Source organism: Mustelus asterias, chromosome 9 (genome assembly GCF_964213995.1).
Source record: "Mustelus asterias chromosome 9, sMusAst1.hap1.1, whole genome shotgun sequence".
Classification (NCBI taxonomy): Eukaryota; Metazoa; Chordata; class Chondrichthyes; order Carcharhiniformes; family Triakidae; genus Mustelus; species Mustelus asterias.
In genome coordinates, this window is record NC_135809.1 from 21,819,467 (window position 1) to 21,963,645 (window position 144,179).

Genomic DNA, 144,179 nt, shown 5'->3' on the forward strand with positions numbered 1-144,179 from the left:
TTTACGCAACCTACGACAAACTGTGGAATTCAATAGTTCTTGAAAGTTTACAGTGGATCAGTGGGTATGGAAATGCCAAAGCGTAGCAGTGGGGGCAGTAAGGGCCTGAAGAGGTGGGTGGAGGGCAGGGTGTGGCATTGTGGGCATGAAGAGGATTTTTTGAACTTATCTTTTAAAAAGTCCCTTCATTCACACTAGGGTTCATGACTCCTCTCAGAGGTTGTGAACCACAAGTATTTAAAAACCTGGCCACTCCATGAAAATTGCAAAGGAGTGGGAGACCTTTACAGATGCACCATAGAAAGCATTCTTTCTGTTTGTATCGCAGCGTGGGATGGCACTGGCTCTGCTCAAGACTGTAAGAAACTACAAAAAGTCGTGAATGTAGCCCAATCCATCACGCAAACCAGCCTCCCATCCATTGACTCTGTCTGCACTTCCCGCTGCCTTGGCAAAGCAGCCAGCATAATTAAGGACCCGACATACCCCGGACATTCTCTCTTTCACCTTCTTCCGTCAGGAAAAAGATACAAAAATCTGAGGTCACGTACCGACCAACTCAAGAACAGCTTCTTCCCTGCTGCCATCAGACTTTTGAATGGACCTATTTTCCATTAAGTTGATCTTTCTCTACACCCTAGCTATGAATGTAAAACTACATTCTGCACTCTCTCATTTCCTTCTCTATAAACGGTATGCTTTGTCTGTATAGCGCGCAAGAAACAATACTTTTCACTGTATGCTACTACATGTGACAATAATAAATCAAATCAAAGACACCTATCTCCACAACGGAATCGACCAGGTTGGGAGTGTCGAATGCAGGCTTCTGACAGGAACCAACCCACACTCTTTAAAGCCACTCCTGGAAATCAGATAATTTGGGAATGGGCTCAGGAATCCCAGAATCAGGATCCGCCCATCATTTTTAAAGACCTCTCACGTCAACCTGCTTCAGTGAAAATCCAGGCCAACATTTCAGATCAATGACCATTCATCAGAACTGACTTATTGTGTCCTTGCCAGCTGTCTGTGGGGACCCATGTGCTCCCATTCCTCTGCCATTTCTCCGTCGTCCTGGATTTATTTTCACTTTGAATCATTTTCTAATTCCTTTTTCAAAGCCAGAATTGAATCTGCCTCTACAATGCACTTGACTGTGCCTTCCAAGTCCTAACCATTTGCTATATAAAAGGTTTATCCTCATATTGTGGGGAATTCTCCCATCCCGCACGCCACAGGAATCGTAGAGGGCGGGTGGGGGAGGAGGTGCGCGGACCATGCAAAAGTCCACGTTTCTCCGGTTTTGGGGCGAGCACGGCCAGAGAATCCCACCCATTGTCTCTAGTTCTTTTTCCAATCACTTCAAATCAGTGACCTTTGCTTCTCAACCCTTCTACCAATGGGAACCTATCTGCTCTACCTAGAGCCCATGTGATTTTGAGCATCGCTATCAAATCTCCTCTCAACATTTCTCTTCTCTCAGGAGATCAAACCCAACTTCTCCAATATATACTCATAACTGAAGTTCCTCACCCTTGGAATGATTTCTGTAAATCTTTTATGTACCCTCTCCAATATCTTCCTATCCTTCTGAAAGTGTGGTACCCAGAATTGAAAACAATACTCCAGCTGAGGCCAAACCATTACCCTATAAATTTTTGCCATAACTGCCTGAATGAATTTTAATAAGTCCCAGATGGCAGACTGATCAAAAAAGTGAAATCTCATGGGATACAGGAGAAGGTGGTAATTTGGATTCAAAATTGACTCAGCAACAGGAAACAAAGGATAGCAGTCGATAGATATTTTTGTGAATGGAAAGTGGTTTCCAGTGACATTCACAGGGCTCAGTGTTGGTATTGTATATATTAATGATTTGTGCTTAAATGTGTGAGGCATGGTTGAGAAATTTGCAGATGACTCAAAATTGGCCATGTAGTTGACGGTGAAGACAATAATTATTGTCTCCAGAATGATATCAGCGGTTTGGTTGAGTGCGTGGAAAAGTAGTACATGGAATTCAGTCCAGAGGAGTGTGATGCAATGCATTTGGGGAGGGCAAATAAAGCAAGGGATTACTGAATAAATGGGAGAATATTCAGAGGGGTTGTGGAGGGGAAAGACTTTGGAGTGCATGTCCACAGGTCTCTGAAGGTGGCAGGACAGGTGGACAAAGTGGTAAGGGAAACATATGGAATGCTTACCTTTTTGGACAAGGGATTAAATGCAAAAGCGGGATGTAATGCTGGAAATGTATAAAATATTGGTCAGACCCCAGCTGGGGTTTTGTATACAGTTCTGGTCACCGCATTACACAAAGGAGAGAGTACAGAGGAGAGTTACAAGAATGTTGCCAGGGCTAGAAAATTTCAGCTATGAAGAAAGATTGGATAGGCTAGGATTATTTTCCTTAGAACAGAGGAGGCTATGACCATAAGAAATAGGTCAATTACAATGGGCATAATTCGGCCCATCAACTCTGCTCCACCATTCAAATCAATTATATCTGATATGATAATCTTCAACTCCACTTTCCCACCATATCCCCATAACTCTTGATTCCCTTAGTGATAAAAAATCTCATCTATCTCAGCCTTGGAAAAAACTTAACGGCTCAGCCTCTATAGCTCTCTGTGATGAAGAATTCCAGATTCACTATCCTCGGAGAAGAAATTCCTCTGCGTCTCTGACTTAAATAAGCGACCTCTTACTCTGAGATTATGCTCTCTAGTCCTGGACTCTCCCACAAGGGGAAACAACCTCTCAGCATTTACTCTGTGAACCCCCTGAGAATCTATATGTCTCAATAAGGTGAGCTCTCATTCTCCTGAACTCAAATGAGTAAAGGCCCAACCTAATCATAAGAAAATCCCTCCATACTTGGGGTCAGCCGAGTGAGCCTTCTTTTGACTGTCTCCAATACAGATATATCTTTCCCGAAATAAAGGAACCAAAACTGTTCACAGTATTTTGGTGTGGTCTAACTAGTGCCTTGTATAATTTTAGCAAGACTTCCCCATTTTTATACTCCATTCCCTTTGAAATAAAAGCTAACATTCCATTTGCCTCCCCTATTATCTGCTGAACTTGCATGCTCACTCCCAAATCTCTCAGGGGTGACCTAATTATCTGTCTATGCAGAGTCTGCATGTTCTCCCCGTGTCTGCATGGGTTTCCTATGGGTGCTCCAGTTTCCTCCCACAGTCTGAAAGACGTGTTGGTTAGGTGCATTGGCCATGCTAAATTCTCCCTCAGTGTACCCGAACAGGCGCCGGTGTGTGGCAACTAGGGGATTTTCATAGAAATGAAGTATAGCTCTCTGTGATGAAGAATTCCAGATTCACTATCCTCGGAGAAGAAATTCCTCTGCATCTCTGACTTAAATAAGCGACTTCATTGCAGTGTTAATGTAAGCCTACTTGTGACACTGAAAAATAAAATAAATAATTGAGATGTACAAACTTGAGGTGCCTAGATAGGGTAGACAGGAAAGACCTGTTTCCCCTAACTGAGAGGTCAATTACAACGGGCATAAATTTAAAGTGATTGGAAGAAGGATTAGAGGGGATATGAGGAAGAACTTTTTCATCCAGAAGGTGGTGGGCATCCGGAATTCACTGCCTGAATTGATCGTTGAGACTGAAACTCTCAACTCATTTCAAAGGTACCTGGATCTGCATCTGATGTGCTGCAACCTGCAAGGCTACTGGCCAGGTGCTGCAAAGTGGGATTAAAATAAGTTGCTAGTTTCTTTCTTTTTCTCTTTTTTATGGCTGGTGTGAACACAATGGGCTGAATGGCCTCTTTTTGTGCTGTAATCTTTCTATGGTTCCTTGCTTTTGTATTCTAATCCTTCATTTATAAAGCCCAGTATCCCATATGGTTTATTAATCACTTTGTCAACCAAGCTTGCCATCTTCAACAATGTGTGCATATGTACTCCCCAGTCCCTTTACTTGTGCACCCCCCTTTACTCCTGCATCCCCCTGGATCCACGACCATTTACCTACTGCCGCAACAGGTCCACGGCAGATGCCATCTCCCTGGCCCTGCACTCAACCCTGGAACACCTAGTTAACAAAGACCTATGTCAGACTCCTATTTATTGACTACAACTCAGCATTCAACACCATTATTCCCACAAAACTCATCTCCAAACTCTGTGGCCTGGGCCTCAGCACCTCCCTCTGCGACTGGATCCTGAACTTCCTAACTCACAGACCACAATCAGTAAGGATAGGCAACAACACCTCTTCCACGATCATCCTCAACACCAGTGCCCCACAAGACTGTGTTCTCAGCCCCCTACTATATTCCTTATACACCTATGACTGTGTGGCCAAATTCCCCTCCAATGCGATTTTCAAGTTTGCTGATGACACCACCGTAGTGGGTCGATTTTCAAACAATGATGAGGCAGAGTACAGTAATGAGATAGAGAAACTGGTGCAGCAACAATAATCTCTCCCTCAATGTCAACAAAACGAAGGAGATTGTCATCAACTTCAGGAAGTGTAAAGGAGAACATGCTCCTGTCTACATCAACAGGGACGAAGTAGAAAGTGTCGAGAGCTTCAAGTTTTTAGGTGTCCAGATCATCAACAACCTGTCTTGGTACCCCCCATGCCAACGCTATAGTTAAGAAAGCCCATCAACTCCTCTACTTTCTCAGAAGACTAAGGAAATTTGGCATGTCAGCTACGACTCTCACCAACTTTTACTGATGCACCATAGAAAACATTCTTTCTAGTATCATAGCATGGTACAGCTCCTGCTCTGTCCAAGACCACAAGGAACTACAAAAGGTCGTGAATGTAGCCCAATTCCATCATGCAAACCAGCCTCCCATCCATTGACTCTGTCTACATTTCCTGCTGCCTCGACAAAGCAGCCAGCATAATTAAGGACCCTACGCACCTCGGACATTCTCTCTTCCACCTTCTTCCATCGGGAAAATGATACAAAAGTCTGAAGTCACGTACCAACCGACTCAAGAACAGTTTCTTCCCTGCTACCATCAGACTTTTGAATGGACTTACCTTGCATGAAGTTGATCTTTCTCTACACCCTAGCTATGACTGTAACACTACATTCTGCCCTCTCTTGTTTCTTTCTCTATGAACGGTATGCTTTGTCTGTATAACGCACAAGAAACAACACTTTTCACTGTATGTTAATACATGTGACAATGATAAATCAAATCAATAAATCAACCAGTAAAATCATCTTTATTTTATATTGCCATTCTTCATTCTTCTTACCAAAATCTATCACTTCATACTTCGCAGCTTTAAACTTTGTCTGCCCATTTCACCAGCCTATGCCTTCTTGAAATCTATTGCTATCCTCTTCAGTTCAGATTGCTTCCAGCTTTTCTGTCATTTCTTTAATATAACTACATATTGTGGTGGAATATAGTTTTGCTGCTGTTGAAAGCCCACACCATCTCGTGGATGCCCAGTTTTGAACTACTCGATCTGTTCTGAATCAATTTACTACAGTGATAGTACAGTGGAGAGTGTTCAAAGTGTGAAGATAGGACTTCATCTCCACAAGAACTATATGGTGGTCACTCTTGCCAATACTGTCATGGACAGCTGTGCTTGTAACAGGTTGATTAGTGAGGGTGATGTCAAGTTGTTGTTTTTTTCACTCATGTTAGTTCTTTCATCATCCGCTGCAAGCTCAGTCATCAGGTTTGTCTGAGAGGACTCAGCCTGGTAAGTTTTATGTGCTACTACCCAGCCACTCTCTGTGATGAACATTGAAATCCCTCACCAAAAGTGCATTCTGTGCCCTTGCTACCCTGAGTGCTTCTTCCAAGTAGTTTACAACAATGATTCCAGGGATGAGGAAATTCAGATATGTGGATAGATTGGTGTTCTCCTTAGAGAAGAGAAGATTAAGAAGAGATTTGATAGTGGTGCTCAAAGTCATGGGGGTTCAAGACAGAGTAGATAGATAGAAACTGTTGCCATTGTAGAAAGGTTGAGAGCCAGAGTCATTGGAGTGGGCTTTACTGTTGTTAGTGGATTTGGGAAACTGTTAAAACTGAGGGAAGTGCCTGGAGATGATCTCTCGAAGTTGCAACTTAATGAAATGGGAAAATGTGAACGCATTCGAAGCTGGAAGCGACTGTAGACTGTTTGCTATCAGAACTGTAATTCTGTGGCATGCAACATGTGATAAGCATAAAAAAAGGAATGTACATTTTGGTAGTTTAAAACATAAGTTGCCGACAAAAATAGTATTTAGTTAATGGTATTTTTCTCATTTCTACAGTAAACATCTTAAAACATGAAGTCATGCCGTGTCATCCTTTTCAGCTGTTAACTGGAAGTTCAAATTTCTTTTTAAGTTATTGGTTTATACGGGATAGTAACAATATAAACGGGCTGATGTTGCAGATGTTCTGTACTGATCTGGAGGAGTAGGAAGTAAGTCTCACAGTGGGTGACACGATGGCACAGTGGTTAGCACTGCTGCCTCACAGCGCCAGGGACCCGGGTTCGATTCCCGGCTTGGGTCACTGTGTGGAGTCTGCACATTCTCCTCCCATCTGCGTGAGTTTACTCTAAGTGCTCTGGTTTCCTCCCAGGATTCAAAGATGTACAGATTAGGTGGATTGGTCATGCTAAATTGGTCCTTCATGTCCAAAGATGTGTATGTTAGAAGGATTAGCAAGATAAATGAGTGAGATTACTGGAATAGGGCCGAGGGTAGGTTTAGATAAAGTGCTCTGTTGGAGAGTCAGTGCAGACTTGATGGGCCAAATGACCTCCTTCTGCACCGACTCTATTACTTCCAGGGTTCCATCCTAGATCCAACGAATGTTCATCTAAGAGGGCCCCCTCCAGAAATCCTGTGGATGGCGACAAGAGTTTACCTGGCAGTCTCCCCACACAGTGACTCGTCCTGATGTCAGTGAAATATCAATGGGGGCAGGAAGTGGCCCTTAATTAAGCAATTAATTGCCTTGCTAAACTGAGGTTCCTGTTGCTGGCAATATGCCATCCATTAGGCTTCCCTTCCAATGCCTTCCTTCCTCATATTACCAGTCCGCCATCTGCCAGCCCATCTCCAAATGCCTGGAAAAGTTCAACCCATAGGTAAACATGGCAGCCCATTTCTATACAGTAAAATCTTCAAACAGCAAATGAGTTGTGATCTGTTTATTTTGGTGATGCTTCATGAGGGTAGAATGTTGACCAGGACACTAAGCGAACTCCTCTGCTTTTCATAAAATAGTGCCGTTGGGATCATTTATGTCTATCATATTAGGGGAGATGATATCATAGTGATAATGTTGCTGGAGTAGTAATCCAGAGGGCCAACTCTGGGGTTATGGATTTGGGTTTCCTCTGGGTGATCCAGTTTCCTCTGACGGTCCAAAGATGCGTGGGTTAGGTTGCTTGGCCATGCTAAATTGCCCCTGAGTGTTCCAAATTGTGTAGATTAGGGGATTAGTGGAGTAAATACATGGGGTTATGGAGATAGGGCCTGGGTAAGAGTTGGTGCAGACTCAATGGGCCGAATGGCCTCCTGTACTGTAGGGATTCTATGATTCTATGAATTAGTGGAATTTAAATTTTTAAAAAACAGTTATTGAAAGCTAGTTTCAGTAATCATGAAATTATCTTTGACTGTCTGCTTCACTAATGCCCTCGAGGGAATAAAATCTGTCATCCTTTCCAGTCTGGCTTACACATGACTCCACATCCACAGTAATGTGGTTGACTCTTAACTGCCCTATAAAATCATAGAATCCTCACAGTGCAGAAAGAGGCCATTCAGCGCATTGAATCTGCACCTACAACAATCCCACCCAGGCACTATCCCCTTTGCCCCACGTATTTACCCTGCTAATCCCTCTGACACTAAGAGGCAATGGCCAATCAACTTATGCCACACATTTTTGGACTGTGGGAGGAAACCAGAGAAATCCGGAGAAACCTCACACAGCCACGGGGACAATGTGCAAACTTCACACAGGCAGTCACTCGAGGCCAGAATTCACCCCGGGTCTCTGGCACTGTGAGGCAACAGTTCTAACCATTGTGCTAACCACTGTTCCACTAGGCAAGCCACTTATTTCAAGGGTAAGAGCAACAAATACTGGCTTTGTCAGTGATGTGCACATCCCATGAAAGAATAAATTAAAAAAACTAGGGAGGTTTAACTTCTCACCTAGATGCTATCATCTGTGGCAATGCACAGCACCCCGCAGTACTCCACTGTAGTGTCAGCTTCATGTGCATATGTAGAGTGAGGCTTGGAGTCTGCAACCTTCTGTCTCAGGTAAGAAATGAGATGCAGATTAAATTGAGGAAAATGCAACATTTACCATGCTGTCCATGACTTAATCAAATGAGATACCTAACATGCATTAAAAAATCTCTTATCGATTCTGAGAACTGCATCCACTAATGGGGATGGAAATGGTATAAAATGGCATTTTACTATAATGGGAATATAGGGTACTGAGAAGTGGCAGCAGAGAATCTAAAATCTATAAAAAGAAATAGTTTGTTACAATACTTCATTACATAGCAATCAACTTTCTGTCTTTCAGCACATTCCTGATGCCTGTATGGAAACACATCCATTGCCTTTGAAGACTGACATGACCGGCAGCATTTTACCAGCTTGCTGAATTGGATATTGCTGATAGCGGGGAACAGTCTCAAAGTGTAAAGATTTTTCTTGTGAAAATATTAGCATATGTAAGGGTTCTGATTTGTATATGTCAATTTAATATATATCACTATCAACTGAGTTGATATTGTTCAGTAAATGTTTGACAAAAAAGTACTGCACTCACCTTTTCAGACATTACAGTGTGGTAATGGTGGTGTTTTAGCACCATTGTATCATTGTCATTTGTTCCCAATTCACAGTTTATAAAAAAGGTATTGTATAATACTGGTTGAACATATGTACTGTGTATGTATTTCTTTATATCCATGTTTGTTGTATGTAAATGAATATAAATATTTTCTAAAAACAAAAAAACTGCACAGAATTTACATGTGGGTTTAATCAAAATACACATCATTGTCAAATAATGCTGCTGTTTGTACCTCACCATTTACCATAGAATTTGTGATATTTAATACATAGGAAACAATCACTTTTATTGAAATTTAGTAAACAATTGCAGTTTGGACTGTAGTTTCAATTATCGTCCTAACTTTCTAACATGCAGTTGAAGCTGGAATCCTGCCACAATTCAGATGTTAAACATCTGAAAATCTTACATTACAGAATAAACTTTCTTCTAGGCCTAGTTAAGGTGATGAAACTGTATACAGATGCAGAAAGGCATTGTGATGTTACTCTGCTAACTGCTGTTTAAAAAACATGATGGTGAACATTGTTCCTGGACCCTATTCTGCAGGCCACTACTTATTTGACTTGTGGACCAAGTTATACTCTTCAGCTTTTGTCAGAATCGTGCTATCATGATCTCAAGTTGTGTGCCAAAATTTTGCAACCTAGTACATTTGGGTGTTGTCACTTATGACAAATCTTCAGTCTTTATAACTTGACATTTGTTGAATTCTCTCAGATTGTCTGCAAGCTTCTGCCAAGCTTGCCTTGTAAAGACTTTGTACTGTTAAATTCACTTAAGAAATAACTGAAAGACAGAATGTTATGCAAAATAAAGCGTATAAAATGTTCGTTATTTGATCAGATTTATTGCCTGCTGTGGTATTATTTGTTATATTGTTTAATAGTAAAAATTTGGAGAAAATTGTGATAGCTTTAATATTCTAGTTGCAAGCTACAGCTGCTTTGACTTCAGCTTTATGAATTGTCTTTTAGTAATTTCTCTTTGGTGTTCTTTTGCTGTTTTGTACGATCAAACACTTCCTGTTTAGTTCTAGGTTTGTTTACTGCCTGATTTCAATCATAGCTAATGGTGATGCGGTTATTTTGCACTGTTAATAAAGAGTACTGCTGTCAAGTACTACTTCAAAGTCACTTCAATGAACCAGTGTAGTGGATTGTTCAACTTCTCTCACTTTTTCTTTGTATGATGTGATTCCATTAGTTGTTCATGCTATTTCTTTCAGGTTTCTATTCAAGTTAAAGTAGGAAATCAAGGAGTTAATTCCCAATCCTGTCCCTCAGAATGTTTTTCCATTTTTTGGCAACCAATTCAGGTTAAGGTTTCTGTATTCTGCCACAACATTGCATCTGGACCTCATGATAACAACAACACTTACTGCATTTGTTGAACAATTACATTTCCACTTTATTTTTCTGTCTATGCTGTCTGAGTGAGAGAACTGGCAACTTTGGGCTTATCACTGAATTGTGAGCAGTTTTGTGCATTCCAAAGTTCAGCAGGAAATGGGCTGAAGGAGTCCAAGCGTGTTTTATCAACCTTTCTTTAGGGAAAATCTGAGATCCTCTCTGCTGATATTTAAACTCTGGATTGTGAATTCTAACAGCAGTTTCTTGTCCAAAGTTCAAGGTGGATAAAACATGGGGAATGTGGCAACGGTTGCATTTCTCTCAACTTAATCTGCATATGTGTACCCATACTTGGGCCGCCACAATTATTCTTCAGTGAAGGAAAGGGGCATGAAAATGCACCATGAGCACTTTTCTGGTCCCTCTTAGTCTAGATTGATGAGGCAGGCTGCACATTCTCCCAGTGTCTGCGTGGCTTTCCTCCGGGTACTCTTGTTTTTCTCCCACAGTTCGAAAGATGTGCTGGTTAGGTGCCTTGGCCATACTAAATTCTCCCTCAGTGTACCCGAGCAGGCGCTGGAGTGTGGCGACTAGGGGATTTTCACAGTAACTTCATTGCAGTGTTAATGTAAGCCTACTTGTGACACTAATAAATAAACTTTAAACTTTAAGTTTCAGGCAGCAAACAGATTTGATGGGATCAAAGAATTTTGAAGCACAATTTTTGTTTAAGCCAAAACTATATCACTTAATATTAACCAGTGTATTACAGCTCAGCCTAGCAATTAAATATTAAGAAATACAGATTAATTTTAGAATATCGTTTATAGCTATTTAAGTCCTGAAATTAGACAGAGCCTAAAAACACATTGTGATCTTCAATGTGACCATGAAGGTCACATTGGGAGATTGCTTTGCACCCATTACTTTCAATGCAGAGAGCCTGCAAACTTTGAACTGCCTGTTAATTTGAATGAATATGGCATGCAGCTTGTATGCAGGTGCAATTGAGTGATTGCCCACCAGAGCAGATAGTTCAGAATTATGAGGAGCTAACATAAGTCAAACCAGTCTGCACTACTTAAAGCCAGACTCCACATCATAATGAGAAGATGCAATTATAGTTGGAGCAGATACTAGAAATCACTCTAAAACTGAACTTAACTTGGTGAACAGTCAAAAATGACACCACGCGTCAGAAAGCTGGCTCTAACGTTTTCCAGTTCAACAATGGAGGCTTTAGTGCAGGAATGAAGAGGAGGGGAGTTGTGATCCAGGCTTCTGCTCTCTCTGGTTTTCTGCTCACTCCAAGATCCCACTTTCCCTGTGTTCTGCTCTCCCCATATACCTGCTAACTCTGCATTGTTGTCCCTCAGTAATCATGCTCTCCCACCCCTCCAGGCCCAGAGTGCTCACTTAATTTCGACTCTCTCAGGCCCGTATTCTTCTCTATGATTCTGCCAAGGATAAACAAATTCAGTGAGCTGCATACCTATCTCACTGATGCCCGTATGTTAATACCTGTTTTCTTAGAAGTATTATTGAACACTCTTTCATGCAGTAGTCCTGAATTATTATATTATAATTCAGGTGTGGTGGGGCTGTGGGGGTGGGGTAGGGGGAGGATGGAATTTGAAGATCACTAAGTTATTTGAAAAGGGACACTTCAATTATAAAAGTTTCAGAACTGTTGCTTTAGTGGATAGCTTATAGGTGGGATTTGCACATCGTGAGGTGGCTTGTACCCAGGGAGGGGACAAAGACATCAATTCCCTGTGGTGGGGGGAGGGGGAGGTCATGCTGGAGAGGATTCAGTTGGAGGATTTGATGGGGCAGCTTACAGGAAAAAGCTGGTTGGTGTCCACAACAAAATACTTGGTAAATTAGTAGGCTTCCCAAAGAGCCTATGTTCAATGTAAAGGAATATGAAGAAGTCTGGCACCAACTTGGCACAGCATCTTGTGCAGAGTAGCATGGAAGTAGAGGCCAATTTCATTAACACACGTGTGGATCAAACCAAGCTCCTGTCGAGGAAGCCTTGGCACATTGCTGATTTTCCAGATGGTACACACTAATGCCACTGTGCACTAGTGTGTACACATTATGTGCATGCTAGCTGGTTGGAAGGGCCTTGCACTCTTCCCATACAACCTAACCCTCAACAGTGAACTCAAGCACCAAACTTTGTCCATTTATAGCATTTAAGTTACACTGGAGAGATGCAGGGACAGGTAAACAACCTGTGAAAGGGGAAGGGAAATCAAGTAAACCAATTTATTTGAGTTCTTTGATGGAATAATGTGTGCTGTTGATAAAGGGGAGCCTGTAGATGTGTCATACTTGGATTTCTAGATGGCATTTAATAAGGTGTGATGCGCTATCAATAAGGCGAAAGACTACCTGTGTGCCAATACAAGTGTAGGCTTTTATTCACAACAGAATCAGGAGCACATCCCAACAAATAACCGACCTGGACTGAACAAGGGGGAGGAGACAGCCACCTTTATACTAGGTGCCGAGGGGAGGAACCAAACCGGGAGGGGATGTGTCCAGGTATGACAAACACACAACGGTGGTCCATATAGGACAAAGGCACAACTGAGGTCCACCACATTCACCCCTTCCTTTAAAAAACAACACGGGGGTGAAGCGGAAACAATATTACAAGTCCAGACAAACCGGTGGCTTGATCCGCCGTCACGATCGTCGTAGTGCAGGTCGCAGAGTCGTCCAAGCAGGGAGCGATGTCGGCCCAGGCTCCATACAGTGAGCGTCGAGAGAAGGCGCCAAGTGGTGTGAAGCGGACCGATCCGTCGTCCCGTCCAGTCATCGGGTACTGCGTGGCGACGGCTCCGGCGACTCAAGCGAGCTGTACATAGGGGCGAGAGGAGTGAGCTGTGGCCCTGGTGGCGTATGGAGAACAGTGGGAACCGGAGCTGGGGGGTGGGGGGCCGCAACAGGCTCTGGGCGCACTACATTGGAGACAGGGACTGAAGGAGAGAGAGGCGTAGCTGTCTCCAAGTGGACAACACCGGGAACAGTGGGGCGGAAGGACGTGGTGGCCTCAGGGGCACCCGCGGGTGCCAAGTCGCGGACAGAAACCGTGTCCTCCCACCCATCAGGGTACGCTACATAAGCGTACTGAGGGTTAGCGTGGAGCAATTGGACCTCCTCGACCAAGGGATCTGCCTTATGGGTCCGGACATGCTTCCGAAGCAGAACGGGCCCCGGGGACATCAGCCAATCCGGGAGCGAAGTACCCGAAGAGGACTTCCTGGGAAACGAGAACATCCGCTCGTGAGGGGTCGTATTGGTCGCTGTGCACAAGAGTGACCTAATTGAATGTAATGCGTCCGGGAGAACGTCTTGCCAACGGCTGACTGGAATGCCCCGAGACCGTAGCGCTAATAGAACAGCCTTCCAGACGGTTGCGTTCTCCCGCTCTACTTGACCATTACCCCTGGGGTTATAGCTAGTGGTGCGGCTGGAGGCAACGCCTTTGGCAAGCAGGTACTGCCTCAGCTCGTCACTCATGTCGCTATGATCATAGGCTGGGAAGCCGAACGGGGTGAAGAGCGTGTTCAGGGTCCGAATCACTCTAGCCGTGGTCATGTCCGGGCAGAGGAAGGCAAAAGGGAAACGTGAGTATTCATCAATGATATTCAGGAAATAAACATTGCGGTTAGAGGAGGGGAGGGGGCCTTTAAAATCAATGCTAAGGCGCTCAAACGTGCGAGTGGCCTTTACCAGGTGTGCCCTACCTGGCCGGTAGAACTGCGGTTTGCACTCAGCGCAGACCCTGCATTGCCTGCCCTAATCGTCCAGACTTCCTCGAGGGAGTAGGGCAGGTTACGGGCTTTGACAAAGTGGAAAAATCTGGTGACACCCGGGTGACAGAGGTCGTTATGGAGGGACTGTAGCTGGTCTAGTTGGGCGCTGGCACATGATCCGCGGGACAGGGCATCTGGGGGCTCATTGAGCTTCCCAGGCCGGTACATGATGTCATATCTGTAGGTGGAGAGCTCAATCCTCCACCGCAAGATCTTGTCATTCTTAATCTTGCCCTTTTGCCTGGTGTTAAACAGGAAGGCAACTGACCGCTGGTCCGTAATTAAGGTGAATCGTTGGCCCGCAAGATAATGGCGCCAGTGCCGGACAGCTTCCACGATGGCCTGGGCCTCCTTCTCGACCGAGGAGTGTCGAATCTCAGGGCCTTGTAAGGTCCGGGAAAAGAAGGCCACCGGACGGCCCCTCTGGTTAAGGGTGGCGGCTAGGGCAAAGTCAGACGCATCATTTTTCACTTGGAATGGGATGGATTCGTCCACAGCATGCATCGCGGCCTTCGCAATGTCCGCTTTGATGTCGTCGAAGGCCCGACGGGCCTCCTCCGCCAGGGGAAAAGAGGTCGATTTTAGAAGCGGACGGACTTTATCCGCGTAACAGGGAACCCACTGGGCATAGTAGGAGAAGAAGCCCAGGCATCTCCTCAGTGCTTTGAGGGTAGTAGGGAGGGGAAGCTGCATAAGGGGACGCATACGGGCTGGGTCGGGACCAAGGATACCATTTTCTATCACGTACCCAAGGATGGCGAGGTGGCGTGTCCGAAAAACACACTTCGCCTCATTATATGTCAGGTTCAGGAGAGTGGCCGTACGAAGGAATTTTTGTAGGTTGGCATCATGGTCCTGCAAGTCATGGCCGCAGATGGTGACGTTATCCAGATACGGGAAAGTGGCCCGTAGCCCATGCTGGTCCACCATTTGATCCATGGCCCGCTGGAAGACTGAGACCCCATTGGTGACACCAAAGGGGACTCGGAGGAACTGGTAGAGGCGACCGTCCGCCTCAAAGGCAGTATATGGGCGATCCTCCGAGCGGATAGGGAGCTGGTGGTAAGCCGATTTTAAATTGATCGTTGAAAAAACCCTATAGTGCGCGATGCGGTTGACTATGTCCGCGATGCGGGGAAGAGGGTACGCATCTAGTTGCGTATACCTGTTTATGGTCTGGCTGTAGTCAATCACCATGCGGTGTTTCTCCCCCAATTTAACTACGACCACTTGCGCCCTCCAGGGGCTGGTGCTGGCCTGGATAATCCCTTCCCTGAGCAAACGTTGTACTTCGGACCGAATGAAGGCCCTGTCTTCCGCACTATAGCGCCTACTTTTGGTGGCTATAGGCCTACAATCCGGGGTGAGGTTATCAAATAAGGGGGGGGGGGGGTGATCTTGAGGGTCGAGAGACTGCAGGTGGTGCGCGGGGGGGCGCTGCAGTGACGGCACCTTGCAGACGGAGAGCGGGGGATAAGGGCCATCATACTGCAGGGTGACGCTCCTATGATAGCTGAGGAAATCTAACCCCAGCAGTACAGCTGCGCAGAGTCGCGGCAGCACGAGGAGCCGAAAACGCTCATAGACTGTGCCCTGTACCGTCAGCGTCACCAAACAGCACCCGAGGACCTCCACTGAGTGGGAATTCGAGGCCATGGAGATGGTCTGGCTCCAGGGTCGCACGGGAAGGGCATATTGACGCACTGTGCGAGGGTGTATAAAACTTTCTGTGCTCCCGCAGTCGAACAGGCAGTTTTCTGCATGGTCATTTACCTAGATCTCCATTATTGACTTGGAGAGTTGGTGAGGCTGCGACTGGTCCAGGCAAATCGATGCCACCATCGAATCCAGGAAGAATCCATCTTCGTCCGCGTCTGATGACGTCACGGATAAAGCTTCCTGCTCGGCGCATTTTGCTGACAGTCTCAAAGATGGCGATTCGCACGCAGCCGCCGCCTGCATTATAGATGGCTGCGCCCGCAGAACACACATGGCGCCACGAGGCTTCGGAATCGGCTTCGCCCGGCAGACTTTAACGAAGTGGCCTAGCTTACCGCATCCGGAGCAGATCGCATCCTTCGCCGGGCAGCGACGCCAAGGGTGCTTGGATAGGCCACAAAAGTAACATTTGGGCCCTGCCAGAACAGCCGTCGCGGTGGAGCCGTCGATAGAACGGGATGCGGGGTAGGACCCGAGGTTGTGAGAGGCCGCTTCTAGCATTTCAGCCATCGTGGCCGTTTTCCGGAGATCCAGGACATCTTGTTCAAGCAGACGCTGCCGAATGTATGTAGACTCAATGCCCACAACGTAGGCGTCGCGGATCAGGTCCTCCGTGTTCTGAGCTGCTGTAACAGCCTTACAGTCGCAAGCTCGAGCTAGGACCCGCAGGGCGCACAGAACTTGGGCACACGATTCTCCTGGCTGCTGCTTGCGGGTAGTTAGAAGATGTCTGGCGTAGACCACGTTAGGGCTCTTTCGAAACTGCCCTTTTAGGAGTTCGATAGCGTCTGCGTATGTAGCAGCGTCTCGGAAGATACCGTAGACAGCTTCGCTTACTCGGGCGCGGAGCACGTGGAGTTTAACGTCGTCGGTGTCGATGGCCCTAGTGGTGTCGCGAATGCTTCGAAGCAGTCCAGCCAATGATCAAATTTATCAGAGGCTCTGACCTCTTGAGGGTCTGATGTTAACTTATCGGGTTTTATAAACTACTCCATGTTGGTCAACTGTTGTGAATAAAATTGATGCGCTATCAATAAGGCGAAAGACTACCTGTGTGCCAATACAACTGTAGGCTTTTATTCACAACAGAATCAGGAGCACATCCCAACAACTTGGACTGAACAAGGGAGAGGAGACAGCCACCTTTATACTAGGTGCCGAGGGGAGGAACCAAACCGGGAGGGGATGTGTCCAGGTATGACAAACACACAACGGTGGTCCATATAGGACAAAGGCACAACTGAGGTCCACCACAAGGTGCCACATCAAAGGTTATTGCAGAAAAAATAAAAGCTCATGGTGTAGAAAGTAACATATTAGCATGGATAGAAGATTCCTCACACAGAGGTGTCCTCCCACAGTTCAAAGATGTACAGGTTTGGCCTTGCTAAATTGTTAGGCAAATGTGGGTGGTGGGGTCGGGGGGGAAGCATCTACTGTTGGATCTTCCAGATTCTGTATCCTGAAGACAGTCCATCTTCCAGCCTCAGAATGTTCCTGCAGTTCCATCTTCTTTCTCAGGAAATCCATCTTTTGAGCTCAGACAACCATCTTCATTTTCAGAACACCCACCGACTTTGTTCAATGGTGGGGTCAGTGATGTTGGGTGCCTTTTCAATATGGTGCATGGACAGGATGGCATGGCAGACTGTGCACCATCAGGCCTGCCCCAGCACAGTATACCGTGCAAAGCACCCAGTTGCATAATTAATGAGGTTGTGACCGGATGACTTGGCATATTTTTCCCCCAGTATCCACAGCAGAAAACACTCCACATTCCTCCCCTGCCACAGGACTTAGTCTCCAGATGGGAGAATTCCACCCAAAGAGTTTCCAGATGGATATAGATAGGTTGAATGAATGAGCAAAAATCTGACTGATGGAGTATAATGTGGGAAAATGTGAAGTTATTCACTTTGGCAGGATCAATAAAAAAGCAGAGGGTTACTTAAATGGAGAACGACTGCAGAATTCTTATGTGCAGAGCGATCTAGGTGTTCTTGTTCATGAGTCACAAAAGGTTAGTATGCAGGTACAGCATGAAATCAAGAAGGCTAATGGAACACTGGGCACGGCACAGTGGTATTTTCATAATAATCCAGAGACCCAGCTTCAAATCCTACCATTTATTGAATTTAAACTCAGCAAAAAATTTGGAATTAAAAGTCGAATTATAACCATGACTAATGACCATGAAACCATTGTTTATTGTTGTAAAATCCCACCTGGTTCAGGGAAGGAAGCCTGCTGTCCTTACCAGGTCTGGTCTACATGTGACTCCAGAGCCACAACAATGTGGTTAACTCTTAAATGCCATCTGAAATGGCCTTGCAAGCCACTCAATTGTATCTATTGGTAAACATTAGAAATAAGGTATGGTTTTAGGATGAATTTAATTTATTATTGCTGTGTCTGGAAGAAAACTATGGTTAGATTCATGCTGGACCAAGGTATTTGTATGTGTTGGTGTTGGTTTAATTACCAACTGGGATTCTATTGCATTTTGAGAGCTGCAGCATGAAAGGTAGATATAGTGCATGAGTTGCTTAGCAACTAGAGTCCCTTGTAGAGTGAGAGGAAGGGCTTTCTTCTTTAATTTTTAGCTGGAAGCTAGGGCAGTTGCAGATAGGCAGCTAGAGAGGGAACATCTCGTACAGCTCTGCTAAAAGCAGTAGTTTTAGAAAGTGAGAGAGGCTTTGCTATAGGAAAACCATACAATGGAATTATGGTTATCTAAAGAGCAGCTGGTAAAGGAAACGAGAGAAAGAAAGAAAAGTTTCCAGACAGTCTGAGATTAAAGGTATGAGAACAGAGGACTGTTCAGTAAAGAGTTAAAGTTTATTTATTAGTCACAAATAAGGCTTACATTAACACTGCAATGAAGTTACTGTGAAATTCCCCTAGTCGCCACAGACTGGCACCTGTTCGGGTCAATGCACCTAACCAGCACGTCTTTCAGAATGTGGGAGGAAATCAGAGCACCCGGAGGAAACCCACGCAGACACGGGGAGAACGTGCAAACTCCACACAGACAGTGACCCAAGCCCAGGAATCAAATCCGGGTCCCTGGTGCTGTGAGGCAGCAGTGCTGACCACTGTGCTACCGTGCCGCCCACAGACAGAGACAGAAAGACAGAGAGAGCTCAGAGGGAGGCTAAGACACCAGAAAGACACCTGAAGTGATTTTCAGGCTTGTGAGATTTTACTACAGCCTGCAACAGATGCATTAAAATATCTGGAGCAATATTTGTGTATGCGAAAGCAATCAAGATAAAGCAAGCCTAAAGGGGTTGGTACAGAGTACTGAAGCTGAATTGCTGGTAGAAATGGAGCAGAAACACTTCAAAAGAGTCCTTTGGAAAATGTGGTGTGGAATGTGAACTGCTGATTGAAAGTATTGCTGCGAGAGAAGGTTTTTAAGTATATTTTTGGGAGTGGAGTTTGGAATCTCTCATCTGGAGGGATTCTGAGGAGAAAACCACAGTCAGTCACTTGAATTCAGAGAGAAGTGCATCCTTGACCAGTCTGCTTGTGTGTGTCAGAGAGACTTTGTGTGTTAATCAGACCATTGTAATTTCGAATGTATTGTGTCATCCATGTTAATGTTGAACTCTGTGTGTATTTGTTAAGCTAAGGGAAGAGTATGGAGGATTGTATTGCAATCCATTTTTTCATGTTTAATAACTTTTTTAGTTGTTTTAAACTAACTAGCAGTCCTGTAATTCTGTTCCTCCACGTTTGATTAAAAAAGTTAAAGTTATAGGAGGAGGGGGCGATCTTACCATTGTGCCCCTCCAGCCAATGGGCGGGGTGAACTGGTACAGTCGTGCGAGAAATAAGAATTCAAGTTCGCGCCAGATTTCTCGCCTCTTGCGACCTTACTGGCACCAGATATCTGGTGAGATTAGCCGCGGATCCTTCTCCGGCATGAGGCTGAATAATTATTTAAATATATTTAAAATGTATTTTACATACATTTAATGAGGCTGGGACGCTACCTTCGGGACTCACTTGCTTCTGTGAACTCACCGGGAGAGGTTCTCTCCGGCGAGAGTCACAACTGGTTCCCAGCAATGGCAGAATGGAAGCCATTGAGGCCCCCTGGGGAGGTCACGGGCAAGAGGGGGTCAGGGGGTGTGGCCTGAGGGGGCAGGACCTAACGAAGATGGGTCCCATGGGGAGAGGGGTGCAGGTTGGTCGGGGGGGGGGGGCTGGTGGGGGCGCTGCACTTTCTGCAGTTGCGATCAGTATGAGGAGGGAAGGGGGACCTGCTGCCACTCTGCAATGGGATCAGTGAGTGGAGGACGTGGGGAACCTGCTGCCATTCTACAATGGGATCAGTGGAGGGGGGAGGTGGATGATCAAGGCTGGCCATCGGGGAGGGTCAGGCAGCCAATCGCAGGGGGGCAGTTGAGCAGGTGACTGCGGAGGAGGTTGGGCATCGCAGGGGTGTTGGGCAAGCGATTGTACGGGGGGGGAGCGGGCAGCCAATCACAGTGGGGGGGAGGGAGGAATGAAATTAGTCCAGGCAGGTGGGGTGGGTCGCAATAGGCCATGGGCGCCCACGATAGCTGAGGGTGGGGGTTGCTCTTTTTAATCCATGGAGGCTGGCCAAAAGCAGCAGAGACTGAGTGACAGGTCTCTCCTGCTAAAGACCTGTACATGTGCAATGACATCCTCTGCTGCTCTCAGCCAGTGTTCAGGTGACAGAAGCCCCGCCCACTCCCCCTATAGATGAGGAACCGTTTCTGCTGATTTTCATGCCCTGAGTGCATAAGATAGCAGCCTTGAACTCGCCCAAAAAATGGATCTGAAACGCCCCTATTTTCCCACCCATCCTGGACTTCAAATTTTTTTGGTAAGATCGACTCCATGGTCTTTTGAGCCAAGGTTCTATTCTGGGATCTTACTATAATATAGAACATAGAACATAGAAAGCCACAGCACAAACAGGCCCTTCGGCCCACAAGTTGCGCTGATCATATCCCTACCTCTAGGCCTATCTATAGCCCTCAATCCCATTAAATCCCATGTACTCATCCAGAAGTCTCTTAAAAGACCCCAACGAGTTTGCCTCCACCACCACCGACGTCAGCCGATTCCACTCACCCACCACCCTCTGAGTGAAAAACTTACCCCTGACATCTCCTCTGTACCTACCCCCCAGCACCTTAAACCTGTGTCCTCTCGTAGCAACCATTTCAGCCCTTGGAAATAGCCTCTGAGAGTCTACCCTATCCAGACCTCTCAACATCTTGTAAACCTCTATCAGGTCACCTCTCATCCTTCGTCTCTCCAGGGAGAAGAGACCAAGCTCCCTCAACCTATCCTCATAAGGCATGCCCCCCAATCCAGGCAACATCCTTGTAAATCTCCTCTGCACCCTTTCAATGGCTTCAACATCTTTCCTGTAATGAGGTGACCAGAACTGCGCGCAGTATTCCAAGTGGGGTCTAACCAGGGTCCTATAAAGCTGCAGCATTATCTCCCGACTCCTAAACTCAATCCCTCGATTAATGAAGGCTAGTACGCCGTACGCCTTCTTGACCGCATCCTCCACCTGCGAGGCCGATTTAAGAGTCCTATGGACCCGGACCCCAAGGTCCTTCTGATCCTCTACACTGCTAAGAATGGTACCCTTCATATTATACTGCTGCTTCATCCCATTGGATCTGCCAAAATGGATCACTACACACTTATCCGGGTTGAAGTCCATCTGCCACTTCTCCGCCCAGTCTTGCATTCTATCTATGTCTCGCTGCAACTTCTGACATCCCTCCAAACTATCCACAACACCACCTACCTTGGTGTCGTCAGCAAACTTACCAACCCATCCCTCCACTTCCTCATCCAGGTCATTTATGAAAATGACAAACAGCAAGGGTCCCAGAACAGATCCCTGGGGCACTCCACTGGTCACTGACCTCCATGCAGAGAAAGACCCCTCCACAGCCACTCTCTGCCTTCTGCAGGCAAGCCAGTTCTGGATCCACAAGGCAACAGCCCCTTGGATCCCATGCCCTCTCACTTTCTCAAGAAGTCTTGCATGGGGGACCTTATCGAACGCCTTGCTGAAGTCCATATAGACCACATCCACCGCTCTTCCTTCGTCAATGTGTTTGGTCACATTTTCAAAGAACTCAACCAGGCTCGTAAGGCACGACCTGCCCTTGACAAAGCCGTGCTGACTACTTTTGATCATACTAAACTTCTCTGGATGATCATAAATCCTGTCTCTCAGGATCCTCTCCATCAACTTACCAACTACTGAGGTTAGACTCACCGATCGGTAATTTCCCGGGCTGTCCCTGTTCCCTTTCTTGAATATAGGGACCACATCTGCAATCCTCCAATCCTCCGGAACCTCTCCCGTCTCCATCGACGATGCAAAGATCATCGCCAAAGGCTCCGCAATCTCCTCCCTCGCCTCCCACAGTAACCTGGGGTACATCCCATCCGGTCCCGGCGACTTACCAACCTTGATGCCATTCAATAGTTCCAACACATCCTCTTTCTTTATGTCCACATGCTCGATCCTTTCTGTCCACCGCAAACCAGCAGTACAACCACCCAGATCCCTTTCCACCGTGAATACCGAGGTAAAGTATTCATTAAGCACCTCCGCCATTTCTAACGGTTCCGCACAAACTTTTCCCCCTTCACCTTTTAAGGGTCCTATGCCTTCACATCTCATCCTTTTACTCTTGACATATTTGTAGAAAGCCTTGGGATTCTCCTTAATCTTACCCGCCAAGGTCTTCTCATGACCCCTTCTCGCTCTCCTAGTTTCCTTCTTAAGCTCCTTCCTACATCCCGTATACTCCTCTAAATCCTTAACACCTCCTAGCTCTCTGAACCTTCTGTACGCCTCTCTTTTCTTATTCACCAGGTTCATCACAACCTTCGTGCACCACGGTTCCCGTACCCTACCAACACCCCCCTGTCTCATCGGAACGTTGTCATGCAGAGCTCCAGACAAACATTCCTTGAAAATCCTCCACTTTCCTTCGGTACTTTTCCCCAAGAATGCCTCCTTCCAATTTACCCGTCTAATTTCCTCCCTGATGACACTGTATTTCCCTTTACTCCAGAGAAACACTTTCCTAGCCTGCCTGATCCTATCTCTTTCCAATGCTATCGTGAAGGAGATAGAATTATGATCGCTATCCCCAAGGTGCTCACCCACCGAGAGATCCTCCACCTGTCCAGGTTCATTAGCCAGCACCAGATCAAGAACAGCCTCTCCTCTAGTAGGCTTATCCACATACTGTGTCAGGAAACTCTCCTGGACACACCTAACAAACTCCTCTCCATCCAAACCCCTAGCCCTAGGGATATTCCAATCTATGTTTGGGAAATTAAAATCTCCCATCACGACAACTCTGTTATTCCTACATCTCTCCAGGATCTGTTTCCCCATCTGCTCCTCAACATCTCTGTTACTATTGGGCGGCCTATAGAAAACACCCAGCAAAGTTACCGACCCATTCCTGTTCCTAACCTCCACCCACAGAGACTCCGTAGTCAATCCCTCCACGGCGTCCACCTTCTCTACAGCCGTGACACTATCCCTGATCAACAGTGCCACTCCCCCCCCTCTCTTGCCTCCCTCCCTGTCCTTCCTGAAACATCTAAAACCCGGCACCTGAAGCACCCAGTCCTGTCCCTGAGACATCCAAGTCTCCGTAATGGCCACCACATCACAATTCGAAGCAGCAATCCACGCTCTAAGCTCATCCACTTTATTCACTACACTCCTGGCATTAAAATAGACACATCTCAGACCTTCAGCCTGAGCACTTCCCTTCTCCATCACTCGTCTAACCTCCCTCTTACCCTGTCTACATTCCTTATCTATTTGCGAGCTAACCTCCTCGCTCTCAGTCCCCTCATTTCGATTCCCTCCCCCCAACCTTTCTAGTTTAAAGTCTCTCCAGTAGCCTTAGCCAACCTTCCCGCCAGGATATTGGTCCCCCTGGGGTTCAAGTGCCACCCGTCTTTTTTAAACAGGTCACACCTGCCCCTAAAGAGGTCCCAATGATCCAAGTACCCAAATCCTTGTCCCTTGCTCCAGTCCCTCAGCTACGCATTCATTCTCCACCGATTCCTGTTCTCACTCTCCCGCAGCACAGGCAGCAATCCCGAGATTACTACCTTTGCATTCCTCTTTCTCAGCTGTCTACCTAACTCCCTATATTCTCTTTTCATGACCCCTTCCCTCTTCCTACCTATGTCAGCAGTACCTATATGCACCACGACCTTCGGCTCCTCTCCCTCCCCCTTCAGGATTTCTGGGACTCGACCAGAGACATCCCGGACCCCTGCACCAGGGAGGCAAACCACCATCCGAGAGTCCCGTCTGTGTCCGCAAAAACGCCTATCTGACCCCCTCACCGTAGAGTCCCCAATTAGCACTACCCTCCTTTCCTTACCCTTTTGCACTACTGGGCCAGGCTCAGCTCCAGAGACACTGCCACCGCTGCTTCCCCCAACTGGAATATCAACTGGAATCATAACACAAGTAACTCACTTCCTGACTCACCAAAGCCTAACCTCCATCTACAAGTCAGGAGTGTGATGGAATACTCTCCATATGTCTGGATGAGTGCAGCTCCAACAACACTCAAGCAGTTCAACACCATCCAGCACAAAACAGCCCATTTGATTGGTACCCCTTCAATAAACATTCACTCCCTCCACCACCATCAAACAGCAGCAGTGTTTACCATTTACAAGATGCACTGCAAGAATTCCCCCAGTCTCCTTAGGCATCACCTTCCAAACCCACAGCTGCTATCATCTAAAAAGACAAGAGCAGCAAATATCTGGGAACACTACCTGGAGTTTCCCCTCCAAGCCACTCACCATCCTGACTTGGAAATATTTTGCCATTCCATCACTGTTGCTGGGTCAAAATCCTGGAGTTCCAACCTTAACCGCACTGTGGGTGGGTGTACCTACACTACAGGGACTCAGTGGTTCAAGAAGGCAGCTCACCACCACCCTCTGAAGGGCAACTAAGGGTGGGCATATCCTGCAAGCAAATTTAAAAACAAGTCAATATCTTGAATAGTATGTGAAGCTTTGGTCTCCTTAACTGAGGAAAGATGTAAATGCTTTGGAGGTGACTCAGAGGAGGTTTACTGGATTGATATCTGGAATGAGCAGGTTATCTTATGAGGAACGATTAGACAGGCTGAGCTAGTTTCCACCTTTTGGCAAAGGTCCAGCACCAGATCAAGCCCAAGATGGGGTCAATGCCTTTTCTTGTCAGCTTCGATCTCCTATGTCTCTCTTGTGGTGATCAGGAATTGGATTCAGTTTGGTTTTTGGATTAAAGGCCTGCCCTGTCCACTCTGGCTTTGTAACTTTAAGAATAGAGTTTAGAAAGGTGCGGAGTAACCTGATTGAAATATAATAGATCCTGAATGATCTTGGCAAGGTGGACGTGGAAATGTTTCCTCTTGTGGGGGAGTTCATAATTAGCGGGCACTGTTTTAAAATTAGGGGTCACCCTCTTAGGACAGAGATGAGCTTGGGTAGGAATTTACGGCTTCGCTCATCCCGAAATTGTAAAATCCCTCCCGAGGTCAACGGGCCTTCCCATTGTCCGTCCTTTGCCCGCTCTGATTCCTGTGGCGGGTGGAGCAGTAAAATTCTGGCCAAGGAGAATTTTTTTCTCTCATAGGGTTGTGTGTCTTTGGAACTCCAAGGGGGGAGTTTTCCCATCCCATCCGCCATGGGAATCATAGCAGGCAGGGGGCAGACTATGCAAAGGTCCATTGACCTCAGGCAGGATTTTCCAGTTTTGGGGCAAGTGCGGCTCTGCCCTTTGCCTCAGAAGGCAGTGGAAGCGGGGATCATCGGATATCTTTAAGGTGGAGGTAGATAGATTCTTGTTGGGCAAGGGAATCAAAGCTTATCAGAGGTAAATGGGAATGTGGAACCCGAAACACAAGCAGCTCAGCCATGATCTTATTGAATGGCAGAGCAAAGGTACTGAATTGACCTGCTTCTGCTATTTTGTAAGTTCGTATGAAACTGACTGTCCTTAATTGCCACCTGGGGTCGTGCCAAACCGAGCGGTACACCTCTCAATCCATTTTCCAACATCACATTACCAAGCAGAGTGGAGGAAAATCAAAGTGTTGCCATAGATGTACAACCTTGGCTGGCACTGAATGACCAGTCTCCCACTACCTCCTTCTTAACTTTGCATAGAATTAGTCTGAAATCCATCTACGGAGAGAAAATAAATGAGAAGTTCTTGATATTTTTAGGTTATTCAGAGGTTAAAAGTAACTCTTAATTTTCATTGGCAGAAATAATTTGTATATATACATTTGTTCAAAGATAACTCAATTCTGCAAAATATAATTCCTCATGGCATTATTTGAAACCATGTTAAATTGAACATTATTTACTTGAAAATCCAATTACTTTTCATGAAATTGTTTTCTCAATGTGGCATGTTTGATCCGTGATTTGTGTTTTTACAATCTCTAAAACGAAGAAGGCATTGAAGCCAAGTCCTTATTTCCTGGAATAAAATATTAATCACTGAAAGTAATCATTGGAATTTGCATTATAAAGTGATATAACAATGCATTTCCACCATTTCAGTTCATCATTCTATTTGCTTCAATGTTAAGATCAGGAAGTTAATTACTGTTCTCACCATAAAACCAGTCAGGACTATGAAAAATATCTGCACCAATTAAAACTTTTAAAAGATCTGAACAAATCTGATTAAAAATTTTGTGGAAGAAGCAAGTTGCACAAGGGAAACACAACACAAAGGGGCAAATTTTACCGTCCCACCCTCCATGGGAATTGGAGCGGGCAAGGAAAGCTCCGTTGACCTTGACGGGATTTTCCAGTTTCGGGGCGAGCGAGGCTGGAAAATCCTACCCAAACTGTCTCTTTAGAAATCTCCAAAGATCTCAAATTTTGCCAGCTCTAAAATCAGGTAGTTAGCAGCATAAATTTGATAGTCCAAGAATAATCTTATTTCAATTTATAGTTTCTACCTTTGCTCAAAGAGACAGATACCAGAATTTTACCGTCTCGCCCACCCGAGGCTCTTAACATCCCGCCCTTGGCCAATGGATAATGCCATTCTGCGAGCCTCACCCATTCCAATTCCAGGGCAGTTGTGTCTGCAAAATTCCAGCCAGAGGCTTAAAGTAGCAATTAATATACTTACTTATGTTACAATGTATAGCGGTGCATAATGCTGAAACTGGGGTCAGTTTTGCCACTGAGAGATGCATTTGCCTCGTTCAGGTACCTCAGGTAGTAATAGCACTGATCCAACAATAAGCTTGAAATGTAAATTGTATCCAAGACTCAAACTTAATCAAACCAAACAGAATGAGACGGCCTCATCTGGAAAAGGCCTGAGAAATTAGACTGAACATAAAACTGGACATTTCAAATTAATACAGCTAAAAACTGCTTCTGAGGTTACCACAGGTCAAAAGCCAACAGGGACACATGCCAAAATTGTCTCGCATATCGAATAGGGGCACTTCACCTTAACAATAGGGAAGTCATCATGACCCAAAACCAGAACCCAGGCCTGTTACATATCAAATAGAGAGGCTCAAACTTTACAATGGAAGAATTGTTATAGCCCGAAACCTATCAGGAGGTACTCAGCTAGAAGACGTTATGATTGTTTCAGCCAGACTCCCCATTAACCATATCTTGGAAAAAGTTGGCTATAACTAAAACGACCTGACCTAACCTCATTGGGTATTGTGATCCCCCCCACCCTGTTACCCCATTGGCCAAAAACCAGGGAACATTCAAAGAAGGAAGGAGGATAAAAACAGCCATATCCAAGGCAAATGCCAGCGAAGACTCCACCAAACCTACTGTGACCTGAGATGGCGCAAGAGGGCATGCGAGATCCACCTTCATGCTAAGAGAACCTTGAGTTCATCTGTCACCATGAGCTCAGTGAATTGAATCCAACAGCCCAATCGATTTCCCTAAACCAGGTAATATCTATTTCTCAGGCAATTAGCCGTGTTTGGGGGAAAGTTAGTGATGCACTATCAATCACGATACGAAGACTCCAGTGAGTGAGTGAAATTAACAGGCTTTTATTCACAAAGAACAGGAGCACACCCTTGTAGCTGACCTGGTCTAGACTGAGGCGAGGAGGAGGAACCATCACCTTTATACCTCACTCTGGGTGGAAAGGGAGGAGTCTCAGGTGGAAAGGGAGGAGTCTCAGGTGGAAAGGGAGGAGTCTCGGGCCAGGTGCAGCATGGGTGTGTCCAGGCATATACATGTAGTTACAGTTAGCTTAATTCATTGTGTAAGAATTGTTTCTTTAACCTGTGAGCATTTTTAATAAAGCTAAGTTTGAACCAGAGTCCTTTGTCCATCTCATAAAATAAAAGCACTTGCGTAAATGTGTAACAAACCAGTCGAAGTGTCTGTATAGAATATTTCATGGACAACACAGTATTAAATTGGCCCTGTATGAGTTTCAGGTTGTATTTACACTAACTAAAGTGATGATGCAAACCAAATCATTTGCATCAATACTTCTGTTACATCATGAATGTGGCCTAAATTCTAAGGGCCCTATTTTACCATTTTGATTCAAAGTCCTGGGTGGACTTGAAACAGGGAGTGTTTCAGATCCGACTTTTAGACCCGTTCTCAGGAGCCCCCATACGCACTCTGCCTGAAAAAATATCAGCGATTCCGAATCGCGCTGCACAAACCTGTGGGCAGGGCTTAACGCACCCAAAATCCTGCAGCTCCGATCGGCACCTCCGATTGTGCATGCACAGAAATAAATGATAGAATGCAGCTCCCCTGCCACATCGCTCCCGGGCCAGATATTGCCTCCCCTTGGCCCCCACAGATATAGCCCCACCCCCCAACATTACTGACCCCCTTATCCCCCACCCTCTCCACCACCCAGACCGATCGCAGGCCCCTCCCCCCTTACTGATCTCAGGCAGAGTGGCAGCAAACCCCCCCTTCCACCCCACTGTTCACAAACAGAGAGCCGAGGGACCCACCTTCTCCCCCGCCCCCCCACCGATCTCAAGCAGAGAGCCATCAGACCCGGAACGACGGAGGTTGAGGGGTGACCTGATAGAGGTTTACAAGATTATGAGTGGACAGTCAGATGCTATTTCCTAAGGTAGAAAAGTCAAGTACTAAGGGATATAGGTTTAAGGTGCATGGGGAAAAGTTTAGAGATGTGCAAGGCAGGTTTTTTACACAGAGGGTGGTGAATGTCTGGAACGCGCTGCCTGGGGAGGTGGTGGGAGCAGGTACGATAGCGGCATTTAAGGGGCAACTAGATAAATATATGAATAGGATGGGAACAGAAGGATACGGATTTCATAAGTGCAAACGTTTTTAGCTTAGGCAGAAATCAATATCGGCGCAGGCTTAGAGGGCTGAAGGGCCTGTTCTTGTGCTGCACTTTTCTTTGTAATACAGCTCTGACGAAGGGACATCCAGACTTGAAACGTTGGCTCCATTCTCTTTCCACAGATGCTGTCAGACCTGCTGACATTTTCCAACATGTTTTTGTTTCTGTTGCAACCAATACCTTAATATCTGAACACTTGCTGGGAAAATGTTCAGATTCAAGGTGCTGTTTCAGCAAGAGTCAATGCTATGCCTTCTGACTAAATGCACAAATTATTCCTCAATGCAGGTTAATTAGTTTGGCCATGTTTTCATATATTCTTGACCAATTCTAAGACTGCAGCACTTCAAGCAAGATGGGAAGCTAATTAAGATTTTCTTATTGATGGTTTTTCTTCATTTGGATAAACCTATTAAAATGATATTGTTATCAGATACAATTTACTTTCCAAGTCAAAATAACCCAGAAAATCAATTCAAATGTGTCAGTGCTTGCAGGGTGGAATGTTATACTTTGTGCACAGAGTGCTGGCTAGGGCGGGAAAACCAGCAAGTCGCTCTCTCCAGATTCTCTGTAACTCTGCACAGAAAACCTGGGGGCAGGGTTTCTACAGTGAGATAGGTGAAGCGGGGTCTGACCGGACCTGCAACACCAGCTTCACAGAGATCGGGGGCAGCCTTTAAAAGGGCACCTCGATCTCCGATATTGAACAATATTCACCCCCACCCTCATGGACACAGGGAAACCCCTCCTCGCTACAATCAATGGGGAATTCGCTCCACAAGCACTGAAGCAACATCTACCCACCCCCCACCACAAGCATTTGGGCAACCTCGTTGCATCACCAGCGAGGGCAGGGGAAATCTGAGAACAAGATCTCATCGCCGAGATTCTCAAATCCCGCAGTCACACAGGATTTTCTGCCGACATTGCCATTTTTGCCAGTGGCAAACGACAGCCCAAAAATTCCCCCCATAGCATTTTATAAACATATTAAGCTTTCATTGTAATTTTGTTGTATAATTGCTCAAATGTCATGCGATATGGGAACATAGTATGATTTAGCATTTATGCAGTAGATTATTCAGTGTGCTCTGCCATTCAATAGGATCACAGGTGATCCAATTGTGGTCTCCACTACCCTGTCTGCCCCCATAATGATTGACTCCTTGTCAAACCCCACTGACCTCAGTGGTCCTCGGTAACTGCATGCTCCTGGTCATCTATCTGTCCAGCTACTGACTAGCACACATGAACAGAATTTCAGCTGCTAGTGTGGACTGCAGGAACTGCTGCCAGCATTCATCTAAGTCACAAGAGTGTTTCAGGAGGGTCTCCTGTATGGGGACAAAATGACTAAACTTTTCTCATGTTTGGTGGGAAGGGTTAAAATTGGCTCTGTAATCTCTCAGAATGAGGATGTAATGTTTTACTGTTGAAGAGTATGATGTACTGTAACATTTCCACCAATGATTTAAGGGCATACAGTACAAGTGTAAATCAATCTGATATGACTGGCATTTATATGGCACCTTTAGTCTATTAAAGGGTTCCAAAGTAATTCACAGGAGCATCATCAAACAAAATTATCCATTGAGCCACGTAAGGAGATATTATGACAGATGGCTAAGGTACCACGCCATCCATTCTCGGAAGTTGGTGCAGTGAACAAAAGCTCATGGTGGAAAGATAAACTCTTCTTGAATTTTAATAAACAGGAGTCATGTTATGAACAGATGTTTGAATGAGAAATACACTATTCCCTAGCACAAAAGGGTGCAAAACAAATAAAAATTAATTCCAGAAATGACATTTTTGTACCGACAACAGCATCAGAATCCTAAAACCAATCCTTAACTTTCAACACAAATATATGAGAGTTTGTAAAAGGATGATGCAAAATGATTAAATTTGGCATCCCTTTAGGTTTTAAACACAAACAATTGAAATATTGCCTCTTTATCTTTAAATTGACAGCTATCACTGTTTATAGCTTTTCATATTTCTATAAATATTTAAAATCATGATTGATATTTCTATATTAAAATTTACAGATACAACTCATATCCAAGATAAAGTTCACGATTTTTGTCACCTATTGGAAGAGGTTTGGAGGGCAGACAATAAATTTCAGATGAGGCGACAGCGTGGAGGTAGAAGGAGAATTTATTAAGCAACAAAATTTATATTTAACAAAAGGAGGCAGAGGACATCTAGTTGAAGTGGTTCTATGCTTCCAATGGACTCCAGTAGCTGCAGATGGTTCATGGCACCTCGCCTCCTGTCTCCTTCTACGTCATTTTTAAATCTGCATGCCAATCCTCTTCAAATGTTTTATTTTATGTTCTGCAGTCAGGGGTCTTGCTGTGTTCTGATGTTGCTTTAAGCTTGTCCTTTCATTTGTCAAGGACAAATGACCCGTGGTCATACACTGAACAAGATGCCCTCAACGTATAAACAACCCATCGTTCCAGTTTTCCCGTTATCACCATTTCCCAAACCTAATCCAGAAGGTTGTTTTAAATTCAGATTTCCAGCATCCACAGTATTTTGCTTTGATATTAACAGCCCTTACTCATTTAGTTGCAGCTCTAAAGTTTATTGATCTGTACATTTCAAAGCGTATCCTTGATCACAACTGGTGACATAGTTGAGGCCATCTGTCCTACTTGCCTTTTCCTATTCACACTACACCATCAATTCCTGTTACAGTGTGACTTTGATTTGACTGAAGTCACGCAGCCATATGCCCTAAGCATACATTCAGAATTAACCCTTCATTTAGCAGAAGTTTCTACAAAATACACATTTAAAGGAAATCATAGCACAAATTATAAAAAGTACAAGAATGTAAAAAAGTACACATTTTCTACATGGCTGCAACAAAAAATGTTTCACTCAAAATTTTGACTTAAAAATGTTTTGATGCACCATGGAGGAGGTATTTTAAAAGATTGTTTCCTTTTCACATAATCATATAGTTCAGAAGAGGCCCTTCAGCCCATCACGTCTGCACTGACACATTAGAAATACCTGAACTCCCACCTAATCCCATCGGTCAGCATTTGGCCCATAGCCCTGAATGTTATGAAGTGTCAAGTGCTCATCCAGATACTTTTTAAAGGATGTGAGGCAACCCGGCTCTACCACCCTCCCAGACAGCACATTCCAAACCCGTCACCATCCTCTGGGTAAAAATGGTTTTCCTCACATCCCCCCTAAACCTCCTGCCCCTTACCTTGAACCTACGTCCCCTCATAACTGACCCTTCAGCTAAGGGGAACAGCTGTTCCTTATCCATTCTGTCCATGCCTTTCAAAATCTTGTAAATTAAAAAATATATATTTTCAGATTATTTAAATTATCATGGGACCTTGTGCCAGATAATTTAGGAATGATGTTCTTTGCAATCAGCTGATGAATTAACTGGTCCACGACTAAAAGAACAATCGAGGTGAATGATGCAAAGAATTAATGCTGACTTCTCCTTTGAATGAAATGACCACTAAATTTAAACATCTCTCCCCCTCTCCAAGTTTATCACATTTCTATCCATTCTGTAGCTCTATAGAGTTTATTTCTCTACAAATGCTGCCAGACCTGCTGCGTTTATCCCGCATTTTCTGTTTTTATTTTAAAGATTTTTTTTAACTAAGTAACAGTAACAACAATGATCTTTTAACCAAATCTATTATCTATACATTTTACCCAAAACTGCCCTGTACACTTTGGCTTGATTTTCTTTAACAAATTTCTGGAATTAATAACTGGAAATGTAAAACATTATTTCTAGCATTTCTTTATAGAAGCATGTGATTCCAGTTTTGCTCCAACTTGCATGATAATGTTTGGCATCTGTTTTTCTTTATTAGATTTTCTTAAGCCTGAGCCTTAAAATTATTGTTAAGGTAGATAGGAAATAAAGGCCACTTTCAGATATTTTTTAAACATTGGTTCAGGACATAAAACTTTTGACTGGAGCTCTAATTTCATTCCATGATCTTTTGAGGAAACTAAAAATGGAAAAGAATCCCAGTTAGCAACATACAGATGGTGTAACAACAGTTGCACTAATTTCTTCAAGAGTCATTTATTTAAAGTACAGATAATATCTGGATGAAAACCAATAAGTAAAATATTTAAAATGTGAATTAAACGTGCAACATTATAAATAAAACATATACTAGATTTGACCCTTTCAATGTTGCATAATTGTTTCTGTTTCCGTTATGTGCTATAAAGTTGGAAATAAAGGCAGAAATTAAAATTTGAATGTTCTATATTAGATTCAGTGGTTTGCTCAATATAGACACAGCACTGTTGATCACCAAGAAGGAAAGTGATAATATTGCATGATATGGCAGCGAATGTTAAGATGAAATTCTCTTCTGCTTCAGAATTGCTTCAATTTTTGAGAAAACATGAGGATCTTCAATAGTTGATATTATCTACAGAAGAGGTGAAAAATTAATCAATTGGTAGCACAGAACTTGACTACTGCAGAAAAAAAGACAGCTGTCCTGATGAGTACAAGATAAAAAGCTTTGATAGCACGTCTCTTTTTTTCAGCAATACTCAAGATGAACAATGTTAACCACGACATTACCAGAACAATTCTAGCAGTTTTCTAGATCAAATGTTCAAGAATTACATTCTGCTATTCTATGAAATAATAGAAAAAAATGCCAAAATCAATTGACCATGATGCTTCAAGTATATCAGTCAGGTGTAATCTGGTAATCCAGTGCATAGTCCTTCTGGTGTATTAGCAGTAAAAATACCACACCAAAAAAGAGCTGATAAGAGATCATAAAATCCCCACAGTGCAGAAGGGGGCCATTTGGCCCATCGAGTCTGCACAAACTCTTACCCAGACCCTATCTCCGTAACCCCACATATTTACTCCGCTAATCCACCTAATCTACAGATCTTGGGACACTCAGGAGCAATTCAGCATGGCCAAGCAACCTAACTTGCAAATCTTTGGACTGTGGGAGGAAACCGGAGCACCCGGAGGAAACCCATGCAGATACGAGGTGAATGTACAAACTCCGCACAGATACACAAGGCCAGAATTGAACCTGGATCCTTGGTGCTGTGGGGCAGCAGTGCTAACCACTGAGCCACCATGTCGCCCATTAACTGAAAGTTTCCATTCCTTTCTAAATATTATCAGCCTCCTTGGGGGATGATAATCCTGTATAAACCCATGCAAGAAGATATGTCAAATAAAGACACCAAGACTGATGGCGATCCAAAGATGTCATTAATAAAAGACGAACTTACAAACTCAAACACATTGCTCCATAAAATGAAGTATAAACACTAACTTACTGAGTAAGGCTTGCCATTTGCAACTGCTGAAAGTGTAGAACGAGGAATCTTGCCAGAACGAGTCTTTGGTAACACAGGCACAAAAACCACTTTCTTAAATGCGGCAACTGGACCAATGGAGTCCCGAACAATTTTCACAATCCCTTCTGAGAGATCTTCAAATCCTTCAGTCACACCTGGTTGGATATTCATCATAAAGGTTGATGAAGCCACTTACTTAAACGTTAAGTGATGACACACACAGCATTTAATGGGAAAAGTTAATGATCTCACCGGTCCTTAAAACACATAAAGCTAGTGGAACATGCCCCTTCATGGAATCCTCAAGGGCTACAACAGCACAGTCAGCTACACTAGGATGGGTGATAATGGCCTGAAAGAACATCAACAAATTTATTCAGTAAATGATTTACTTTGTTATTAACTCATGTCCAACATTTTAAAAGCAGTCTTACATTTTGTGTTATTAAATTTTAAGTTAAAAACAAAACAAGGAATTAGTGACAAAAAAATGTCAGTAAATTCACCAAGTAAAGTGTCGTTCAGAGGAAAGATACTGTACCAAGGCAGGGTATCTATTCCCATTACGACAGCATCACTATCTGATGCTATCAGTTCAAAGTTTATTTATTAGTGTCACAAGTAGGCTTACATTAACACTGCAATGAAGTTACTGTGAAAATCCAAGTCGCCGCACTCCAGCGCCTGTTCGGGTGCACTGAGGGAGAATTTAGCATGGCCAATGCACCTAATCATCACGTCTTTCGGACTGTGGGAGGAAACCGGATTACTCAGAGGAAACCCACACAGACACAGGGAGATGTGCAGACTCCGCACAGTGACCCAAGCCGGGAATCGAACCTGGGTCCCTGGCGCTGTGAGGCAGCAGTATTAACCACTGTGCCACCATGCCACCACAAACAGTGCCAATAATTTCTAGAAGTATCCAGGGCAGCACGGTGGCACAGTGGTTAGCACTTCTGCCTCACAGCGCCAGGGACCCAGGTTCAATTCCGGCCTCGGGTCACTGTCTGTGTGGAATTTGCACATTCTCCCTGTGTCTGCATGGGTTTCCTCCGGGTGCTCCAGTTTCCTCCCACACTCCAAAGATGCGGTTGGGTTGTTTGGCCATGCTAAATTGATGCTAGTATCAGGGAATTAGCAGGGATAGGGCCTGGGTGGCACTGTGGTCGGTGCAGACTCGATCGGCTGAATGGCCTCCTTCTGCACTGTAGGGATTCTATGATTTACCCAAGGTTGTGTCACCTATATGCAGGAAGAACAATTTTGGGAATAGGGAAAGAAATCTAAATGGGGATAATAAAGTTACTAATATTAATAAAGTTATTAAAATAATGTTACCTCTTCAATAGCAGCAGCTGAAATCCTATGACCAGCCACATTGATTACATCATCCACCCGTGACATGACATACAAATACCCATCGTTATCCATACAGCCAGCATCCATGGTATCATAATAACCCTTGATAGAGATATAGGGAAACATTTAAAATCATGGAGACAGGTTTACTTTAACCATTCAAATTAGCTGGTTACTTGTTGAGTACAATTTATGAAACATGCCCAATGTCATTTTTTGTTATCACCTCAACCTCTCTGACAAATACAGAAAAATGCAAGAGGAGAGGGCATTCAGTAGAGTGGAAACCTCCATCACATTGTGTTAGCTCAACAATATTACAATTATCTTTCTTGAGGGTTTTCCCTGCCTGTATGGTATACTGTCACTGCAAAGCTAAGAACTTCCATCTTACCTAGGAGGCTCCAGGCCAATCCATGCACAACAACCTGCTCAGAAAACTCTGCTCACATTTTGATAGCTGAGAACCCCCAACATTCTAAAACAATCAGCATTCTAAATAAAACAACCCATAACATACTAAAAAAAATCCAGTTTGTCCCATAATTCTATCTCCTTCACGATAGCATTGGAAAGAGATAGGGTCAGGCAGGCTAGGAAAGTGTTTCTCTGGAGTAAAGGGAAATACAGTGTCATCAGGGAGGAAATTAGACGGGTAAATTGGAAGGAGGCATTCTTGGGGAAAAGTACCGAAGGAAAGTGGAGGATTTTCAAGGAATGTTTGTCTGGAGCTCTGCATGACAACGTTCCGATGAGACAGGGGGGTGTTGGTAGGGTACGGGAACCGTGGTGCACGAAGGTTGTGATGAACCTGGTAAATAAGAAAAGAGAGGCGTACAGAAGGTTCAGAGAGCTAGGAGGTGTTAAGGATTTAGAGGAGTATACGCGATGTAGGAAGGAGCTTAAGAAGGAAATTAGGAGAGCGAGAAGGGGTCATGAGAAGACCTTGGCGGGTAAGATTAAGGAGAATCCCAAGGCTTTCTACAAATATGTCAAGAGTAAAAGGATGAGATGTGAAGGCATAGGACCCTTAAAAGGTGAAGGGGGAAAAGTTTGTGCGGAACCGTTAGAAATGGCGGAGCTGCTTAATGAATACTTTACCTCGGTATTCACGGTGGAAAGGGATCTGGGTGGTTGTACTGCTGGATTGCGGAGGACAGAAAGGATCGAGCATGTGGACATAAAGAAAGAGGATGTGTTGGAACTATTGAATGGCATCAAGGTTGGTAAGTCGCCGGGACCGGATGGGATGTACCCCAGGTTACTGTGGGAGGCGAGGGAGGAGATTGCGGAGCCTTTGGCGATGATCTTTGCATCGTCGATGGAGACGGGAGAGGTTCCGGAGGATTGGAGGATTGCGGATGTGGTCCCTATATTCAAGAAAGGGAACAGGGACAGCCCGGGAAATTACCGACCGGTGAGTCTAACCTCAGTGGTTGGTAAGTTGATGGAGAGGATCCTGAGAGACAGGATTTATGATCATCTAGAGAAGTTTAGTATGATCAAAAGTAGTCAGCACGGCTTTGTCAGGGGCAGGTCGTGCCTTACGAGCCTGGTTGAGTTCTTTGAAAATGTGACCAAGCACATTGACGAAGGAAGAGCGGTGGATGTGGTCTATATGGACTTCAGCAAAGCGTTCGATAAGGTCCCCCATGCAAGACTTCTTGAGAAAGTGAGAGGGCATGGGATCCAAGGGGCTGTTGCCTTGTGGATCCAGAACTGGCTTGCCTGCAGAAGGCAGAGAGTGGCTGTGGAGGGGTCTTTCTCTGCATGGAGGTCAGTGACCAGTGGAGTGCCCCAGGGATCTGTTCTGGGACCCTTGCTGTTTGTCATTTTCATAAATGACCTGGATGAGGAAGTGGAGGGATGGGTTGGTAAGTTTGCTGACGACACCAAGGTAGGTGGTGTTGTGGATAGTTTGGAGGGATGTCAGAAGTTGCAGCGAGACATAGATAGAATGCAAGACTGGGCGGAGAAGTGGCAGATGGACTTCAACCCGGATAAGTGTGTAGTGATCCATTTTGGCAGATCCAATGGGATGGAGCAGCAGTATAAAATGAAGGGTACCATTCTTAGCAGTGTAGAGGATCAGAAGGACCTTGGGGTCCGGGTCCATAGGACTCTTAAATCGGCCTCGCAGGTGGAGGATGCGGTCAAGAAGGCGTATGGCGTACTAGCCTTCATTAATCGAGGGATTGAGTTTAGGAGTCGGGAGATAATGCTGCAGCTTTATAGGACCCTGGTTAGACCCCACTTGGAGTACTGCGCGCAGTTCTGGTCACCTCATTACAGGAAAGATGTTGAAGCCATTGAAAGGGTGCAGAGGAGATTTACAAGGATGTTGCCTGGATTGGGGGGCATGCCTTATGAGGATAGGTTGAGGGAGCTTGGTCTCTTCTCCCTGGAGAGACGAAGGATGAGAGGTGACCTGATAGAGGTTTACAAGATGTTGAGGGGTCTGGATAGGGTGGACTCTCAGAGGCTATTTCCAAGGGCTGAAATGGTTGCTACGAGAGGACACAGGTTTAAGGTGCTGGGGGGTAGGTACAGGGGGGATGTCAGGGGTAAGTTTTTCACTCAGAGGGTGGTGGGTGAGTGGAATCGGCTGACGTCGGTGGTGGTGGAGGCAAACTCGTTGGGGTCTTTTAAGAGACTTCTGGATGAGTACATGGGATTTAATGGGATTGAGGGCTATAGATAGGCCTAGAGGTGGGGATGTGATCGGCGCAACTTGTGGGCCGAAGGGCCTGTTTGTGCTGTGACTTTCTATGTTCTATGTTCTATGTTCATCTCCCAAGCAGGATTTAGATTGCTTTACCTAAAGCTCATCAGTTCTTCCTTGGAACATGCCCTATCTGCTCACCAAGTTTTGCCAAAATCCATCCATTAAGGATGAGATATAGGCCTGGAATTTCATTCTTGAAGCAGGTAGGGGGACTTGGGAAAAGTCATTCGCGGCCCACCCTTTTCGGGAGAAGTGCCCACAAAGGTGAGGTTTTCTTTGCCAAGAGGCAGGTGCAGGTTGGTGTTGAGCCAGCCGATCCAGGAAGAAGTACAGTGCAGAACAGGGCTGTTTAAAAGGCCTGTCTCAATGCCATATGGGACTTCGTAAAATAAAAACACAAAGATACCCCCCCATCCCTTACCCCTCACACCTGCTTACTTAGCTGAGAGCCCAGGCAGTTATTAGAATATTAAAACACCTGATCCCCAGAGGAATTGTTGTTTGATTGACGGTTTCTCTATTCTCTGTTGTCAACTCCACAATGTACATTAATACAAGTTAATTGGTACAAGCTTTTTGAGACTTTAAAGGGCTTGGATATTTGACAACTTGATGAGCTTGAAGTGCAAACCTCTTTCAAACATAGGAGAAAATTTTCAATGAATTACATTTTTTCAAAGTTTTTTTTCACATATTCAACTGAACACTAGAGTGCTCCTTTCTAGAAATTACACAATCCGCGAGTCAGGGATCTCACACTATTATTAAAGGGCTCCCAAGGTAAAGGGTTCACCAGTCAACTTAACTCGGTGAAAATCCTGGCCATGTTATTTATGAACAAACAGACGTAACAACATGTCTAAAACATGACCTCCTCTGCCCAGCTTCAGTGCAGTGATTAAAGGCTTGTACAGAGATTAGCTGTTAGTACCACTATACAATAGGGATTTATATCCTGGTGGTGTTGGACAAGTATCACGGTCAAGTGGCCGGATAAAGCCCAGGCCAACAGAGGCCCAAGATTATGTTTTGGGGTCTGGAGCAGAATTTCTGCCGTCTGATACAAGCTGTAGATAGATTCCAAAGACTTATAAAGTCTTGTCTGCATGTTTAAATGAGAATCCTGCAACTGTGCTGCAGTTGTCCCTCTGACCTGCCAATTAATAGTGGGATTAAGGCAGCAGGTTCAGAGGGGAAAGCTGCATAGAGTATTTAACTAATGTCCATACAGTTTCTGCTGGCTAGTGAAATGTTAAAATTTCCTCTTGGATGCTAAAATTTGGAAATATTCCAAACACCCAGGGTGCCAGCTCTTACTTCGGGGAGAAGTTCACCAAAAATGTTCTTGCTGGCTGCATTCACCGTAAAGGGACTTTTTTTTTTAAGTATCACACTTACTGGAAATTTAGTGAAGTAAAGCTCCTTGAACAGCTTTTCATTTTCCCAAAGTGTAGCCAACGTACCTGGAGGCAAAGGCAACCTGAAAGAACAAAATGGTATTAAAATAGGGCCAGTAGCGTGCAAAGTATTTTAAAAATATTTTCATGGGATGTGGGTGTCAGCGGCTAAGGCATAACATTAAATGCCCAGGCCATTTATTGCCCATCCCTAATTAAAGTTTAAAGTTTATTTATTAGTGTCACCAGTAGGCTTACATTAACACTGCAATGAGGTTACTGTGAAAATCCCCTAGTCGCCACTGTACGGGTACACTGAGGGAGAATTTAGCACGGCCAATGCATCTAACCAGTCTTTCGGACTGTGGGAGGAAACCGGAGCTCCCGGAGGGAAACTCATCCAGACACAGGGAGAACGTGCGGACTCCGCACAATGACCCAAGCCGAGGATCAAACCCAGGTCCCTGGCATTGTGAGGCAGCTGTGCTAACCACCGTGCCACCCTAGAGGTGGTGGTGGTGAGCCACCTTTTTGAACCTCTGCAGTCGATGTGGTGCAGGTACACCTACAGTGCTGTTAGGAAGAGAGTTCCAGGAATTTGACCCAAAAACAGTGAAGAAACGGCGATATATTTCCAAGTCAGGATGGTGGGTGGCTTGGAGGGCAACCTGCAGGTGGTGATGTTCCCTTGTTTCTGCTGCCCTTGCCCTTCGAGCGGGTAAAGGTTGTGGGTTTGGAAGGTGCTGTTAAAGAAGCCTTGCTGAGTGGCTGCAGTATATATAGAACTGCGTGTGATGGTGGAAGGAAGGAATGATTAAGGCGGTGGATGGGGTGGCTTTTTTCTGGGGGGTATCAAACTTCCTGAGTGGAGCTGCACTTATTCAGGCAAGTGGAGAGCATTTCATCTCGTTCCTGACTTGTGTCTAAGAGAATGGGGGGATTCTGTGCGGCAACTCTGAACACCTCCCTCCACTGGCAAAATATCTGACTTTAAAACAATGGAGGTGCATCAAGTCACATTTGTAACCATGTTGGAATTATTTGGACATTCTCAGAGGTTAGGAAGTGATGTGGACAACCCAGTTGTGGCCGATGTACAGGAGATCTAACATCACATGCTTCCAATGAGAACTATATCTAAAACTGTACCACTATCAGTTACAGGTACACACTCAAGACTATTGCAATATTTTGACTTGCACTGGCAATAGGTCACTTACTCAAGAGATTTGCCTGATTCAACAATATTGCTGGAAGTATAAAGTGGTTGACTAGGTGTGATTTGATAAGGAGGCAGTTTGCCATGCTCCATCTGAGCCATTTTAATGCCAGGGTTCAAAATTATACCCACAGTATCCCCGTATTATCGAAAGTAAATCATAGACATTAAAACTTATAGCTCCACTACATGTGGTTAACATTTATTTCCTTTTGTGCCTCCGCGATAGGCACTGACATACTGTAACTTTTGGTGGATCTACACTGCATCTGCTAACCAAATACTTTTCCCTGTTCGTTGCAAATTAAAATATTTTCATTTTGAAATGACAAATTGTTAGGATGTACTATACTGCTCTACTATATGGCACTGGAACAATGAGGAAAATGCTAGCTACAACATTTCGCTGGAGGAAAATACATACAGCTGGAGCGTGCAAGGTGCTCATGGAGTTCCTTGTTACTAAGATTCAGACCATCTGATCAGCCTCCTCTGCCACTTTCCTCCTTTCACGTCCCATCCAGCCAAACGTCCTCCCCCTTGCCCTGGCTCTGAATTTACATTTTCTCTCATTTTCCTTTCGTGCCCGAGCCAAGTTCTTTTTATCCGAGTGACCCACTTTCTGTTGTATCGATCCTATTCCCATTAAGCTGTTGACAATCCAATTTCCCTTCCAGACTGCCACGTTAGTTGATACTATTAATGGTTCTCCTTCCTCAGGTACTGACTGACCAGCATGCTTCAAGTCGGTCATCCTCCTGCTCAAAAAATCCAACCCTTGACAACTCACTCGGTCCTTGCAAACTACCAGCACATCTCCTACCTCTCCAAAGTCTTTGAAAGCGCTGTCATCTCCCATATCCACGCCCATCTTTTCCATTCCTGAATCAATCTTTTCTTCCTGTTTCCACTCCAATACCTTAGCTGCCTCCCAAGGATCTAACTCAGTCCCTCCCTATTTCTCATCTACATGGCTGCCCCACAGTAACATCATCCAAAAAAGAACGTAACCTTTCACATATATGCTGATGTCACCCAACACAAACACACCATCACTTCTCTTGATCCCCACACTTCTCTCAATTGTTGGACTGTTTGTCCATCTTGTACAGGATGAGCAAAATGTTTTTCCAACTAAATATTGAAGGCAGAAGCCATTATCTTTGGCCCACAATACAAAGTCCATTCCTGAGCCACTGACCCCATTCCTCTCCCTAGTACCTGCTTGAGGCCGAACCAGACTGTTCACAAGCTTGGTGTCATATTTGACCTTGAGATGAGGTTCAGATCATAAATCTACACCATCACTAAGACTGCCTGAAGCATGGCAACTTGGAAATTCCGCTTCCTTTTGGGGTAGAGTTCTGTGGCAGGCATTATGAAAGAGGTTAAATAACCCTATTAACAAAGCTAAACAAAATTCTCATCCAGAAGATTATAATATTCTCATAAAAACTAGCAACATTATACTGTGCCCAGACATATCAAAAGCTAGTGTATCATACATGAATATTTGACCAAAGTGACCTATTGATCTTCACATCAGAGTTCATTAGTAAGTGAATTCATCACGCAAACCAGCCTCCCATCCATTGACACTGACTACACTTTCCCGCTGCCTAGGAAAAACAGCCAGCATAATCAAGGACCCCACACACCCCGGACATTCTCTCTTCCACCTTCTTCCATCGGTAAAAAGATACAAAAATCTGAGGTCACGGACCAACCGACTCAAGAACAGCTTCTTCCTTGCTGCTTTCAGACTTTTGAATGGCCCTACCTTATATTAAGTTGATCTTTCTCTAGCTATGACTCTAACACTATATTCTGCACCCTCTCCTTTCCTTCCCCCTACCTACACTATGAACAGTATGTTTTGTCAGTATAGAGTACAAGAAACAATACATTTCACTGTATATCGATACATGTGACAATAATAAATCAAATCAAAAATCATCTTTATGACTGACTCTTTCAATTGGCTTATGGGCCAGGGCAAAAAGCGGGTCTACTTGCTTTTCTGGGAGATAGTGTTGTTATCTGCCTTCTCCTTCAAATGGATCAGACATTACGGGTTGTCCTAAAATCAAAGCTATCATTATTCTCTGTTGGAAACAGTGAGCTGCCATGTTCATCCTTTTGACAGACTACGTGAGCATTGGTGAAGTGAGCCCCCTTGTGGTGCAAAGAGGTCATGCGATTGTGAGCAGGAAGCTGGCTGGAGATGCAAGTTTAAGTTTAAATTTATTTACTGGTGTCACAAGTAGGCTTACATTAACACTGCAATGAAGTTACTGTGAAAATCCCCGAGTCGGCATACTCCGGCGCCTGTTCGGGTACACTAAGGGAGAATTTAGCATGGACAATGCACCGAACCAACACGTCTTTCGGATCAGTAATAATGTTCTGACTTTGGGAAAGCCTACAATGTGAAAGAAATTGTAATTGTAAATCAAATTGGAATCATTCTCCTATCGGCTTTCCATGGAGAAAATGAAAGTATTTACCCTGGCAAACAATGCAATTGTTCCTTGAAAACTGATTTGCATTTCTGGTATCTCTGTAATAGCTTGAAATGAACCTGAAGCTCACAAGCTTGTGGTTGTGGTGACCGTGGCAACCACTAGCACTGCCATCCATGTGAGGGAGATTATGTAGGTCAGTTCTATTTAGAATAAGAAAATCCATCACTATATCCAATGGCAGTTTTCCTCAGATAATTCCCAGGAAGGCTTGTCTGTGCCTGTACATATGATGGGTTCGGTAAGAATGGCTGTGGGCTGTTCACCATTGCAGCAGCAATTAGGATGCTGCTACTAAGTACCTATGTAACAAATTGCTAAATTCAAAAGATTTAAGATTCATGCCCTCTGCAGTCCAATTTCAAAAATAATCAATATGAAATTCAATCACAATCCCCTTTTCGCAGTTACCTGCACAAGGTACACCTTGCATAAGAAATATGAGGAAATTATAATACTGCCATTGCCGTTAATTTTAATATTCATACCTTTTATGTGGGAAAACTTCACCCTGGTTTAAAAAGCCATCTGGAAGATTGTGCATTGCGCACAATAGGTAGGGAGCCAAATGAATATTGATTTTCACACAATTACTCAACCCTATTGCTTGTTACACACCAGTGCCCACATTTGCAGACAACAAAAAATCTACCCTCCAGTTATTGGATTATGTAAGAACTAGACCTTTTGAATACTAAACACTAAAGATAATATATTGTACTCCTCAAAACAGATCAAATGTGTCCACGGGTTAAATCCTCAGAATATGAGCGACAGCAATTTCAATTGACTTTACAAAATATTCCATTAATTCATTTTCATTTATCAATTTTCTACCATTTTAGAATAAGTCGCAGCTAATTATGAATTATGCATCAACCACAATCTGTTGACAAGTTGCAATCTACTCTTGTTTACTCAATGTAATTTAATCTGAATGACTTGGTAATTCACATTTGAATCATTTGATCATTCAAATTTGAACTGAACATAAAGTGGCCTTAGAATGCAAATGTTTAATTCAAGTGACTGGATGATGCGTTTTTAAATTCAGCCAAAAATTACTTCCAATCAACTGAGGAGCTCTTGTACAACTGAAGTCAATGGGAATCAGTGGCGGGGGCGTGAGGGAGAGGGGGGATGTGGTGGAGGTGTGGCGGGGGGTCTCTCCATTGGCTAGAGGCACAAAGTAAGATCATTGTGATTGCTAATGGCAAACCATTTCACTTCAGGATATCAATGCCATAAATCCTCAGGCCAAAATCAATATTTGCGGCCATGACCAAAGACCTCCCCTGCACTAAAACATTACAAATAGGAATGTTTGCTGATGATTTCACACTGTTTGGTTCCATTCAAAACTCTTTAGATAATGACCCATTCCATGCCTACATGCAGCAATCTGTCTTGGGCTGATAAACAGTGAACATTTGTGACAGGCAATAATCATCTGTAACACAAGGGGGCCTAACCATCTCCCCTTGACATTTAATGGGACTATCATCACCAAATAGTCCCACAATCTAAATCGACTGCTCAGAAACTCAGCTGAACCAGCCATATATATGAGCCAGCCATGATTTCTACAGCAGGTCAGGGGCTGGGTATTCTGCGGTGAGTTACTCACCTCCTGACTCCCCAAACCTGCTCAGTCACCTACAAGGCAGGAGGCATGAATGTGAGGGAATCCTCTACACTGGATGGGTTTAGCTGCAACAACACAGAAGAACCCTACACCATCCAGAACAAAGCAGTTCTGTTTGATTGGCACCCCCACCCTTAAACAGCCACTTCCTCCACTATTAGCTTGCCGTGACTTCAATGCATACAACATACAGTGCACTGCAGCAACTTGCTAAGGCTTCTTCAGCGGTACCTTCCAAACCTACAAGGTCTATCATCTTGAAGAACAGGTGCTTATCGACCTTCAGGTTTTTCAAAATTGCTAATACATCTTCCCAATCTCCCCATCAAATTGCACATTACCCCGCCTCGGATGCACTGCCGTTCTCTGCATGCTGAAGCTCAAAAAATCCTGAAAATATCCACGAACCGCATTGACGGTTGACGAAGGGCCGTGGATGTCGTCTATATGGATTTCAGTAAGGCATTTGACAAAGTCCCACATGGCAGGTTGGTTAAGAAGGTTAAGGCTCATGGGATACAAGGAGAACTGGCTTGGCCATAGGAGACAGAGGGTAGCGGTCGAATGGTCTTTTTCCGGCTGGAGGTCTGTGACCAGTGGTGTTCCGCAGGGCTCTGTACTGGGACCTCTGCTATTTGTGATATATATATATAAATGATTTGGAAGAAGATGTAACTGGTGTTATCAGCAAGTTTGCGGATGACACAAAGATGGCTGGACTTGTGGATAGCGATGAGCATTGTTGGGCAATACAGCAGGATATAGATAGGCTGGAAAATTGGGCGGAGAGGTGGCAGATGGAATTTAATCCGGATAAATGCGAAGTGATGCATTTTGGAAGAAATAATGTAGGGAGGAGTTATACAATAAATGGCAGAGCCATCAAGAGTATAGAAACACAGAGGGACCTAGATGTGCAAGTCCACAAATCCTTGAATGTGGCAACACAGATGGAGAAGGTGGTGAAGAAGGCATATGGTATGCTTGCCTTTATAGGACGGGGTGTAGAGTATAAAAGCTGGAGTCTGATGATGCAGCTGTATAGAATGCTGGTTAGGCCACATTTGGAGTACTGCGTCCAGTTCTGGTCGCCGCACTACCAGAAGGACATGGAGGCGTTAGAGAGAGTGCAGAGAAGGTTTACCAGGATGTTGCCTGGTATGAAGGGTCTTAGCTATGAGGACAGATTGGGTAAACTGGGGTTGTTCTCCCTGGAAAGACGGAGAATGAGGGGAGATCTAATAGAGGTGTACAAGATTATGAAGGGGATAGATAGGGTGAACGGTGGGAAGCTTTTTCCCAGATCAGAAGTGACGTTCACGAGGGGTCACGGGCTCAAGGTGAGAGGGGCGAAGTATAACTCAGATATTAGAGGGATGTTTTTTACACAGCAGGGTGGTGGGGGCCTGGAATGCACTGCCAAGTAAGGTGGTGGAGGCAGACACGCTGACATTGTTTAAGACTTACCTGGATAGTCACATGAGCAGCCTGGGAATAGAGGGATACAAACGATTGGTCTAGTTGGACCAAGGAGCGGCACAGGCTTGGAGGGCCAAAGGGCGTGTTTCCTGTGCTGTACTGTTCTTTGTTCTTTGAGAGAATACTTTCACCACATTGACGGCAGAGACGCAAAATGGTCCACCACCACCTTCTCAAGGCTAACTAGGGATTGCCAATAAATACCAGTCAGTGACGTTCATATCTTGCATGTTAATATAACCATAAAAAGGTGAATAGTTTCACTTGAAAAAAATATTTATTTCTCATTCCTAACAGGGGCATGGCGTTTCATTGGTCTGGATTGGATTGAAAAAGTTTGATCAATACATAGCGGTTGATTTGCACATTCTATCTAATAAAAGATATGATCTGTTGATTTAAAAGGATTAATAATCATTATTGCATCTTAGAACAGCTATAGTTGAAAAGTAACCATTAACACTTACTTAACCACAATATTCCCCAGATTGTTGCAGTCCACTTCCTTCTGATCATCGTCCAGAATCTTAACTACAAAATAGCAGAATACAAAATCTTTTAATAAAGTGGATTAAAATTTGCATTCTAGATAAATCAATACTCCATTTACTTTGTCATTGATATAGTTGATGCCTGCAAAGTGAATGGTCATTAGTTATCTACATTATTAAAACCCATTAATATTAACAATATTGAATGGATTTGGGTTTACCAGCAAAAGGAATCCAATGAAAGTGATCAGTTCAAGGCAATGTGAATGCTAATCAAAACCTGAGCCATGAACCAGGATTATAGAGCAGCTAATATATCATTTTCATTAGTGACTTGCCCTGCCAATATGATTGGCAGTGGGTTTCCTCCAGGTGCTCCGGTTTCCTCTCACAGTCCAAAGGTGTGCGGGTTAGATGGGCTGACCATGCTAAATTGCCCCTTAGTGTTAGGGGGACTAGCTAGGGTAAGTGCATGGGGTTATGGGGATGGGGCTGGGTGGGATTATGGTCAGTGTATACTCGATGGGCCGAATGGCCTCCTTTTGCACTGTAGGATTCTATGATTCTATGAAAGAATGCTTAACAGTGGGGAAATGACATCCATCAGTGCTGCATACTTTTGATGACTGCTGCCCAGATCAATAGAAAAATTTAGCTGACACCATTCCCCCACCATCAATCAAACACTTTCATCCCACTGCCACTTACAAGACTTTTAGAACAAACTTCAAATGCAAAAAAGAACAAATCAAATATGTGGTGCAGTCTGAAAGGTGGCCATCAGAGCACTGCGCATGCCTCCAAGCTCTCCTCAGAGTACTGCTCGCTAGGTGCACGCCTTCTGACACCAGTTGTGCATCGTGCCATTTTGTCAACACGCTGCCATGTCTGCATTATTTGACGTTGGAGTACGATACTGGCGTATGGAACCAATCGCGATACGTTAATGTATTACACTGAGGTTCCTGATGACAAATGGCAGGAAATGTGGCTCACAACTGACAGGAAAGAAGGGGAGGGGGGACGATCGCTTCCTGTTTTTACGTTGACGTGAAACACAACTTTGGCCTCCTTGTGATATTTTCCACTCCTGCCACAAACAGGCGTGGAAAATCCCAGCCCTTGTGGGCCTATTGCTGGTGCTTAATGGTCTACTTAGGGGAAGAAACAGGCTACAGATAGGTGAAAGGGCACATCGAGAGTGTCCAACTGTCTGACCACAACGAAAATGGTAATTCTGGTCAAAAGAAAGGTACGAAAGTATTCGGAATAACTTTTTGAATAAATATATACTTTTTCTTATCATGAACATTTATAAAGCAGTTCATTGATAAAACAATCATTAGTATCTGGGATTGAACTGCTTTAAAAAAAAACACAATTATGGAAATGACTATTGAAATTATTGAAATGAAACGCGACATGAACACTTGTCAAATAAGAGGTCTCTTTAGCTGCAAACTTAAAATTTTCTCTCAACCCCACGATCTGTTGTCACTTGTAACACGATGCAGACTGCGTTACACAAAATAAATGCATCGTCCGCAGGATGTATTCCATTTGTTGAGCCATAACCTGTAGTATCGCTTGCCACCACAAGGTTGTGCTCTTTAGAGGTGAGACAATGGACTGCAAAATCCATCCACAAAATCATTAACCGGAAAAAAAATGATTCCAGCTGCGGTTAATCCAAAACGGTGAGCGGAATTTTCCAGCCGTTCATGCCAGTGGGATTTTCCAGTCCCGCTGCAGTCAGAGATTTGGCTGAACGCCAAATTCTCCATCCTCGCTTGCAGATGCAGCGGGGCGTGAGTGGCTGGAAAGTTCCAGTCGTTGTACTCAGTAATAGATGCACTGTCTGAGTGACATCCAGTCACTTGAAATGTTTTCCCATCTAAATACTTGTTAGCATATGCTGCTGAGCATGCTAAATATCTTCAGCATTTCATTGTTCAAAACATTAAACTATTTAATATAAAAGCAATCTGTACACATCGTTCTACCTCTCAGAAGTAATTAAAGGGCAGCATATGAAGTCTAACTATCCAGTCCTTTTCATTTTGAAAAGAGAAAATTAACCTTTATTGGAGTCTATTCATGTAAAACTGTTGTATAAATTGCTGAGTAACTTACAGCAATAAATTATACGATAACAGAAAACAATTAAATAAACAAAATACCTCCCCGTCAAAAGAAGCCTGTACATTTAACACAGGAACAGCTGACAGTAAAGTTTATTTATTATTGTCACAAGTAGGCTTACATTAACACTGCAATGAAGTTACTGTGAAAATCCCCTAGTCGCCACACTCCAGCGCCTGCTCGGGTACACTGAGGGAGAATTTAGCATGGCCAAGGCACCTAACCAGCACATCTTTCGAACTGTGGGAGAAAAACAAGAGAACCCGGAGGAAAACCACGCAGACACTGGGAGAATGTGTAGACTCTGCACAGACAGCAAGCTGGGAATCGAACCCGGGTCTCTGGCACTGTGAGGCAGCAGTGCTAACCACTGTGCCGCCCCTATCACAATGGCTTCCTCATTGCCCTTCCTAATTTAAAGATCATCACCATGGCAATGTGCATTTGGCTTTGTATCCAGTAGAGGTGTTGATTAGCTATCCTTGAGAGCCTAACTCTATTTTACACTGGATATAAATAAACTAGAACTGCTTATAACCTAATATTCTCAACATACTTCTGGGATTTTGGTGACTCAAGTCTAGCTATCGGCAGCACCTAGGCTTCTGCCATTGTTTCCAAATGTACCTTCTTCCCATCAAAACAATAAACCTCCTCCTTTAATCTCTATCAATCAGAACACTCAGCTTTGTACTCAGCAATCTTTAAAACAGGTCACATAATCCCCTTCGCTTTACCTTTAAATAAAGACAGTCCTAAAACATTACAATGCACCGTGGGGCTGCATGGGGCCACAGTGGTTAGCACTGCTGCCTCACAGCGCCAGGGACCCGGGTTCAATTCCAGCCTCGGGTCACTGTGTGGGTTTTCTCCGGGTGCTCCGGTTTCCTCCCACAGTCCAAAGATGTACGGGTGAGGTTGATTACCCCTAAGTGTTAGGGGGACGAGCTGGGTAAAGTAACTGGGGTTATGTGGCTATGGCCTGGATGGAATTGTGGTCTGTGTAGACTCAATGGGCCAAATTGCCTTCACCTGCACTGTAATGATTCTATGATTCTGTGACAAACAAGAGGCTGCTGTTCTCAGTGAGTGTGTTTAATGCTTGTCAGGTGATTGCCAACTTCTTTGGAAGTCTTTTCACCTGTCTTGAACTTCACTCACCTCTAGCCGTACTTCCTAGCAGCCAGCCTTCACCATGGCATGGGAGAAATTTATCCAGTTCTATCCTGCGAAGAGCAAGAGGAACGGCAACAGCAGGGACTGCAGCAGGGGGGCAGAGGAGATGGGCACAGAGATCCAATTCCAGGAAGTGAGGCCCCCAAAACAGGGTTGTCAGGCAGAGGTGTGTGCATGAGGAGAATGAGGTTTTTACGGCCAGTTATTGCTGACATTGGCAGCTTCCCCCTGGTCCCCACCCACTCCCACCCTTGGGAAATATCATTACACCGCACTCCCTCAGATCCCACAGCAGGAACTCCAGATAAGAGTGAGAACCCAGGGGGACAGCCTTTACAAGATTCTTTTTGTTACAATTATGAATTTATGAGATTGAGATCATAGATCATAGAATCCCTACAGTGCAGAAAGAGGCCATTCGGCCCATTGAGTCTGCACCGACAACAATCCCACCCAGGCCCTATTCCCATAACCCCTCATATTTACCCTGCTATTCCCCCTGACACTAAGGTTAATTTTAGCATGAGGCAGCACTGTTAACCACTGTGTCACCCCCATTGATCAAAGCCCATTGATCAAAGCCTTCCCAGCCTATCAGTTTCAAGGAAGACATGCATTCCCCACTGTGCATTCGTATTGGTGATCCTGACAGCTCAGGAAATAGTCCAATGGCTGTTCAATTCAGAATACTTAGTTAAAACGTAACTCAACTGGGGCCAACTACATAAATGCCATGACTACCGCAGCAAGTCAGAGGTTGTGTATTCTGCAACAAGTGACAGCTCATGACTACTCAGAACTCTCCACCATCTAAATGGCACAATTTACAAACATGATGGAATGCTCTCCACCTACATGAAGGTGCAGCAAAAACATCACTGAAAAAGCTCAACACCATCAGGACAGTCTGCGTGATTGGCATCAGAATAGTTAGTGTTTCCATCTGCAGGACGCACTGCAGCAAGAATCATAGAATCCTACAGTGCAGAAGGAGGCCATTTGGCCCATCGAGTCTACACCGACCACAATCCCACCCAAGCCCTATCCACATAACACCATGCATTTACCCTGGTTAGTCCCCCTGACACTAAGGAGCAATTTAGCATAGCCAATCCACCTAACCCATACATCTTTGGACTGTGGGAGGAAACCAGAGCACCCGGAGGAAACCCACTCAGACGCGAGGAGAATGTGCAAACTCCACACCCAAGCCAGGAATCGAACCCGGGTCCCTAGCGCTGAGAGGCAGCAGTGCTAACCACTGTGCTGCCCCCGTTACCAGGCTTCTTCAGGAAGAAGAGAAACAAATCCATGCAAACATTATAATCTCCAAGTCCCAAAACACCATGGCTTGAACCCAATTCCTTCATCATCACAGGTCAAATTCCTACTTAACATTGTGGGAATAGCTTCGTCACATGGACTGTCGCGGAACGAAGGTCATCCCATCATCAACTACTCAAGGACAACTCAGAAAGAGCAATAAATTCTGGTCTTGCCTCTGTTTTACTTATATCTTGAGATTTTTATTCTTTTAAATGACGAATATCTTAGATGCAATCGTGGAGAGATTGTGATATGAACACTTCAATCATTCATGCAACAGAGTCCACAGTAATGTTCAGGCTTTTGTCTCTTGGTAAATCACTTATTAATCGTGCAGATTCAAGGCTGGTGAGATTCGTTCCAGAAATAACTTTAGCATCAAAGTCATTATTTACATGAATTTGGCCCACAAAATAAATGGGCAAGAACCAACATTTTATAAAGACCAGGAAAGAATCTTACTTGTGGTAAGAAGGCAAATTGAATGCAAGATTGCTGTGATATTTCAAAGTATTCACCTTTCGAAATGTCACCAGTGAAAGCTTTGCATTTTCTCTTTGGTGTCAATCTTCATCAAGGTAAATTTGAGCGAATGCAAAATGACACATTACCTGAACATTTTAGCAAGGAATGAAAGAAGGGATTAAAAATATATGACTACACCATTATATCCTGGTACAGGTTTTCCAGCTTGTCCTTTGGGGGGACTTAGAGAGTTGCCCAGGCCTACACACGATGCACTTATTGGAGATCCAGTTTCTGTTTAAAATATAAAAAAAATTGCACAATCAGATTATTACTCAGACAGTTGTACTAATGCACAAAATTTGTTCATTATTTAGGCAGTCCAAAAGATGATAAGTTTAATTCTTGTCCTGTTTTCAAATCCTCACCTTGTCTCTCTCTTATCTCTGTAACGTCCTTCAGCCCTACAGCCCTCCGAAGATACCTGCACTCCTCCAATTCAGGCCTCTTCCACCTCTCCAATTTTAATCACTCCATTACTGGCGGCCATGTCTTCAGCTGCTGAGGACCCAAGCTCTGGAATTCCTCCCTGAAACCCCTCAGTTTCTCTCTCTCTCTTTCCTTCTTTAAAACACTTCTTAAAAACTACCTCCTTGGCCCAGCTTTTGGTCATCAATGCTAAATAGTTCCCCGAGTGGCTCAGCATCAAACATTTCTTGATATTGCTCCCGTGAAGTACCGTGAGACATTCACTATGGTGAAGGCACTATATAACTTCAAAGCTGTTGTTGCAAGCTTAATGGAGAATTTCAGAAGGCGGATGGAGAAAAGGCCATCAAGCACATTCCTTCTACTTCAATTCACCTCACAATGGACTCTAAGAGCGGAATTTTACGCTCACGCTCGTCCCGAAACTGTAAATTCCCACCCGAGGTCAACGAACCTTCCCATCGTCCGCCACTCGCCCGCTCCAATTCCTGTGTCGGGCGGCACTGTAAAATGCCAGCCAAAATATTTCATCGCACTTGGGAGAGCAGTAGAATGTCAGGGTTTTGAATGAGAGATGATAGAATGGAGCAAGGTGAGATTTAGTAGGGAATTCAGAAGAAACCTCTTTACCCAAACTGTGGTAAGAATGTTGAACTTGCCACCACAGGGAGTGGTTATGGATGCTTTTAAGGGGAGGTTAGACAAGCATTGGAGGCAAGGGAATTGACAATGTTGATGGTAAAATCTAATATATCCTCTGTAATCCTATCTAGGTGGTCAATGGAGGAGAAAGTGGCAGAGGAGCAGGGGGGTCAGGCCAGGTATGAGGTGGTGATAAGTGCCACATTGTGACCTTGACAGTCTGGAAGGGGGAAATCATGGAAGATGTCGCCAGCGGGAGGGGCTATATTAAGGGGAAAGGTGCCATCATCCACATCCAGGTTTCCATTGAAGCCTCCAAGCTTCCTGCACTCATCTAATTCCTTAAGCATTCCAATTTAACTGCACCACCATTGGTCCCATCCTTTCTGTTCCCAAGGCCCTAAACATTGGAATTCCCTCCCTAAAGCGCTCTGCCTTTCTTGCTCGCTTCCCTTCTTTAAGACACTACGAGGGCGATTCTCCCAGCCCGCTCAAGCAAGTCTTCACCCCAACTTGCGGTAACAACAATGTTACAGCATTTTCTCATTCAAAACCCTCACATTCTCCTGCTCTCCCAAGTGCAATGAAAAGTTTTGGGTGGAATTTTACCGTCCCACCCGCCACGGGAATTGGAGCGGGCGAGGGGCGGACAATGGGAAGGTCCGTTGACCTCGGGCGGGATTTTACCGTTTCGGGATGAGCGAGACCACCCTTAAGAGTCCATTGTGAGATTAAATGATGTAGAAGGAATGTGTTTGATGCTCTTTTCTCCATCCGTCTCCTGAAATTCTCCATTGAGCAACAACAGCTTTGACATTACATAGTGCCTTCGCCATAGTGGCATTATCACACTACAGATTTTCACTTCAATTTCACACTCTACACAAATCGTTGATGGAGGCAGGGCAGAAAGTGGTTAAGATGACGAACAGGATCCTGTGATTTATCAATAGATGCATCGAGCAAGATTCTGATAAGCTTTTATGAAAACACTGGATCAGCCTCAACTGGAGTATTGTGTCCAGTAAGCATCAATTCTGAACGATTCGTACCAATGGCCAAAAAAATGACGTGAAGCACAAGGAATCTTTATTAAAGATGAAATAAAATCCAGATTGGTTTGTGTTTTTATTGGATGAGCCCCAGTTGTCCAATGTGAATACATTTGGGTGGAAGTTGCAATTTAAATTTAATAATACAGATAAGCAGAAATGGAAGTAGCACCTTATAGTGGACTCCTTTAATATATTTTATTATAAAGTTGCTCTCCAATGTCTATTCAATGACTAAATGGATTATTCCCAATACAGTTACAGCATTCCTTCTCGAGAAGTGTCTTTCTTAAAAATGGTTTGCATTGAAATGGCTTTGGCATTAAACAGTTCAGTCTGTGCCCCAAGTTTAGCATTCACATTAGCTACTGGTATCAACATTCTTACCTGTTTGCCACCAGTGGTCGAGAACAGGAACTTTGAAGACTTGTTTGGCCCAGTCCAAAGTGCTTGCATCACAATGTTCACCAGCAACAAACAAAGTCCTGAACCTGGAACGGAATAGTGTTCATTTATTTGCATGCTGTAAAGAATTTGGCAATTTTAACTCGCTTCCTCTCACTCTCTGTTCTCAGCCTCCTAATGTTTCCAAGTCATGATCAGCCTAAACTTCAGGAAGGTCTTCATTGGACAGTCTTCCAGCCTCAACATTGAATTCGACCACTTCAGATCATAACCACTACACCAATCTTTTTGGGACAGCAGGCACCTGTAATGCTTCTGCTGTTACCATTTCCGCCTCCTCAACACCCAGATTTTGTGTCCTTATTTCTCTTGTTGCCCTGTTTTGCCTTGTACAATTATCCCTTTTATCATTTAATCATCCCTGCCCCCCCCCCAACCCACCCACGTTCACATCCATGGGCGGTGGAGGGGGATTGGTGCCCCCTGGGCATGGGCACCCTGGCAGTGCCAGCCTGTGCCCCGGCACTGCCCAAGGGGCAAGAGCCCATGCCCAAGGGACATCTTGGCACTGTCCACCAGGCATACAGCAGTGTCATGGGGACGGGGCCTGATGCGGGCGGGGCCTAGGGGCAATCAGTGGGGATGGAGGGTCCCGCTTGCCACTCTGCCATTGAGATTGATGGGGGCAGGAAGGAGGCCAGCGAGCAGGGCGGGTTGGAGGGGCTATGCCGCGGGAGGTGGGGGTGGAATGGCACTGGGGGCGGGGGGGCTGGAGATTGGGGTGGTCCAGGACAGGGTGGGGAGGGGATATTGAGGCTAGCGCAGAAATTGTTGGGAGGACCATGATCGGGCTGTGGGGAGGTTGAAGGGGCAACATTGAGGAGGGGGTTGCAGGGCTGGCCAGCAAACGGGAGGCTGACAGTTCGGGGCCACTGCGTATGCGCAGAGGACTGCTGGTTTCAGCCTCCCGGGTGGCCCCCTGAAATGTAATGATATTCACGCTGGTGGCCTCAGCATTACACAGAGTGTGGGAGATTCTAGTGTGAATTCCAAATGCAAAAACCAACGTGTATTACTCCAGCTTTCCCGCAAATTCAACACTTAGAATTTTTTTGAGAGAATTCTGCCCAAAATGTCTGCTCTCTCTTCAGACGCGGCCTGATGTGCTGAATACTTCCAGCATTTTCTGTTTTTATCACAACCACACCAAAAGAGATGAAAGCAATGACCAGATTTTCACTTTCGAGGTGAGTAGCACATGTGGGGAATTTTCCTGGCTTCCCACACTCGCACCCCACAATGGGGCCATTTTCATTCCAGCAGTCGGGGCAGATGCAAGAAAGAGTCAGGCCTGTTGGGCCCGGATGCAGATCAGAGGTGGACAGGAGTTGCCGATGGGCTGTTTAAAAGGCTCACCTCAATCTCCACTCCCCATTCACTCCCTGTGCCACCTTCATGCCCCTCCATGCCCTCATGCCAACTCATGTCCTTACCCATCCATACCAAATTAATGTCAGCCCATGCCAGTTACTAACCACCCTTGGTCCTCCATGTCACCTCAGCCAATACCGAGAATGGCACACTCCAGAAGCCATGTTGTGATGAAATAAAATGAAGGTCTAGACATCTATTATAAATTTAACTACATTACAAAAACAGACCAATTCATGAAAATCCGTTCAAAAATTTTAAATCTCCTCAAGTGCTTAATCCATTATAAAAACAAACTTCTATTCATAACCCCACATCAAAGGTAGTGGGTGGGATTTTACGGCTTTGCTCTCAAGCAAGACCGAAAATTCCTGCCTGAAGTCAACGGACATTTCCGTTGTCCGCCCTTCGCCCGCTCCGATTCCGTGGCGTGTGGGGCAGTAGAATTCTGGCGAGGTAATCCTTTAATAACCTCCTTGAGTGTCAATCAAACGATGATTCTAGGACCCTGGAGGAGCTAATTATAGTTTGTGGAAAGCAGCAAAGCATTCATAATGAATAATTATGGGCCTTAGGGAAATATCAACAAACAGCAATTGTAATTATGACTGCTAAAAGAGTTTTCTCAACTCTCACTGACACAGGCAGTCTGTATTTTTTTTCTAAAGGGCTGGGATTCAAAGAACTTCACGTCATAACTATTTTACAGATCTTATCTACCCTTCAAGAGCATTTCTGTCTTTTCTAAATATTTGTGACTTCCACATTGTGGGTTAAGGTCTTTACCACTACACAGTCTGAGGTGGTAGCATTCCTTTATAGTAAGAGCTATACAACATGCACGTAATTTACAAAATACATCTAACATGTTTCACATTCCAAAGCTGCTAACTAATCAACTGGGGCAGGAACATTATACTCACTGATAAATTTCCCTCTCTCTCACAGGACAAGGTGAAAATAGTATGCATCAGCAGCAGCTTACCAGCAGGGGGCAGGCACAGTTGCATGTGTTCACCTCCAAGAAGCAGAGCTTGTTGAAACACTGGAGCGATGGTCACTGAGGCAGTGGCCAGCAGTAGGGTTGAAACCAGGAAGGATGACGATACCTTTCTTCCCAACCCACTTCCCTCTTCACCCTCTTCCCAGAACCTCTTCTGTTTTACATGCTGCAAATGCGTCAGACACACTCCTGTCCCCATGCACACCGCTTCCCTCACTCCAACCGTGTCCTTTTGCCTTTATGCTTTCAGGTATCCAACTACAGTCACCTGGCTAGCCAGTGGAGCCTGAGGCTGAAGCCCAAGGTGAAGGAGAGCCTGAGGAAGAAGAAGCACCGTCACTCGGTTGGAAACTCGCAGTCACTATTGCATGTACTGTAAAGGGAAGTACAAGAGGCGAGATCTGCACTGGATGAGCCACCAGGAACAGGGAATTTGCAGTCAGGCCAGGGGGAAAGGCTAATGCAGGTTCCAGCCACACGGAGGACGCCCATGAGTTCTGTTGCACATGACACTGATCAATGCTTTGGTTCAGAGAGGAAAACTGCTGATGGGCAATGCTTGGTACATTGGCAGGCCAGCCAGAAAGCCTGCGGTCACTGTTAACGAACATAGTCGAGTCTGGCTTAGCACAGGGCTCCGTGCCAAGCCCGGAGTCCATCCTTACCAATGCAGAAGTGACGGGAAACACCAAGAGACCAATTACAGACATAACCACGATGTAATGGCTGATGTCTTGAAGTGCTCTCCTGCCCCCCCCCCCCCCCCCCCCCACCCCACCCCGATGTCTAAGTGCCATAGTAGAAGCTGGGCAGCATGGTGGCACAGTGGTTCAATTCTGGCCTTGGGTATCTGTGTGGCGTTTGCACATTCTCCCCATGTCTGTGTGGGTTTCCTTCGGGTGCTCCAGTTTCCTCCCAGAGTCCAAAGATGTGCGGGTTAGGTTGATTGGCCGTGCTAAATTGCCCCATAGTCGAGGGGATTAGCAGGGTAAATACATGGGGTCATAGGGATGGACCCTGGGTGGGATTGTTGTTGGTGCAGGCTTGATGGGCTGAATGGTCTCCTTCTCACCCAGTTTACTGCGATGCACACTCAATCTGCTGCCATCATGGTTGTGGAACACAGTTTTCAAAGGGACTTTCTCATAGCAGTTCAGCAATCTATACTCCAATTACTAGGTTTGCTGAGGTGCATGGGGACGGCACAGTGGTTAGCACTGCTGCCTCACAGCACAAGGGCCCGGGTTCGATTCCCGGCTTGGGTCACTTTCTCTGTGCAGTTTGCACAATTCTCCCCGTGTCTGCGTGGGTTTCCTCCGAATGCTCCGGTTTCCTCCCACATTCCAAAGATGTACGGGTTAGGTAGACTGGCCGTGCAAATTCTCCTTTAGCGTCCCAAGGAGTGTAGGTTAGGGCGATTAGTGGGGTAAATACATGGGGTTACAGGGATAGGGGTTGGGTGGGATTGTTCTTGGCGCAGGCGTGATGGGCCGAATGGCCTCATTCTGCATTGTAGGGATTCTATGATTCATCCCTGGCAAAATGGCTGTGGTTTCGATCCACGTACCTTGTACGTTCTCTCAGGATGACAGTGCTCAACGCTGCCACCGCTGCCACTCTGCTGTTGCCTATTGCCAGCCAGCCAGCCCCGATTCCTGCCAGTATCTCATTCACTTTCTACCATCCAGATCATTGCATGGTACAAAAATTAATCAATCACTTTCAACGAGCCAACAACACCAAAGCTGCAACAATAGGAACTACAGGGGAGGTCCCAGAGGATAGGAGAATAGCCAATGTTGTTCCTTTGTTTAAAAAGGGTAGCAAGAATAATCCAGGTAATTACAGGCCGGTGAGCCTTACATCAGTGGTAGGGAAATTATTGGAGAGGATTCTTTGAGACAGGATTTATTCCCACTTGGAAATAAGTGGACATATTAGTGAGAGGCAACATGGTTTTGTGAAGGGGAGGTCGAGTCTCACAAACTTGATTGAGTTTTTTGAGGAAGTGACGAAGATGATTGATGAGGGTAGGGCAGTGGATGTTGTCTACATGGACTTCAATAAGGCCTTTGACAAGGTCCCTCAAGGCAGACTGGTGCAGAAGGTGAAGTCGCATGGGACCAGAGGTGAGCTGGCAAGGTGGATACAAAACTAGCTCAGTCAAAGAAGACAGAGGGTAGCGTTGGTGCGTTTCTGAATGGAGGGCTGTGACAAGTGGTGTTCCACAGGGATCAGTGCTGGGACCTTTGCTGTATATATATATATATATAAATGATTTGGAGGAAAATGTAACTGGATTGATTAGTAAGTTTGCGGACAACACAAAGGTTGGTGGATTTGCGGATAGCGATGAGGACCATCAGAGGATACAGATCAGTTGGAGACTTGGGCGGAGAGATGGCAGATGGAGTTTAATCCGGACAAATGTGAGGTAATGGATTTTGGAAGGTCTAATACAGATAGGAAATATACAGTAAATGGCAGAACCCTTAAGAGTATTGATAGGCAAAGGGATCTGGGTGTACAGGTACACAGGTCACTGAAAGTGGCAATGCAGGTGGAGAAGGTAGTCAAGAAGGCATATGGCATGCTTGCCTTCATCGGCTGGGGTATTGAGTTTAAAAATTGGCAAATCATGTTCCAGCTTTATAGAAACTTAGTGAGGCCGCAACTTGGAATATAGTGTTCAATTCTGGTCGCCACACGACCAGAAGGATGTGGAGGCTTTGGAGAGGGTACAGAAAAGATTTACCAGGATGTTGCCTGGTATGGAGGGCATTAGCTGTGAGGAGAGGTTGGAGAAACTTGGTTTGTTCTCACTGGAGCGACGGAGGTTGAGGGGAGACCTGATAGAAGTCTACAAGATTATGAGATGCATGGACAGAGTGGATAGTCAGAAGCTTTTTCCCAGGGGTGGAAGAGTCAATTACTAGGGGGCATAGGTTTAAGGTGCGAGGGGCAAGGTTTAAAGGAGATGTACGAGGCAGATTTTTTATACAGAGAGTAGTGGGTGCCTGGAACACATTGCCGGGGGAGGTAGTGGAAGCGGATACGGTAGTGACTTTTAAGGGGCGTCTTGACAAGTACATGAATAGGATGGGAATAAAGCGATATGGTCCCCGGAAGGGTAGGGGGTTTTAGTTAAGTCGGGCAGCATGGTCGGTGCAGGCTTGGAGGGCCGAAGGGCCTGTTCCTGTGCTGTAATTTTCTTTGTTCCTTGAACTGCAGCATCAAAGTTAGCTAACCTTCCCAACCATGCAATACTCACCACATGTCATGTCTCAAAATACTGTTACTTTATTTTCTGGAAGCTTTCATTTCCACCATTTATTTTGACAATGGTGACGATAATGGCGTTGATAATTTAATAAGTCAATTATTTTATTTAAAACTCAAACAGCTCCCCATTCCCTGGGGAAAAAACAATCACAATCAGCTCCAGTGCCTTCGTTATAAAAAGCAATCTAGCTTTTCTCAAAAGTGAAACCAATTGCTTTTTAAGCTCTGCCAATACACTGGCTGTAACCAGGCTTTAAGCTGCTGGAAAACTTGTTAGAACTTGCACGTTACATGCATCACTTAATTTTTCACAAGTTGTGCAAAAAGGTTGTAAAATACATTTAAATTGGTCCATTCAGGCAGTCACCTGGGATGCCTAAAAAAAGTTGGCCATTCCACTGGTGCAGATCACAGAATCATAGGATCCCTACAGTGCAGGAGGAGGCCATTCAGCCCATTGAGTCTGCACCGACAACAAGCCCACCCAAGCCCTATCCCCATATCCCCATACATTTACCCTGCTAATCTCTCTGACACTAAGAGGCAACTGAGCATAGCCAGTCATCCTAACCTGTATATCTTTGGACTGAGGTGCAAAATCTCATGTCCAGAGATCGGTGTACTGTGCGTCATGATTGTTCCACTCCCAAAAATGAGCAAATGAACACCAATTTCTCCCTCAGATGAGCCCGAATAATTTTGGCTGAATGTAACGCAGGCCTAGTGTCAAAACGTCAGATCAAGTCCACCGTATAAATTGAATCCGACACACCCCTGCACTCGGCAAATTCGGGAGAAATTTACAACGGAGAATAAAAAAAACCTATAAAAGTTTATTTGGCCCTTACGCTTGTGAAAAGTCACCTTGGAAAATGGTACTGTCCACCAAGTACTGCTTCGAAATCTTGCTGACGAATAGCTCTCAATGCAGTCGGCGCAGTAAACATCGCTACCACTCCGTGTTCTGATAGCAAACGAAAATATGCTCCAGCATTTGGGGTCCCAACAGGCTTCCCCTGCAAAGAGGACGAGATCATTGAAAGTACACAGCTGGATTGAGGGAAAAAAAATCTACTCCAGCAAACCATGAAAACATTCATCTTCTTTTGAAAAAGTGCATTATATGAAGCTGTCTGATTCGGAAGCCAACAATTCAAAAGGTAGCATTCAACTGATTTGATTTGATTTATTGTCACATGTATTAACATACAGTGAAAAGTATTGTTTCTTGTGCGCTATTCAGACAAAGCACACCGTACATGGAGAAGGAGAGAGTGCAGAATGTAGTGTTACAGTCATAGCTAGGGTGTAGAGAAAGATCAACTCAATATAAGGTAGGTCCATTCAAAAGTCTGATGGCAGCAGGATAGAAGCTGTTCTTGAGTCGGTTGGTACGTGTCCTCAGACTTTTGTATCTTTTTCCCGACAGAAGAAGGTGGAAGAGAAACTGTCCAGGGTGCGTGGGTTCCTTGGTTATGTTGGCTGCTTTTCTAAGCTAGTGGGAAGTGTCGACAGAGTCAATGGATGGGGGGCTGGTTTGCGGGATGAATTTCAGAATAATCACTGAGCGGTATCAATTCTCGCAGAAATTATTTCTAGTATAGCCTCCAAATATGAATTTTAAACGATTCCCAATTTTTACCTCGGTCCAAGAATTAAAATATTAAAACTTGTGAGTTCTTACTGGATAGCTTGCAGACAGTATTATATCACTCATGTACATCAAGGTGTGTTTTGTGGTGTGATGACACTTTTGTAGCATTGATGAAATATGATACTGTTACAATTCTCTACTTCACGCTGTACTTCATTGTTGCAATTTTTGTGCCAGCAGGAGAATGCTGTCTGGTTAAAAAAAATAATTATTGAGTACTTGCATATGTTATACTGTCGTTATTTTATTGTAGGAACTGAACAAAAGAAAGAAGAACAAAGAAAGGTACAGCACAGGGACCGGCCCTTCAGCCCTCCAAGCCTGTGCCGATCACGATGCCCTAAGTAACTAATCTAAAAAAAACTTCTGTCCTTACTTGGACCGTATCCCTCTATTCCCCCCATATTCATGTACCCATCCAGACCCAAACATCTTAAATGTTTCTAATATGCCTGCTTCCACCGCTTCCTTTGGCAGCGTCTCCCAGGCACCTACCACTCTCTGCGTGAAAAACTTCCCCCGCACATCTCCCTTAAACTTGCCCCCTCTCACCTTGAACCTGTGCCCCCTTGTAATTGGCACTTCCAACCTGGGAAAAAGCCTCTGACTATCCACTCTGTCTACGCCTCTCATATTTTTGTAGTCCTCTATCAGGCCTCCCCTCAGCCTCCGTCTTTCCAGTAAAGACAATCCTAAGTTTATTCAACCTCTCCTCTTAGCCAACGCCCTCGCGGCCAGGCAACATCCTGGTGAACTTTCTTTGCAATCTCTCTAAAGCTTCCACGTCCTTCTGGTAGTGTGGCGACCAGAACTGCACGCAATACTCCAAATGCAGCCCAACCCCAAGATTTTATACAGCTGCAACATGACTTGCCAACTCTTGTACTCAATGCCCTGGCCAATGAAAGCAAGCATGCCATATGCCCTCTTAATCACCTTAATAATTAAGATATTAAAATATGATCCCACATGACTTGAAAAATGAAGACCATAAACACAACAGTAACAGGCATCTCTAGTTGTTAAGAAATGTACAAAGTTAACAGCACAAGATTAAATGAAAACATCAGGTAGAAATTACTAATCATTCCACTCATTTTACCTACAGAATGTTAAACTGCTCAACCTTACAGCAAATACTATTATTCTAAAACTTACTTCTCATTTGTAAACAGCAATTAACATATTGGCATTTAAGTTAACAATCAATATTCAAATTAAGGCTGTACCTCTGAGCCAGCTGTAAAATGTGTGGATATGATCTGAACATTGGTGTACCCAATACTTTTTAACTTCAGTGTTTTGCAAATTTAGGACAAAGCAATTTTTAAGTATACATTGGGTCATTAACTTCCTCTACATACAGCAAGTGGTTTGGCTTATATTTATGGCAGTATAGTCACAGTCAAGATCAAGAGCGGGATTTTCCGCTGTGCTCATCCCAAACCCCGAAAATCCCACCAGATGTCAACGGACCTTCTCATAGTCCACACAAACCCCCCCCCCAACAACCTCCCCGCCCACCCGCTACGATTGCCATGGTAGACAGGACGGTAAAATTCCCCTTTAAGTGTCGATCAAGCCAGATCAAGTGTCAGATAAGATGGGGTGCTATGCCTTATCTTGTCAGCTTGGATCTTATTTGCCTCTCTTGTGAGGACCATGAATTGTATTTGGGTCCACCCGGTCCACTCTGAGCATTGGCTTTGTAACGGAGAAAATGGAGAATGGAGTAAAAAAAATGCTTTTGAGAAGTTAGCGAGAATAAGTCTTCTTTGGTAACTGACCCTATGCTGACAGATGAGAATGATTCAGTAAGGTATTGATTCTTTTTATCTACCTCGCCTTACATGCTGAAACCGTCAGATGCATGTTGCAACCTCATAATCACTGGCAAATACTATGTGCAGTTTGGACTCCTTATTTAAGGAAGGATGTAAATGTGTTGGAGGTGAGGCTTTTATTTATTCATGCAAGAGATGTGGGTTTCGCTGGCTAAGAATGCATTTCATTGCCCATTCCCCATTGCCCTCGAGAAGGCAGTGGTGAGCTGCCTTCTTGAACCACTGCAGTCCATATTTACCAGATTGATAGAAGGAATGAGCAGGTTGTCTTATGAGGAAAGGTTAGACAAAGCGGACTTGTTTCCACCGGAGTTCAGAAGAATGAGGGGCGACTTGATTGAAGCTTATAAGATCCTGAATGATACTGACAAGGTGGACGTGGAAGGGATATTTCTTCGTGGGGGTAAATCCAGAACAAATGGGCAATGTTTAAAAATTAGTGGCCACCTTTTTGGGACATAGATGAGGGGAAACGTTCTCTCTCAGAGGTTTGTGTGATTTTGGAACTCTCTGCTTCATAAGGCAATGGAGGTGGGGTCATTGAAAAGCTTTAAGGCAGAGTTGATAGATTCTTGTTAGACAAGGGAATCAAAGGTCATCCAGTTACCCTCTTAAATGTCTCAGTTGAACCTGCTTCCACCAGACTGTCAGGTTTTTCTCCATCTACTCGGTCCAGACACCTTGGCTGGAATTTTACCGCCTTGCCTGCCCCAATTCCAGGGCGGGCAAGGCTCACAGAACGGAGTTCTCCGTTGGCCTCGGGTGGGAATTTACGAGCCTTGCCTGAGCAAGGTTGTTGAATTCCAGCCCTTGTGATTTTGAATACCTCTATCAAATCGCCTCTCAACCTTCTCTCCTCCAAGGAAAATCGTTCCAGCTTCTTCAATCTATTCACATAACTGAAGTTCCTCATCCCTAAAACCATTCTTGTGAATCTTTTCTGCACTCTCTCTAATTCCTCCACACCTTTCTTAACGTATGCTATCCAAATTGGATACAATACGGCAGATGAAGCCTAACCAGTGCTTTATATCAGTTTAACATAACCTCTTTGTTCTTGCACTCTATTCCCCTATTCATAAAGCCTAGGATATTCTATACTTTACTCTCATCACTTTCAATGACTCATGCACATTTCATGCAGTAAAATAAAGGGCACATTTCTGAAGGGGGTGCATGAGCTAGTCCATCTGCACCTCCTTTAGAAATGTGCCCTTTATTTTACTAAAAATGTCAACATTCTGATGAAAGATCACACCCTGAAATGCTAACTCTGTTTCCATCTCCACAGATGCTGCCAGACTGGCTGAGTATTTCCAGCATTTTCTGTTTTTATTATTATATACAGGCTCAAGTTTGGCTCTTCTGTGGGCAACTGTTAAATGAATGAAAATTAATGGATGTTATGAGTTTGAGTGGCTTTTAGTTTGTTTATAACCTTCTTTGCTGGTAACAGTGAAATTCCTGAAATACTGGGACATCTTCTTCCCTTTCCTTTCTCTATAAATATTCTTTCTGAAGATGTTGACTCCCAGCTTGAGTATGGTTCCACAGGCACTGCGTGTTCTCTGGTACCTCATCTAATTGGTGCTTCTTCACATGAGAATCCAAAGGGTGCCTATCAGCTGGCTCGGTCATCTATAGGTGCATCAAATCTAAACCCGTTTTAATACTCAAACACTTCCAGGGGGTCTACTGGCTAACTATTCAGAAATGGAAACCTTAGCAGATCTTTCACTTCCGTAACTTAGCAGCACTGAAGCTATTGATGGTGTATTTAATGATGTCTAGCTGAGAGCGGTTAGATCTGAACCTTACCTGTTCATTATGTGAAGAAGCTGGACTTGCATCATCTTTTATTACCGGATTGCAACTGAGAGGCTTAACACATTGTTCAGGACCACAAAGGCCAAGTTTTGTCATTGACTTGCTTAAATTGCTTATCCCGGCAACCGGTTCAAAGGAAAAATAACCTTCTACCCAAAGATGTGCAGGTTAGGTGGATTGGCCATGTTAAATTGCCCTTTAGTGTCAGGGGGACTAACTAGGGTAAATGCATGGGGTTATGAGGATAGGGCCTGGGTGGGATTGTGGTCAGTGCAGACTCGATGGGCCAAAAGGCCTCCTCCTGCACTGCAGGAATCTATGATTCTATGATTCTGTACCCACCTCATACAAAACGGTTGTATTGCCATGAAGGAGTGGTGCATAGCAAATATAGGAATGCCCCACTACCCAGCCAAGATCAGAAGCTGCCCACCAGACCTGGAAAACGCAAAGCAAAAAAAATCCTTTATATAAATTTACCACAAAAAGAAGTCTTTGTAAAAAAAACTCTTTCATAAGTAATAAACTTTACCTCACCAGGCTTGAGACCATACACATGTGACATAGTCCAGTTTAGTGTCACCACGTAACCACCAGATGTACGCACGATTCCCTGAGGAACATTTCAACAATCAACTTCACTTAGCACATGTATTTCATCCCACACGAGGTGGTGCCAGTACCTTACAAATGATCTGCGCATCTCCCGGTTAAAGAAACAAAAATAAACTAGATCTTTGCTCTCGTGATCCCTGTTGGAATTATGTGTACATAAAGGTCCTATAGAAAGGAACAGGATATGGTTAGGCTGCTCTTTGTTTGGGGTTGAATAAGCATTGGATGTGCTAACGGGGGACCTCGAGAGAACACCAAGGAGAATTTGAAAATCAAGGCATTGTTTAACCTTGGGCCAAACGTACATCAATAAGGGCTAATGAGTGAATGAGACACAGGTGGCACAGTGGTTAGCACTGCTGCCACACAGTGCCAGAGACCCGGTTCAATTCTGGCCTCAGGTCGCTGTGTGGAGTTTGCACATTCTCCCCGTGTCTGCGTGGGTTTCCTCCAGGCGCTCGGTTTCCTCCCACACTCCAAAGATGTGCGGGTTAGGTGAATTGGCCATAGTAAACTGCCCCTAATGTCAGTGGGTATTAGCAGGATAAATGAGGGTTACGGGAATAGGGCCTGGGTGGGATTGTGGTCGGTACAGACTTGATGGGCCGAATGGCCTCCTTCTGTACTGAAGGGATTCTATGATTCTATGACATGATGTGAGCTAGGATACAGGCAACAAAGTCTTGGATGAGTTCAAACGGAGTGCAGAAGATGGGAGGAGGGTGTGCATTGATCAGTCAAGTGTAGAGATAACAAAATAAAGGTTGAGGATTTCGACAATAGATGGGATGAGGAGGAGTGGAGGTGGGCACAAATTTGGAAACAGACTGTCTTAGTGATTCCACAGGTATGGGCAGATGTTCAACTTGGGGTCAAATATGACAGTGGTCTGGGTCACACTTAGACAGTTGCCAGGAAAAGTGATGGGACCTGAACTTTAGACCTGGCCAGGGCTGGGAATGGAGGGTGGTCAAAATGGCTCGCCTGTCCTCTGATCATTTTCCTGGAGACAGAATGGGGGCAGTAAGGTAATTAATTAATGACCTGTTAATGGTGACTAACTGGCATTTTCCAATTGCAGCAGGGGTCAGTTCAGTTGTCTGGAGGCAGCTGTCAGTGGCAGAAAGGGGTGGCTGGCACGCTAGGCAAACCTAGATGTCCTCCTTGCCTGGGGGCGCAGGAGTAACCATTAGCCATCCTGTCGAGGGCATCCTCCCCACAGTGGTGGTCTGGTTGCAACAGCCATTTTTTAATGTTAAATTCAAGAAGGGTAGGGAGAGTGGGGGGGCTGTATTGTTAAGCACCCTCACCATCACTCATCCACCATGACATATCGCTGCTCCTTTCAAGCTGTAAGCCCTTCGGTTGGCCCTTCAGCTCTGATAGTCAGCACTTCCCTTAACTGGATGGCATATCTGTTTTCTACCCAATATTTGATAGTCATGGGAAATATCACAATTGAGTGACTGTCTGCCACCTAGTGTGGACGTCCAACACCCAACCTTTGAGCCCAATGGTGGGATCTAGAACCCCTCAGGGCAAATTCTGCCCATGGAATTGGTGACTTGGAAAAATAGTTATGGTGGGGACCAAAGAAATTGCTTTGGTCTTCCCAACATTTAGTTGGAGGAAATTTCTACTCATGGCGAAAAAGGAGTCTGACATTGTAGAGGGAGTGGAGAGGTTGAGAGAGGTGGGGTGGTAGAGTTGGGTGTTTTCAGATGATGAAGTTGAGCATGATGCTGATGAGAAATAAGTTTCGATGAAAGTTAATTTATTAGTGTCACAAGTAGGCTTTATATTAACACTGCAATTAAGTTACTGTGAAAATCTAGTTGCCACTCTCCGGCGCCTATTCAGGTACACTGAGGGAGAATTTAGCATGGCCAATGCACCTAACCAGCATGTCTTTCGGACTGTGGGAGGAAACTGGAACATCTGGAGGAAACCTGTGCAAACATGGGGAGAAAGTGCAAACTCCACACAATGACCCAAGCCGAGATTGGAACCCAGGTTCCTGGCGCTGTGAGGCAACAGTGCTAACCACTGTGCCACCGTGCCACCCTGCAAATAATAGGGGGACACAGGTAGATCCTGTAGGATAAAAGAAGGAATGGTGAAGGACTGGGAAGAGCAGCCATTGCAGATGATTCCCTGGCTGCCACTGGATAGATAGGAATGGAACCAAGCAAGTGAACTCCAATTCAGCTGGACAATGGAGGAGAGGCAAGGCATAGTTAACCTTGTCAAAAACTGCAGACGTATCAAGGAAGAGAAGGGATAGTTTACCATGCTCACATTCATAGAGAATGGCATTTGAGAAAAATGAAAAAATATTCCTGGCAACGTTGTTGAAAAGTTTTCAACTTGTATACATGTCGAAGATACAAGTCTATAAACAGATATAAAATACATTTGCACAATCGCAGCAGAAAGTCATTGGCACCTCTTAACATGATCTTATCTGCAACACTGGCCAGAATTTAATTCTCTCTCCTTAGGTGAGTTTGCTAGCAGGGAACCATTTAAACAGGCGGCAGGATTGTGGATAGAGACCCCCACCTTCCTGCTTCCACCCCGATTAAGTCCAGGGAGTGAAGGTAAGTGGATGGCCTTCCCGCTCCACTGCCACTCGAGGTCCTTAAATGGGCAATTAATGTCCACTGCTGGTATTCACCCAGCGGTAAGGGAGGACTCGCCATGGGTAAAGCCCAAAAACCAAAACCAGTTGGGGCTGCTTGCCAGCTGCTGGGGGAAGTGGCTCGTTCAAAGGAACCTGGCATCAGGAAGGGATGGGACTCATCCTTCTGCCCTTGTTGCCAACTACCCTCCCTCTATGTGACCCCACTCTGTGATTCCTCCCTCTCGCCATCACCCGTCTGTGGCCTGGCCTGGGTCCCACCATGGACTTCAGGCAGTTGCACTACTGGCAGCAGCCACTGCCTCTCCAGTGGTGCTGCTGAGCAATGAAGAGTTGATCACCTCTGACTGGCTTCGTCCTAAGGAATCCATGATGCCAGGGTCGGAGCACCGCTGTCTGATCAGCACTTAGTGCGGTGAGCCTGTCGCTGGGAAATTCCACCCACTGTAACTACAAGCCTGTACTGTTGAAATGCATTGCTCAGGAAACCCAAGCCAAGACAGGAGTGTTGAGTTTTGTACCTTTGGTGTTCCTGTCGTCCCTGACGTATAGAGGATATACAAAGGATGGTCCGAAGATACTGGGACACAGTCGTGATACTGGGCAGCAGAAACCTCTTCATCCCAATCTAACTCCTGACCAGACGTCAAATGAACTTGTTCCTGTCACATTATCCAAAAGGTGAATGCAGAATTACGAACACTGTTGAATTTTCCACAAATGTCAAATTGTATTAATTGTATTTTAACGAATTCAAGTAATGTTTATGAACTCACCCTGCGATACAACAACAATCCACATTTACTGATGTATTTGCATATCACAATTGTCATACATGCTATGATCATGATCATTTATACATGATGTGGAAATGCCGGCGTTGGACTGGGGTGGGCACAGTAAGAAGTCTCACAACACCAGGTTAAAGACCGACAGGTTTATTTGCAATCACAAGCTTTCGGAACACAGCTCCTTCATCAGGTGGGTGGAGAGGTAGGTTCACAAACACGGCATATATAAGCAACGACACAAGTCTTTGCCTATATATGTCCTGTTTGTGAACTAACCTCCACTCACTTGAAGGAGCAGTGCTCTGAAAGCTCATGATTCCAAATAAACCTGTTGGACTTTAACCTGATCATTTATACAGAGTGTGAACTAGATGGAAATAAAAATAAAATAATATAAAATAATGGCTCTTCAATTTTATTTATATTCATTAGCGCTGGTAAATGGAACATTCTAGTTATGTAGGTTCACCATCAGTCAGATGCAAACCTTGAGCAAGATTAATCAGCCCTTCCCGCCCGCGGAATCTTACAGTTCACCAGTGGTGGGACGGGCGAGCCACGCACAACACAGTAAACTTCGGCGGGGCTGGAAAATCCTGCCGGTAGCAAATGGTGAACTGCCTTACGCCACTGGAAAACACGCAGGGGGGGATGTGGACTAGGAAATCCCACCCCTTGTCCAATCCATCCAACTCCAACATCAGAAACATTTAGCACTAGAGTAAATTTTCCATACAAATCAACAAATATCCTCCGCAAAGGAGATTGCTGGTGTAAAAACTAAAAAAAATGCATTGATATAGCACTTTATCGCACCATCACAACCCTTCAAATAATTTCACACAATAAATCTAATATTAAGTTGTGTACAAACACAGACAGTTTTGTGATGTGAATTAACACACACTCAGCACTAGATTGACACTGCATAAATTAATTTATTTTTGACTCTTGTAGCCCACGAAGGCTAATGCCGGGATTTTCTGACATCCCGTCACGATGGGACCCACTGTGGGAGATTCAGCAGCCCTGCCAGAAATCCACTGACTCTTGGCGGGACTGGATGAGCCAAGCGGCAAGTGGGGCCAGAAAGCCTTGTCCTAAAAAAAGCCTGTCACTTCTTCAGCTTCAGCTGACTAGGTCATTGAGAGGGAGCTGCACTGCGCTAAATTACTGTCCCGTTAATGGTTAAATGGGCATTTTGTAATGAACAGTGTCAAATCTTCCCAAATGGTCCTACATTTAGCTGAGCCACACAAACCAGAAAAAAATACCAAGTTCTATCCTTGGAGTATCTGGAATTAGGTGATATCAGCTGGAGCAACAAACTGGGGGATGGGGGGAATCCATAAAAGTATAGTACTGAAAATTAGTCTCAGTAATGGTGATCATGAAACTATCACTGGTTGGCGTAAAAACACATTTGGTTCACTTGCTTCCTCTGGGGAAGGAAGTCTGTTCTTGGTTCTGACCTACATTTGACCCCGGAATGTGGCTGACTCTTAACTGTCCGCTGAAATGGCCTGGCAACCCACCTATTTCAAGGGTAATTTGGATTGGGCAACAAGTGCCGACCTCACCAACAACACCTACATCTCACGAAAGAATAAAGAATGATAAAAAAAAGCAATTTGGGAGGAATAATTGGCCAGTGTTCGACCCACTCCCAATTTTGATTCAATGGCCATCCCTGGAAAGGTATGTGTGGGCATTCACAAAACACAGCAGCTGGCCTTCTGATAACACAGAAAACGGCCTAAGATGGTTCGCAGAAATATCAAACACATGGATGGCGAGGAGAAGCTGATATTAGGCGGAGTGACCAAAGGTCAAAAAGGTGTGGGTCTTATGTCGAAATTCCAGCAGTTTGAACTTGATACTCACCATGTTACGTCGATTGTAAATGATTACTTTATCTGGTTTGTGCTGAGCACTTTCCAAAGCTTTTTCCAGCAATGGTATATACTCAACTCTTCTCCCTGGTTCAATTCCAAACGATGACGTGACAATCAGTTTTGGCTGGAGAACAGGAAAATAAATCAAGAAGCAATTCAAGGAATGATATCTTTTTATAAACATCTTTTTATTTTGCCATGTAAAAATGAGGCTAATTAGTCAAAAGTGGTTATGCAATTAACATGTAAATATAACCCTACTGCCTGATGGAGATGCCCATGCTCAATCAATAAGTACAAAACATCTGACAAATTGCAATGAAGGTTTTGCTATCTTCCCGAATCCACCATTTTCTGCAACAAACTGTTTATTAGTTTAGTTTGTTTTGTAATGGATAATAAGTCTTTTATACCAAACTAATTTAGTAAATTACACCAATTGTCCTTCCTACAAGACAGGAAATATAAACAAAACCGGCAATGCCAAAGGGAAAGTGGGTGGGAAGGATTGTTATCGATGCAGGCTCAATAAGCCGAATGGCCTCCTTCTGCACTGTAAGGATTCTCTATGATTCTATGGTAAGTATTGAGTTGCATGCCAAAAAACGTTAATAGCTCATCACTTAGGAAATCTTTTCTGAAGCGTCTGGTGGTCTGAAAATTTTAAACCAAATATTATTTACGAGACCACGATGGAATGAATGATTATAAACCGAAAACAAAAATGCTAAGGCTGCAGGCAAATGTTACTCTCTATCTTCAATTCAAGACGAAAGATTGTGGGAAGATTGTTACAGCACTGTTTGACATTGTTGTGGTTTATAGACCCTTACGCAACAAGGTTTTACATCATTTTAACTTGGAGGCTGACATCCTAAATCATTTCTCTCAGAAACCTGCTCGAATTTTCATGAAAAGCAACAAGGAAATAAATAACACACATGAAAGGAGAAAATGCAAAATGGTAGTCAAATAGCAGCAGCCATTCATTCTTACGATTCTTAAAAAAGCAATGCTCTCATTGGTCTCAAGCTTCCATTTTAATGGAATCTTTTGCAATAAATTAGCACCATCAGGAGGAGCAGGGACAAATCTGTCAAGAGGAAAGGATGTAAAAGAAACTTCTGCTTTTCCCAATTATATTCAACTTTTGTAAACCATACTTTACTCAGTTATGGGCTGGATGAATGATCAAAGCTACCATTTTTGTTCCAGTTAATAACCAGTCACCAGCAAGCGATTCTTAACACACGGTAATGAATTTATCATCACAAATAATTTCTTAAATAGAAAGAGCTGTGATAAGCCTAAATGGCTTGATAGCAAGGGATACAGATTACATAAAAAGTCAAAATGAAATGACAAAGGATCTAATATGTAACTTTCTGAGACCAGGACTTGATGGATTGAGTTATAAGGAGAGGCTGGATAGACTGGGACTTTTTTCTCTGGAGCGTAGGAGGCTGAGGGGTGATCTTATAGAGGTCTATAAAATAGTGAGAGGCACAGATCAGCTAGATAGTCAATATCTTTTCCCAAAGATAGGGGAGTCTAAAACTAGAGGGCATAGGTTTAAAGTGAGAGGGGCGAGATACAAAAGCATCCAGAGGGACAATTTTTTCACACAGAGGGTGGTGAGTGTCTGGAACAAGCTGCCAGAGGTAGTAGTAGAGGCGGGTGCAATTTTGTCTTTTAAAAAGCATTTAGATAGTTACATGGGTACGATGGGTATAGAAGGATATGGGCCAAATGCGGGCAATTGGGATTAGCTTAAGGGTTTTAAAAAAGAAAGGGCGGCATGGACAAGTTGGGCCAAAGGGCCTGTTTCCATGCTGTAAACCTCTATAACCAAGGTACTGTCTGCAGTGTTGAGCTCTACACAATTGTAGAAGTGTCAAGGTAACTAACTGATAGGTTTTAATCACAGGATGCTGACCGATGTGAGGAAACAAATATATGAAAGCTTGAAAAATAGGAGAGAGAAGGGTAATGGGGCAATTTGTTGGAGGTTTTGATGGAGGTCGGAGTTTGATGAAATGTGACAGAATCGGTGGAAAGGAATTGCTTCGGGTGGTTGAGGGATCTGAAAGAAGAGAACATTAATAGAAGATAATGTAAGAAATTTAGGACAGGAAGCAGGGGGGACAATTTTCACTAAAAATTCCAAATTCTTTTCTTGACCATTTATTCTCCATAGCCCAAATTATGGCTTAAGCAAATTACCTTCATTAAGCAGCACCTTTAAGATTGTACAAAAGTCCCAAGGGGCTTATCAGAAGCGCTATCAAACCAAATTTGACACTAAATGACATAAGAAGATATTTGGACAGATGACCGAAGGTTTAGTCAGAGAGAATTGGAATAGACTGAGGTAACAAAGACATAGATGAGGGTTTCGGCAGCAGATCGGCTGAGGCAGCGGCAGAGAGAGGTGATGTTATGAAAGTGGGAGCAGGCAGTTTAGTGATGGAGCAGATATGTGGTCAGAAGCCCATCGCAAGGTGACATGCAACATGACAGTGCTGCAAACGGTCTGATTCATCGTCAGATAGTTGCCAGGGAGAATAGAGTTAGTGGTTAGGGAACGGAGTTTGTGACGAGCATTGAAAGCAGTGGTTTCAAACTTTCCAGTAATATCAACTCAAGTGAAGTATTAAAGGTGGCAGATTCCACAGTAGCATGACCAAGATCAATCTGAGGTTTTCTGTGCACTCGAGTAGAATTGTTAAAATGTATATGGAAAGTCCACAGCCTTTGTCAAAAGCCTTGTCATTAAGTGTTTCTTTTAAACTTAGAGCTGTTGTTTAACATGCGTTAAATGTTGCAGTCTGAACAGGCAGAGATTTCACCATGCGTTAACAACTTAATTTATATAGCACCTTTAACGTAATGAAAATATCCCAAGGTGATTCACATGGGTATTATAAAACAAAATATCACACTGAATCACATAAAGTAAAGTTTATTTATTAGTATCACAAGTAGGCTTACATTATCACTGCGAAAATCCTCTAGTCGCTACAGTCCGGTGCTTGTTCAGCTACACGGAGGGAGAATTTAGCATGGCCAATTCACTTAACCTGCACATTTTTGGACTGTGGGAGGAAACCGGAGCACCCGGAGGAAACCCACGCAGACACAGGGAGAAGGTGTAAACTTCACAGACAGTGAGCCAAGCCGGGAACCAAACCCAGGTCCCTGGCGCTGTGAGGCAGCAGTGCTAACGACTGTGCCACCATGCCGCCAAGGAGATAATAGGTGTAATCTAGCATTCGCCATGGGTGCTGATTCCGTACTGGCCGCTAAATCACATCAGCAGCCAAACAACGGGATTTGCGCTGGCAATATCTCAGTTTGAGATCTTCCCCGCGCCTCCCGCCAGTAACATAATCAGCCTCATACCCAGAAAGGGCAAGAACCTGATTCCCGTACATCTTAATAAATTATAATCTAATTACTGGATTTGATGTCGTAGCATCCACCCACGTTTTTCTTTTCCCCCCCTCCTGCGGGATGATGTCACACAGCTGTGGTGACAATGCCAGAGCCCGGAGGTGCCTATCGCCTCCGAGAGACAACAGACATGCCTGGGCAATGCCAGGGGGCATTGGCAGGGAGTTAGCCTCACTCATTGGGAGGGGTTTCCCTTCTGCATGTCGGGGGAAGGAGGTTCCCCTTATCTGGGAGGGAATGGGTGGGTGTGTATGGGTGGGAGGAATGTCCCACTTACCCACTGACGGTGGGGGGGTCCTAATGTCTGTGGAAGGGGGTTCATGTCCGGGCGGGGAGGGTCCCAATGTCCGTTCAAAGGGGGGGGGAAGCGGCCTTAAATTTAACTTTAAATTTGTGATCGGGGCATTCTTTAAAAAGGGCACGCCAACCTCAGCTTCCCAGTGCTGCTGACGTTTTTGGGCCCCGCCCCTCCAGCTGGCTGTGTGATTCTCGCCAGCACTCTGAAATTGCATAAAGCGCTGTTAATTCAGCTGAGAAACCATCCCCCCCCCTTTCCAAATCCCCATCCCCCCCATGTGGGGTACCCCAGCTAAAGGACGGGCAAACTACACAAAGGCCGTAGACATCGGCAGGACCGGGTAAATCCCACCAGTGGCAAATGGCGAGCTACCTAAACTGCTGGAAAACACCCGCCGTGAAGCGGGGGGGAGGTTTGGATAATGCCACCCTATGTTTTTATCAGTTGTTACTAACTTTACCTTTGCATGGTTAATGCGAGTACAGAGCTCCTTTGATGCAAAGCCACCAAATATCAAACTGTGTATGGCTCCAATTCTAGCACAAGCCAACATCGTGTATATCGCTTGTGGGATCATTGGCATGTAGATGGCAATACGATCACCCTTCTTGACTCCATGTTTAACAAAGACAGCAGCCAACCGTGAAACCTAGAAAAACATGGAGATCTTTTAAAAAGTGAGTGCCAGCTATTACTTTCAGAATAAAATGGGAAGTTGTGTTGCTGGAAGAAAACGTCATTAATTGTTCATTCTTACTATTTCCAGTACACCACCAATCAAATCAATACTCACGAAACATACAAACATTCATCAAATGTACAAAATTGAACAAATAAATCTGTTTAATTTATTTCCAACTGTATACCATTTCAGGAGGCTTTCATGTTCCAGGACAGCAAATCTGGGAAATCTTTAAATGTTATCCTTTGAAAAATGAAGGACATGCATACATTTTTCAAATTAGGAACTTACAGTGTAAAATTACAGCTCAAACCACGCTTTGCATAGAGATTAATCTCAGTTGAATCCTGCTCTGTGATTCAATTTGTGTCAGGGCTTCATCTCACTCGGGTATCAGGGTATCAAAACAGACATTATTCTCTCCTGAGTTAGGACGTCTTATTGAAGTTGGACAAGACATTGGTAATGCCACACTTGGAATATTGTGTACAGTTCTGGTCACCCTATTATAGAAAGGATATCATTAAACTAGAAAGAGTGCAGAAAAGATTTACTAGGATGCTACCAGGATTTGATGGTTTGAGTTATGAGAGGCTGGATAGACTGGGACTCGTTTCCCTGGAGCGTTTGAGGCTTAGAGGTGATCTTATAGAACTCTATAACATAATGAGGGGCATAGATAAGGTAGATAGTCAGTATCTTTTCCCAAGGGTAGGGGAGTCTAAAACAAGAGGGCATAGGTTTAAGGTGAGAGGGAAGAGATACAAAAGGGTCCAGAGGGGCAATTTTTTCATTCAGAGGGTGGTGAGTGTCTGGAACGAGCTGCCAGAGATAGTAGTAGAGGCGGGTACAATTTTGTCTTTTAAAAAGCATTTAGATAGTTACATGGGTAAGATGGGCATAAGAGGGATATGGGCCAAACGTGGGAAATGGGATGAGCTTAGTGGTAAAATTGGGTGGAATGGACAAGTTAGGCTGAAGGGCCTGTTTCCATGCTGTAGACCTCGATGACTCTAAGTAAAGAATGCCTGGTCCTGGCTTGTGGTGGGGGCTTCCAGGAGAAAAGTTACACAATGTGGTAGAACTTCTCAATTTATTTCCACAGATTAAGATTCCATTAAAGAAAATTGCATTTAAATGTTGCTCGTGACCAGAGGGACTAACTGAGGCAAGTATATGGATACATGCGAGGGGAAAACTAGATAAGCAAATGGAAGGAGAAAGGATAGAAGCAAATGTTGTTTAGCATAGATGAAAAGCAGGCATGTGTGGAGCATAAACACTGACACATGTTTGCTGGCCTGAACGTTGTGTCCCTATGTTGTAATTAATCTTCTAATTATAATACCCTAGAATTAGATGTTGCAAAGTGGATCTGAAAAAGTGTAATCGTGCAAGTAGGTTGGTCTGAAACAGGAATTAGACCTACCCCAAACCTGTCCAATTCTTATTATAGCAGAGACAGGACAAGGGACAAGCGACCAATTCCATTCACAAGAGGTACACTGCAAACTTTGGAATCAGCTTCAGTTTATGGAAGGTGGAAGATGAAAGGCTGGGACTGTTCTGGAATATTCAAAGTTGAAAGTAACAAATGCATGGATGAGTTACTTCTGAGCTAATATCCTACTCACAGGGTCTATAGAGTTGTTGCAATATTGACATATCTTAAGGGGATTTTTAAAAACTCATTCTTGGGTGTCGCTATCTAGGCCAGCATTTATTGCCCATCTCTGGCTGCCCTGGAGACGTTGGTGGTGAGCTGTCTTCTTGAACCAGATGCAGATTAGGTGGATTAGCCATGTTAAATTGCCCCTTAGTGTCCCGAGATGTGTAGGTTAAGGGGATTAGCAGGGTAAATACATGGGGTTACAGGGATAGGGCCTGGGTGGGATGCTCTGTCAGAGAGTCGGTGCAGACTTGAAGGGCCAAATGGCCTCCTTCAGCACTGTAGGGATTCTATGATCCACTGCAGCCCATGTGGTGTAGGTACACCCAAATTGCTGTTAGGGAGGATGCTCCAGGACTTTGACCCAGCAACAAGTGAAGGAACGGCAATATGTTTCCAAGTCAGGGTGGTGTGTGCCTTGAAGGGGAACTTCCAAGTGGTGGTGCCCGCATTTGTCTGTTGCCCATGTCCTTCTAGACAGTAGAGCTCGTGGTTTTGGAAGAGGCTGTCTGAGGAGGCTTGATGAGTTCATGCAGTGCACCCTGTAGATGGTACACACTGCTGCCACTGTGCATCAGTGGTGGAGGGGGTGAATCTTTGTAGATGGGGTGCCAATCAAGCGGGTTGCTTTGCCTTGGATGGTGTCAAGCTTCTTGAGTGTTGTTGGGGCTGTACCCATCCAGGCAACTGGAGAGTTTTCCATCACACTCCCGACTTGTGCCTTGTCGATGATGAACAGGCTTTGGGAGGTGAATTACTCACCACAGGATTTCTAACCTCTGACTTGTTCTTGTAGCCACAATAGTTGTATGGCCAGTCCAATTCAGTTTCCAGTTTCAGGATATGACAGATTCTGCTAGGATCTTTGACTTGGAAGGTGGTGAAAAGGGGCATATTATGGGGTGGAATTTTATGGTCGCATTGCAGTGGGCAGGGCCGGAAAATGCGACGAGCCATTCAAACATCCATTGACCTCAGCGTGACTGGAAGATCCTGCTGGCAGGAAGAGATTTAAAATTTTGCGCATGGTAATTTACAATATCCGCAAGTGCTCCATTTTGTTTTAAAACATTTCACACCTAAAATGACTGTTTCTCTACATAATAGCAACATTAAAAATGGATTGAGGTAAATTCCTGTTCGAGGTAGCAGTTGAGATTTCAGGAATTTGTATTTTTTATTTTTATGTAATGGACCAAAAGACAATGTGGCAGTGTGACAAGCCGAGAATTGAGTGAGTGATGAAAAATAGCTGAACAGTTAAGTACGAGCTAATTAATATTAACCATGATAATTCAAAGCTCTGTTGGACAACCTTCATTAGTAGATGGCACAAATCAGAAAACCTCACGCACCCAGTTGACATCCTGGTCAATTTTCCACTGCATTACTGCTTGGGTGTGGGGCTAAATCAGACTGAAAGCACAGACATTCACAAACCCTATTTAAATGGAAATAAGTTACTGCACTAAATCTCACAACATCACACATGCCACCCATTTCGTTACTCTTTTCATAGAATCATAGAATCCTACAGTGCAGAAGGAGACCATTCGGCCCACCGAGTCTGCACTGACCACAATTTCACCCAGGCCCTATCCCCATAACCCCATGCATTTACACTAGCTAGTCCCCCTGACACCAAGGGTAATTTAACATGGCCAATCCACCTAACCTGCACATCGTTTTATCTAAAACCCAATGTCCATTATAAGATGGGTACAATTCAGAAATCTCTCTTAAAGCAACATTGATGTAATTTTACTGATTACTAAAGACTTGTTTTCTTTTTCAGTGATCATGTCTTGGGCATATATTTATTTCTCCCTACCAATGTGTCTCTCTGGGGAAGCCTTTAGCTGTTAAGGCACACCCCGGGACTCTTGGTAACTGCTATCTCAGTACAAGTCAGAACTACTAAAGTTGGAAGGATAAGAATCGTTTTAGCTGTCTTCGTAATGCTACAGGAATTGGGTGAGTTTGACACAAACCTGAGGCTGCAACACCTCAGGTCAATGCTCACAATAGTCAATAATGAAGAACACATGTTGACAGGGCATTCACTGCCTTATGCATTTAATGTGGAGATACCGGCATTGGACTGGGGTAAGCACAGTAAGAAGTCTCACAACACCAGGTTAAAGTCATAGAGTCATAGAAGTTTACAGCATGGAAACAGGCCCTTTGGTCCAACTTGTCTATGCCGCCCTTTTTTTTTAAACCCCTAAGCTAATCCCAATTGCCCGCATTTGGCCCATATCCCTCTATACCCATGTAACTATCTAAATGCCTTTTAAAAGACAAAATTGTACCCGCCTCTACCGCTTCCTCTGGCAGCTTGTTCCAGACACTCACCACCCTCTGTGAAAAAATTGCCCCTCTGGACAATTTTTGTATCTCTCCCCCCTCACCTTAAACCTATGCCCTCTACTTTTAGACTCCCCTGCCTTTGGGAAAAGATACTGACTAACTAGCTGATCTGTGCCTCTCATTATTTTATAGACCTCTATATCACCCCTCAGCCTCCTACGCTCCAGAGAAAAAAGTCCCAGACTATCCAGCCTCTCCTTATAACTCAATCCATCAAGTCCTGGTAGCATCCTAAGTAAATCTTTCCTGCACTCTTTCTAATTTAATAATATCCTTTCTATAATAGGGTGACCAGAATTGCACACAGTATTCCAAGTCTGGCCTTACCAATGTCTTGTACAACTTCAACAAGACGTTCCAACTCCTGTATTCAATGTTCTGACCGATGAAACCAAGCATGCCAAATGCTTTCTTCACCGCTCTGTCCACCTGTGACGCCACTTTCAAGGAGCTATGAAGATGTACCCCTAGATCTCTTTGTTCTGTAACTCTCCCCAACACCCTACCATTAACTGAGTAAGTCTTGCCCTGGTTCAATCTACCAAAATGCATCACCTCACATTTGTCTAAATTAAACTCCATCTGTCATTCGTCAGCCCACTGGCCCAATTGATCAAGATCCCGTTGCAGTTGGAGATAGCTTTCTTCACTGTCCACTATGCCACCAATCTTAGTGTCAGCTGCAAACTTACTAACCATGCCTCCTATATTCTCATCCAAATCATTAATATAAATGACAAATAACACTGGACTCAGCACTGATCCCCGAGGCACACTGCTGGTCACAGGCCTCCAGTTTGAAAAACACCTCTCTCCAACAGGTTTATTTGGTAGCACAAGCCACTAGCTTTCAGAGCGCTGCCCCTTCATCAGGTGAGTGGGATTTCTGTTCACAAACAGGGCATATAAAGACACAAACTCAATTTACAAAATAATGGTTGGAATGTGAGTCTTTACAGTTAATCAAGTCTTAAAGGTACAGACAATGTGAGTGGAGAGAGGGTTAAGCACAGGTTAAAGAGATGTGTATTGCCTCCAGCCAGGACAATTAATGAGATTTTGCAAGCCCAGGCAAGTTGTGGGGGTTACAGATAGTGTGACATGAACCCAAGATCCCGGTTGAGGCCGTCCTCACGTGTGCAGAACTTGGCTATCTGTTTCTGCTCATGCAGACGCTATGACAACAGATGAATGAACACCGCTCGACAATCACCAGGCAGGAGTGTTCTCTTCCTGTTGGGGAACACTTCAGCAGTCACGGGCATTCAGCCTCTGATCTTCGAGTAAGCATTCACCAAGGCAGCCTTCACAACACATGACAACGCAGAATCGCTGAGCAGAAACTGATAGCCAAATTCCGCACACATGAGGACGGCCTCAACCGGGATCTTGGGTTCATGTCACACTATCTGCAAACCCCACAACTTGCCTGGGCTTGCAAAATCTCACTAACTGTCCTGGCTGGAGACAATACACATCTCTTTAACCTGTGCTTAACCCTCTCTCCACTCACATTGTCTGTACCTTTAAGACTTGATTACCTGTAAAGACTTGCATTGCAACCAGTATTTTGTAAATTGAGTTTGTGTCTTTATATGCCCTGTTTGTGAACGGAACTCCCACTCACCTGATGAAGGAGCAGCGCTCTGAAAGCTCGTGGCTTGTGCTACCAATAAACCTGTTGAACTTTAACCTGGTGTTGTGAGACTTCTTACTGTGCTTATGCATTTAACACAGGAGACTAGCCTCTCGCTTCACTGCACAGGCAGTAAATAAGCTATGCCATATGCTGCAAGGCGGTACGGTGGCACAGTGGTTAGCACTGCTGCCTCACAGTGCCATGGACCCAGGTTCGATTCCCGGCTTGGGTCACTGTCTGTGTGGAGCTTGCACATTCTCCCCATGTCTGCATGGGTTTCCTCCGGGTGCTCCGGTTTCCTCCCACAGTCCAAAGATGTGCGGATTAGGTGGATTGGCCATGTTAAATAGCCCTTTAGTGTCAGGGAGACTAGCTGGGGTAAATGCATGGGGTTATGAGGATAGGCCCTGGGTGGGATTGTGGTCGGTGCAGACTTGATGGGCTGAATGGCCTCCTTCTGCACTGCAGGATTCTATGATCCCATGACCATTTACAAACACTTTTATATGAGTGTTCATTTTTTAGTATGAAGGATAATATACCATTATCTTTTATGAATGGCATGCATACATACAAAGAAAAGAATTAGGAGCAGAGTAGGCCACTCGGCCCCTCAAACCTACTTCAGCATTCAACTAGTTCATGGCTGGTCTGATTGTAATCTCAGATTCCTGCCTAGCCCCAATAATATTTCACCTCTCTTGTTAATTAAGAAACTGCATCCTTCTAAGTAACATAGATGGCACCCAAGTGACTCCAGTGCCAGAATTCTACTGCCCTGCCGACCACGGGAATCGGAGCAGGCAAGGGGCAAACAATGGGAAGGTCCATTGACCAGGAGCGGGATTTTCCGATCTCGGATCGAGCAAGGCCATAAAATCCCACCCTATGTCAGCCCAAACTTACACATCATAAAGAGATAGTGTTTGTGTTTTTTTCAGCACTTTAAATTTAATATAGTTAATGGTGAATATGGAATGTCTGATAATTAATTGACGTTGTAAAAGATTAACATGCTGCTCTGTTCAATACAGCTGACACTCGCATTTGAATTTATGTCCTTGTGTGGGGCGAAAAGTAGGGAGTTTATCTTATTTCCAGGTGGTTTTGCTCCCTCAATTTTCACATGGTTGATGTATCCACAAAACTATCGCATTTGATTTGATTTAGTCACATGCATTAGTATACAGTGAAAAGTATTGTTTTTTGCGAGCTAAGACAGACAAAGCACACCGTACATGGAGAAGGAAAGTCGAGTGCAGAATGTAGTGTTACAGTCATAGCTAGGGCGTAGAGAAAACACAACTTAATGCGAGGTAGGTCCATTCAAAAGTCAGATGGCAGCAGGGAAGAAGCTGTTTTTGAGTCGGTTGGTACATGACCTCAGACTTCTGTATCTTTTTCCCAACAGAAGAAGGTGGAAGAGAGAATTTCCGGGGTGCGTGGGGTTCTGGAGTATGCTGGCTGCATTTCCGAGGCAGCAGGAAGTATAGGCAGTGTCAATGGATGGGAGGCCAGTTTGAGTGGTGGACTCTGCTTCATTCATGACCCTTTGTAGTTTCTTGAGGTCTTGGACAGAGCAGGAGCCATACCAAGCTGTGATACAACCAGAAAGGATGCTTTCTATGGTGCATCTGTAGAAGTTGGTGAGAGTCGTAGCTGACATGCCAAATTTCCTTAGTTTTCTGAGAAAGTAGAGGCGTTGATGGGCTTTCTTAACTATAGTGTCGGCATGGGGGGACCAGGACTGGTTGTTGGTGATCTGGACACCTAAAGACTTGAAGCTCTCAACCACTTCTACTTCGTCCCCATTGATGTAGACAGGGGCATGTCCTCCACTACGCTTCCTGAAGTTGATGACAATCTTCTTCGTTTTGTTGACATTGAGGGAGAGATTATTGTTGCCGCACCAGTTCACCAGATTCTCCATCTCATTCCTGTACTCTGTCTCGTCATTATTTGAGCTCTGACCCACAATGGTGGTGTCATCAGCAAAGTTGAAAATCCAGTTGGAGGGGAATTTGGCCGCACAGTCGGAGGTGGATAAGGAGTATAGTAGGGGGCTGAGGACACAACCTTGCAGAGCACCAGTGTTGAGGATGATCGTGGAGGAGGTGTTGTTGTTGCCTATGCTTACTGACATGGTCTGTGAGTTAGGAACTCGAGGATCCAGTTGCAGAGAGAGGAACTGAGCCCGAGGCTGAGCTGTAGTCTATGAATAGGTGTCTGACATAGGTGTCTTTGTTATCTAGGTGTTCCAGGGTTAAGTGTAGGGCCAGGGAGATGGCATCTGCTGTGGACCTGTTGCTGTGATAGGCAAACTGTAGTGGATCCAGGCAGCCTGGCAGGCAGGAATTGATTTGTGTCATGAGTCAGAGCCAGCGGATGATAGTCATGAAGGCTCACTGCCTCGCTTTTCTTAGGTATCGGGATGGTGGTCATCTCCTTGAAGCAGGTAGGGACCTCAGATTGGTGGAAAGACAGGTTGAAGATGTCTGCGGATATCGCTGCCGGCTGGTCTGCAGAGGACCTGAGTGCTCATCCAGGTACCCCATCCGGGCCAATTGCTTTCTGTGGGTTGCCTTTTGAGAAGCTGCCCTGACGTCGGCAATGGTGACCTTGGATACAGGTTCGTCCGAGGCTTCCGGGATGGAGGGCGTGCTCTTGCATTTACCCCGCAGAACCATACAAGTGCATTACTGTTGGCTACTATGTGCTCTACTCCTCTAGCACTGCACTATTTAAATAGAATCATAGAATCCGTACAGCGCAGAAGGAGGCCATTCGGCCCATCGAGCCTGCTCCAACAACAATCCCACCCAAACCTTATCCCCGTAACCCCACACATTTACCATGGCTAGTCCCCATGACACTAAGGGGCAATTTAGCTTGGCCAATCCACCTAACCTGCACATCTTTGGGCTGTGGGAGGAAACCAGAGCACCCGGAGGGCCTCCGGGTCAGACACGGGGAGAATGTGCAAACTCCACACAGACAGTCACCCGAGGCTGGGATCAAGCCCGGGCCCCTGGCGCTATGAGGCAGCAATGCTAACCACGCCCATTAGCAAACTTCTCCCCCATCTCCAAGCCTCAGTGCTAGGTCCAAGATAGCCCAGGATCACAGCTTCAAAGAGAGATAATGTAAAATCAGGCACAGAACCCAACGCAGGTGTCAGGGTGGAAACTTGCTTTTCAAGTGACTGTAGCAACAACTGCTAGGTTGAAATAATGTATAGAGCTAAAATGCAGATGTGCATGTCAGCCAAGACAAAATCCAAATGTTGGTGGACAGGAGACTTGTAACTTTGACCATCTTCTAATACTCTTATCCTTGCGATTGTCAGGAAGGGGACAATGTTTGCGTATACTATGACTAGTTTTTGGATCACTATGACAATATACATAGTTTCACTCTTTAGAAGCTCTTATCACCATTTAATTAATTGCTGTATATAACGATGGCACTATTCTCAGCTAAGAATAAGTAAATAGTCCAAATCCCACTGATTAGTTAAACCTCATTTTTTTGTATTTAAATAAGTAGCTTTATTTTATAACTTTATATTTTCAATGCTAAAATCCAATCATTTCGTTATAGAAGCTACAAGATAAAACATAACATTGAGAGACTAAGAAAATAGGAGCAGGAGGAGGCCATTCAGCCCATTGAGCCTGCTCCACCATTCATTATGATCATGGTGGTCATCCAACTCAATAGCCTGATCCCGATTTCCCTCATATCCTTTGATTCCCTTTGGCTCAAATGCTATATCTAACTGCTTCTTGAAAACATGCAACGTTATTGAACTAACATCTAACCGTCTTTTGTAGATTCAGTTTAAGGAGGAGGGTTATGCATTTTCAATAATTTCACATAAATTCAATTTCTCAATGACCGATTGGCTCCACCTACGAAATCAAACAACTTGCATTGATGTAGCACCCTTAACATAGCAGAAACTGTCAAGTTGTCTCACAGGAGATTAATCAAAATTCAACAATGTATTGAATGTATTCAAGAGGTTCGAAAGGCCAAATGGCCTCCTCCCGCTCCTATCTTCTATGTTTCTAACACAAAGCCAATGGAGACTCACAATTTCATTTTCATTACTTACAAGTGTTAGCTTGTTATAGCTATAACCAGGAACATAAGAGAAACACACTGCCATTCAAGAGCCACTGTTCAATGTCTTCCAGCAGAGATTCCAATGGGGTAGGAGCATGAAAAGATAAGCCAGCCAGAGTACAGAATTACAGTAATGAACTACCATTCCCATTAACCAATATCATTGCCGCTCTCATCTTGCCGGTGAACAGACACAGAGGGGACACAATGATAGCAAATTAAGGCAAAGTACTCTCTTCTTCGATCGAGTAGCTCATCTTCACGAGTCCAATTCTTCTTCACATCTAGTCATTATATCTACATGGCATTCCTGTCTAACATTCCCTTTCTAAAGTAGCAGCAATTGGTATGCTCAACTCAGGATCTTTAAATCTTTCAGGAAATGGCACAGAGACTAATGGCCTTCTTTGGCGTAGTACTAGTGTGAAGACTGTCTTGAAGGACCTCTGCAGTGAACACAAGAATACAATGAATCTGTAGCCACAAAGAACATTAAGCATAGTTTACTGAGAATTCTGAGTTACCTGTTCCAAAGCTTCCTTGTAGGTAATGGTTTGTTTGGTGTCAGTAACAGGACTGTCATGAATGATGGCAATTTGATCTCCCAATCCATTCTCAACATGACGGTCCAGTGCATTATAGCACACATTAAGTTCACCACCAACAAACCTGAAAAATACAGCAGAAATGCAAGCTTTTTTCCTCCACTGTCTAATTACTTAAATTAAACTGCTTATTATAACTCTCAGTAGATGTTACTCTGTAACCTTGTCAGTAGATGGCCCTACAGCAACAGGGATCTTGGGGATTGCTGCAGTATCTGCTTGTCTTGTACATTCATCCATCGTCATTGGAATGGAATGGATGAAGACCCAGAGACATCTTCATCAATCCCACCAACTCCTGTTATTAACCTGATGGTGGACACATCCTCTTGCTTGGTGAATGCTGTAGTAGATCACTGGACGGCAATAAGATTAAGTCATGCATTACCCAATATCCCAATGTAATGAATCACAGAATCAAAGCAATGTTACAGCACAGAATTCGGCCAATCAATTCTGCGCCAGATCTCTGAATAAGCAGTTCACCCAGTGACATTTCCCCGCTTTCTTCCTGTAACCCTGCACATTCGTCCTTCTCAGATAGTAATCCAATTCCCTCTTGCGGCACATTCCACATCCTAATCACTCTCTGCATGAAAATGTTTCTCCTCATGATTCACGACCACCTCGTCACAGGCAATTAAGGATGGACAAAACTGCTGGCCTAGCCAGCAGCACCCACATTCTGTGAGAATAATCAAATTATGCCAATTACCCTAAATCTGAGCCCTCATAGTCTCAATCCTTCCACCTGCAGGGACAATTTCTCCTTATCTATTCTGTCCAGACCCCGCACGATTTCGAATAACAACCAAATCTCTCAACCTTCTGTTCACCAAGAAAAACAGTGCCAACTTTTCCAATCTATCTTCAGAACTGAAGTTACTCATCCCTGGAACTATTCCTGTGAATCTTTTCTGCGCTCTCTCTAATGACTTCACATCTTTCCTAGAGTGTGTTGCCCAGAACAGGACGCAATACCCCAGTTGAGGCCAAACCAGTGTTTTGTGCATGTTTAACACAGCCTCCTTGCTCCTGTTCTTTACACGTCTCTAATAAAACGTACGATACTGCAAACTGCTCTCTCAACCTCTTCCATCACCTTCAATCACTTGCAATTACAGCCAGACTGCACCCTCTTTAGAATTTTACCCTTACTTCATTTTATACTGGGCAGAATTTTCCTGTCCTGCCTGCTACGGGAATCGTAGTGGGCGGGACAGAAGATTGGTGGACTGTGCAAAGGTCCGTTGACCTCGGGTGAGAATTTCTGTCACTGGGGCGAGCGTGGCTGGAAAATTCCGCCTATTGTCTCTCCATGTTCTTCCTACCAAAACGAATCACCTCATACCTCTGCACGAAACTCCATCCGTCACCCGTCCACCCAGTCTATCAACCTTCTACATTCTCAGAGTTCGACACTAACACCCTCACAATGCCCCCAAGCATCGCTTCAATAACAAACCTTGAAACTATACCCCATTCACCAAGGTCAAACATCATTATACTATATCAGGAAGAGCAGGGATCCCAACACTGACCCCTGGGAAATTCCATTACATACCTTCCTCCAATCTGAAAAACATCCATTAATCATTACTCTCTGCTTTCTGTCACTTAGTTAATGTCATACTCATGATGGGCTCCCCAAGAATGCTCCGAGATTGTATACTGCACTTGAAATATTGTTTAATGACTCCACAGATGACACTGAGCTACCAACTGTGTTTTACCTGGGCGATCTCTCGCATAGCAGCTGAAGGAGGCACTGAACATGCCTTAAAATGGGTGCGGCATGGTGGCACAGTGGTTAGCACTGCTGCTTCACAGTGCCAGAGCCCCGGTTCGATTCCCAGTTTGGGTCACTGTCTGTGTGGAGTTTGTATGTACTCCCCGTGTCTGCGTGGGTTTCCTCCAGGTGCTCCAGTTTCCTCCCACAATCCGAAAGACGTACTGATTTGGTGCATTGGCCAAACTAAATTCTCCCTCAGTATACCCGAGCAGGTGCCAGATTGTGGCGACTGGGGGATTTTCACAGTAACTTCATTGCGGTGTTAATGTAAACCAACTTATGACTAATAAATAAACTTTAAAATCATGGAATCCTTACAGTGCAGAAGGAGGCCATTTGGCCCATCAAGTCTGTACTGACTCGCCAACAGAGCATTTTACCCAGGTTCTATCCCCATAGCCCCACATATTTATGCCGCTCATTCCCCTAACCTACACATCTTTGAACACTAAGGGACAATTTACCATGGTCAATCCATTTAACCTGCACATCTATGGAGTGTGGGAGGAAACCAGAGCACCCAGAGGAAACCCACACAGACACACACACAGACAGTCACCCAAGGCCAGAATTGAACCTGGGTCCCTGGCGCTGTGAGGCAGCAGTGCTAACCACTGTGCCGCCCATCTGAGCAGCAGTGTCTCCTGCAATTCCAATTGATCACCCACACTCATGTTCTGTCTTTCACCAACAGCTGTTTGCTGAAAATCACTGACTTCACCAATGCTATGTCCATGTGGGCGACAAGATGGGTTCAATGGATCAAATTTGGGAAGATGTGGTTAACCAAAGAGTGGAGACAAGGCAAGGGAGAAAGGGGCTGATATGGGAATGATCAACAAAAATGTGAAAGCAAAAGACAGGAAGTGCAATTCTAAGAGTAAATTAACAGATAAGGTTAGATGCTACACAAAAATAATAAAAGGCTTCCAATTAATGCCCGTTGCCTATTGCAGAGAGGCCTCATTCACAATATCACTGCAGGCTCAGGTTTTGATCTTCTCATTCTTTTGCATTATCAGTTTTAACCAGTTATCAGGCCCATTCGTTGTAACATATGGCATCCTTGATGGTTAATGGACCCTATGCAATGCCCTCATTATCCCAACCTTCACAAAGCTAACTGCCCCCAGTTCTGATGCACAATTAGCCCTGCTCTATGTCATGTTTTTGCCTATAACTAGTATCCATCCTTCACTAACAAGGATGCAAGATGGAGAAGAAAGAAGGATGGGTGACTAGGATCAAATCTGGGATGATGTGGTAAGCCAAAAAGTAGCGACAATGCAAGACAGAAAGGGCTTAATGTGGGAAATGATCAACAGACCGTGACAGGAAGGGACAGAGAGTACAAATCTAAGGACAGCAAAAAGAACAAAGGGAAAAAACTAAAGACACTGTATCTGCACGCACATAACATTTGAAACAAAACAAATTTCATTTCTACAGTGTAGAAGGCCATTCGGCCCACTGAGCCTGCACCGACAACAATCCCATGTATTTACCCTGCTAATCCCCCTGATACCAAGGGGCAATTTAGCATGGCCAATCCACCTAATCCGCACACCACTGGACTGTGGGAGGAAACTGGACAACCCGGAGGAAACCCGCGCAGACACGAGCCATTTTGGCAGGAAGAATTAAAAAACCATATTATCTAAATGGTGAGAGATCGCAGAGCTCTGAGATTCAACGGGATCTGGGGGTCATAGTGCACAAATCACAAAAGGTTATTATGCAGTTACAGCAAGTAATTAGAAAAGCTAAAAAGAATGTTCTCATTTATTGCAAGGGGAATTGATTACACACATACGCCAGAATTCTGCTGCCTCGTCCGCCACAGAATCGGAGCGGGCGAGGGGCGGACAACCGAAATGTCCGTTGACCTCGGGCGGGAATTTACAGTCTCGCTCAAGCGAGGCCATAAAATCCCCCCCATAGAGACTTTATGCTTCCATTAAAATAATCACTGGTGAGACCACATCGGTGTACTTTGTACAGTATTGGTGATCTCCTTATTTAAGGAAAGACGTAAATGTATTAGAAGCGGTTCAGAGAAACTTTACAAGACAAATACCAGGGATGGCAAGTTGTCTTATGAGGAAAGGTTGGACAAGTTAGGCTTGTATCCACTGGTGTTTAGGAGAGTAAGAGGTGACTTGATTGAAATCTTTAAGTGGAAAGGATGTTTCTTCTTGTGGAAGAGTCTAAGATTGGGGATCATGGTTTCAAAATAAGGGGTTGCCCATTGAAGGCAAATATGAGAATTGTTTTCTCCCAGAGGTCATGAATCTCTGGAACTCTCTTCCTCAAAAGGCTGTGGAAGCAGAGCTTTTGAACATTATTAAGACAGGCTGGATAGACTGGGACTTTTTTCTCTGGAGCGTAGGAGGATGAGGGGTGACTTTATAGAGGTCTATAAAATAATGAGAGGCATAGATCAACTAGATAGTCAATATCTTTTCCCAAAGGTAGGGGAGTCTAAAACTAGAGGGCATAGGTTTAAGGTGAGAGGGGAGAGATACAAAAGTGTCCAGAGGGGCAATTTTTTCACACAGAGGGTGGTGAGTGTCTGGAACAAGCTGCCAGAGGTAGTAGTAGAGGCGGGTGCAATTTTGTCTTTTAAAAAGCATTTAGACAGTTACTTGGGTAAGATGGGTATAGAGGGATATGGGCCAAATGCGGGCAATTGGGACTAGCTTAGGGGTTTAAAAAAAAAAGGGCGGCATGGACAAGTTGGGCCGAAGGGCCTGTTTCCATGCTGTAAACCTCTGTGACTCCATGACTCTAACTGGATGGATTCTTTATCAAGGGATTGAAAAATTATCAGGGGTAGGCAGGAATGCGAAGTGGAGGTTCAACCTTACAGATCAGCTGTGATTTTATTGAACGGTGGAGCAGGCTTGAGGGGCCAACCAGGCCTACTTCTACTCTTAATTGTTTCTATGCGTGTTGTTATCTGTGAAGTTCCAAAAAGTTTCCCAGCCTTTGGGTATAACCCCCTGTGGTAAACCACTGTTAGCTCATTGCCTGTGTGTGTGTGACATGCCTGGACATGCCCCTGCCAGCCCTGCCTGGGACTCCTCCCCCCCTGGTCCAGGTATAAAGGTGACTGCTCCCCACCCCCTGCCTCAGTCTCTGGACCAGTTCATCGGCATGGGTGTGCTCCAAGTCTTTTGCTAATAAAAGCCTATTTGTTCTTGCATACAAACTAGTCTTTGCTTGATTGATAGTGCATCACCTCCCCTCGCCCTTGCCACCTCCTTCAATTTTACAAGCTTATACAATCTTAGATATTTTACAATGCTCATAGTATGAGATTCCTTACAAAACAGCTACATATACCTAAAGTTCAGTGTGTAGTGCTGAAATGCTGCTGCGTCATCCTGTGTGCAGGGAGTGTATGTGAATGAATGAGGACTTACGGAATGAAAAACATTGGATATAGATGTGAGCTTGGAGGAGGCTTGTAACCTTATCCTCCTTAACTAGTTCCAGGAACTGTATGGCTCTCTGCTCTCAAGAAGTCGTGACATTAGTCTTGTTTTAACCACATGCACCCTTGATTATTTTGAACAACTTTCCTGCAAGTGACCTAGAAAGGTCAATAACTTGGAAAGGAGAGAGAGAGAGGGGGGGGGTGTGTGCCATCCCAGTGTCCAGGCTGCCAGCCAATTTCTGGGAGTTCCTAAACATGCACCTTTCATGTTGGCAACAAAACCGGCATCAGTTGCTCATCATATTTCATGAGCCAGAAAATCAAAACCTTAATATAAAAAGATGACATATTTAAATAGAAATGAAGTGCAATACTACATTTATATAGCACCTTTAACATGGGGAAAAAACATTCCAAGGAGCTTCACAGGAATGCAATTGATGCTGAGTCCAAGAACAAAAACATTAGAAGAAAATGATTAAAGGTTTGGTCATAGGGGTAGATTTTGAGAGCTGTCTCAAATGCAGAGAGGGAGGTGAAGAGACCGTGTGGTTTAGGGAAAGAATTCTAGCACATCAAGCTGAGGTGGTTAAAAGCATATCCACCATTGATGGGATGAGTCACAGGGTGGAATTTTCCCATCCCACTCGCCACAGGAATTATAACGGGCAGGACAGGACCATGCAAAGGTCCGTTGGGCGGGATTTTCCAGCCATGGGGCGAGTGTGGCCGGAAAATCCTGCCCAGAGAGTTTTGTGGGGTGGGTGGGGGGGGAGGGGGGGCGGGGGGGGGGGGGGGGGGGGGGGGGGTTGGTGGCCTGGAGGCAATTTAAACACGATGATTAGAATGTTCAGCTTGTGGTTTTTGGGGTACTGAGAATCAACGTAGGTTATTGAGGGTAATGTTGATGAGTAAATGATGCAAGATAGGATGCAGGCAATGTTATTCTGGATGAGGTGAAGCTTATACAGGAATAAAGCACAGAAGTTAAGGAACACCTTTGAGCAGTTCATTTGGATATATTCCCAATGGTGGGGGAGTCCAAAACCAGGGGTCATAGTTTGAGGATAAAGACTGAGGTGGGGAGAAATTTCTTCACCCAGATGGTGGTGAATGTGTGGAATTCACTACCACAGAAAGTAGTTGAGGCCAAAACATTGCGTGATTTCAAGAAGAAATTAGATATAGCTCTTGGGGCTAAAGGGATCAAGGGATATGGGGGGGAAGGGGGGGGGATGAGGATATTGAATTTGATGATCAGCCAAGATCATAATGAGTTGGAGCAGGCTCAAAGGGCCAAATGGCCTACTCCTGCTTCTATTTTCTGTGTTTCTATCTGCTGGTGTCTAATAATATGTTCTGATCCTGTGACATTTCCAGCACATGAGCATGAAATATTTATTATTTGTTATTTATTCTGAGCTTCACTTGTGCTAGATACAAGGTCAACCTCAAATTCCACAGCATTTCCGGCATTCACTGTCCTGGACTGCATTTTGGACACCACAATAAAAAATGGGCCGTGCAAATTAAAGAACTTTTATGTAATGATTACAACTGTTTGCTGTGAATAATCTGGATGTAGTGTTTTTTCTGCCTATATTGAAGTGAAAGGCTGCCTGCCTTCCTCCAACTTGATGCAAAAATACAGTTGTCTCGGATTCTCCTCCTCCAGTTCTAAGAAAGGCTTAATTTAGACCTCTGCCTAATGACTAGTAACCTTATCTCTGTAAAGACTACTGCTATCTGGCCATTTGTTTGCCATGGTGTTGCAATGGTTGACTCATCTGTTGTTTTTTTACAGTGGCAGCATAGTGTTAATGTCAACAAACTAGCAATCCATAGGCCAGGCTACTGATCTGGGGACATGTGTTCAAATCTCACCACCGCAGCTAGTAGAATTTAAATTCAATTGATTGAATTTGGAATTGAAACTAATCTCAGTAATGGTGACCATGTAACTATCATCGATTGTCATAATGTCCCTTAAGGAAGGAAATCTGCCATCATTATATCGTCTGGCCTACATGTAACTCACATTGTCCTCTGAAATGGTATAGCAAACCACTCAGTTCAAGGGGAATTAGAGATGGTCAACAAATATTGGCCTTATCAGTGATGTCTGCATCTCATGAAAGAATATTAAAAAACAGACCCTTTAGCATACTGATAACAAGCCATGGTGATTTATGTGCTGTGGGTTAGGTTTAGTATATCAGGACATTAGTCATTTTTGCAACAATCAACCGAGATTCCCCTAAACATTTATATATGTATATGCTATGCTTATCTCTTCTTTTTAAAGATATGGATGGTAGATTCACATAAAACTACCACATTTTAACGCAGAACTTACAAGGTGTTCTGTCTCGCTTGTTCTCAAGAAATTGTGGGTTACTCAACGTGGAAACATCCAGGTGCCCCATTCCAACTTCTCAGGTACAACTCCATTGGAGTTTCCAGGTTATTTTCAACATTGTCTCGGGAACAGCAGTTCTGGTCACTCCCTTAAGCAGTCTGAGTAAAGGTTGTGCCCACAATGCCCTGTAGCTAATTGGAAATGGCTGCCTTCCATCTCGTATGAGCATAGCCTGTGCCGTTCTGTGCAACATTGTGTTAAGAATCACTCGGTGCGGCTCAGGAGCCCCACTCTGGCATAGCAGTCTCTGCCATAGAGGAAGACAGTGGTTGAGGAGATGCACAACAGGCCTGTTTTCTTCCCTGGGCCCTCTTCGCAGTCAGCTGTGCTTTTCATTTCTGCTCACCTCTCCCAATAACCTTCCAAACAGTCAGTCTCCAGAAGGCACAGCCATGAGCAACTGATTTCCAATTATCAGTGTCAATGCCCATCACATTCATATCTCACTTGCAGGTGTCCTTGTAGCAGATATGCATGCCTTGGCCAATTTGCCAAGGTCTTTAGGTATTGTAATAAAAGAAATGTATTTATATCATGGTTCCTGTGAAGGAAATTTTTTAAACTTCAGCTCTAATTACGGTGCCGCTTTATCTGCTCCAGGAAGCCCACCTGCTGAGAATGCAGAAGTATAATTGATCCTAGATATTGGGGTATTTGTTTTAATCTGAATTAATGCAGTTTTGTTTATTTTTTGGGTTGTCCCCTGGGATTTCAAAGTAGGGTTTAATTAGGTTGATTGACAACAGCACACCATGTGCGAATGGGAGGGGCTAAGTTTACAGAGGAAAACAGCAGGCAGTTTCTGTTTTGGATTTGCAAGAAGCAGCAGCTCTTCTCTCTTTCTCTCTCTCTCTCTGGAGATTGAAGTCTGGAACCTTCTAGAAAATAGGTATCTCTCTCCAGAGATGTTAAAAGGCTTGAGGACTGGCAACCCATGTAAGCCTGTGTGTTTTGCAAACTGATTCTGAAGAGGAGTTTAAGGCTATGAGGGATATTGCTTAAATTGGAACAAATTGAGATAGACAAGCAGTTAAGAATTGTATCTTGCCATGTTAAGTATTTCAATTGGTAAAAGTTACGCTAATTCTTTTTGTTATAGTTAAACTGTATTGTTAAATAAAGTTTGTTTTAATAAAAGCTTCCTAGTGGATCAATAGAATCACATCTGGAGTGAAACACCTTCTGATCACACTAATGCCAGAATCAAAAATCATTGGGGTCTAGTCTAACTTCATAATATACCTTGGAGTTTCTGATTTTGCCCCGAATAGTATACAACCATCATCAATCACAATATGAATTTGTCCAAACCAGTGCAGACATCATTGGCTTAGCAATGCATATCTGCTGATGGAATTAGCATGCTCCAGGATCTCTGAGTTGGTAATCTTGTCTTGCCAAGAGATACTGAATATACTTCTGAGACCACGAAGTTGGGAACGATTCAGCCTTTTCTCTTGATGAGCATATGTTGTCTGGGTCTCACCACTGTAGGGGAGTGTGCTGAAGACCCAGGCTTGATAGGCTTGCAGTTTGGTGTTCTCAGCCAAAGTGTTGTTCTACATGCTGATACTCAGCTTGGACGTAATAACTCCAGCTTTTTCAATGTGCCTGTGTATTTCAGATCAAGTGACACAATTGCTGGTGATTGTGGAGCCTAGATACATGAAACTATCAACAGCTTCCAGCATCACAGTGTCAGTGCGGATATATGGCGGTATGGCAATATCCTGGACTAAGATGATTGTCTTCCTGATGCCCATGTTTAATCCAAACATGCACAAGATGAGAGACTATTGCCATTGAAGGTGTTCCTCAGTATGGAATCCTAGAGCTGCATCGTCACCATAGAACAAATCTTTGATGAGGACTTGGTGCACCTTTGTCTTGCATCTCAGTGAGCAAGGTTGAGCTGCTTTGTATCAGTTCTGGTATGTAAGTAGGCACTCTGTGTGAATGACCTGAAGGCATATGACAGCAGCAAAACATGTCAAAGAATGTCAGTGCCAGAACACAACCCTACGTGACCCCACTGCTGATCTCAAAGGATTCCAATGTTGCCTCGTCATTTCTGACCTTGACCATCGTGTCGCCATGAAAAGAGGAAATCACACTGACCAGCTTCAACAGGCAGTCCATTTTTTCCCACCGTTAATGGATCTTGTATGTTCACATAGTCAAATGCCTTGGTGAGTTCAATAGAAGCAATGCGCAAAGACTCCCTTGTAAACGGCATTTCTCTTGCAGCTGCTGGACTGAGGAGATCGTGTCAACTGTAGATCTTCCAATTCTGAAACCACACTGAGATTCATGGTAAGTGTGTTCCACCAGGATCTGCAGTCTAACAAGGGCAACAAGGCAAACACTTTTCCCATGAATCTCAGCAGGGGGATGCCTCAATAATTGTTGCAGTCACTCTGGTTCCCCTTGTTCTTGTACAGGGTGACAATCTTTGCAACAGGCATATCCTGGGACACTGCCCCCTTCCTCCAGCAGAGACAGAGAAATTTGTGCAGGTGCTGCAGGAGTGCCAATTTCCTGTGTTTGATGAGCTGAGACAGTATAGTTTCAGTACCTGGAGCTTTGCCCATGGTAACCAAGTCAATAACCTTTGATGAGCTCCTCCACTGTGGATTCAATATCCAATCCAACCATGACAGGCAGGTTTTCTATGGCATCCAGAGCATCCTCGGTGACAGCTTTCTCCTGAGATTACAACTCAAGGTAGTGTTCCACCCATCTCTCCAACTGTTTATTGCAATCGATGATAACCTCCCCTGCCTCTACTTTCAATTGGTGCTGTTTTCATTGCTAATGGACCTGTTGCCTTTTAGATCCCTGCACACATGTCCCTAACATTCTCTGTGTCGAAGGACATTGCGATATTCTGCAAAGTTGAAACCAGTAGTCACTGGCACCACCCAGCAGTCCATTGGACGTCACTTTGAGTAGCTGTTAGTGTGTTCAGAGTCTGCATGCCCAGATCTCTCCTGTAATTAATGAGAACATATGCTTGCCTTCAATGACAGGTGCCATCACAATGACATCCTTGCACCAGTCATAGAAACATAGAAAACAGAAGCAGGAGTAGGCCATTCGGCCCTTCGAGCCTGCCCACCACTCATTTTGATCATGACTGATCATCAAATTTAATATCCTGATCCCGCCTTCCCCCCATATCCCTTGATCCCTTCAGCTCCAAGAGCTACATTTAATTTCTTCTAGAAATCATACAATGTTTTGGCCTTAGCTGCTTTCTGTGGTAGTTAATTCCAGATTCACCACTCTCGGGGTGAAGAAATTTCTCCTCACCTCAGTCCTAAAAGGTTTACCCCTTATCTTCAAACTATGATCCCTAATTCTACACTCCCCCACCATTGGGAACATTCTTTCTGAATTCACCCTTCTAACCCTGTTTGAATTTTATAAGTTTCTATGAGATCCCCTCTCACTCTTCTAAACTCCAATGAATACAATACTGACCAACTTAGTCTCTCCTCAGATGACAGACCTCACCACTCCAGGAATCAGCCTGCTAAACATTCGCTGCACTCCCTCTATAGCAAGGACACCCTTCCTCAGATAAGGATACCAAAACTGCACACACTACTCCAGGTGTGGCCTCACCAACACCCTGTACAATTGCAGTAAAATATCTCTTATCCTATACTCAAATCCTCTTGCTATGAAGGCCATCATACCATTTGCCTTCTTTACTGCCTGCTGTACCTGCTCACTTACTTTCAGCGACTGATGCACGTGGACACCAAGGTCTCGCTGTGTATCCACCTCTCAATTTACACCCATTCAAATAATAATCTGCCTTCCTATTGTTGCTACCAAAGTGGATAACTTCACATTTATCCCCATTGTACTGCATCTGCCATGCATAGGCCCATTCACTCAGCCTGTCCAAATCATGTTGAAGCATCTCTGCAACCTCCTCACAGCTCACCCTCCACCCAGCTTTGTATTCTTTGCAAATTTGGAGATAATACATTTAGTTCCCTCTTCCAAATCATGAACATATGTGAACAGTTGGGGTCCTAGCACAGGTCCCTACAGAACCCCACTAGTCACTGCCTGTTAATTGGAAAAAGACCCATTTATGCCAACTCTTTGCTTCCTATCTGCTAAGCAGCACATTTCCACATTTGTTTCCCATACATCAAGAGTGCGGTATTGTAGATAGTGGCCGGAATTCTCTGGCCGTTCACGCCGGTGGGATTCTCAGGTCCCGCTGAGCATCAAATTCTGTGTCCTCGCTTGCTGCAACAGCAGCAGGGCACGGACAGCTGGAGAATTCTGGCCAATGTCTCGGCTCCATTTTGCTTCTGCACTCTGTGGAAATGCCAGAGAGCACCTGTTCAACTGAATTGAGGAAATGTTGATTGTCATCTGGATATGCAATATGGCTGATGTTGGCACGAGGATGGCAAGGGTGTAACTTTGTGTTCTGAATTTGAACATTGAGGAGGCAGCAGGCTGGGAGGGGGTGGCGGGCGTTGTAGTATTCACGATACGCTGAAATTTGGCTAACACATATATCTTGTCAAATTTACTGACAGAATATTTTTTAAGGACGAGGTCCGATTTTTTAAACAGCTGCACAGCGTGACTGGTGGGCTGCTTGTCAGGTAGGAAGGCCTACATTGGGAGGCCATAATCGGTGATAATAAGCCAACATAATGGGAATAGGTCTCCTCAATTTAACTGATTTCCATTGACTGCAAAACTGGGGATGCCTCAGCACTGCACTCTCTGGAAAAGCACAGCATCATTCACAGCAACGTCTGATTTTCCACATTACTCCACTCATATGCAGACTCAGTTTCAATGGAGTAATGGCAGTGACTGATAAAAGTTTCTCTGTTACTACCACCGCAATGTCTGGGCCAAATGCATCATACTCATCCCTCTGAGCTCATGGCTTAACTTCAGAGACAAATATACACAAGTGACGGAATCTAACAGACAACTGGACAGTCAATTCTGGGCAGCACAGTGGCACAGTGGTTAACATTGCTACCTCACAGCGCCAGGGACCCGGATTCGATTTCCAGCTTGGGTCACTGTGCGGAATCTGCATGTTCTCCCCGTGTGCACGAGGGTTTCCTCCGGGTGCTCCGGTTTCCCCCACAGTCCGAAAGATGTGCTAGTTAGGTGCATTAGTCATGCTAAATTCTCCCTCAGTGTCCCCGAACAGGCGCCGGAGTGTGGTGACTGGAGGATTTTCACAGTACCTTCATTGCAGTGTTAATGTAAGCCTACATGTGACACTAATAAATAAACTAAACTGTACACATTGAAAACCATCAGAAGAAAAGTGAGACTTTTTTTTAAAAGACTCGTTACCGCATGAGATGTATCGACAAAAGCACTGGTGAAAGCAGGATGAGTAACAGCTTTAAAAAGTGGTAAAATGTTGGGTGGCACGGTGGCACAGTGGTTAGCACTGCTGCCTCACAGTGCCAAAGACCCAGGTTCAATTCCAGCCTTGGGTCACTGTCTGTCTGGAGTTTGCACATTCTCCCCGTGTCTGCGTGGGTTTCCTCTGGGTTGCCCCGGTTTCCTCCCACACTCCAAAGATGTGCAGGTTAGGTTGATTGGCCACGTTAAATTGCCCCTTAGTGTCAGGAGGATTTTTAGGGTAGATAAGTAAGGTTACGGGGATAGGGCCTGGGTGGGATTGTGGTCGGTGCAGACTTGATGGGCCGAATGGCCTCCTTCTGCAGTGTAGGGATTCTATGATTTTGGAAAAAGAAAAATGCAAAGGAATGTGGGAAGGCAGCTGATTGGATCACCCTTCCAGTCAAAGGTGCAATGAAAGTCCTTGTTATTTGACAAGCTTGGCCTCCATTTTCTTCTTCCAGGGAATTTTCACAAGTGGTTTACAGCCAGTGCAGTGGATGGTCGTAAAATAATTTTTAAAAGTTCAACATGGTATGGAGAATGATAGGTGCAGTCTGTAGTTTAATTTTCTATAAAGTATTGATTTCCAAGCTGTAATACTACAGGTGACTTCCTGCCATCTGAACTACTCCTTGGGTTAAAGTTAATTCAGTTTAATCTATTGATTTGAATTGATTTATTGTTGTCACATGTATTAATATACAGTGAAAAGCAAGTACTGTACTTCACAATGAGTCCAAGTTATTTTTTTGAGTCCAAGTTATTAAAGTACTACAGGTTGGGGGAGGAGGGGGTATATTATCACGAATCAAGTAGCTAAGGATGCACAGGCTTTTTATAGTTTAGAAACATAACCTACCAGCGCACAGAAGGTGGATTAGAAAAGTCCAAAGTCTTTTGCCATGGCTTGAACCACGAGATATCTTGAGCGCACTGACCCCAGAATTCTTCTGGTTCCTGGATGGATTGGCGAAATGCTCTCTCGTAAGTTGCCCGCAGATCCAGTGCCGGGCAACTGGCAGAGCGGTGTAACCCTCGCTGCCAGGGGAGCTGGCCAGGTGCAAGCGAGCGGAGCCATGCAACCCTGTAGCCGGTCCAAGAGCGCTGGAAGGCGGGCTTGGCTCTGAGCCTTTCCGCGATTCCTCCTCCCGCAGCCAGCTCGCCACTCCCAGAGAGTGCAATCTTCCCCTGCTCTGCATCCCACCACGGTCTCGCCAAATACAACCTGCTCGCCTTCAGGGATTTTAATCGCATCTTTTACCCAAACTTTCGCCCGCACTTCGGAAACTTCACCCAAAATTCAGGCTGGGAAAGTGCTCGTGTTAGGTTACTTATTTGCGTGGAGAGACACTCCCAGCGGCGACGGAAGGAAGCGGACACCAGTTATCCCCTCCCAGTTACATTTTATCCATAGAAAGTTGGGACTTGCGGCAAAGAGACCCTTCAGCCCATCGTGTCTGTACCAGCCATCGAGCAGCTAAGGCAAAATACTGGATGCTGGAATCTGAAAATAAAAACAGAATTTGCTGGAAAATTTCAGCAGGTTCGACAGCATCTATGGAGAGAGGATAGCCAATGGGTGGGATTTTCCAGCTGCGCTCACCCCATGGTCGGATAATCCCACCCAAGATCAATGGACCTTTGTATGGTCCGTGTCTCACCCGCTACCAGTCCTGTGGTGGACAGAGCTGGAAAATTCCCCCCCCCCCCCCCCCCCAATGTATTTCTGTGGCTGGTCCAGTTCAGTTTCTGGCTAATGATGATGGTGACCCCTGCCCACCCCATACAGAGGTGATTAGACACTCTCCTGTTTGATATGGTTATTGTCTTTTGCACTTGTACTTGCCACTTATCAGCCCTAGCCTCCATGTTGTCCATATCTTGCTGCATGCATGATGTGGAGATGTTGGCATTGAACTGGGGTGGGCACAGTAATTTGTCTCACAACACCAGGTTAAAGTCCAACAGGTTTATTTGGAATCACGAGCTTTCGGAGCGCTCACCTGATGAAGGAGCAGCACTCCGAAAGCTCGTGATTCCAAATAAACCTGTTGGGCTTTAACCTGGTGTTGTGAGACTTCTAGCTACATGCAGGCATAGACTACTTCATTATCTGAGAAGTTGTGAACTGAACACTCTACAACTTCTGACCTGATGTTGGAGGGAAGCTCATTGATGAAGAATTTAAGATGGCTGAGCCTAGGACACTATCCTGAGGAACTCCTGCAGTGATGTCCTTGGGCTGAGATGATTGGCATCCATCCATCACAACCATCTTCCTTTTTGTTAGGCATGAGTCAAACCAAGGGAGAGTTTTCCTCCTAATTCACATTGAACTCAATTTTGCTGGGCTCCCTTGGTTTCACATGAGGTCAATGCTATCTTGATGTGAGGGGCAGTCGCTCTCACCTCACCTCTGGAATTTGGGTCTTTTGTTCAGTTCCAAGATTGTAATGAGGTCTGGAGCTGAATGATCCTGGCAGCATGTAACAGATGGAGCTCAGCAATTCCACAGCCCACAGATTGGATCAAAGTTCTACAATCCTGCTGTGGATATCTGCCATAGTTCTTACATATTTTAGGACGATGATGTTTTAGGAACGTGATGTAATTACATGACATTTAATTGTTGGCAATAATCATCATTTGAAAAGTTGTTTGAATGGACTTAAACCCTAATGGGTTTCTTTCCAAATCTGTCAAAAGGTTACAAAGAAATACAGAGCACAATTAAACCTGTCATTTTTATTTAAACTTTTTCCAAATTAATATATTTTTAAGTTTATTTATTCGTGTCACAACATTACATTAACACTGCAATGAAGATACTGTGAAAATCCCCTAGTCGCCACACTCCGGTGCCTATTCGGGTACACTGAGAAGGAATTTAGCATGGCCAATGAACCTAACCAGCAGGTCTTTTGGACTGTGGGAGGAAACTGGAGCACCCGCAGGAAACCCACGCAGACACAGGGAGAACATGCAGACTCCGCACAGATGCTGACCCAAGTCAGAGATCGAAGCCGGGTCTCTGGCGCTGTGAGGCAGCAGTGCTAACCACTGTGCCACCGTGCCACCCACTTTTCTCATTCTTTTAACAGTTTGGCCACAAATGGAATACATTAAAATTGTGAGGTGTCATTTGTTCTGTCAGTTACCTCCCCAGTTATACTTCAAACCCATCCAAAAATTCCAGTGTCACTATAATACATTACAGCCCCGAATTGATTAGGGCATATTGAAATTCATAAGGAAGATGTGTTTTTCAAATACAAGCAGAAATACTTGAAAGGGCAGATAGGAAAATGCAAAAGGCTGAACTTTAATCAGCCATGGTTGTGGAAACAATGAAGGCTGATTGTCAACTCTTTCAGATATCCGAAACCTGCTGATCTATGTTTCAGAATGTGGAAATGGTCTGAGTTCAAAGAAAACTCGGAGGCAAAATGCATGTTGTTTGTTCCCTTTCAGGAACGCATAGTAACAGGGAAAGAAAGCAAGCTGCAGGCCTGATTGGTGTGTACTAGTGCTGGTGGTCAGAGTGTCTGTGTGACACTGGAGTGAGAATGAGCAGTCAGTCAACCTTGCAAAAAGCTTGCAGACAAAAGATCCCTCCCTCCCTCTTTCTTTCTCTGGATGGAAGAGAGCTCAGCAGCAACCACCATTGATAGGAAATAGAACACTCTTCAGCCACTCTGCAGAATCTACTGCAGAATTTTACGGCCTCACTCGAGCGAGACCGGAAATTCCCGCCTGAGGTCAATGGACACTTCCGTTGTCCTCCCCTCGCCCGCTCCTATTCTGTGGTGGGCGAGGTGGTAGAATTCCAGTGACTGTCTCCAAACCAACTGCTAACCTGCCAAAGTCTACTGGAATCACCCAACTTAATGACTGCAATGTATCACCATCTACACTCACAGACAAGCCAAAGACTGCTGCGTGTATTTTTCTTACTTTTATCTGGACTTTTAACTTCTTATCTGATCAATGTGTGAATGTGCGTGTTACGTTCTTTATTATTTTCTCAGGGGTTTTTAGTAACTAATACACTTACTCTTTCTTTGACTCAAGAAATCCCTGTTAAATTGGCTTCTTCTAAAAAGTAAATGCATTTGGATTAGGAAAAGGTATCCATAGGGGAAGGAATTTCTTTTAAATCAACAATGTTACGATCAACTGAGGGGGAAGGGGGCATTGAATAGCAAAGGGAAGTCAGCTAATACCTCCTCACCAATGGACATAACTAAATTGGGGTACCGTTCAGGAAGTTAACAAATTAGGGGACCCCACCTGGGGATATGTCGTAACACCCACATTATACCACCAGTACAACTGTCCATTCCATTTTAATTACACTGAACTCATAATGACCCCAAATTCAGACCCACTTGCACATTGTTTCTGAAGCAGTTAGTTTGTGTGCAACTAAGTCTAGGACAAGACCTTCTCAGTAGGATTCAGCTTCACAATCTCTGCGTGATAGGGATTAATTATTTTGCCATCTGTTGCCTCTTGTCCCAGAAACCCAAGCACACTGCCTATAAATTTCAAGCTACCAAATACATTCTCTCTCTCTCAATCGCTCCCCCAAACTTTAATAAACACATTTTCTTTTTCTCAAGCCCTCAACCCCCCTGGCTTGGCTATCTTCCAAACTCTACCTGAACGGGCTGTACAGCTGAGGAATTCCAGACTCTACAACAGCCCTAGTCAAATATTTTTTCCATAGCAATTATTTCTTGTGGCTTTCTATAACTGATCACTTCACTTGCCTTTAAGTCAGACAACATTCATAATAATTTTCAGCCTTTGATTAAAATGTGGATCTACTTTTATTCCTGCCTTTTCTTTTCAGATTCTGCAGCAATTGCCTCACCTTCCTTGAAAATACAATAGGTTGTCTCTAACATTCAGAGGCCCAAATAATCCCCCCCCCGCAAAACATCTTGCTTTTTCTCACAAAACTCTTTGCGGGGGGGAAAAGACTCTCTTTTCTATATTCTCCTAACACGCTAACTTTGTCTCCAAGGATTATTAATCTCCTTTCCAGAAGAACCTAACACACTGATTTTGCTTTCTTGGCCCGATAAAACGTCAAATTTCCATCACACTTCTTCAAACCCATTAGTTTGTCTCCAGGATCCTGTGATAAGCTAAACTCTTTCACAGGCTCAACTAACTTGATTGATCTCCTTCCTAAGCCCTGTTCTCTTCCCCTTGGATGCTTGCACACACTGATTGCCTCCCCCTGAGCCCAAAGCATACGCAACATCTATATTAACTCCTTCAAGTTTCTTCCCACGTTGCTCTTTTCTCTTTGAAACAGAGAAGGCTAAGGGGGGAACATGATTGAGGTGTCTAAGATTATGAGGGGTATGGACAGGGTGAGTAGGCAACAGCTGTTCTCAATCACAAGGGGCCATAGTTTTAGGGAAAGGGGCAGGAGATTCAGAGGGGATTTGAGAAAAAGCTGTTCCACTCAGAGGGTGGTGAGAATCTGGAATGCACTGCCTGGGAAGGTAGTGAAAGCCAGAAACCTTGCAACTTTTCAAAAATATTTGGATGAGTACTTGAAATATCATAACATTCAAGGACATGGGACAAGTGCTGGAAAATGGGATTAGCATGACTTTAGTGGTAGTTATTGTTGGTGCAGACTCGATGGGCAAAAGGCCTTTTCTGCGCTGCATGATTCTATGACTCTATACCTATGCTGATCTTATTCCAGTACCGATATACCTGCTCTCCCTCTCTCTGGCAAATCTCCCATCTTCGACACTTCTGACATCCTGGCACTTAAGGAGATGAATCATTCTTCCTAAACTCCCACCAATACATTAGCAGTCACTATTGGAACTTCACTGTACACTCCAGAAATCCTACAAGAGAAATGTCAGCAATTGTTGCTTGAATAAAACTGAAAATATTTATTTTTGATATAAAAACTTCAATTATGAAATAAAAGCCATTGCAAATTAACTTTTAAATACATTTGAAACAAAGTAGAGTTTTAACATTAGAGATAATTTTGTTAGTTTACTGATTATTCCTCTCTAATATATATTGCTATTGATTTTACCATTAAACCATTAAAACGTAATTTTATTGATGATGCGAAAACCATCACATATATATATATATATGTACAGGTACATTGTCCCTTCCTTAACTCTTTCTTGTTAATATCTGTTCAACTAGTTTCAAGTTTATAATATTTGTTTGGTAGACTGACATTTCAAAGCATTCAAAATGATAACTCTCACTTACCTGCATACTCCTCCGTGCTCCCAGCATCAGATACCCAGATTAGATAAAACACCTCGGAATGTCTAAACCTTTCCCTACTCTGTGCAACAGTTATGTTATATCCCTTATCAGAATACATTGGGAATAATGGTTAGGAGGGAGTGAATACAAAGCAGTGAGGGGTTTACAAAGGAATGACGTTGTTGGCTTTATGAACATACAAATGATGATGGACTGGAACCTGTCCCATATAATGGCAATGCCTTAGGCCTCACAATCTATCCACTCTGCACCTTATCTGACAACATAAGAGCATAAGAACATAAGAAATAGGAGCAGGAGTAGGCATCTAGCCCCTCGAGCCTGCCCCGCCATTCAATAAGATCATGGCTGATCTGAAGTGGATCAGTTCCACTTACCCGCCTGATCCCCATAACCCCTAATTCCCTTACCGATCAGGAATCCATCTATCCGTGATTTAAACATATTCAACGAGGTAGCCTCCACCGCTTCAGTGGGCAGAGAATTCCAGAGATTCACCACCCTCTGAGAGAAGAAGTTCCTCCTCAACTCTGTCCTAAACTGACCCCCCTTTATTTTGAGGCTGTGCCCCCTAGTTCTAGCTTCCTTTCTAAGTGGAAAGAATCTCTCCACCTCTACCCTATCCAGCCCCTTCATTATCTTATAGGTCTCTATAAGATCCCCCCTCAGCCTTCTAAATTCCAACGAGTACAAACCCAATCTGCTCAGTCTCTCGTCATAATCAACACCCTTCATCTCCGGTATCAACCTGGTGAACCTTCTCTGCACTCCCTCCAAGGCCAATATATCCTTCCGCAAATAAGGGGACCAATACTGCACACAGTATTCCAGCTGCGGCCTCACCAATGCCCTGTACAGATGCAGCAAGACATCTCTGCTTTTATATTCTATCCCCCTTGCGATATAGGCCAACATCCCATTTGCCTTCTTGATCACCTGTTGCACCTGCAGACTGGGTTTTTGCGTCTCATGCACAAGGACCCCCAGATCCCTTTGCACAGTAGCATGTTGCAATTTTTTTCCATTTAGATAATAATCCAATTTGCTTTTATTTCCTCCAAAGTGAATAACCTCGCATTTGTCAACGTTATACTCCATCTGCCAGATCCTCGCCCACTCACTCAGCCTGTCCAAATCTCTCTGCAGACCTTCTACGCCCTCCACACGATTCACTTTTCCACTTATCTTTGTGTCGTCTGCAAACTTTGTTACCCTACACTCACTCCCCTCCTCCAGATCGTCTATATAAATGGTAAATAGTTGAGGCCCCAGTACCGATCCCTGCGGCACGCCACTAGTTACCATCTGCCAACCAGAAAAGCACCCATTTATTCCGACTCTCTGCTTCCTATCAGATAGCCAATCCCCAATCCATGCTAACACCCTACCCCCAACTCCGTGTGACCCAATCTTCTTCAGCAACCTTTTGTGAGACAACCATTTAGAATTGGAATCTGTTCTGAGCTATTATAGTCTTCAAAGCATCCATTTCTGGTCTTTTTAAAATTAAATCATGTATAAGCATTGAGCTTGCATTAGAGATCAAATGATCGCAAAATCTTTACTGCTGGTTTATTGAGGCCACAAGTATAAGTATAGGCCATTCATCTGCTCAGACCCATCTTGCTATTCAATTAGATTATGGATTATATGAGAATCCTAGGAAAGTTATGTATGGGAGACGATGTAGAAATTTAATTTGTACTATCCTTTTTTTAATATCTATAAATATTTTTGTTTGGCTATGGCAGCTGCACAGCACTCGAAGTGTTGTGTGGCACATAGAGCAGTATGTCATGCATGTATTAATGCAAATCAGTGGGGATCTGTTTTATCAAGACTGCATCATATGGCACAGTACTGTGGGAATCATTAATGCTCCCTGGGAGGTTACTCAGAACAGTAAACAGGAACTGCTTGGCAGCTTACTCTGCTTCTTATTGTATAATAAATGTGAGGCCTTATCATTGCTAAGTCTTCTGATTTTTGGGGGATTTCTTTGGCCTTAATTCGGATCAAAAATCAGATAAAACTAATTTACCTTAAAACAAAATAATCATTCATTATCAAAAACTTCAATTTTAGTTGCATTTAATCAGAAAAATAAATCTGAGAAATGCAAACATTTTCCAATATCTTCTTCTTCTCAGAGAATCAATTATGAGGTGGAGATGCCAGCGTTGGACTGGGGTGGACACAGTAAGAAGCGTCACAACACCAGGTTAAAGTCCAACAGGTTTATTTGGAATCAGGAGCTTTCGGAGCACTGCTCCTTCATCAGGTGAATGGTATTGATGTTGACCTGGTGTTGTGAGACTTCTTACTGTGCCTATCTGTAATTACTTTAATCAGGCAATTGAGGTTGGCCTGCTTGAATATGAACTCCCTGATTAAGGGCCAAATTGATGGTCCAATCAGGAAGCCCCATGCTCTGTACTTAGACAGGTGTGTCAGTTCCTCTGGCACTCTGGATGTAGACTGCATACTGAGAGCACTCTGTAGAGTGTTGTTGGATCTTGTAAATAAACGAACGTTAGTGAAGGGACCTCCACCTCCGGGGACTTGTGTCTTTGCCTGTATATGCCATGGGGTTTGTGAACTAACCTCCACTCACCTGATGAAGGAGCAGTGCTCCGAAAGCTCCTGATTCCAAATAAATCTGTTGGACTTTAACCTGGTGTTGTGACACTTCTTACTGTGCCCAAATCAATTATGGAGAGGCAACTAAAAGATGTTGAACAATAATGCTTCCAATTGTTTCTATGTGAAATATAATGCTTAGTGCACTCTCCCAAAGGAACATTATTTGGCCATGTGATGTGTCACTAATCGGTAAGTGTGTGTTCTACATTAGTACTGCTAGTTTTATTCATTCCTTTGCTGGATTTAGGAGTTGCTGGCAAGGCCAACATTTATTGCCCATCACTATGCCTTCCAGAAGGTGGTGATGAGGAACCTTCTTGAACCGCTGCAGTCTACGTGGTTAGTTACAACCATCGAGCTGCCTTGAAGGGAATTCCAGGATTTTGACCCAGAAGTAGTGAGGGAATGGCGAAATAGTTCCAAGTCAATATGTGCATGGTTTTGAGGAGCACTAGTAGGTGGTAGTGTTCCTATGCACCTGCTGCCCTAATTATTTGAGATGAAGGAGGATGCTGGTATGGAAGGTGTTGTTCAAGGAGTCTTGTGGAGTTGTTCTGGTGTACCTTGCAGATGTTGGAGGGACTGTAAGTTTGAGGTGGTGGGTGGGGTGCCAATCAAACAGGCTGCTTTTTCATGGATGGTATCAAGCTTCATGAGTGTTGTTGGAGCTGCGCTTATCCAGGCAAGTGGAGATTATTCTGTCACACTCCAGATTTGTGTCTTGTAGATAGTGGACTGGCTTTGGGCAGTCAGGGGGTAAATTATTCACTGCAGAATTCCCAGTATCTGACCTGCTCTTGTAGCCACAGTATTTATATGGCTGGTCTCTTTCAGTTTCTGGTCAATGTTAATCCTCGGGATATTGATAGTAGGTTTTTCAATGTTGGTGATGCCATTGAATGTCATGGGAAAATGATTGGATTCTCTCTTGTTGGAGATGGTCATTGCCTGGCACTTTTGCAGCATTACTGTTACTTCCCACTTATTAGCTCAAGCCTGAATGTCATAAAGGTCTCGCTGCATGTGCACACAGACTGCTTCAGTATCTGAGGAGATGCAAATAATGCTGAACATTGTTTAATCAGCCGTGAACATCCCCACTTCTGACATTAAGGTGGAAAGAAGGTCATTGATGAAGTAGCTGAAGATGGTTGGTTCTAGGACACTCACAGCTGTGGAGAGCAGATGAAGTGTTCTCTCAGCAAAAATAAACTTGTGGCTGAACAGTCCAATATGCTGATGCTGATGTTTCCTGGCTACTTACTGAGATATTCATTACAAGCTTTACCTCATTAGCAGTGCAATTAAGTATGTTCAAGGTGGCATAGAGGGGATTTATTCGAGTCAAGTGAACCACAATTACTGAAGCAACCATGTATCAAAAGATAAAAGACTCACATTTGTATACAGTAATATCTCATCAAAATGTGTCAAAGATGCAATGGATTTCTTTTCAATGGCTGTTTTCACAAAACACAATTCCATGAAACAAAAACCTAGTTAATATGCTTTGGGTAATTTTGACTGAGGGAGGAATGGTGACCATGTCTGCCTGCCTATTTCTCAAATAGTACATTTGAATCTTGAATATTAATAGGAATAGACATAAAGGGACATGTTTGGCCATCCAAATGGTGTCATAACTGATACCGTAGCAATCTTTGAATCTAGCACTGATGTTTTAACTTCCAACTTATGTTCAAATTGCAGGGTCCTAGAATGCAGATTGAACTCATGGCACCAGTCAATTGAACTAAGCTAACATGTAACCCGTCTGTTTTCATGATCTCTTGTAGTGAGTTACAGAGTGTGCTCTGTCAAATGCCTACAGCAACTGACATAAGCCGGTAAATCGCCATTTAACAATGCTCCATTCAGCATTGTTTCGCCTTAGTGTCAGTAAATTAATCTCGTTGAGTGTCGTGAGATTCATTGCAACATCATTTCCTGTGTGATCTGATTGGCATCATTTTGGAACAGCCACTTCTGCTCTCTAACTCTCTGACCTCTCCCTGTGCCTAACCTCTGACTTGTAGACTCTCCCCCTCTCTGACCTCTCCCTGTGCCCAGGTTCAGGAGAGGGAGCCAGTGAGAGGGTGAGTCAGGGAGCAAGAAGTCATAGAATCCCTACGGTGCTGACGGAGGCTATTAGGCTCATCGAGCCTGCATTGACAACAATCCCACCCAGGCCCTATCCCCATAACCCCATGTATTTACCCTGCTAATCCCATTGACACTCAGGGGCAATTTACCATGGCCAATCAACCTAACCTGCACATTTTAGGGCTGTGGGAGGAAACCGGAGCACCTGGAGGAAACCCACGCAGACACAGGGAGAACGTGCAAACTTGACACAGACAGGCTGGAATTGAACCCTGGAGTTGTGAGGCAGCAGTGCAAACCACTGTGCTACCGTGTTGCCTATGAGAGGGTGGATCAGGCAAAGAAAGAGGCCACAATTTGAGGGGTTTTGGAAGGGAAGGATCTGCACTGACCAGGAGGATTTCCACTGGTTCGGGAAGCAATACCAGCAGCGAGCAGGAAGTTACTGAAAAGTTACACTTCGATATTTTAAAAGTTATTTCATTTTAAAAGTTATTTGATTTACCAACATAGGAATTTAGCAATGTTAAGTATTTCAATTTACGCAATACAGTATAATGTTTAAAGTTTCTTTCTGATTGAGAAAGTCAAAAGAAGTTAACTCATTTTAATATTTATTCCTGTGGGAACCTATTTTTCATTTAAAGTAATTTTACTTAAAGTCGTGATTTTCAGGACGCAAGGACTTACTATACAAGGAAAGGCACAAAAAAATAGCATCAAGACTGCAAGATCAAAGATGAACATGAAAGTTAAAAACTTACACAAGCAAATGACTAGTCTGTAAGTTAATGTTTTTCATATTTGTGACATTATTTAAAATCGGAAAATATATTTGGGGTATTTCTTAGCAATTGTGAGCACTTTCAAATATGAGTGGCACAGTGGCACAGTGGTTAGCACTGCTGTCTGACAGTGCCAGGGACCTGGGTTCAATTCTGGCCTCAGGTCACTGTCTGTGTGGAGTCTGCACGTTCTCCCTGTGTCTGCGCGGGTTTCCTCCGGGTGCTCCAGTTTCCTCCCACAGTCCTAAGATATGCAGGTTAAGGTGATTGGCCATGCTAAATTGCCCCTTAGCGTCAGGAGGATTAACAGGCTAAATATGTGGGATTACGGAGATAGGACCTGGGTGGTATTGTGGTTGGTGCAGACTTGATGAGCCAAATGGCCTCCTTCTGTACTGTAGGGATTCTATGATGTTTTAACAATGGCAAGGGTATTCACAATTTCTGCAGTATTACACCTACTCATTTGGAGGAGCATTTCAATGTAGACTACAAATATTGGTCAAACCTTCATTTTTGTGCAGCTGACCATCCAAGTGCTTCATTCATCCACTGGTCATGTCAGCATATGACTACACCAAGGAAATATTGGCTGGAAGAATCCCAGCCAATATTTTTGTGGAGCTTGGAGGAGCACAAGGTGTTCTGTTTTGGAAGATATGTTAAACCAAGGTGAACCAATTTGCCTCAGATTGCTTCACAAGATCCCATTAAACTGTTCAAAGAAGAAACAGGGAAATTCTCCTGTTAACCTGGCCAGCATTTATTGCTCGACCTATAAAGCATAAACAGGTTAACCGGTCCATTTTCGCAATGTTGCAATGCTTCAACCTGTACAGCAGTGATTCCATTTCAAAAGTACTTCATTGGTTGTAACGTGGTTTGAGATAATTAAGGGCACTTTAATATGCAATACTTCTAAGATAATTGATTGCAAAGTTTTTCGGAGATATTGTGAGGGTGTGTATGATTCTATATGTTATGGAATGACAATGGGTGTAACTAAATTTATGTGAAATCAGCATTTGGTGGATTTTTGGCACCAGCAAATATACTTTTCCAATGTCTGTGCCGATTTTTCTTACTTCAACAGTGAAGTGCTGAAAAAACTCAAGTGTTATTTGTGGACGTGGTAAATCTCAAGTTTTGCATATTTACTGTCCATTTTAGTGACAGTTCTTTGGCCATTTTGTGACTATTTAAATTCCTGTGAAAACAAATAACTGTTCCTGTGTGACAAACTAAAGCATTGAAATAATTTAAAATATTCCAGATCAAATGCACAATAAATGCTGCAAAATGTACCCTGCACAGATTTTTTTTCTTGACACCTCATCATTTTCCTAAGTTAAACAGGAAAATATTACATTTACCAAAACAAGCTGTAGACAATCTAGGAGGTATCCAACCTGAAATATGTTTGTTAAAATGCAAAAGATTGTCATGACATATTTTAACATTTGGCCTATTTAGTCTTGCTTCCTATGCAAATTGTACATTGTGTTCATGGGCACTTAGAGAAACTCAAAGTAATTGGGAAGAGTTAGTGTTTTATAAAAGGTAAATCATGTTTAACCAATGCATTGAAGTTCTTTGAAGGAGTGATTTTTGCTGTGGATAAAGCTTGTACTTGAATTTCTAGAAGGCATTTGATAAGGTGCCACGTCAAAGGTTATTGTAGAAAATATAAGCTCATGGTGTAGGGGGGTAACATCTTAGAATGGGTAAAAGGCTGATGCTTGGCAGAAAACAGAGAGTATGCATAAATGGGTCTTTTTCTGACTGGCAGGATGTGATGAGTGAAGTTCCATAGGGGTCTGTGCTGGGGTCTCAAATTTTTCCAAATTATATCAGTGACTTAGATGAGGGGAGTGAAGGCAAGGCAGCTAAATTTGCCGATAACCCAAAGATAGGTAGGAAAGTATGTTCTGAAGAGGACAAAAGGAGGCTGCAGATGGATATAGACAGGTCAAGTGAGTCGGCAAAAATCTGGCTGATGGAGTATAATGTGGGAAAGTGTGAAGTTGTTCACTTTGGCAGGAAGAATAAATAAAGAGTATTAGTTGAATGGAGAACGGCTGCAGAATTGCAAGGTACAGAGGGATCTAGGTGTTTTAGTGCATGAGTCACAAAAAGCTAGTATGCAGGTATGCGAGAGGAATTAAACATAAAAGTAAGAATGTTATGCTTCAGTTATATAGGGCTTTGGTGAGACCACATCTTGAATACTGTGTGCAGTTTTGGTCTCTTTGTTTAAAAAAGGATGCAAATGCATTGGAGATGGTTCAGAGGAAGTTTACTGGATTGATACCCGGAATGAGCGGGTTGTCTAATGAAGTAAGGTCAGACAAACTAGGCTTGTTTCCACTGGAGTTTAGAAGAGTGAGGTGTGACTTTATTCAAGTAAATAAGATCCTGGATGATGTTGATAAGGTGGTCATGGAAAGCATGTTTCCTTTTGTGGGCGAGTCCAAAACTAGGGGCACTGTTTAAAAGTTAGGGGTCGCCCTTTTAGGACAGAGGTGAGGTGAATTTATTTCTCCCTGTTCGAGCCTGTGCGACTTTGGAATTCTCTGCCTCAGAAGGTGGTAGAGGCAGGGCCGCTGAATATTTTTAAGGAAGAGGTGGATAGATTCTTGTTAGGCAAGGGAATCAGAGGTTATCTGTGGGTAGGCGGGAATGTGGAGTTCATAACACAAGCACATCAGCCATGGTCTTATTGAATGGGGGACCAAGCTCGAGGGGCTTTTGTATGTTCATGGTATAAAGGCTGTAACCATATAATATACCAGGGGCAAGAAAACTCACACTGAAGTCTATATTTAACACAATGATCTCAGGTTTCAAGACTCACCATAGAAGGGAATTTCAGGGAGGATTTAAGAAATATTTTCTGTCGGACATGTAGAAAGGGTATATGACTTTAAATTCATTACATTATATGTGTGCAAAAATACATCAAAACATTACGATTAAAGCATGAAGACATTGTTAAAAAAAACTAGTTTGTCGATTTTTAAGAAGTGTTTATCCAGTTTGGTTAGAAAAATTATATAATAATTCTCCTGTTAGCTGTAAGACGGTCAATAATAGCTCACAATGGGAGCTGCTGATTGGTCTCACACAAATCTGCATGCTATGAATAAAGGTTGTCAAATGGGATTATGTTCTCTTCTGGCTGGGAACCATGCTGAGCAATTTGGACGTAATGTGAACATTATTCGTAATGCTGGCCAGGAGCAGTAATGAATAACTAATTTTGAGAAAATTGTCCTCCATTTAACAGTGAATCTTTCTGTGGCTCATTGCTCTATACTAGGTAACTGTTTCGGGAAAACATTCTATTTATACAGGTGCTGGACTGATAGACTTTCCACACTCATCAATACACTGCAATTAACTGTACAAAAGCTATGTACACCCAGCTCTGCAATCATCAGTTTGTCACGCAGCTGCTCAATTTCTGGAGATTAGCTATCAATCAATAAGTAAGCACACAGATTCCCACAGCTACCTTGACTACACTTCCTCATCCCCAACTCCCTGTAAGGACTCAATTTCACTCTCCATCTCCGTCACATCCATTCTGATGATACAATCTTCCAGCACTTCTATTATGTCCTTTATTCCTTAGCCAAGGAATTCCTTCCACACCGGTTGACTGGGCCCTCAAGCATGTCTGTTCCATTTCTCATACTTCTGCTCTCACTGCTTTCCCCCCCTCCCAGAACCAGAATAGGGTTCGCCTCATATTCATCTTCAACTGTGGACCTCTGGATTTAATATTTAGCCTCTGCCACTCCCACCACCTCCAGCGTGATGTCACATCAAATACCTCTTCCCCTCCCCTTTCAGCATTCCAATGAGGTCACTCTGTCAGTAACCCCAGGCCCACTCTTCAATCACCTCAAACAACTTCTTCCCTTCCTACATCACCTTTTTACATAAACGCTGAAGATTCAGCAGCTGTCCTTTCACCTTCTCTCTCCTCACTGTCCAAAGGCCCAAACACTCCTTCCAGGTAAGACTGCAGCTTGCCTGTATCTGTGTCAGGTTAGTATCCTGTATCTGCTGCTCACACTGCAGTCTGCTCTACAATAGGGAGACATGGATTGGGTAATAGCGTTGAGGAATAGTCTGTAAGCATGACCCTGAGCTGCCGGCCACCTGCCATTTTGGTTCTGCACTTTGCCCTCACACCGACCTCTTTGTAAGGTCAGGGCAGCATGGTGGCCCAATGGTTAGCACTGCTGCCTCACAGCGCCAGGATCCTGGGTTCAATTCTGGCCTCGGTTCACTGACTGTGTGGAATTTGCATATTCTCCCCGTGTCTGCGTTGGTTTCCTCCGGGTGCTCCCATTTCCTTCCAAAGATGCGCGGGTTAGGTGGATTGGCCATGCTAAATTGACCCTTAGTGTCAGGGGGATTAGCAGGGTAAATATGTGAGGTTGCGGGAATAGGGCCTGGGTGGAATTGTAGTCGATGCGGATTCGATGGGCTGAATGGTCTCCTTCTGCACTGTAGGGATTCTATGATTTGTCTTTGGCCTCCTGCAGTGTTCCAGTGAAACTCACGGAAATGCATATAGTCTTCTAGAATCAACATTGAGTTCAAAAATTCCACACTGTAATCTGAGCCCCCACTTTGTTTCCTTTCTCCTTACAGGGTTTTGGGTTTACTATAATTTTTCTCTTGTTAGTGTTTTTGGATGACAGCTGTTCATTAATCTGTCATTCACACCTCCTCCAGACACATATGTGACATTTCTTTACTTGTTCATTTAGCCCTGCATCATCAACTCTTTTTTCATTTGGTCTCTCCTATTTTCCATCCTAACGTGCACTTTCTCTTTCCTTCATTATCCACCCTCCCCACTTGCTTTAAATCTATTATAGTTCTACTTTTTCCAGTTCTGATGAAACTTCAACCATCTGTTTTTATTTCAGGTTTCCAGCATCCGCAGCATTTTGCTTTATGTTGAGGTGCTTCCTATTAGCTGTCAGCAAATTGCACATACAGTAATATGCTGCATGTACAGTAATGTATTTCCTTCAAGATTGGACGGCATGGTGGCAAAGTAGTTAGCACTGTTGCCTCACAGCACTAGAGACCTGGATTCAATTCCGGCCTTGGGTGACTGTCTGTGTGGACTTTGCACGTTCTCCCTGTGTGTGCATGGGTTTCCTCCAGGTGCCCCGGTTTCCTCCCACGCTCCAAAGGTATGCAGGTTAGGTGGCTTGGCCATGCTAAATTGACCCTTAGTGTCCCAAGGTGTGTAGGTTAGATGGATTAACAGGGTATTTCCATGGGGTTACAGGGATAGGGTGGGGAGATGAGCCTGGGTAAGGTCAGTGCAGACTTGATGGGCTGAATGGCCTTCTTCTGCACTGGGGGGATTCTATGACTCTATGTTCTTTAAAGTGGAAGTAATATGAGGTAATGATTATTCTCATGCCATTATTAACATAAGTATGCTGCATGAACAGTCTTCAATTTCAAAAGGATCCTGAGGAAAACATAACTGGTAAGTAATACAAGTGGATTCTCTATACTGTTTGTAGGCTAATCTTTAGGCTTTGCTGACAGGAGCTCTTAAATATTATCTTACATCATGTCATTACAATACTCTGCATTGGCGGAAACAAGAATGAAAACCCAAAGTACCTTAAGGGAAGAGACATGATCTCAGGAATGAAACCATCAGCATTTCTACCTGGATATAAGGTCCACGTGATTCATGTTGCCACAGATAAGAACTTTGGGAAGGGAAAATGTCCATTATAGTATCGAATTTCAGGATGTCTAAGATATCCCTGAAACTCACAGACACATCAATCTGCAGCCATCTGAGAGGCAGAGAGCAGGAGATAGAGAAAGCCCGTCCTGTGACTGAAGCAGAAAAAAAATGCTGGCTCTTTTGTTCACCAAGCAGAGCACAGATGGAAGTTTGCACTTAGGCTGAAGAAACCAAGTTCATGACTCAAGAACAGCTTCTTCCCTGCTGCCAGCAGACTTTTTATTGGCCCTACCTTGTATTGAGTTGATCTTTCTCTGCACCCGAGCTATGACTGTAACACTACATTCTGCACTCTCTCCTTTCCTTCTCTATGAATGGTATGCGTGTCTGTATAGTGCGCAAGAAATAATACTTTTCACTCTATACTAATACATATGACAATAATAAATCAGATCAAATCAAATCAACATGCATTTAAGTTTACCTGTCACGTTTGCTGTTATCAGAAACAACAACCAAATACCTGCAACCATACAGCACAGTAATATTGCACAGTAGGAGCAAAGCTCTTAGCTGAGTTAAGTGGCCGTTCTGTCTGGCAGAATGTGATATGATTTACTTTATTATTAGTGCAGCTTCTAAATCTTCGACAGGCTTATTTCTTTCAGTTTTTTACTGCACATTTCTATTTTAATGGATCAGCAGAGGGGTTTTGCAGTGGAGGAGCTCAGGATATTTTCAATGCCCAAGACCCCAAGGATTCTTAATGCCGCTGTGCTGGCTGCCTGTGTATAGATCCACCAGTCTGAAGGAAGACTTACCACTTCTAAAGCTTAATTTTCATTCACAATCTTTTTTTCTGAATGGCTACATAATGGAGTGCCTGTAAAATATCAAGAGTTAGTACGAGATCTTTGCATAATATTTATATACTGTTTGCATGTTTCTGCTTCTTTAAGGCAGGAACTTCATACCCATGCTTGTCTTGGCCTTTCACATCTCTACTTCTATGTCCTCTGTCCGGTGGCACCGCGGTTAGCACTGCTGCCTCGCAGCGCCAGAGATCCGGGTTCGGTTCCAGCCTTGGGTGACTGTCTGTTCTCCCCATGTCTGCGCGGGTTTCCTTTGGGTGCTCCGGTTTCCTCCCCACGTTCCAAAGATGTGCAGATTAGGTGGATTGGCCATGCTAAATTTCCCCTTAGTGCCCAGAGGTGGTTAGGTGAATTAGTTCCTGATTTGGCCGGGGGGGGGGAGGGAGGGGCTATCATGCTCTTACGGAAAGTACAGACTTGATGGGCTCCTTCTGCACTGTAGGGATTCTATGATTTCATAAATGGATGAAGTCAAAGGTATAGTGCAGAGTATATAGTCGGAGTCAAGCAGAATGGTCTTGGTTTTGTTGATGTTGAGTTAAAGGAAGGTCCTAGCTAATGCAGGATTTGATGTTGTTTAAGCAATCGGATAATAGATAGAAGAATCAGGGGCTTGACAATGAGCCAGTTGTCATCCTTCCTTTTCCTTGTTCATCCTTTGAGGTGAAAATGATCATGTTCACCGTGGGTATTTGGTTGGCCTCCAGTGACCACCTCGGTTACTGCTAAGGTCGATCTGTGTCCAGGAGGTTTGGCTGCAAATAGGACAGATACCACAGATGAATGAGTTTTGGATGAGTTGTTAACTTGGGATTTCCTCCCTTTGTGTTTATTCTCTGCCTCTGATATGGACTTGCTTTGAATGGAAGCCGCACCATTTTCTAATTTGGTTTTGTGTGTGACACGGTGGCACAGTGGTTAGCATTGCTGCCTCACAGCGCCAGGGTGCTGGATTCGATTCCCGGCTTGGATCACTGTCCGTGCAAAGTTTGCACATTTTCCCCATGTCTGCCTGGGTTTCCTCCAGGTGCTCCGGTTTCCTTCCACAGTCCAAAGATGTGCGGGTTAGGTGGATTGGCCATGCTAAATTGGCCCTTAGTGTCAGGGAGACTAGCAGGGTAATGGGGTTATGGGGATAGGGCCTGGGTGGAATTATGGTTGGTGCAGGCTTGATGGGCTGAATGGCCTCTTTCTGCACTGTGGGATTCTATGATCTATGAACTTTATGTTGTGCCAGGCACAGCGATCAGAGGTGAACTTCTCCCAGAACTTGAAATTTATAACAAAACTCCTAGGAAGCATTCAGAGTTTTTCACTAAGATAAAGGCAAAATAAGAACCTGAAACAAAAACAGAAAGTGCTGTAAAATCTCAGCAGGTCTGACAGCATCAGTGGAGAGAGAATAGAGCCAAAACATTTCAAATCTGGATGCCCCTTCGTCAGAGCTCTGGTGGCCCGCATGGTAACACAGTGGTTAACACTGCTGCCTCACAGAGCATCGGGACCTGGGTTTGATTCCTGGCTTGGGTCACTGTCTGTGCGGAGTCTGCATGTTCTCCCTGTGTCTGCATGGGTTTCCCCTTTGTGCTCCAGTTTCTTCCCACAGTCCAAAAGACATGCTGGCCAGGTGCACTGGCCGTGCTAAATTCTCTCTCAGTGTACCTGAACAGGCACTGGAGTGTGGCGACTAGGGGATTTTCACAGTAACTTCATTGCAGTGTTAATATAAGCCTACCTGTGACCCTAATAAATAAGTAAAAGCAGTTAGTCCATCCTCCTCATTTCCCTCAGCCTTGTTTTTTAAAGAAAGCACATAGCCGAACTTTATATTTGACAGCTGAAGATGAGAAGGGCGGTGAATTAATGTCTGAAAAATGAACATTTCTGATGCCTTCAATCTCTCGAGGAGTCACAAACTTCTCAAACGTTGACAAGATTAACTTGTGTTTCTTGGTGCTGCCAATTTACAATGGGGTAGGTAATGTTTCGATGGACGCGTTTTAACATTGAGTAGCGTGGCCCTGGTCATTCAAACCTCCCAAGAATGTGACTATTGTTGGTAAAGGCGAAGAGGACAGCCCATCCTGGGAGAGATGTGGCTTGCTGCTCGGTGTGTGTGTTTCTCTTTCTCTCTCTCTCTTCCCCAGCCACGCGTGGTTGCAGTCTGATCCTCATTCTCCTGCTCACACTCGCTGCTACCTCCCTCCCACCCTCTCTCCTCTTTCTCAGGCTGCAGCAGACATGGCGACAACACTGCAACCGCTCACACTGGAGAGAGGTAAGGAAGAATCTTGACCATGTTAAACCCTCCCAGGGCTTTTTCCCATCCCTTAACAAAACAAGAAGAAAAAAATATATAAAATTGCGTTTGGCTGGCTGGAGGTTTGAAATGTGATTAAGGACAAGGCGGCGGCGGAGGGGTTGGATTTGCCTTTACTTTTTTCCCCCCAGCATTTATGTTCCCTGTAGCAATGATGGAACAGAGTGACGGAGTGAGGGGAGATGTATTGATGCTGGGGAAACAATGTTTCCTGTAAATATGTGAAACCTGTAAGAAAGCCAGGACAAACTCCGGTTTCTCGCTGCAAGAAACTGATTAGTCGAGGAGCTTTTTAAAGATCTTTATTCCTCCCCAGACTTGTGGCTGATGGAGGGCAGCGAAATCTTTAGGAAGCGCAGTGACTTGGCGATAAATGCAGACTCGTTTGTTTGATAACTGGACCCGCAGTAACATCAGGACCGGGAGACATCTCAGCTTTCCCAGTCAAAGCACCCTTAAGTCTGTTTCATTTTGCACCCACACAAGGATTGCCCCCTTCCGATTTCACTCGCTTAAATCGGGAATTATTATTATTTTCAGCTACAATCCAACATTTCGCCCTGGCTGCTCATTCAGTGCAGCGTTGCTCACTCCGGGGTTTGTGTCTTGTGGGAGGATGTGAAATCTGGAAAGGTTAGCCGGCAAGCAGGAGACAGTGGCTGGAGTTCCGAGGAGAAATAACTGCAGACTTTTAATGGGGAACTGATTTGAAGAGAGTTCTCCTGGTTTTTCTTGCTGGTCGGAGTTGTGGATGAAGGGCACTCATCTTACAGTCAACAGCAGTTACTTGTATTTATTCTTACTTGTATTTATCTGCTACCTTTAACATATGGCACAACTTCTCAAGGAGAATCATAGGGACAGTATTAAACACAATTTCAGGCAGAGCCCTGGTTCTTTTGGACTTCTGTTCCAGTTGAGTTATAAGATTTTAGGTTCTCCAGCCCTCCTCACTTCCCCTCTTTCCGCCCACCCGTCCCCGTCCCCCTTGCTCCTTCTCCCTCTGTACCAATTCAAACCAATTAATTCACCCATCTATCTTCATGGCTCCTTATTTTCCACATGACACCTCATTCTTCTATCCACCACCCTCCATGACTGCTTATACCCTCCGTGCCCCCCTCCACCAACTCGCCATGGCCTTTTAAGCCCAGAAACCAACTCAAATAGTATCCACCAGGGGCAGACCTCAGGAGCCACGTGAAGATGAAATAGAATCAAGTTCTAAAAATCTAGTACAGATTTCAGATATGCACTTTAAAAAATCCCATTCATGAAAGCCCATTCAAAACTTTGTTCACAAATCTCAAGCGCGTATTATTTCGTTAAAACAAAAACTTATATGCATACCCCACATCAAAGACAGTCAATCCTTCAATATGCTCTTTAACCTATAAATCAAACTGTGAACTAATAATCACTCTGTCCCTCCCCCCATTCCAACCGAGATTTTCACTTTTGTAATTCCGCCAAGCATTCATAAAGAGCCCTTGGGAAAATGAAACAAACAATTATTGAAACTGCTAGAACAGATATATGCCAACTGGCATCTCAAACAATGCAATGTAGTAGAGGGTTTAACTCACTGACACCCGCAGCTTGTTTTTTTCATGTATGAATCATAGAATCCCTACAGTACAGAAAGAGGCCATTCGGCCCATCAAGTCTGCACCGACCACAATCCCACCCAGGCCCTACCCCCATATCCCTACATATTTTACCCACTAATCCCTCTAATCTACGCATCCCAGGACACTAAGGGGCAATTTTAGCATGGCCAATCAACCTACCCCGCACATCTTTGGACTGTGGGAGGAAACCCATGCAGACACGAGGAGAATGTGCAAACTCCACACAGACAGTGACCCAAGCCAGGAATCGAACCCAGGTCCCTGGAGCTGTGAAGCAGCAGTGCTAACCACTGTGCTACCGTGCAGCCAAATGTTTGGAGATTTAACTAATCTCAGCTCATGCCATATAAACTGACCTTATCTGCCCTTCAGGAGCATTTTTGATTCCCACGTTGTGGGTTAAGGCTTTTGTACATGCTGATACTGGGTCTTTTTGAACTCAGTATCATTTCATGTGGCCCTGTTGAGTTTGAGTTTCCCTTGGCAAAAATTGGGGGCAAAATGTTCAGCTCCTGACAGCAGTGGGAATTGTGGCACAAAATTTGGGATGATGACAAAAGCCTGCTTTCTGCGTCAGGAAATTAGTTTGGAATTTTGTTCCTTCAGCTTTGTGGTATGTTTAAAAGTGGCTCAAGTTTCCCACTGAAATATGTCAGGAACTTTATTTGCATTCATTAATTCTCATGAAAAAAACAATTTGCTGGAATTATATTCCCCCTCCAAATTAAGTGCCCTGCCAGCGGATTATCAGAATAGTCCATTCCCCAACTGTTCCAAATGCCGCATACCTGGGAAGCTCCATTTTATAATGAGATTTGTAGACATTGCTTTTGCCTAATTTTTCAGAGCATTTCTGTGAGATTTTGGTTGTTTGTATCACGAAGTATGCCAAGGTTGGACAGGGAGACAGGCTTACCAGGGGTAGGGTGGGGGTGATGGTGGGGTTGGGTGGGAGGCAGGGGGGCAGTGAGAAGAGTGCCTGAAGAAGAAGGAGTAGATGTCCAGGGAAGGAAAGAGAAGGTTTATGGCGTCAGTAGTAGGTCCACTGGGGGAGAACTCAGTGTACTGGTGGTGGGAGAGAACAGTCACAGTAAGAGGGTGAAGTGGGATGTGGTAGGGTGAGAGGTCTCAAGTGAGAATCTGATCAGTGGAGGTCCCATTGTGTGGGACGTGAAGGGGGACAAGACAGGTGAATAATGGAAAAGGGCAGGGTGGGCATAGTGTTGGCTGTGAGGGGAGGAAAGGTATGTGCAAGTGGAGCATTATAGGATCCAGGGTAATGGGTTCAAGGATGACAAAAGATGGAGGAAGAGTGGTGCAATTTAGTGAGCCTGTGGTGATGGATGGAAGTTGATGGGTGACACAGGGAGCCGAGAAGGTGCATCTGAAAAGTTCCGCACTCCATTTTCTCAAGGCTATTCTTGACAACACAATTACTCTGGAAGTATGAATCCTAAATGTCAGAGGTGGGTCATATTGGGTGGGTGAAATTCAAGGCCAGCACAAGTGACTGACTACCGGGACCCCCATTAATAATTATGAGTCAACTGGATGTCAAAGATGCCCACTTGTGTTTGGCTCTCTGGTGAAGCTTTGTATTGCAGCAGGGTTGTTCCCGACTCATAGGTCGCATAACATCGAGATCCCAGCAAGGTATTAGAGTCCCATTTATTCTGTGGCATGTGCCTCTCAGTCGTGGTCCGAGGCAAGAATGAAAGGAGGGATGTTAATGACTTACTTCAAGGGGCATGTTTGGTGGAGGGCAGCCAACTTGCAACTCCAAACCTAAGTGGGTGAATGGTCATAGCTGAAAAGGGATTGTGCATTTAGTCTTCTATGCTGCCAAGGTACTGGTCTCTCTATAGAGTCCTGAGGGTGGCAAGACAAGTACAGATGTGTCCAATTGAGGCTTCCTACACATGGCTCTCATCACCATGGTCAAAGAGCAAGGTCTTCACACACAATAATATATGAATGAGAAGAACAGCCATATCTGGTTCTCCAGGGTGTCCTTTCCAGGGTTTCCCGGAATGTGATTGCTCAAATTGAGCACCTCACTAATAAGCTGAAAATTGGAAGGTAATACACATTCACCCGCTCCTCCACCCAGAGGGCATCATGTCGACTTTCCTGCACTTAATCTCCATATTTCGGAAATGAGGGCAGTATTTATGCACTCAGGTCCTGCCTGCCACGTTTGTAGGCCCACAGGATCTTCCTGAATCTGCAAAAACCCAGGCCTATGTTTCCATTTCTAAAGCCAGGTTACCATATGCCTTTTCTGTAGCCTTTTCAAAGACTTGTACACATACATGCACAGGACTCTATTCTTTCATTCCCTTTAAAATTGTATCAATTATTTAAAAGTCAGCAATAATATTGGCACCAATGGACTTAAATTCATTTGAATTTTACTAGGACTTGATGGGTTGAATTATAAAGAGAGGCTGGATAGACTGAGACCTTTTTTCCCTGGAGTGTAGGAGACTTCTGGGTGATCTTATAGAGGTCTATAAAATAATGAGGGGCATAGATCAGCTAGATAGTCAACATCTTTCCCCAAAGGTAGGGGAGTCTAAAACTAGAGGGCATAGGTTTAAGGTGAGAGGAGAGAGATACAAAATGGTCCAGAGGGGCAATTTTTTCATACAGAGGGTGGTGAGTGTCTGGAACAAGCTGCCATAGGTTGTAGTAGAGGCGGGTACAATTTTGTCTTTTAAAAAGCATTTAGACAGTTACATGGGTAAGATGGGTATCGAGAGATATGGGCCAAACGCGGGCAATTGGGAGTAGCTTAGTGGTAAAAATAAAGGGCAGCATGGACAAGTTGGGCCAAAGGGCCTGTAAACCTCTATGACTCTATGACTATGAATTCTCCTCATTCAAATGTACAGTCTACAAGCATGTGTGCCATTGCCAATTCATTGAAAATATTAAAGGTGACTCTTAAAGCATGATTAGTTTTGTGTTTCAATTCCACTTGGGAACAGTGTAATTAGTGTAAGATATGCCCTATATTGTGAATTTGGTTTTGATCATGTATGCATACTCTTTAGTTCAGTTTAAAAGCATGATTAGGAGCCAGTCAGAACATGGGATTTTTCCACGTGTAAAATTGTGTTGGGTAATAAAAGGACAGGCATTAATTCTCCATATTCAGAGCAGTTGAAATGTATTTACCAGTTGGGTATGCAGTTTAGATCAGATTATATCATGAAATACACTTAAGCTAAACCTTTATTGTTCATCAGATTTCTGAGTGGTGTTATTGTGGTACAGTATCATATAAATACAAGCTGAGGGCCATCATTCTGGGATACTTCCTGTTGTTCAGAATCCTAGTTGTTTAATCTCCTTAAGGAAAGTCTCTCAGAACCATTCTTGACCTCATTCGAGCAAGCCTGCAGGAAATCTCTCCATCTCCACTAATTAATCTCGAGTGGCTCTCCTCCGGCATGCATGCCTCCTGTTCGTCTTAGTAATAAGAGATCAATCCTATCTGAATCTGTAATTATGCCTACAACCAACCTGATATTTATGTAGCTCTTTTTCTTTGAAGAAGTTGATGAAAATCCAATCAACTGATTTTGCTAAGAGTTGTAGACTTTATAAAGCTTGCTCTTTAATTCTGCATTGAGGCTCACGGATTTTAAAAACATATCCCCTTCTCTTTGCTCACAGTGCAGGTCAGATAGTCTATTAACATTTCCAAATCCCTTCAAAGACACATCAAATGCTAGAGAATGTTTCTCTCCTATCTGTAATAGCTATCCAGAAGACTCAGATGATATTTATCTAAACAAATATAGTTGTCAATCAAACATGTATATTAAATAAAATCTTCAGGATACTGGCCCTTAAGTGAATGTACTGACATACTAATACTTACCCCCTTGATTACTGCTGGAACAATTTGCCCTGTTTTGGAATAGCATTTTGAACTGCATTAAACATGGGTGGCACGGTGGCACAGTGGTTAGCAATGCTGCCTCACAGCGCCAGGGACCCGGGTTTGATTCCCGGCTTGGGTCACTGTCTGTGCAGAGTTTGCACATTCTCCCCCGTGTCTGCATGGGTTTCCACCTGGTGCTCTGGCTTCCTCCCACAGTCTGAAAGATGTGCTGGTTAGGTGCATTGGCCATGCTAAATTCTCTCTCAGTGTACCCGAACAGGCACCGGAGTGTGGCGACTAGGGGATTTTCACAGTAACTTCATTGAAGTGTTAATTTAAGCCTACTTGTGACACTAATAAACAAACTTTATATATTTTTTTGATGAGAGTAAAAATACACAGTTACTGTAAATCAGCATACATTTATGCTGTTTACGTTTCTGATTATTCAATAAATTTGAGTGGTAATTTATAGACCAAGTCACAGATAGGCAAATTGTTTAATCTCCTGTCTTCCAAAGACAATTACAGAAGAGCTTAGAGAAAATATCGACTGAGCTGAAATATAGTGACGAGGGTTCTCGATTCAACTCCCAGGCTACTGATATTTATTGAGCAGATCATATAGAATGTAATGGGAGAAGCCAGTGGCATTGCGTCCAATGCAAATATCTATTGTAAAACCCTAAAAGAGTACACAGTATATCCAGCATGGTCTCATTGATGACCCGCACAAGGTTAGAATGTTTTTATTTGATCAAATTCTGTTAGAATGCAGCCTGACATTTGATACCTGTATTAATAGCAGATTCACATTGACTGGAGAATTGTAGCTAGTAAATAGTAACACACACAATTTTCTTATTCTATTAAAAGGAGCTCCCATTCAGTGTCTGCAGTGTTTCATATTTTCATTTCATATATGCATTCACAGAATCCCTACAGTACAGAAGGAGGCCATTCCATCCAGGGAGTCTGCACCGACAACAATCCCACCCAGACCCTATCCCTGTAACTCCACGTATTTACCCTCCTAGTCCCCCTGACACTTAGGGGCAATATAGCATGGCCAATCCACCTAACCTGCACATCTTTGGAGTGTGGGTGGAAACCGAAGCATCCAGAGGAAACCCACGCTGACACAGGGAGAATGTGCAAACTCTGCACAGACAGTACCCTGAGGCCAGAATCGAACCCAGGTCCCCGGTGCTGTGAGGCAGCAGTGCTAACCACTGTGCCACCGTGCCACCCTTGGATTTATCTGTGTTTATCGTCAATGCATGCTGCATTTTCCCACTGAGCAAATAATACAAAGGTAGCCAAGTAGTCCTTTTATTTTCATATGCTGCTGACTAGCCTTCCAAGGGTTAATCTGTTTTAGGAAGATTTTGTCAACCTTGTCCGAAGAGCAAGAAAAACATATTTATTTACGGATATGAAAGTGTTCTGAAGCTTGCCTCACAAATTACTCTTATAGATTAGGAATGCCAAGGAAATCTATGGGTGCAGTGACAACAAGTAAGTTCTGAAGGGCACTTAATTCTTAGTCAAGCATGCTGAGCTGCCTAAAATGGAAATAAAAGCAGTAAATGCTGGAAAAGCCCAGCGGGTCTGGCAGCATCTGTGAAGAGAGAGATGTTTTGAGTTCGTACGGGCTGAGTTTTTGGAACATTTTCTGTCTTCGTTTCAGATTCCCAGCATTTGCAGTATTTTGCTTTTATAAAACTGAAAGATACTGGCAGACATTTCTTTTTTAGTTTGATATCTATTTGAGAAGGACCTGACTTTTTCAAAAAATGCAATTGTCAAAACATTGAATTGTAATTTTGCAAAGTTGTGATCAGAAGACCGCATCAAAATGTATAAAATGGGTGGATTTGAATATTATGACTTAACGATGATTCTCTGTATTTCAATCTGCAGTGCGGTTATTAATTTAGATGTTTGAGATAAAGCACTAAAAGGGGGGAAAAAAAGAGTCAGGCAACTGGGCAAAGAATTGCAGGAAATTTGGTGGCAGGATACAGGACAGGATGTTTGGCATGGGGACGAATATGGAGGTGGTGAAGCTCTAACATTTGTACTGCCGGCCAGCTTGCTGGTTTCCCAGCACAATCTGGCCCCTGGACCACTTCACTGGATCTGGATTGGGGGTGTGGGTGGATGGCAAGTCACCAATTGAGCTTGTTAAAGGCTCATTACGACCTATTGTCAGAAGCCAGCTGCAATTTCCGAGTTGGGCTTGTTACAACCCAGGTGAGGTTCCCCAAAAGTAATTGAGCTCAGCGAGACCTTTTGGCTGTCACTGTCCGGCTGTGATATCCTCAACAGCCCCCTAACAACCTGTACCTTTGTTCTGCCATTCACACATTCCGATCACTTAATGGACGCTTTTAGCACCTTTCTCGGCCTTTATCATCACCATTTACATTCCCTTTGTCCAATTACAGTGCCCCCCCCTCCCCCCCCCCCCCCCCCCCCCCACATCCTCATAGCATCAATCTTGTCTGATTTTCTTTGCCTTCAGTTCTGACGAAGGGCCATCCAGACTCGAATCATTGGCTCTATTCTCTCTCCACAGATGCTGTCAGTCCTGCTGGGTTTCTCCAGCATTCTCTGTTTATATTTCAGATTCCCGCATCCGCAGTATTTTGCCTTTATATTATGGGATCCCCAAATTGTACATACCCGAGTGAGGAGGGATGACCCACCCTCTGCCGGCAACAACAAAGATTGAATCTAACAGGGTTCCCTTTCCCCGGATACCTTTCCCAGATCCAATAGTTTTGTTTATAAAGGAATCAGTTTAACCAGGCTTTCTGGAGTTAAGATAGAGTAAATTTATTAACTACTAAAATGGTAAATAGAAATGCGAAACCACACGCATCTGTATTCATACGGATTAGAAGTAAGAATTGTAAGTAACTATAAATAAAACTTTATACAGTGCAGTTCTTGAGTTGCAATGAGTAGATGATGTTGCGTTGCGGCCAATACAAGTTGATTCCAGTAGTCGATTCTTCGGTTCAGGAGTTCTGTGGTTCATTAGAGAGATTTCAGTTTTTTTTCCAGCACGAAATTTCTGCTCGCTGATCGACTTTCACAGTCAGAGAGAGTTTCCTTGAAAATTCTGTTCAGGTCATAAAACAAATTATTGTGCCTGCATGTTGAAGAGGCTTGAGGGAGACATACCCTTCCACTATTCTACCGCATGGCGGCACAGTGGTTAGCACTGCTGCCTCACAGCGCCAGGGATCCAGTTCAATTCCGGCCTTGGGTGACTATCTGTGTGGAATTTGCACCTTCTCCCCGTGTCTGCGTGGGTTTCCTCTGGGTGCTCCAGTTTCCTCTTACAGCCCAAAGATTGTGCAGGTTAGGTGGATTGGCCATGCTAAATTGCCCCTGAGTCTCCCAAGTGTAGGTTAGGGGGATGAACATGGTAAATATGTGGGATATGAGGATAGGGTTGGGGAGTGGGCCTGGATGAGATGCTGTCTGTCAGTGCAGACTCGATGGGCTGAAGGGCCTCCTTCTGCACTGTAGGGATTCCATTAAACACCTGTTAATGTGCAGATTGGATCCAGGCAAATGTTTAAAATCTGCAAATGTTGGGAATGCACAGATTGACTGCTCTAACAGCTGAGGGGAAAGCCCCAATCTCATTCCTAGCTTTTGAGATGTAATAGACACAAAAGATGATTCGCAGGTAAATTTAATTATGCTGCCATGCTGTTTGTTCAAAACCTTCTATTGGGCATAAGAGGTTTTAATTGCTGAGAAAGAAATTGGGCATTTTGTGGTTCATGGGGAACTCCATCATAACAGCTAACTGTTGGAGGTCAATGTTGTCATATAATGTTTAAATTTTTATTAGCGGATCATCTAATGTAGGAACATAGGAACAGGAATAGTCCATTCAGCCCATCGAGCCTGTTCCGCCATTTAATGAGATCATGGCTGATATGTAGCCTAACTCCATATATCTGCCCTTGGCCCATATCCCTTGTTACCTCATGTGACAAGATTTATCTCAGATTTAAAGATAGCAACTGATCTATCATCAACTGCCATTTGTGGAAGAGAGTTCCAAACCTCTAGCCACCCTTTGTGTGTAGAAATGCTTCCTAACATCTCTCCTGAATGGTCTGGCCCTAATTTTCAGACTCTGGTTCTAGAATCTCCAACCAGTGGGAATAGTTTATCTTTGGCCTCCTTCTGCACTGTAGGGTTTCTATGATTTCTATGATCTACCTGTCTTTTCCTGTTAGTATCTTGAAGACTTCAATCAGATCACCCCTTATCCTTCTAAATTCTAGAGAAAGCAGGTCTAATTAGTAGAATCTCTCATACATAGAAACCCTACAGTGCAGAAGGAGGCCATTCGGCCCATCGAGTCTGCACCGACCACAATCCCACCCAGGCCCTACCCCCACATATTTTACCCACTAATCCCTCTAACCTACGCATCCCAGGACTCTAAGGGGCAATTTTTAACCTGGCCAATCAACCTAACCCGCACATCTTTGGACTGTGGGAGGAAACCGGAGCACCCGGAGGAAACCCACGCAGACACGAGGAGAATGTGCAAACTCCACACAGACAGTGACCCGAGCCGGGAATCAAACCCGGGACCCTGGAGCTGTGAAGCAGCAGTGCTAACCACTGTGCTACCGTGCCGCCCAGTCTCCTCAAAAGCAAACCCATGAAGTCCAGGTCTCATTCTTGTAAACCTACGGTGTACTCCCTTCAAGGCCAATATATCCTCCCTCAGGTGTGGTGCCCAGTTCTGCTCACAGTTCTCCAAGTGGAGCCTAACCAGGGTTTTGTGTAATAGTTTTTGGTAAATTTTGACATTTTCGCATAGTAGCATGGAAATGTTCACAGAGGATTCAGTGAAGTGTACATTTTGCCTAAGAATTCAGATATCAATAGATCTATCGAGGTATCAGAAGGAAAGTGCACAGTTTACTGATGTGCAGAGAAATCCAACTATACTATTGTTTATTGTGAAATATGCGACAAATAGTCTTGAAATGTATTTTATTAGGGGTTAGTTTTTAATTGTCATGTATGCTTGCACAACACAAGAGGAGGAATTATTTTGTTTGTGACAGGAACACATTTAGACCACTTTTCATAGAACCATTGGATCCATTTGAGTGCCAGATTTCACTCAGCTTATGTATCACACAGAAGTATAAAAAACATCAACATAATGAATGCTTCCATTTTAGATGGGACAGGGTTTCAAAATCGCAAAATAAGCAAAATATTGCAGATGCTACAATCTGAAACAAGAACAGAGGATGCTGGAAAAACTCAGCAGGTCTGTCAGCATCTACTATGGTTAACATTTTGAATCCGTAGCTGCCTCATCACAACTGAAAGGACGGAGAATGTAGAAACTGCAACTAAAAGTAGCAAATTAAAGAACAAAAGAGAGATGGCGTGGCTTGAGAGGGGGAGGAGGGTGTTTGCATTGAGGCAACACATGTATAGAATATTTTTTTTAAATGAAAGAAAGGGGGGTTTAGGAGGGAGGAGAAAGGTCAAAGGGTGGCATGGTGGCACAGTGGTTAGCATGGTGCCTCACAGCGCCAGGGACCCGAGTTCAATTCTGGCCTCGGGTAACTGTCCATGTGGAGTTTGCACATTCTCCCCGTATCTGCATGGGTTTCCGCAGGTTTTCTCCCACAGTCCAAAGATGTGCTGGTTAGATCGATTGACCAGGCTGAATTGTCCCTTAGTGTCCCAAGGTGTGTAAATTAGGGGGATTAGAGGGGTGGATACGTGGGGTTACGGGGATAGGGCATGGGTGGGATGCTGTGTCAGAGTTGGTGCAGACCTGATGGGTTGAGTGGCCTCCTTCTGCACTGTAGGATTTTATGATTCTCTGAATATCTAAAGCTGCCAATCTCAAGATTGAGTCCCGAGGGCTGCAATGCACCCAATTGGAAGATGAGATGCTGCTCCTGTAGCTTGCACCTTCACTGGAACATTGCAGCAGGCCAAGGGTCAAGGATGGACATGTGAGCATGAAAGTGAGGTGCCATGTTAAATGACACACAAGAGGAAGGTTGGGGTCAGGCTTGCAGACTGAGCGAAGGTGTTCCACAAAGTGGTCACTCAGTCTGCCCATTGTAGCGGAGACTGCCTTGGGAAAGCGAACACAATCAACCAAATTGGAGGAAGTTCAAGTGAAACACTACTTAACCTGAAAGGAGTGCTTGGAGCCTTGAACAGTGAAGAGGGAGGAGGTAAAGGGGCAAGTGTTACACCTGCGATTCAAAATAGCATGGCAGGATGAAAGAAAAGGCAAAGCTCAAGATGTAAATGAGAAATGTAGTTACTCTTGTGTTACAAATGTATAACTTTATAAGAGTCACTTTTAACTTAAGGTGGTCAAATTGGTCAAAACCTCTCGTGGAAACAAACCGTGTGATTTGGTTGTCATGGGGAAAGAAGCTCAGACCAAAGCCTTTTGAAAAATGGTTGTTTCGCACCTTCCGAAAAAAGAGAGGCAGTTGGTTTACTATGTACAGACCCTCAGATTTAGAGATTGGGAGAGAGGTACAGCAACAGTTGCTGCTGTGTGAAACAGAGGAGAAGCCCGTTGTGCTAGCCACCAAACAAAATGCTGGTAGAAAATGATTTTCTGTAAAAGAGATGGAACTTGTTTAAGATTTAAGGATCAAGGAGTGAACAGAGGATCCCTTGCTGCTGGAAGTCCATATTTAAAGGACTGAGCGAAATAGGACATTGGAAAACTTGCCCTGATGTGATAAGGAGAAGGGAACCTGTCAACAAGTTGAGAAAGATTTGGACTTCAATCTACAAGGATACATATCTATTGGGAGTGTGATGTGATGTGCAAATGGATCATAAAGTACTTTGGTTGTGTTAATTATTTACCAGGGAAGTACCTCTTATAGACCTACTGGTTTTACATAAATAACAGGCAAAGCAATTGAATAAAGCACCTGGAGTAATGATGATTATGTGCATGATAATGTAGTAATTAGCAACCAGCAGAACTTCAGAAAGAGAAGATCCTGCCTCAGCAACCTCATCGAACTTTCCGAGCGCCATGACATCCCAAGAAAACCTTATGATTTGTTTGCCAAGATTTCCAGAAAGCCTTTGACAAATTCCCTTGTAGAAGGCTGCTACATACAACAAGAATTGCTAGGATCCTAGATGAAGTAACAGCTACCATGTTGAAACTTGGTGTGATGATAGTAGAGCAATTGATATATTTATATTTAAGGGGAATGTTTAAGAATCAGCGTTACTATATGGACAGTCGGTATGTATGGAGGGAATGCAGCTCAGATTTTGGGAGGGCAGGATAATCATTTCAACCTTACAGTTGTTTGTTTTAAGTAGAGCAAATCGACAATTGTTTACTGAAGTTTCCCTGGGATTTCTGATTAGAATGATTGACAGGGTCATGTGATGATGTGGTTAAGGTGCAGGTATAGGTCTGTAGCAGAGTGGAAAAAGCTTCTGCAGAAACAGTTAGTTGCACTTGAACTCTGGTTGAAGTTAGAAAGATTTGCAGGATTCTGGAACTCAATTTCTGTCTGAAAGCTCCAAGACTGTTAACAGCCAACTCTATTTATTTAAAAGTTAGTTTGATCTATGCATGAATGGGATGTATTTGGAACAGTCATAAGCTAGAAAGTAAAGTTGTTTTCATTCATGTTTAAATTTTGTTCAACTGTTAATGGTTAAGCTGTTTTATTTGTTAGAGTTATATATAAATTGTGTTATTAAATAAAGTTTGTTTCACGATAAAAAAATGCCTACTTTGTCAGTGGAATAATTCCTGGAAAGAAATATCCTATCCTCACATTTATGCCAAAATAGAAAATTGCTGGCATCTAATCTGGCTTCATAATGTACTTTGGGATTGTGGGGTCCAGGACCCTAATAATTGGGGTGGAATTTTCCTGTCCCACCACCACGGGAATCGTAGGGGGGGGGGGTGGTTGCGCAAACCATGCAAAGGTCCGTTGACTGTGGGTGGGAATATCTGGCCTTTGGTCGAGTGCGGCCAGAAAACCCTACCCTTGGTGTAAAACAGGGGGCGATATCTTCTGGTTGTTCATGCCAGTGGGATCTTCCACGTCCACCAACGGTGCACCCCTGCCATCGGTTTCCTGGTGGCGCGGCGGGGACCAGAAGAGCACACCGCTCGCCAACAATGGGTCACCACCCACCGCCGAGAAACATGCCCTGGGGAGGCCAGAGAATCTTACTCAAGGGGTGCTGTTATTGGGTTTCCACCTATCAATGCAGTGGGAAGGGCGTGCCTTTTGTCTAAGCCAAAAGAATTAAAAATGCATTTAATCAACTTGTTGCATTAAATCCACTGAGGAAAGAAATAGTATGAAAATATGTAAATATTTGAAATAGTGGGGAGACCAGCAAATTTCATGTGGCTGTTTCCTACGTGGGATCATGAAATATACAGTGTCATTATTCATGCGATTCTTCATGATTCTAAAAATAGCAAAGAATGCAACATAGAACAATGTTAACCTCTGCAGGCTAATTTGTTACATTCAAAATAAGAATTTTGTGTGCAAGGACCTTAAGTCTCTGAACTAACATTTACTCTGTTAGATCAATAGTTTAATTATACTGTACAATTAAACCCTAACGAGATGCATCAGTAGTTGTAAATATTGTGTGCAGTTCATTCATTGCATGCAGTTCATTCATTGCATGAAACAATGTAATTTTTTGAACCACATTTTTTAATTTTTAATTTCTTAGGAATTGGGACCATTGGCAGGTAATAGCAATCATCTTGTGAGAAGAAAGAAAATAATGGTGAATTGGATAATGTACATTTTAATGGAAGGATTTCCGAAATCTATTAATCTTGAAAGTCTGAATCTAACCTTTCACATTTTAAATGGCCATCACATCATCAGCTTTATTGTATATAATCCTAGAAATTCACAGTAAGAATTTAAATTATTCCATCAGGACAAAAAAGACATATATACAACACTGTATTAATTATTAAAATGATAAAGTGTCAATGTTCAGTTTCTGATGCCTCCACAATGCTACAGTGTTTACTTGTGGTGCCATGTGGCTCAGATAGATTTCAAAGGCCCGCAACTTTAAAATGGGCAGAATTTTCCAGCCATTCACGCCAGCGGGATTCTCTGGTCCCGCTGCAGTGAATGGAGATTTTGTTGAGTGCCAAATTCTCTGTCCTCGCTTGCAACTACGACAAGGTGTGAACATCTGGAAAATTCCTGACTATGTATCTTGCAGGACAAAGGCGTCATTGATCCTCTGTTCATAAACTGGGACAATAAGTATCCTATATTCTGCTTGCATCTTTGGTTTCGGGGAGGCCGTGAATAAGAGAAGGGAAAATGTAATGAGCCTTGATGTGTGATGTAAACTCAGCCAAACCAAGTCAGAGGATTGCAAGTTAATTATGGATGAGGAAGGCCATTTAGTTAATAGTTCATCCATCCAGAATGAACCTAGAGTCTCCATTACAGCATCCAATAGTCCTAGGATATTTACCTTCCAGTTATTGACCACTCAGTGCATAACAAATTTGTTAGAGGGTGTAACATTTTCCTTTATAAATCTCAGAAGCAGTGAATGAATTCTAAGCTTGTACTAAATTAAACTGTTGTTCCTGTTATGTTATGGATTGTGTAATATCTATTTCCAATTAGATCAAAGGAAGTGGCTTATAAGGATGCCAAATGTATGCAAACTAGCAAGAAGCATGAAAGCAGACGGTAACAACTCTTTTAGATGTGTGAAAAGGAAAAGATTAGCTTGGACAAATGTAGGCCCGTTACAGGAGGAGGCAGAAAGAACAGGGACATAGCAGAGAAACTTTGAGTCTGTCTTCAACGAAGCAGTAAATCTCCCAAAAATACTAGACAACCAAGGGACTTGTGAAACCGAGACTTGTTAGCTTGACAGTTGATGCATGTCCTTGTTCATGAGTAACAAATGTTAGCACGTACGCGCAGCAAGCAATTAAGAAGGCAAATTGTGTGTTGGCCTTCATCGCAAGGAAATTTGAGTGCTAGAGTAAAGATGTCTTGCTGCAGTTATATAGACGTTTGTGAGACCTCACCTGAAATATTATGCATAGTTTTAGTCCCCTTCTGTAAGGGGGGTGGGGGACATGCATGCATGGTGGGGAGTGCAACTGGGATTCATCAGATTAATCCCGGGAATAGCAGGATTATTTTATAAGAGATTGAGGAGCCTAAGGTCTGTGTCCCCTATGGTTTTGAAGAATGAGAGGTGACCTAATTGAAACTAACAAAATTCCTACAGGATGGACGTGGATAAGAACATAAGAACATAAGAAATAGGAGCAGGAGTAGGCCATCTGGCCCTTCGAGCCTGCCCCGCCATTCAACAAGACCATGGCTGATCTGAAGCGAATCAGTTCCACTTACCCGCCTGCTCCCCATATCCCCTAATTCCCTTATCGATCAGAAAACTATCTACCCGTGATTTAAACATATTCAACGAGGAAGCCTCCACCACTTCAATGGGCAGAGAATTCCAGAGATTCACTACCCTCTGAGAGAAGAAGTTCCCCCTCAACTCTGTTCTGAACCGGCCCCCCCTTATTTTGAGGCTGTGCCCTCTAGTTCTGGTTTCCCTTCTAAGTGGAAAGAATCTCTCCACCTCTACCCTATCCAGCCCCTTCATTATCTTATATGTCTCTATAAGATCACCCCTCATCCTTCTAAACTCCAACGAGTACAGACCCAATCTGTTTAATCTCTCCTCATAAGCTACACCCCTCATCTCCGGTATCAACCTGGTGAACCTTCTCTGCACTCCCTCCAAGGCCAATATATCCTTTCGCAAATAAGGGGACCAAAACTGCACACAGTACTCCAGTTGCGGCCTCACCAGTGCCTTGTACAGTTGCAGCAAGACCTCCCTGCTTTTATATTCTATCCCCCTCGCGATAAAGGCCAATATTCCATTCGCCTTCTTGATCACCTGCTGCACCTGCAGACTGAGTTTTTGCGATTCGTGCACAAGGACCCCCAGGTCCCTCTGCACAGTCGCACGATGTAATTTTTCTCCATTTAAATAATATTCCAATTTACTATTATTTCTTCCAAAGTGGATAACCTCACATTTGCTAACGTTATATTCCATCTGCCAGATCCTCGCCCACTTGCTCAGCCTATCCAAATCTCTCTGCAGACTTTCCGCGTCCTCCACGCAATTCGCTTTCCCACTCACCTTCGTGTCATCAGCAAACTTGAATACCCTAGATTCAGTCCCCTCCTCCAGATCATCTATGTAAATGGTAAACAATTGAGGCCCCAGCACCGATCCCTGCGGCACGCCACTGGTCACCAACTGCCAACCAGAAAAGCACCCATTTATCCCAACTCTCTGCTTCCTGTTAGATAGCCAATCCCCAATCCACGCCAACACCTTACCCCTAACTCCGTGTACCCCAATCTTCTGCAGCAACCTTTTGTGAGGCACCTTATCGAACGCCTTCTGGAAATCTAAAAACACCACATCCACCGGTTCCCCTCTGTCAACCGCACTAGTGACATCTTCATAAAAGTCTAGTAGATTCGTCAAACACAACTTTCCCTTCATGAATCCATGCTGCGTCTGCTTGATCGAACCATTCTTATTCAGGTGCTGTTATTTCCTCTTTAATAGTGGACTCTAGCATCTTCCCAACTACGGACGTTAAGCTAACCGGCCTGTAGTTACCCGCCTTTTGTCTACTTCCTTTTTTAAACAGCGGCGTAACAGCAGCTGTTTTCCAGTCAGGATAAGAGGCTTCCTCTGACTGGTGAGTCTAAAACCAAGGGAATCTCAGGATAAGAAGCAAAGTCATTTGAGACAGAGGTGAGGAAGAATTTCATCACTCAGAGGGTGGTGAATCTTTGGAATCCTCTACCCTAGAGGGACTGTGGAAGCTCAGTCATTGAGTGTAGTCATGACAGAAATCGATAGATTTCTGGAGACTAATGACTTCAAAGGATAGGGAAGTGGTCCAGGAAAGTGGCATAGAGGTAGATGATCAGCCATGGTCTGAGTGAATGGAAGTGCAGACCTGATAGGCTGAAAGGCTTCCTCCTGTTTGTATGTCCCATCTGTTGCTAGGCCTCCTGCCAATGTGGAATATTGTTTACTTCTTTTGAAATGTTATCACTTTGCAAAAGACAGGAGTTTTGTCCCTTATGGTTTGGGATTTTAATCCATCAAAAAAAATGTCTATTTGTTGCACCTTTAACATTATTAAAGAGTCAATGCACTTCATAGGAGTGTTACAAAACAAAATTTAACACTAGGCTGAGCCACATATGCCAACATTAGGCAGATGACCAAAAGCTAAAGAGCCAAAAAAGCATCTTAAAAGAGGTGAGTGAGATAGATGGGGATCTTTAAAGAGAGAGTTGCCTATGATAAGGATCATGACAATATGTAACTAATATGAAGGATAACTGTGTATTGGAAGACTTGAATGTAATCCATTTCAATTATTACAACTGAAGGTGTGACTTGAGCACGGTGGCACAGTGGTTAGTATTGCTGCCTCACAGCATTAGGGAGCTGGGTTCGAATCCTGGCTTGGGTCACTGTCTGTGCAGAGTCTGCACATTCTCCCCGTGCCTGTGTGGGTTTCCTCCGGGTGCTTCGGTTTCCTCCCACAGTGTGAAAGACATGCTGGTTAGGTGCATTAGCCATGCTAAATTCTCCCTCAGTGTACCCGAACAGGTGGCGGAGTGTGACGACTAGGGGATTTTCACAGTAACTTAATTGCAATGTTAATGTAAGCCTATTTGTGACAATAATAAATAAACTTTTACTTTAACATACATGCAAGTGAAATTATGATTTCACTCAAATTGTAGTGTAAATAAGTGGTTATGAAATACTAATGGGTGGGATTTTCCAGCCGTTCCTGCCTGCAGGACCTTCTAGTCCCACTGAAGGAGAACCCCCCCCCCCCCCCCCCCCCGCCACACCAAGCCACAGTAGGTTCCCTGGTGATGGGTAGACAAGCCATATACCTTGGTGGGACTGGAAGATCCCTCCAGCAGTCGATGGTGAGCGCCTTCGCCGCTGGAAAACATGCTGCAGAGGGGCTAGAAAACCCCAGCCGATGTATTAAATATAACAAAAAAGTAGCTGAAAGGACAAATCTGATCAATAGCCAGCAGAAATCGGAGATGTTAGATGCTTTGATTTCTTTCCAAGGTTACTATTCACAACCAATCAATGCGATCTACCATTTCTTCATGCCATTTTGCCTGTCATTTTACTTAATGCAGAAAATAATTGCATCACACATGAGTGCACAATTTTGAAAAATAATCTACTTATGAAATTGGTGAGTAAGTTCAGAAATAATTGCAAATGGTTTCCCACATGTAGACATCTTATTGTCTGAATCCAAGGCTGAGTTTAAAATTTGACCAGGACCTAGGATACTGGTTTTGTCCATGCTATCGATAGGGTATGCTGTAATAAAAATGTGAAAGCTTCCTCTGCAGCATATCCCAAACCCATCATTTCCACCATGTAGAAACACAAGGGCAGAAAATCTATGAGAACACCATCACACATCATCAATCCTATTCCTTCTTCATAGAAAGATAGAAACTAGAACAGGAGTGAGCAATGTCCTAGAAATCCTCAACCAAAGTGTATTATGGGTGCACCTTCACCATGTGGACAACAGTGCTACAGGAAAAAGGCCCAGCATCATCTTCTGAAGGTTGGCAAGAGATGGACACTAAATGCTGCCCATGTCAATAATATCCACATCTTAAGAATTACGATGATAGTAGGCAGTTGCCATATATATATATAGTTTTTAATGTTTTTGTAGAATGTTTAAAATTTCAGCTTTATGCTGCAGGCAGTCGGTGTGTCTGGAAAACATTTGGCTCAAGGGGTGTAAAAGCAAGTTAATCAGTCATTTCAGCCAGGAATTTGTTACTTCGATAGAGCTAATGGACTTTTGTTTACACAAGAGATTCCTTGGAAAGTTGATGGACAGGATCATATGATAATGTGGTTAATGGGCAGAGCAGAGAAAAGCAAGACGATTGTTGTTGGAGGTCTGCTAAAGTCAGAGGCACGTGCAGGCTGTTTCTGAGAGCTGTCACCACAGGATCTCTCTGAAAGCTTCAAGACTGTTAACACACTTTATCGCAAGTATGCCTGGGTTTGTGAACTGTACTTATTTGAAAGTGGTTTTGATCTATGCATGAATGGGGCTTATATGGAACTGGTCGTAAGTTAGAAAGTAAAATTGCTTCCCTTCATTTTTAGATATTGTTCAACTGCTAATGGTTAAACTGCTTCATTTGTTAGAGTTATATTTAAATGGTATTAGAAACATAGAAACATAGAAAAAACTACAGCACAAAACAGGCCCTTCGGCCCCACAAGTTGTGCCGAACATATCCCTACCTTTTAGGCCTACCTATAACCCTCCATCCTATTAAGTCCCATGTACTCATCCAGGAGTCTCTTAAAATACCCTATTGAGTTCGCCTCCACCACCACTGACGGCAGCCGATTCCACTCACCCACCACCCTCAGTGTGAAAAACCTCCCCCTAACATTTCCCCTGTACCTACCCCCCAGCACCTTAAACCTGTGTCCTCTCGTAGCAGCCATTTCCACCCTGGGAAAAAGCCTCTGAGAGTCCACCCGATCTATGCCTCTCAACATCTTATATACCTCTATTAGGTCTCCTCTCATCCTACGTCTCTCCAAGGAGAAAAGACCGAGCTCCCTCAGCCTATCCTCATAAGGCATGCCACTCAATCCAGGCAACATCCTTGTAAATCTCCTCTGCACCCTTTTAATCTTTTCCACATCCTTCCTGTAATGAGGCGACTAGAACTGAGCACAGTACTCCAAGTGGGGTCTGACGAGGGTCTTATATAGCTGCATCATTATCCCCGGACTCCTAAACTCAATCCCCCGATTGATAAAGGCCAGCACACCATACGCCTTCTTAACCACCACCTCCACCTGCGGGGCCGATTTTAGAGTCCTATGGACCCGGACCCCAAGGTCCTTCTGATCCTCTACAGTACTAAGAGTCTTTCCCTTTATATTGTGCTCCTTCATCCCATTTAACCTACCAAAATGGACCACTACGCATTTATCTGGGTTGAAGTCCATCTGCCACTTCTCCGCCCAGTCTTGCATCCTATCTATGTCCCTCTGTAACTTCTGACATCCCTCCAGACTATCCACAACCCCACCAACCTTCGTGTCGTCGGCAAACTTACCAACCCATCCCTCCACTTCCTCATCCAAGTCATTTATGAAAATGACAAGCAGCAAGGGTCCCAGAACAGAACCCTGGGGCACACCACTGGTGACCAACCTCCATTTAGAAAAAGACCCATCTATACCCACTCTCTGCCTCCTTTGGGCAAGCCAGTTCTGGATCCACAGGGCAGCAGCCCCTTGGATCCCATGCCCTCTCACTTTTTCTAGAAGCCTTGCATGGGGACCTTATCGAACGCCTTGCTAAAATCCATATAAACCACATCTATCGCTTTCCCTTCGTCAATGTGTTTACTCACATTTTTGAAAAACTCCACCAGGCTTGTAAGGCACGATCTGCCTTTGACAAAGCCATGCTGAGTATTCTTGAACATACTAAGCCTCTCTAAATGCTCATAAATCTTGTCCCTCAGGATTATTAAATAAAATTCATTTTACGATAAAAGATCCATACTTTGTCAGTGGAATCACTTCTGAGATAAATATCCTATCCTCACATTTACGCCAAAAAGAAAAATTGTTGGCTTCCTAATGTAACTTGGGGATCTGGTCCAGGACCCCAACGGAATGTTTGTTATTTTTAAACTAGCCTTATGGATGCAATCAACAATCCTGCTGCAAGCCGTAGAATCCCTATAGTATAGAAAGAGACCATTCAGCCCTTTGAGGCTTCACCAACCCTCCGCCCTATCACCACAACTCTGTGCATTTACTATGGCTAATCCACTTAGCCAACACATGTTTGGACTCTAAGGGGCAATTTAGCATGGCCAATCCACCTCACCTGTACATCTTTGGACTGTGGGAGGAAACCAGAGCACCAGGAGGAAACCCCACACAGACACGGGGAGAACATGAAAACTCCACATAGTCACCCAGGGCCGTAATCAAACCCGGGTCCCCGGCACTGCAATGCAGCAGTGCTAACCAATGTGCCAGTATGCCACGCTGCACCCAAAATGTGCTCAAAACTGCTGTTTTTCCAGGCTGATTTTATGATGCAAGTTTCCACTCAAGCTCATTCACATAATCACAGGCGTAAAATCTTCCATGAACTAATGCAACTGGCTAGCATTTTAGAACATGATATTACTGCGTCAATAAAAAAATCATTCAAATATTTAAGAAAAGTAACGTGGTGCAATTTTACTAGCACCACTGAAAGTGGGTTTGTCACAGAAAACAAGCAAATAAGAGTGGAAGGTTTATCATCTGTGAGTAACCTGGTTTTGAGGTCCTGAGAATGACTTACTGAGGCATTTACTAGTTTCATTGATGTACAGTGCTGAGTTTCTTAGCAAATCAAGTAATCTTTACAAAGGCTGCTTATTTGTGTCCTCGTACCTAAAAATAAAAGTTTAAAAGAAGCTCCTTGAAAGACTGCAAATGGGTATAATCAACAGAAACCTACAATGGTGACTGAGTCAATCTGGATTGTGGCTGGTTTTAAGGGGAAGCCTGTTTCCAGCATGTGCTTTGCACGCAAGATTGAGCAGACTCAATTCATGCTGGTTGTAACGTATGCTTCCAATTCCTTGATGTGTGATTTTGGGCAAAGTGCACAGGATACATCGGGACAATCGAATGGAAACTCTCTACCCCACTGTTTCATTTAGGACATTATAGGTGGAGGTTCCTGTTCCTTTTCTGTTGACATATTAAATCGAGGCCCTATCTACCTGCTCCCAATGACATAAAAGATGTCACAGCATTAGTTGGAGAGAAGTTGAGCTATCCATGGAGTCCTGGCAATCAATTCCACCTTTCTTTTCAAAGAAAATAATCTGGTCATATTGATCTTGCTGTTTGCGGATTCTTGCTGCATGCAATCCGGTTGCTGCATTTTCAGCATTAGGAGATAGGTTACATTTCAAAAGTACTTCATCGGCTGCAAAGAACTTTGATACATTCTGAGGCCATAAAAGGTACTATATAAAGGCAATTCTTTCTCAAAGATGAGAGCAAATTTGCACATTCTCCCTGTGTCTGTGTGGGTTTCCTCCGGGTGCTCCGGTTTCCTCCCACAGTCCAAAGATGTGCAGGTTAGGTTGATTGGCCATGCTAAATTGCCCGTTAGTGTCCTGGGGTGCATAGGTTAGAAGGATTAGCGGGCAAATATGTAGGGCTACTGGGATAGGGCCTGAGTGGGATTGCAGTTGGTGCAGACCCGATGGGCCGAATGGCCTCTTCCTGCACTGTAGGGTTTCTATGATTCAAATAGCCTCTTTGTGCTCATGTGCTATACTTGCGCACATTACATCATTGCAGAGCCCATGCAGGAAAGGATGGAGTGAATGGTTTATGATTTTCTATTATTTTAGAGATGCAGTGAGAAAGCATGTCTTCTATTACCTGCCAGGCGATTGAGTTTGTACTTTTTCTCAAAGTCTTTTTGCAATTCCATGTTTTCTGTGACAGTTTGATGACGATGTATCTGTCAATCATTGTCTAGTGTTTGAGCATTGACTGATCTTCCTTGACGGTGGTAATTGGTTAGGATCTTATCGGTAACCCAAATGATGGAAATAGAACTCGGCCTGTTGAGCATATCTATTTAATTCTCTGAAGGAAATGTTCTGCAATTTTTTTTCCTGACCACCCAAGTTATTTCAGAAAACTCTCGCACTTTCCTCTGTCAAATTTTACACCTCAATCATTCAG

General features: G+C 44.1%; 3 protein-coding genes across 8 annotated transcripts in view; 2 read left to right on the forward strand and 1 right to left on the reverse strand.

Moving 5' to 3' along the window:
• ppfia2 (PTPRF interacting protein alpha 2) overlaps positions 1–9,986 on the forward strand; it is a 411,670-nt gene extending 401,684 nt beyond the window's left edge. The window contains exon 29 of the mRNA XM_078221160.1: positions 8,576–9,986. The gene's annotated coding sequence lies outside the window, so the exon portion shown is untranslated. The remainder of the gene's footprint in view (positions 1–8,575) is intronic.
• Positions 9,987–33,231: 23,245 nt separating this feature from the next.
• On the reverse strand, positions 33,232–101,299 carry acss3 (acyl-CoA synthetase short chain family member 3). Of its 2 annotated transcripts, XM_078219788.1 has the most exons (16): positions 100,801–101,299; positions 86,799–86,943; positions 76,247–76,435; positions 72,025–72,159; positions 69,871–70,011; positions 66,626–66,706; positions 66,436–66,531; positions 61,633–61,784; positions 55,035–55,138; positions 52,663–52,758; positions 47,332–47,395; positions 40,001–40,082; positions 35,857–35,979; positions 34,768–34,867; positions 34,495–34,670; positions 33,232–33,608 (listed from the first exon to the last, which is right to left on the reverse strand). In XM_078219788.1, the coding sequence occupies exons 1-16, from the start codon at positions 101,193–101,195 to the stop codon at positions 33,531–33,533; spliced, it is 2,157 nt and encodes a 718-aa protein (XP_078075914.1). In that variant the 5' UTR covers positions 101,196–101,299; the 3' UTR covers positions 33,232–33,530. The 2 variants fall into 2 exon arrangements, with proteins under 2 accessions (XP_078075914.1, XP_078075915.1); XM_078219789.1 differs by lacking the exon at positions 86,799–86,943 and having other exon boundaries at positions 100,801–101,054.
• A 19,239-nt stretch (positions 101,300–120,538) lies between these two features.
• Positions 120,539–144,179, forward strand: part of lin7a (lin-7 homolog A (C. elegans)) — an 83,583-nt gene continuing 59,942 nt past the window's right edge. For 4 of the 5 annotated variants that reach the window (XM_078219791.1, XM_078219790.1, XM_078219792.1 and 1 more), the window contains exon 1: positions 120,539–120,647. In XM_078219791.1, coding sequence (XP_078075917.1) covers positions 120,611–120,647 — 37 coding nt within the window. In that variant the 5' untranslated portion in view covers positions 120,539–120,610. Of the gene's footprint in view, positions 120,648–121,302; positions 121,479–144,179 lie in introns of those variants that run through there. The other variant, XM_078219794.1, reaches the window with a different exon arrangement.

What these genes read in the sequence shown, in the direction of transcription:
- acss3 (XM_078219788.1), bottom strand. Translation starts at nt 101,195, where the DNA reads ATGCGATTAAAATCCCTGAAGGCGAGCAGGTTGTATTTGGCGAGACCG. An exon ending in CTCGCATTAACCATGCAAAG is followed by an intron (nt 72,160 to 76,246) that starts GTAAAGTTAGTA and finishes CCTGTTCTCCAG; the next exon opens with CCAAAACTGATTGTCACGTC. An exon ending in CAAATGGCAAGCCTTACTCA is followed by an intron (nt 33,609 to 34,494) that starts GTAAGTTAGTGT and finishes CCTCTTCTGTAG; the next exon opens with ATAATATCAACTATTGAAGA.